Consider the following 144,179-nt stretch of genomic DNA (forward strand, 5'->3'; position numbering starts at 1 on the left):
CACTGCACAATTCCTAATAGTCAAAATGTGAAAACAACCCAGATACCCCTTTACAGATGAATGGATCCAAAAAATGTGGTATGTATATACAATGGAATACTTCATAGCAATTAGAAATGATGAAATATTGGTATTCTTGGGGAAATGGTCAGAACTTGAACAAATAATGTTGAGCAAGACAAGCCTAGAACTCAGAAAACAAAGGGGCATGATCTCCTTGATATATGACTGTTTAGGTAGGTGGAGGGGGAGACAGTAGAGACCAGGCCTGCGAAACAGAAAACTTCTTGTCAAATGGTATTTCCTACAGGTTTGGGTCAACGAACTCACATTATGTACTTAAAACCAATCAACTACTAAACATATAAAGGTCTAAAATAGACCTCTCAGTGGATCACAATAGCTCAAAAGCTATGTATGTATGATCATATAAGACAAGGAAAAGCAAACTCTATTGTTGATGTTATATTTAAAGTTCAAGGTGAATTTCCTTTGGCCTACTCCACATGGCTACTGTATATGTTTTTGGTACACTGGGTATGGTATATATGTCTACCTGATCTAGGGAAGGGAAAGAAAAACAAGGGTGTAAGATATCAGAATAAATGTACACACTGCCCTATTATGTAACTGTACCTCTTTTGTACAATACCTTGTCAACAAAATTTAAACAATAAATAAATTTTAAAAAACTCAGGGACCGTGCCCAAGCCCTCAATTCAAGCCCTAGACCAGTACAAAAATGTAAGTAAGTGAAACAAAATATAAAACCCATGTAAGATCTATCCTTAGTCCATGGAGCATACACCTACAAATATCTGTGCAGACTATCATGCTTTTCAAAATGAAAAGAAATGCTTCTTAAATTGTGGTCCAAGCTGTGAAGCCAAGGGCAGTAATAATTTTTCCATCACTCCTACCAATAGTGATTGTTAATCTCCCTCACTGAAGAGGGAATGATCATTTTGTGAAGCTGACAGGGGCTGCAATCTCATTCCAACTTGGAAGAAAGTTGGAAAAAAAAAGAGTGTTCATTAAAAAAAGCTAGGTGCAATGCCTATGCACATCTAATCATACAAAATAATAATTATCAAAATAACTTCTGAAAATAGAACAAAACCAGGAGCATACATGGCTCACACAAGTATACAAAGATTTCAAAAAAGTATACAAAGATATACTAAACATCACTGGCAGAAAGAAAATGCAAAGCCAAATGACACTGAATTTTATCTCACTTCAGTGACAGTATCTATCCTCAAGAAGACTAATAACAAACACTGCCAAGAATGAAGAAAAAGAGCACTTACCCAGAAATCACAGGAATTTAATTTCATGGACATATTAGGGAAATCTGTATGTCTGTTCCACAAGACACATATTTGTGATATTATTCACAACTATTACATTGTGAGGCTCAGGCTCATTGAATGAATACATGTTCAGATCTCAAAAGGTCCTCTCTAGATAGATAGATACATAGATACATATATACATAGACACATACATAGATAAATAGATAGATAGATATAGATATAGATATTTGATACCAATAATCTATTAATTCAGTGATAAAATGCTTTTAATGTAATGAATAGTCACTATCAACCTCATTAGAAAGGTGTTTTTTCTCTCCTTCATTTTTAAATTTCTTATACTGTCAAGTCCTTCCTGTATACTGTGATAAGGATTTTGTGATAGGCACTGCATGACAATAGACAAGTTTACCATAATACACACCTAACACTGCAGGCATGCAGACTGTGCTCACTGCCCTCAGGTAGCTGTCTTCTCCAGGGTCACTAAAGTATGCATGGAATTTGGGTCTCATATATTTTAACAAGCAGAAAACATAGTCTTGGTTTCAATATGGATTAAGCCTTATGATAAAGAGGAATTTCATCATTCACTACATGTTTTCAGAAAAGAATATCAGGGGAATAACTTGAGCTATGTTAGAAAGTTCATTACACATGACCTGTTCGAAGATAAAAGTGCAGAATGGAAATGTGCAACTCAATTTTGGCATGGACCTTGAATTTTTGAAGTGAAATTGCAGATTTTGACGGCTTTTTTGATTCCTTGGGCATTAGTAAATGGTTGCGTTGTGGTGGGCTGTGCACGTGGAATTCTTATTAAAACCTGCTTGAATCCACTAGTTATATCTGGTGGCTGTAATGGACATTGCATGTGTGAACTGACCCTGTGGATACAATGCAATAAGAATTTGTTTGATAGTTCACTGACATAGATTATTTGCTGGCCATTTCCATGCAGCCTCTGATGCAATCCACTTGCCTCACCCCAAATTGCTTTCATGCAAAAAGTTTCTGGACACAGATGTGAAACCACATATATCAAAAATAACTTCATCCCTGGGGCCTCACTATCTGTGATCTGAGAGAAATCACAGCACCTGCGATGAAGAAGGACAATGGCAAACACATTTTCCAAATAATATTTTTCTCCTGGATGCAAGGCCTCAGATGCAGAGACTCACAGAAGGGTTTTCCACATTGGCCCTGGGGATTCACAAGAGGCTACAAGGAAAGATGGACAAGAGTGTTACTCTCAATCAATAAAAAGACACATGTGCACCTGTACAAAGATATATGACTATACATACCGGACACTGTGGGTCTCGCTTCCAGCCAGAATTTCAGCTTGGCAGATGTTTGAGGGATGTGCCCTTTGATTTTCATACTCGTTTTTCTCCAGTTTCCCTTCCCTGTCAATTCCTTGGCCGGCACTAGCTGTTTTTCCACCATGAAACAGCGAGCACACAGGGATGGAGATGTCATCATTGTTGCGTTTTTCCCTCTCTACACCTTGGGATCAGATGTCAGTAACAGTGGTGCTCACAAGAATGAAGGCAAGCTGTAAGTAACACCTCATCTTATTTCCATGTACTGTTTTGATCTCAGGATTTTAAATAACAAAGGGAACTCTAGATGCACACTAGATTACTGCTCACTTTTTCCTCACCCCTGGCCTCCTATCCTTTTTATCAGCATCACTGAACCCCCCCAAATGGTGTTAATTGCTTTTTGTAATACTGTTGTCAACTTTTCACAAAACTTTATCAACATATCCTCCATATGAGTATGTTCAACTACTTTTCTTCAAGGTCACTATTTTCTCATCCTGAGAAGACATAACTAACATGATAGGCTTCCATTATGAAATTTCACATATACAAACACTTCTTTTTAATCACTTTATCCTATCATTTGGATTTCCATGCTTCCCCTATTGTTTCCTTCTGAAAACAACATGTTTTAATTTCATAAGAATGTATGTGCTTAGCCAACACACCTTTATACTCACAGACATGTCAGTTAGAAAGTTACTTTGGTCATTTTTACTCCCCTGTATGTTGCTTTCCAGTTTCTCAATCTCACTATATTACGAAGAGAGTAGTGATCATTGCATTTTACAATGGAGGACTTACAACTGGCATTTCAGTATAAAGCTTGCTTACAATTCTCTCCTCATCCCCATGTCGCAGGCTCCTGTCTCCAAGACTAGGTCCTCAGAGTTGGATGCGTCCCTTTTGCTTTGTTAGAAAAGAGAAAATAAAATTCCATGATATGATATTTGAGGCCTTTTGTCCTGGTTAATGTCACAGGAAGCTGTTCAATAATTTGGGTCTGTGAGCAGAGATTGCTATGGAATGTTAAATGCCACTTTGCTTCTGAAAAATGCTCTTCAACTCAGGATATGTTAGTTGGCCTGGCCCTGCCACAGGTGGAGGTGGTTACTACAAGAAAAACAAAACAGAATATTTGGTGACTGATAATTTTATAGGACTCTAGGCATTCACACACTAAGGCCAAAAGACTATAGGCATAGGAGTGGTTGACAAATCCTTACTAGCTATGTGCAGACGGTCATAGAAAATAATACTCTATGAAATGAACTTCAAGGAAAGGAGGCATTTTCAGGTGCCAGTTGCTGTTTGTGTTTTCTTTTCCATTTGTCCTGTTTGTATTTGCGTGGATAATGCAGTGTACATAAAAGGTTGAAGAAAGGTGAACAAGTACAATAGTGGTGCCCACTAGACAGTAGATGGAAAATGAAGTGTATATCTCGTGGGTAGGGACAGAAGGAAAATACAAGGAGAAAACAACAAAAGGGGAGACACGGTTCAAACAACAATGTACTCTTTATTCATTATGTGAACTATGTAACTGTAATCCCCCTTTATATGACCTCTACAGTAATAATGAAAAGTAAATCACTAAATTAATAAAAAATATATGGTTTGCTGAGCAAAAAATGAATATATGGTGTCTCACGATAGCCTATTCCATCTGTAGTGTGCAAGAGGTTTTCACTGTGATGCATGAAGTAGCAGAGAAAAAATAATCTCTTATTCTTGGCATAAGTAATTTTCTGAATCTCATTCATAACAAATTACCTGCATATTCTTATCTAATCTTATATATGCAAGCATTAGACACTATATACACATTCCATCTTAATTATATCTGATGTTTTAACATATTCTTTAGCAGAAAAGCAAGGATTCAATCCATCAAAATAATGTTTCAACTACTCTGAAATTTCTATGCTAATTACACAGGCTTACCTTCAAGAACTATCAGTTTGTTTTGGCCTTGACTTTTGCTATGGAAGAGATCAACAAAACTCCTGCTCTTTTACATAACTTGACTCTGGGATTTGATATCTGTAATGTTGAAGATGGATTGCCAACAGCATTTAAAAATCCCTTCATTTGCTTTTTTGGGAACTACACGGTTCCTAACTACTCGTGTATACGTGGCAACAAGTCTATAGGAGCACTTACAGGACCATCAGGAGTAACATCTGCCCAGATAGGCACATTGCTGGACCTCTACAGGTTACCACAGGTGAGATTGGGAGAAGTGTCTAAATTGATACCATTTCAGGTGGTTAGAAGAGAATGAGAATTAGTGACTGCATTCATGATTCTATCACATTTTGTGATATCAAAGAATAAGTATTCAGGAAAATGGGCTATCTATGCTCCCATGGTTTGGAAAAGGATTAAAAATTTAAAGCATAAAAAGGCACTATTTGGAGTTTTAAAAATTATCAAATTTTTTTTAATTCAGGAAATGGAAAAAGACTGTAAAGTGTACAGGTATGCTGAGCTGGGTGTTGGTGTCTCACACTTGTAAACCTAGCTACTTACGAAACATATATCTAATTACCTGAAAGAAAAAAACAAAAAAACAGAAAGTAACGTGTGGTAAAAGTCTTCAGGAAAAAATCCAAGAAAGTGCATGGGGCTCTGACAGTAAATAATCCTGTGCAATCACACACACACACACACACACACAAACACACACACACACACACACACACACACACACACACACACATTCCCACCAGAAAGTGAAAGACATTATGTTGAATCGAGTAAGGCAGGCTTTGGAAGACAAAAGAGGCAATTGTTTTCTCATATATAAATATTAAATGTAACAAAAGAATATAAAATATGATATAAGGATAGAACACATATCAGATATATATGTACATAAATATATATGATTAACCTATAAAGTAGGTTAAACATAAATGTGAAATTCCATGCTCCAATCTCTCTAATCAATTAACAAACAATATGCAAATGAACACCAGACAAATATAGTATATATTCCCTAAAGGGTACTGGTGTTAAGGAAATGTGCAAAAGAACAAAAAAATAGGAAATAAATGGGTGGGGAAATACAACGTAATATTCAAGATACATATGGGAAAATGGAGGTAGGAATATATGGCTGGGAGTGTAATATAAAGGAGGATTTATTGGAAGAAGTGACAAAGATAAAGAGAGAATTTAATAACACATTGGCATTTTGCACACATATTAAAATTCTTTAATGTTATTTGAATAAGTAAAAGATAATCCGGTCATGTAGTTCGACAGGTTATTTAATATACATCATGGCTGAGATTCTGATGGAAAGAAATCTTCTCATTCATGGAGCATCCAATTTTCATTCCCTTTAGCTCACCATTGGGCCTTATGATCAGGCCCTGAATGACCACAGGAAGTTCCCTGGTCTCTATCAGATGGCCTCCAAGGACACGTCGATAGCCACTGCCATGGTCTCCTTACTGGTTTACTTCAGATGGAACTGGGTGGGACTGTTAACCTTTCTAGATGAGAATGGCTTGTGGATTCTTCCTCTACTGAAAGAGGAGATGGACAAGAACAGAATTTGTGTAGCCTTCGAGCTAGCAATCTCAATTTATGGCCTATCATTTGAACGCATGGCAATGTATAACCATATTAACAAATCTTCAGCAAATGTCCTCATAATATACGGTGGTAAGGAAGAGGCACTAGATTTCATGGAAGTTACTGAGCAATATTTAATAAAAGGTAAAGTTTGTATCCTGAACTCACAGTGGGAGGCCCGCATGAGGAGATCTTTAACGCGAGGTTCATTCCATGTCCTTCTAACTTTTTCACACCATCACCCAGATGTTTCTGGATTCACAGATTTTGTCAAGGCAGTGAACCCTTGCAAATACCCAGAAGACTTTTTCCTTGCTCGGCTGTGGTTTCTCTCTTTCAATTGCTCAGATTCTGAGTCTGAGTGTGTCACATGGCAGAACTGTCCTCGTGATGCCTCCTTGGATTGGTTACCTGGGCACATTTTTGACATGACTATGTCTGGAGAAAGTTACAATATATACAACGCTGTGTATGCTGTGGCCCAGGCTCTCCATGAGATGCTGCTACATCAAACAGAAGTACAGACAATAGAAAACAGGAAAGAGACAGTGCCTTCCCTTGCACAGGTAAGGCCTTCGATTTCGAATGGCACGCACAATAAGCACAGCCAATTCCTAGAGGACATTCTTACCACATGAAATTAAATATTTTTGTTATGTTCCCCAAAGTAAAGAAATTAAATTTCTATCAATGTCTGTGAGGTTTTCTAGACATATGTTCCTGTGCTCTTATGGAGAACAGGCCAGTAGCAAGAAAGAAAGAAATTCCATGCTTCTATTCTTTCTTCTACTAACTAATAACTTCCACATACACATAGGTAATGTTGTGAAAAGAGTATAATCACCTTTTCCCTATGAGTATCTAAGGATGACCTGCTGAGCACAAGTATTTCTATTTTTCATGAGTAATCTAGATTCATTCTCCTTTAGGTATTAGAACTTGAACAAGCTCCAGTTATAACTATTGACACCCACAGAATTAGTTGTTGTGGAAAACTCTAGCCACCTGAGAATTGCTGCATTTATTCTTATTTAAATGAAATAGGTTTCTTTTGAAAAGAGGCCTTCTAGCACTTTGCTGTGTGACCAGCTTTCAGGGATATTGCTCTTATTTCTCCAAAGACTTTCTTCTGCAGTGCTTTGTCAGGTGTCTGTGCTTTTCTTGAATTCTGAATCAGAGATAAAAGACACTCAGGAGCTTTTCTATTTCTTTTCTTTTTTTGTAATCACATGAGAGTCTTTACTGCAAACTCAAGCCTGAGCTCAGGCTCATCACTGATGCAACAGGTCTGAATCTAGAGTCCCAACCCTCTCGGGAGCTTTTCTTAATTCATCATTTCTTTCTAACCCCTGGTATATACCTCAACATAAGATGATGTATCTCCTCCAGCTGCACACTTTTCTGAGGAACACCCAATTTCAGAATCCTGCTGGAGACCAGGTGGTTATAGATGATAAAAGAAAATTGGAGGCAGATTATGACATTGTGAACACTTGGAATATTCCACAAGGTCTTGATCTTAAGGTGAAAATAGGACAGTTTTCTCCATTTGCTCTACATGATCATCAACTATCTTTATGTGAAGATTTGGTAGACTGGCCCATAGAAACTACAGAGGTGAGTTGTTATTTAATTGTAATGATTTTAAGAGCATATAAGTAAGTCAAATATATACCTGATTGAATGCCAGTACTAACTCCTGTAATAGTAGCTGTTCAGTTCTGAATGTTATGGTTTGAATTCAGGCCCAGTAGGAATAAATGGGAGACTCTTATCTTCATTTAACCACCACAAAAGAGGTCCTGGGTGCTGGCTGATGCTTCTATTCCTATTTACTTGGAACGATCACATCCTAAAATCTCAGATTATAGCTCATTTTAGAACCCCACCATACAAAAAAATTTTGTGAGAATCTATGTCACTAAAACACCTCAAAACTAAGCTAGAGCTGTAGATCAAGCAATCGATCATTAATCTTGAAAATAAAAGAGCTCAAGGACATTTCTTGGACACTGAGTTCAAGGTCCAGGATCACCACTCTCCAAGAAAAATTCAGTGTGTTTCTAAATGTGAATTTTGAATATTCTCATAAAATAGAAATTGCATGTTTCTTAGCAGGGTTCTAACACCAGTGAAGTACCAAAGGAATTGCTTTATGTATCTGAAAAGTTAATTTCATTCCCTTTTCTGGTGATTTTATTTAATGATTAGTTGAGCTGCTACTTAGATCTCTTCCATGAGAGGAATCATTGAATGAGGTAGCACATAAAGCTTTTGTGGTGACAGGACGTGGAATCCATAGCTGGATTCAATTCACTGACTGGATTTATGTGTATTGATATGCTATTGTAAGTAATTTGAACGACTTTCACTCCTTAGAGTAGTATATCAATACACATAAATCCAGTCAGTGAATTATTCGTTCAAATAAGGAAACTTTGGGAATGTTAGGAAAAGCCTAAACAGATTCTGACACATATCTTATGTTCCTCAGCCTTTTCTCTCTGTCTGCAGTGAGAGTTGTGGTCCTGGATTCAGGAAATCGCTTCAGGAGGGAAAGGCTGCCTGTTGCTTTGATTGTACCCCTTGCACAGAGAATGAGATGGCGAATGGGACAGGCAAGTTCACAGCAGATGGAAAAATACAGGTTCTCTCCTAGTGCCCCAGAAACCATGAATAGGACTACGAATGTCATGTATTTAAATTGCAGTCAAAGTCTTCCTTCATTCACTTAGTAGTTGAATTACAACAATGGATGATACTGCTTCTTGAAAAGAAAAAAGACATCATGGGCTCTGAATTGAGTATAGGATTAACTTTTTCTAGTATAATGTATGTACGTTTATTTAAATACTGTGGAATGTTAGCATATTTTCTATCATATAGAATACAAAATCCTGTTAATAATAAGGTCTCCATGTTGTGCAATTTGTTTTTACATTATACAGAAAACACATATCTTTATTTCCTAGTTGTCCAGAACTGTTATTAAAGCAGAGAAAATTCTCTTGTTTGGTTCAACTCTTCTGCCTGGCCTGAGTGTAATGCTTCAAACAATAATTATGATCTCTGTACTATAGTTCTTTACAGGTGAGTAGGAAAAGCAAATATCACAATTACAAGGAAGGACCATAGTGCTGCTATCTATATGAAGCAGAGACAGAAAAAAATCAACATCTTTTAGTCTTCATTTTAAATAAGGATATTGAATTGTGTCCAAAATGGTTGAAAAATAGTATGGAGGAATGAAGAGATGTGTAAAATTATTGTTAGGACATTAGGAATGGCAGAGAGGAAGATGAATGATTTTCATATTAATAGTTCCAACTAGAATTTAGACCCAAGTGTAGGAACAAAATGAAACTATAAAAATCATACAAAATTAGCCTAGCAATACATGGTCATATGAAGTTGATTCTAGTAATTATCAATATGTCAGAATTTTTTCTAGATAGGTATCTCCTAATTTCATTTTAAGCACTGGAAAGGAACTAATGGATTTTGTCTTCCTCACCAGACATGGAGCAGTGTGTGAAGTGTCCAGATCACCAGTATGCCAACACACTGAGAAACCACTGCCTCCTAAGAGCTGCAAGCTTCCTGGCATATGGGGAGCCCTTAGGGATGGCTTTGGCCTGCATGGCTCTTGGATTATCGACACTCACAGCAGCTGTTCTTGGGGTCTTTGTGAAACATCACAACACCTCCATTGTCAAGGCAAATAACCAGGCTCTCAGCTACATCCTGCTCCTCTCCCTCATCTTCTGTTTCCTCTGTTCCTTGCTCTTTATTGGTCGTCCCAACACAGTCACCTGCATTCTACAGCAAACCACATTTGGAGTTGCATTCACTGTCACTGTTTCTGCTATTTTGGCCAAAACTGTAACTGTGGTTCTGGCCTTCAAGGTCACTTCTCCAGGGAGAAGGATGAGGAGGCTGCTGGTGTCAGGGGCTCCTAACTTCATCATTCCCATCTGCACCCTGATCCAGGTGACTCTCTGTGGGATCTGGCTGGGAACCTCTCCTCCTTTTATTGACACAGACACACACTCTGAACATGGCCACCTCATCATCCTGTGTAACAAGGGATCCTTCACTGCCTTCTACTGTGTCTTGGGATACCTGGGCTCCCTGGCCCTGGCCAGCTTCACTGTGGCTTTCCTGGCCAGGAACCTGCCTGACGCCTTCAATGAAGCCAAGTTCCTGACCTTCAGCATGCTAGTGTTCTGCAGTGTGTGGCTCACCTTCCTGCCTGTCTAACACAGTGCCAAGGGCAAGGTCATGGTGGCTGTGGAGGTCTTCTCCATCTTGGCCTCCAGTATAGGGCTCCTGGGCTGCATCTTTTTCCCCAAGTGCTACATCATTTTGATAAGGCCTGATAAAAATTGTGCACATGGCTTTAGGAACAGAAAAGTCCCTGTGCATATTAATCCCTCCTAAGAAGAAACTTACATATCTATTCAAGCGGGTTTCTTTTGCCATTAGATATTAATTTACATCATTGAAATCATTTCAATACATAAGCTGCTTTTACTCATTTTTCTAGTAATGGCACAGTCAGAAGTTGTAGCTAGCGACAGGTCAATTTGAATTTCATTTCATATATTTTTGTTCTTTCCTTTTGCTAAGCACGTTGTTCCAGTTTTCTGATATTTCAGAGATATTTGAAGAAAAACAAAGTATATCAGCCTTTGGCACACTTTCACTTGTCAAATCATTGATGATCGGGTGGCTGACTGAGAATCGAGGACCATGGTTCAAAGCCAGCCCCAACAGGAAAAGTCTCTAAGAATCCATTTCCAATAAAACCCAACCAAAAAGATTGGAAGTGGAGCTCTGTTTCAAGAGATAGAACACAAGCCTTAAGCATAATTGCTTAATGATAATGCACAGGCCTTGTGTTCCAGCCCCAGGAGAGGCACACACACACACACACACACACACACACACACACACAAACACACACACACACACACACACACAGAATACCAGGACTTGTGTTGTGGGGGAGAGGAAAGTGGTCAAGGGGAATCAGGGTAAATGAATGGACAGAGGGAAGGTGGACAAAAGAATTCCTAATATTTGATGCCTATATGTGAAAAGGAAACTAGCACACATGAGAGGGTAGGTTGGGAGAGATGGGGGAGAAAGATGGAAGTGGCAACATGGATCAAGACACCTTGCACTCACAAGGTGACATAGTGAATTGCAGCCTTTCTCTAGATGTGTGTGTGTGTGTGTGTGTGTGTGTGTGTGTGTGTGTGTGTGTGTGTGTTCCATTTCTGAGGCTGGCACTCTGGGCCTGAGTGATGTCCCTGAGCCTCTCTTGTTCAAGCCTAGGTCTCTACCACTTGAGCAATAGCACCACTTCCAGCTTTGTCTGAGTAGAACGTTTCTGCCTGGGCTGGCTTTGAACTTGATCTTCGATGTTAGTTTCCTGAGTAGCTAGGAAGACGACTGTGAGCTACTCATCCCCAACATTTTTTTAAATGTAGTATGGCAAGATCCCCCTCCCTCCCAGGACCACCACCCTTGCCTGTCTCTGGTCAGCTGGGTGGTTTGAGATTGCCTTCCTTATGATTCTGATTCATGAGGGCAAAGCCCTGAGCCAGAACTCCCTGTGCCGCCCCCCTCTGTACCTTATCCCTACTCAGCAACACAGATTTGAGGTACAGAAAAAGCCATATGTTAAGTCAACTGGACTACACTTGATACACAAAGAAAATTCAAGGAGCAGAGATTTCTTTCTGAGGTCAGTAGAACTCAACTGGGAAATTCTGGCATTTAGTGTTGTGTTGGGGACCTTCCTGAGATCATTTCATTTTCCTTTATCTCTGGTCCTGTGGACAAAAATGAAGCTGAAGGTAGTGTCGGGTCTTGTGAAATTTGTTCTGCAATCTGACAGGACCTGCTTGGTACCCATAATCTCTCTCTCAAATCTGCACCGAGAACCCCGGCATCTAGCTTGGTTTTATTTTCTAGATGCTTCACTTTAACAATTATTTTTCCTTTCTATAAGTCCTTTTCCCATCTTTTTCAACATGAATCAGGGTTTCATCATGATTTTCCTTTTTAGCATGATAGTCCAAAATTTGCTGCACCTTAAAATTTGGCCCAGCTTAATAAGGGTGAACCACCATGGTGTCAGGGTTTTATCAGAAAATCCAAAAGTGCCATGATGAACGGGAACAGATATTTATTGCAGAGATTTGCATAGTACGCAAGTAGGCTGGAGATGAGTGCACATCTCTATAGAAAGGCCGTAGAGCCAAAGTGAAGGACCAGAGTAACTACATATTGTACTAAGACCCCATTCTGTACCTGACTGACCTTACTATAAGCCCAACCCCCACCCCTCATTCCCCAGTAAAGACCATAAAATGCCCTGCACAGAGAGTTCACAGAGAAACCATAAACAACAATAGGATTGACCGCCAGAGAAGTAAAACAAGTTTTGGAGTTATTCCAGAACTTCCCCACCCAGGTGTGGTTTGCAGTATCTAAATAAAAGATGCTGTGATGTATGCTAATTCCCTGCCTTCCCCAAAGAATGTATAGAAAAGTTGGAAGCCCTAGGCTCAGGGCCTCTTAGCGTCATCAGTTTACTGAGTGTGTGGAGGACTGTGCTACCCAGAAATATAAGCCCTTTTTGCTGCTTGCATTGGTCTCTGGTGGTCTTTTGGGGGATCCACATCTGATCATTTTAGTGGGGGCTCGTACTGGATACCCCCTAATCCCACACAGACACCCTACCACGGGTTCATGACAATCCGGCCAGTAAATTGAGTGAGGCATTGCCGATGTGTATGTGTGCTGTGGCCCTGCAGGATGTGTGTGTGAAGTTAGCAAAAGAGCCATGGTGGACGTGCGATTGGACTGCCTACGGGATCTGTGGGAGTCAACCCCAGACCCCCATGTGGGTAAATTGTTCCTCGGTACAGACATTTTGGAGACAGACAATTTTTTGGATCCATGTGTAGTGTGTTCCTCCGTGCATAGTCTGTTAGCTCATTTTGAACAATTTGCCAAGCACTGCGACTTCATTAAATTGTTCCTCGGTACAGGCATTTTTGGAGACAGGCATTTTTTGGAGAAATCTGTGCGTAATCTATTCCGTGCATTGCCTGTTACCTGCACTTCGAACAATTTGCAACTGCACTGCGATTTGGGTTTTTGTCAAGTGCTTTGTATGTGGGTGTAAACATGTTAAAGAGTATGATATATATTTCAGTGATTTTAAGTTTAAATTCACATAGTCATCAAGTTTGGGCATTACCAAATGTTTTAAAGGATTATTGTAGTGTTTGAAAAAGGAACTACTGTTTGAAAAAAATGTTTGTTTAATTTAAAAAACATCAGGGGTACGGGTCAGAAATTTTTATGCAAAGGTTTATCACTGTAAAATAAATTTTTTGGGTTTCTTAATCAGAGACTAATAGGAAAGGACAGGAAAAACCTAGGATGGGCCTGTGTGCCTATCCACAGGAGTGAGGGGTGATCTGGCAAAAGTGCAGCTCAATCTTGAGCCGCAGACCTCCCTAACCCCATCTTTTGTCTTTTCTCTTTTTTCTCTTGTCTTGTATTTTTCTTTTTCTTTAATCCTTGCCCCCTGAAACAGGATTCTCTTTCGCTGCCAGCTGGCCCCGGGACTGAATAAAGAGTCCCACTAAAGGAAATAAGTATACTGTGTATTCAAAGTGACTAAACGAACATTGCCTATACACCAGAAAGTGAGATGTGAGGACTGGGATTCAAAGGCAGCCCAGGCAGGAAAGTCCATGAGACTCATGTCTCTAGTGGCAGATCAGAGCCTGCCTGACTTCCAGCAGCCTTTCTCCTGAGTTCAGTTCTGCAGGAAGTCCCTCCATCATCCTGGGCAGTATGGCGGATGAGCAGAAAGATTTCGGTTGCTCTCATGAGATGTCTCTGGCTCTTCATTTTGAAATTCTGACCCCCCCCCACCCCAGCTTTTTTTATTAGATTCCCTTTATAGATGAGAAAAATAAAGTTCAGAAAGCTTCATCATCCACAAAATGGGATGTGAGGCTTCATACCACTTTCTTATCCCTGTGTTCTGCCAACATAAGTTTAGCTCCTATACATCATGTTCACACAACACAATCCAGGAATTCATTCATTCAATTATATTATTCATTCAATAAAGGATTTCTATCTCCAAGAAGGCCAGATTGTTTATTCTATTTTTTTTATTGTTTGTTAATTTTTTACGTCACTCCTCCCCATTTCTCTCCCAGGCCCACAAATCGTACAGTTGGTTCTCACCATATAGTTTTGTACATATTGCTGTTTGTCTTTTTCTCCTTTGTCTCTCCATTTTGGTATTCCCATTCCCTTCCATAGTTCAGTTACATGAATACACAATATTCAGGGTACTAAAATCAGTTACCCAGATAATAGGGGTAAAACCAGGAAAAATAAAGACAAAACCAAAAAAGCGTGTAATTTCACATGTTATATAGAAAATAACAATGATAAGCCACATTCTTTCTGTTTTTCCTTTTTTGCTTCTTTGTGTGAGAGTACTTTGAAATGGAATCATGGCACAAGCACTGTTCCTCAGCTTTCTCAGTTCAAGGGTTTCCCTCTACCATGTGACTCAGAAACTCCACTTCCGGATTGTTTTCTGGTTAATTGGAGATCAAAATCTCAGATGTTTTCGCTGAGGCTGGCCTCGAACTGTGATCCTCAGATCTCAGCCTCCCGAGTACTAATTACAAGTGAGAAGAAGCAGCCTTGGTCTGAATGACAATTTTCTTTCTTTATTTATTTTTCTTGGTGGTTCCCAGATTGTATTCAGAGCTAGAGCACTGTCCCTAAGCTCTTTTGCTCAAGGCTAGTGCTCTATCATGTTGACCCACAGTTCCACTTCTAGTTTTGTGGTGGTTCAGTTCAGATGAGAATCTCATAGACTTTCAAAACTCGGCTGATTTTGAACCATGATCCACACATCTTTAACTTGTTGAGTAGCTAAGATTCCAGGCAGAAACATTCCTTATGTTGTACAGTTCTGAGAAAAGACATCTTTCTATTTATTGTTTTTGCTCTTTCTTTTTGAAATGAAAGGATGGATGGAAACAATGAACTGTAGGCCATCGGTGGGCTGCTGCTGGACATGGAGGTTTGATCACAAACATTTGAGAAAACAAGATTGTGTTTTAATTCTTTCAGAGAGGATACATTATAAACTTGTGATGCGGTTTGCATGAGATTCCTGGACCCGCAAAGGGCACAAAAGATCCTGGGGTTCCAGAGCTACAATTGAACTGGAAAGATAAGGCTCACAGGCCTTTCTTCTTACACACACGTACACACACACACACACACACACACACACAATTGCATTCTATTCCTGATTAAAAAGACACAGAGAGGGCCTATTACCCAGCCAGAGTCTCATGGTTGTGAAACTCCTCATCTCTGAGCACCCAGGAACCATCTGGCCCCAGGAAGTAGTATAGGAAACAGTTGCACAAATGGCAGAAACCTGGACAGATCTGGATCTTGTTAGGGATTGTCACCACATCTCCCAAATCCTGGGCCAACCCAGCCAGAACCTGAAAAAAACTGTCAGGGTCCAAGTCCCCTGTGGGTCCGTAGCTCTCCACAGAGGGAGAATAGATGCTTTCATTCAAGTGGCCCAATCTAGCCAGGAGGCCCAGGAGGCTCTGCAGGGTGTCCATGAAGATGTGGTTTCCAGATAACCTGAAGAAGCTGAGCTTGAAGCACTGGCTCAGAGCTGGTAAGAAGTCTGAGACCTGAGCATCTGTGATTTTACATATCTCCAGCACCAAGGTCTCCAGGGTGCTGGCCACTTGCTCCAACTGGGTTCTCAGGAGTTCAGGACTGAAGCTTTTCATGGACAAATTCCTCAGGCACAGGTGCTGGAGCCACCTGGTGCAGAGACACCGGGACATCTATCTCGTTGATTTTTTCAAAGAACCAACTCTTTGTTTTGTTGATTCTTTGGATGGTTATTTTTTTGTCCCTAATTAATTTAATTCTGATTTGATTTTAATTATTTGCTTCCATCTATTCACTTGGGGTTTGGCTTGTTGTTCTCCTTAAACGATATTAAGGTGCTTCCTTAAATTATTGAGTTGCTGTTTCTCCAGTTTGTTGGTGTAGGCACTCAGAGATATAAATTTTCCTCTGAGTACTGCCTTTGCTGTGTCCCAAAGGAGCTGGTACTTTGTGTCCTCATCTTGGTTGAATTCCGTAACCATTTGAATTTCCGTTTTAATTTCCTCAATGACCCACTGATGGTTCAGCAATGTGTTGTTTAGTCTCAATAAATTGTAGGATTTTGTGCGGTGGGTGTTTGATTTGAGTTCTAATTTTATTCCATTGTGGTCTGAGAGAATGCAGGGAATGGTTTTGATATTTCTGAATTTGTACATATTTTCTTTGTGCCCTAAGATGTGATCTATTTTGGAGAATTTTCCATGTACTGCTGTGAAGAATGTGAAGTCTCTTGTTTCCGGGTGGAATATTCTATAGAGGTCGGTTAAGTCTAGTTGGTCTAGGCAATTGTTTAATTCTGTGGAGATATATTGTTTCAGTTTTTCCTTACAATGGAAGACTTTTATTTGGCCATTGGCTATGAATGAGAGTTTAGCTGGGTTCACTATTCTTGGTTGGTATTTATTTTTTATTTAGGGCTTGGCATACCTCATTCCAGGCTCTCCTTGCTTTCATGGTCTCTACTGAGAAGTCTGGGGTAATTCCGATTGCTTTTCCTTTATATGTGATTGCTTTCTTCTCCCTAACAACTTTAAGGATTCTCTCCTTGGACTCTATTGATCCGGTTTTGGTCACAATGTATCTGTGGGATGTCCTATTCAGATCTGGTCGGTTTGGGGTTCTAAATGCTTCTTGTATCTGTACAGGCATATCCTTCTGGATATTAGGGAAGTTCTCCGCTAATATTCTTTTTTTTTTTTTTTTTTTTTTTTGGCCAGTCCTGGGCCTTGGACTCATGACCTGAGCACTGTCCCTGGCTTCCTTTTGCTCAAGGTTAGCACTCTGCCACTTGAGCCACAGCGCCACTTCTGGCCATCTTCTGTATATGTGTGCTGGTGAATTGAACCCAGGGCCTCATGTATACGAGGCAAGCTCTCTAGCCACTAGGCCATATCCCCGGCCCCTCCGCTAATATTCTGTTAAATAGGTTTCCTATTCCATTAACTTCTTTCTCGAGGTTTTCCTCAATACCTATTATCCTTAAATTGGGCTTCCTGATTGTGTCTTGTAGCTCCTGGAGTGATCTGTTTTGTCGATTGGATTGGTTTTGTATTGATTTTTGGCCTTTCCCATAGATTCTAGGGAATCTTCAGCTCCTGAGATTCAACCCTCTGCTTCATTTAGATGGGACTATAGGCTAGCTACTTGATTTCGAATCTCTTTTCCTTCTGACTGGTCTTTCCTAATGATTTCCATGTCATCTCTTAGGTCTTGTATGGACTTCTTTTCTTCATTAGCTTCATTAATTTGGTTTGGAGTGCTGTCTCTCTAATCTGTTAGCTGGGTAGCTATCTTTTCATTTGACTCCTAAATTTCATTTATTTTTCTATTTGTCGAGGCCATGAAGTCGTCTATTACTTTATGGAAGACTTGCTGTATTGATACAAGCTTTTCATTTATCATGTTTATCAGTAGACTTTGTAGAGCTTTTAGAGGGTTCTCTGCTATATCTTTGGTTGACTACCCTGCTTCCTGCTTGTTTTGAGTGGGAGATAAGACTCCATAGTTTGCCATCTGTCTTGTGTTTCTTCTGCCCATTTGGATTAGGAATGCCAATCTACAGGCACCTGTGAGCACCGTTTAAGACCCAAAGCAGCCCTTCCCAAGCACTGTTGTGTAAATCTTAGAAGTTCACAATTATATACAGATACCTTGTATACATGTCTATAAAATTAGATTTGGTGTTCCTGAAGAATACAATTTCAATATAACAACCAATCCTGAGCCCTGTATTCAGTAGTTACTTATTTACTGTTACAACCCTATGAGCAATTCTTGTTCTTATTTTAAGTTCTTTTAGGACTGGCTTTCTCTATGAACCCCTTTGATTCACTCAGATTAAGCAGGGATACCCTCTATCCAATAACCAGGAGTCAATAGAATCTGGAGGTCCTGGAAGTAAGTCAGGAGGGTCAGTTAGAGGTAGTAAAGAGAATAGAGTAAAATGTATGGGGGTTGATGGTTTTAGTTTAGTTTCTGTGGCGTGGAAATGTGGAGAAGAGTAGAATCAGTAGAAAGAACAAAGATGAAATGATAGACAATGGAGTTAGCAGAAAAGAGTGGAGGTGTTATTTATAGGAAAGTAATTTTTAAAGAAAGGGAATGCAGAGAGAAAAATAAAGAAAAAATACTGGAAACAGATGCACAAAACAGAGAAAAATTATTCAAAAAAGAAAACGAAAAAAAAACAGAAAAACAAACAATCACAAAATAAACTTGGTAAAACCAACAGGTGAAAATGGATAACAAAAAAAAAAAAAAAAAAACGAATTTCCCGAAGTGAAAAAAATATATATAAAATGTTTGAGAAGAAAAACAAATAATGGAGACTTCCTTGTTTGGGCTGTCTTTCTACAGTCTCTGGTTTCCTTGCGATGGCCTGTAGTCTATTTTGCTGCTTGGCTGGCTTGACTTGCTTTCAGTTTGCAGGGGGTGAAGCTGCCCTGACCCTCCTTCGCTGTTAGTGAAATGCAGAGTCTCTGTGGTTCACACAGCTTGCAGGTGGTCTTTGGGTGTCCTCTGTAGATGGGGACGTGAGCAGTCTCAGGAACAATGGCTCCTCCGTCTGCTGTGGTGCTGCTGCCTTTAACACCTGGCTTTGAATAGGCTGTGGACTCACCAGGGCGGGGAGCTTCTGGCCTTTTTTACCCTGCTCAGAGTTGCTTGCCTGGGGGAGGATCCTCACTCTGGGGCGGGGTGGCCTCCTTGGCGGAGGTGGCTATGGAATTCAGCTCTGTTTCGGGCTGGGAATTAGGCTTCTTCTGTGACGGGACCGTTTAAGTATCTCAGGAATTGTTTGTTTCCCTTTCTGGTGTTTCTGTACCGGTGGTATCTGCTCACCGCTTTTGCTTTAAATTTAGAAATTCCGGCAGGCAGGGCGGGGCACTTCTCACTAAGCCACAGCCCAGGACGAGCCTCCCGCCTGGGCAGTGGGCGTACTCTTGGACTAAGCTGGCTCTCACTGGTCGGTCCCTATTTCCCTTTTCAAAGATGGCTCCTTTGTCCTCGCTTTCCCCAGGCTGGCTTTAGTTCCAGTCTGTTCTGACCCTATGCCAGTGTCAAAGATGGCCCTTTGCTCTGGAAGTGAGGGAAGGGCTATTTCCCAGAAGCTGCTCTGTGGGCGTGAGTGAGAATGTCTTTCGTGGGGTACTCACACTTTCTCTGTGGTTTCGGCTCGTTCGTGCTCAGCCTGCCATCCGCGTGTGTCTGCCGCTTTCTGGAGGATTTCCCCCTGGTCTATGCTGTGTGCTTTAGCCGCATGGAGTCCAGATCACTGTGCTGGGCACTATGCCGGCACCAGCACTGACGTGTCGGTGGGATGCTGCCCAGAGCTCAAATCTGTGTTTTCAGACCAGCAAGGTCGATTTTTCCTTCCTAACCAGAATCCCTGTACTGTTATAACTTACTTTGGCTGTCTTTCTAGGAGTAAGAGTTTCTATGGGGTGGGAAAACTGCTATATCGGAGGGAGCTCAGCTAGGGCTCTGCTGCTCCTCCGCTGTCTTCCCGGAAGTCCAAGTCTAATGCTCTACCACTTGAGCCACACAACAAATGGGGAAATGGTATGAGGGGAAATTCAACATCAAATAACTAATGACCTCCCATGAAATCCAAAGGAAGCCTTTCTACTTCTGCAACAAGCTGCGGGATGAGAATTCTCAGTAGTTGAAGCTGTAGTAGTTGATTGTTGATCAAATGTGCCTTCAACATACAAACCATAGTCCATTTGCTCTTCCCTTATGTTTCTTCACTTTGTGCCCGCCTGGGAACAGCAAAAATAAAATGATAAATCCAAAATAAAAAGCAAGAAAGAAATATTCATACTGGATTCCAATATCCCATGCATGTAATTTGACTCAGGAGGCTGAGATCTGAGGATCCCATTTGGAAGCCCGGAGGTAGGAATGTGTGTCATAGTATTATCCCCAAGAATTTCCTCACAAAAAAAATTCTGGTAGTCTTGAATTCCTAGGTATTGAAGAAGTCCGAGAACCATGGGTCACAATTCAAACCCAAACTAGGCCAAAAGTCTGTGAGATATTCTTGGATTTGATCATTAGTGTAAGTGGTAATGCACTAGCTTTGAGAAAAAGTGGCTTATGTACAGCTCCCAGGCCCTGAGTTCAAGTCCCCGTTCAGCACAAAATTAAAAGAAAGGAAGGAAAGAAGGGAGGAAGCTAGTCAAAAATTTCTGGAGGGAGGCAGGGACCGAGAGATATAGAGAAAGAAGGTGACAGGAAGCAAGCAAGGAAGGAAAAACCAAAAAATGGGAGGAAAGAAGCTATGAAGGAAGGTAGGAACAAGGGAAGGAACCAAGGAAGGGAGAAAGGGAGGGGGGAAAGGAAGGCAGAGAATGCCCACATTTCTTGGTGGAAGGTATAAATTGGGCTGGCTGCTCTCCTTTGGGTCCTCTGCAGGCTCAGGGTACTGGACCATCTGTGGAAATGCCTTGAGGAATGAGGCTATAAGCTTGGGACATCTTCCATGTTCAGTATAATTTGTGTTTGAAGGACAAAACACGGCCAGGTAGTGTCCCTGAGCATTGCTAGCCCTCTATCAACTGAACAACAGCACCATTTCTGGCTATTTGCTGGGTCACTGGAGATGAGTCTCAGGGACATTCAGAGCCAGGCTGGCTTTGAACTGGGTTCCTCAGATTTTGCCTCCTGAGGGACTGGGTTTAATAGAGTGAGCCTTGAGGGCTGGCTCCCTGAGTTTTTGCTATTGCATTATTTTGATGATTGTTTTATGAGTATGAATCAGTTGTGCACAGTGGTGGGGTGCATTCTTTGTGATACAAACACTTAGTTTCCCGATTTGTAGTCATGTTTTCTTCAGTTCCCTATCAGGAGAAGCCATCGTTATCTAGAAAGATCTGAGATTCCACCCTGATTCAGGTTCTTATTTCCCAAGTACCTTGGATGAGCAACATCTTTGTTCTATGTTTAAGTGATCATCAAATATACTTTGTGAGCATTCACTAGTTTATTATCCTCTTGATTTTTTTTCATTTTGTACCAGTGTTTGAAGTCTCAAACACTTGCTTAGCCTATTCTCCTCAAGGAAAGTGCCCTAGCGCATGGGCCACACCACTAATTGTGGTGAGGTTGGGGTCTCCTTGGTCCTCTTGGTGGATGAGATGTGGGGCAGCTGTGCAGGGCTCTCTGAACCCCAGCAGGGCCAGGCATTGCCTTCAGACTCTATGACTCTGCGGTTGTTCACTAATTTCTGGGTATCTTTATACGCCCCCCCCCCGCCCTGCCCTCACTATCCCATCTCAACCAAAGAGCAGTTTATGATGGGATTTCTGAGCCACACACAGCACACGTTGGATGAGTGATGTATTTTCAGTTAATGCAAAAAGTGCTTGGAACTAAAATGTGATGGGATTAAAGGCATGACTCACACAGCCCTGCTTCTCAAGTGTTCTACCACTCGAGCCCAAACAGGAGTTCTGAGTTGTTCTTGACTTCATTAGATATGTGTCTGGATACTGGCAAAGAAATGGAGATTTCTGAGGGATCCAAATAAAGTTGAAAACAGAAACAAAAACAAAAATAAAAAAAGGACAGCCAGCGCGATGTAGAGCACCCACCAACTTATCTGTATTACTTTTACTCTGTCCCTGCCTTCTTCCTTCCCACCTTCTTTCTCTCCATCTCACCTCTCTCCCTCCCCCCTTCCTTCCCTCTCTTACTTTCTTCTTTACTTTGGGATAAAGAATAACTTGCACTCAGAACCTGGTTGTTCTGTCTTAGCTGTTTATGTCAAAGCTAGTGGTCTACCTATGACTTGAGCCATCTGTAATTACCCATTGCTCCTTCCTTACATCTTTCCTTCCTTCCTTCCTTTCTTTTTCCTTTCATCCTTCCTTCCCTCCCTCTCTCCCTCCCTCCTTGCTCCCTTCCTTTCTTACTTTCCGTCCTTGCTTCCTATCTTTCTACTTTTCTTTCTTTTGGTAGACTGGGGAAGACATGAAGTAAAGGTGTCTATATGATGAAAGATTAGTGCCTGAATTCTCATGCCATTTTCTTCAAATCTGGACGACAACTGCATTACCTCTGGAGGAGTCTCATCTCAAAATGGGTGGGAGATGAAGAAATAGTTCCCTTGTTGTCATGGGAGGTCCTTCCATATTTGATATTAATTCACATCCCCCTATATTTTCTTCAAAAAGTGGATCTGGGGGGCTGGGGATATAGCCTAGTGGCAAGAGTACCTGCGTCGGATACACGAGGCCCTAGGTTCAATTCCCCAGCACCACATATACAGAAAACGGCCAGAAGCGGTGCTGTGGCTTAAGTGGCACAGTGCTAGCCTTGAGCAAAAATAAGCCAGGGACAGTGCTCATGCCCTGAGTCCAAGGCCCAGGACTGGCCAAAAAAAAAAAGTGGATCTGGGAATTCTTGTCTTTCAAAATGCATCATTGATGGGTTTGTTTGTGTGTCTGTTTGTGTGGCAGTTCTGGGCTTGGAACTCAGGGCTTGGGTGCCACTCATGAGCTTTTGTGAGCAATGACAGCACCCTTGGTTGATAGGAATCTAGTTGAGCTCAATCTTCATTTCCACAGGGAAAAAGAAAAAGAAAGAAAGAAAGAAACAAAGAAACAAAGAAACAAAGAAAGAAAGAAAGAAAGAAAGAAAGAAAGAAAGAAAGAAAGAAAGAAAGAAAGAAAGAAAGGAAGGAAGGAAGGAAGGAAGGAAGGAAGAAGGAAAGAAAGGACAAAGAGAAAAGAAGGAGGGGAAGAGAAAAGGTGGGGGGAGGGGCAGATGGAGGGAGAAAGGAGGAAAGATGGAAGGAAGAAATTCAGGCAGGAAGAAAAGAAAGAAGAAAGGTATGAAAGAAGTGAAGAAAGGAAGGAAAATATGGAGGCTGCCAAGCAGGAAAGGAACTAAATAGGAAGGAAAAGAAAGGATAAAACTGTAGAAAAGAAGGAACGGAATGAATGGAGAGAAGAAAGGAAGGGAAGAGAAGAAAAAGGACAGAAAAGAAAAAGAGAAGAGACAGACAAAGAATGAAGGAAAAAGGAAAAGAAGAATGAAAAAGAAATGCATGTGGGGTATGGAAGGAATGAAGGAACAAAGAAATAAAGGAAAAGGATGCAGAGAAGAATGTCCAGTGGTCTCTGTGGATGCTATGGATCTGGGCTGGTGGCCCTCCTGGGATCCTTCCTGGCCTCAGGGCAGTGGAGCATCATGGGAATTCCTGGAGAGATTGAGGGATAGGAGTGGGAATTGTTTTTGCCCAGGTGTGGTTTACATTTCAAAGAATAGGAAACTCAGTTTGAATTAATCTGGAGAGTGACACCTGTCTGGGTTTGCTGGGTGTGCGTCAATGATCCCAACCAAAGCTGCTCTATGATTGGTTGACATGCACTTCTAAAGGCAGGGCTCAAGGGTACAAAGGGGGCCAGGGATCAGAGAACAGCAGCAGAGTCCCTCAGCCTGCAGTCAGTGCCTGGCCCTGCTGGGCTTCAGGAAGCCCTGCACAGCGGACCCACATCTCATCCAGCAAGATGATCAAGAGCACCACACCTTTGCTCCAGCGTCTCGCCATGTAGAGTCTGCTGTGTCACCTGACCCTGGCCAGCTCTGCCCTAGATGATCTACCGGTGTTGCTTTTCCCTTTGCTGTTTATGGAGGCCTATACTCGGGGCCACAGAGAGGTGCTGAAGGCAATGCTGCAGGCCTGGCCCTTCCCATCCCTTCCCCTTGGGTCCTGGAACAGTCAGTAGAAACAGAAACCTTCAAGGCTATCCTGGATGGGCTTGATTTGCTACTTAACACCAAAGAGTGGCCAAATCAGTGGAAATTACAACTGGTTGATCTGCAGGGTGAGCACCCAGGCATTTGGACGCTGGGGTACCCTGCCATGGCCCAAATCTCCTATCTAGGGTTCCCGCCTGGTGAGTTAAGAGCAAGTCCCTGGACAGGGATTGCTGAAGAGCAACCCTTGATGATCGCCATGGACCTGAGCATCCACTATAGCCCTAAGGACCATCTCCAAGCCTTCCTGCTCCAGTGGGCCTGGGAGAGGAGAGAACGAGTCCAGCTGTGCCCCAGGTTGGTGGAGATTCTGTAAGACTCCAGCTCTGAAACCCAGAAGGCTCTGCAAGTTGTGAATCTAGACTAGGTCGTGGAACTACTGGTGAGTAAATTCAGTCTCGAAGAAACCGTGCAAATCTTTGCTTCTTTTTGGAGCCAGATGAAGAACCTTCGCATCCTGAATTTCGACAGTACAAGTGACCACTTCGACACTTCCAGCTCCCCAAATTCCTCGTATTCATCCTCCCAGTTGGGTCATATCTGGGTCACCTGCAGCGTCTCCAAGGGCTGCATATGCAGGAAGTCCTATTCCTTGGTGGAAAGCTGCCCGCCATCTTCAGGAGACTGCCGCCATTGAAGACATGTCTTTGAGTTCGTGTAATCTGCAGGAAACTGACCTGAGGTTTCTGTCCTGGTGTCTCTGCACCAGGCAGCGCCAGCACCTGTGCCTGAGGAATTCGTCCATAAAAACCTTCAGTCCTGAACTCCTGAGAGCCCTGCTGGAGCAACTGGCCGGCACCATGGAGACCCTGGTGCTGGAGAAATGTGAAACCACAGATGCTCAGGTCTCAGCCTTCTTACCAGCCCTAAGCCAGTGCTCCAAGCTCAGCTTCTTCAGGTTCTCTGGAAACCACATCTTCATGGACACCCTGAAGAGCCTCCTGGGCCTCATGGCTAGGTTGGGCCACTTGAATGAAAGCATCTATTCTCCCTCTGTGGAGAGCTATGGACCCACAGGGAACTTGGACCCTGACAGTTTCTTTCAGGTTCTGGCTGGGTTGGCCCAGGATTTGGGAGATGTGGTGACAACCCCTAATAAGATCCAGATCTGCCCAGGTTTCTGTCATTTGTGCAACTGTTTACTATACTACTTCCGGGGGGCAGATGGCTCCTGGGTGCTCAGAGATGAGGAGTTCCACAACCACGGGGCTCTGGCTGGGTAATAGACCCTATCTCTGTGTCTTTTCTTCTCAGGTATAGAATGTAATTGTGTGTGTCTGTGTGTGTGTGTTTGTGTGTGTGTATGTGTGTGTAATAAGAAGGCCTGTGAGCCTCATCTTTCCAGTTCTATTGTAGCTCTGGAACCCCAGGATCTTTTGTGCCCTTTGCAGGTCCTGCATCCGGTGCAAACCGCATCACAAGTCTATAATGTATCCTCTCTGGGAAGAATTAGAACACAATCTTGTTTACTCAAATGTTTGTAGTCAATCCTCCACATCCAGCAACAGCCCACTGATGGCCTACAGTTCATTGTTTCCATTCATCATTTCATTTCAAAAAGAAAGAGCAAAAACAATAAATAGAAAGATGTCTTTTCTCACAACTGTACAATATAAGGAATGTTCCTGCCTGGAATCTTAGCTACTCAACAGATTAAAGATGTGAGGATCATGGTTCAAAATCAGCCGAGTTTTGAAAGTCTATGAGATTCTCATCTGAACTGAACCACCACAAAACTAGAAGTGGAACTGTGGGTCAACATGGTAGAGCACTAGCCTTGAGCAAAAGAGCTTAGGGACAGCGCTCTAGCTCTGAATACAATCTGGGAACCACCAAGAAAAATAAAGAAAGGAAATTGTCATTCAGACCAAGGCTGCTTCTTCACACTTGCAATTATAACTACTCTGGAGGCTGAGATCTGAGGATCACAGTTAGAGGCAAGCCTCAGTGAAAACATCTGAGATTTTGATCTCCAATTAACCAGAAAACAACCCGGAAGTGGAGTTTCTGAGTCACTTGGTAGAGGGCCACCCTTGAAATGAGAAAACTGAGTAACAGTGCTTGGGCCATGATTGCATTTCAAAGTACTCTCAAACAAAGAAGCAAAAAAAGAAAAACAGAAAGAATGTGGCTTATCATTGTTATTTTCTATATGCCATGTGAAATTACGCACTTTTTTGGTTTTGTCTTTATTTCCCCTGGTTTTACCCCTGTTATCTTGGTAACTGATTTTAGTACCCTGAATAATGTATATTCATGTAACTGACTATGGAAGGGAAAGGGAATACCAAAATGGAGAGACAAAGGAGAAAAAGACAAATCTATGCAACAGCAATATGTACAAAACTATATGGTGAAAACTAACTGTACACTTTGTGGGCTGCGGAGAGAAATGGGGAGGAGTGACGTAAAAATTAAAAAACAGTAAAGAAAGATAAGAATAAATAATCTGGCCTTCTTGGAGATGGAAATCCTTTATTTAATGAATAAAATAATTGAATTTACGAATTCCTGGATTGTGTTGTGTGAAGATGATTTATAGGAGCTAAACTTATGTCGCCAAAACACATGGATAAGAAAGTGGTATGAAGCCTTACATCCCATTTTGTGGATGATGAAGCTTTCTGAACTTTAGTTTTCTCATCTATAAAGGGATTCTAATAAGAAAAGCTGAGGCGGTTCAGGGGGGTCCAAATTTCAAAATCAAGAGCCAGAGACATCCCATGAGAGCAACCGAACTCTTTGTGCTCCTCAGCCATACTGCCCAGAATGATGGAGGGACTTCCTGTAGAACTGAACTCAGGAGAAAGGCTGCTGGAGGTCAGGAAGGCTCTGATCGCCCGCTAGAGACACGAGTCTCATGGACTTTCCTGCCTGGGCTTCCTTTGAATCCCGGTCCTCACATCTCACTTTCTGGCGTATAGGCAATGTTCGTTTAGTCACTTCGAATGCACAGTATACATTTTTCCTTTAGTGGGACTGTATGTTCAATGAAGGGGCCAGCTGGCAGCGAAAGGGAATCCTGATTGAGGGGGCAAGGATTAAAGAAAAAGAAAAATACAAGACAAAAAACAAAAGACAAAAGATGGGGTTAGAGAGGTCTGCAGCTCAAGATTGAGATGCACTTTTGCCAGATCACCCATCACTCCTGTGGATAGGCACACAGGCCCATCCTAGGTTTTTCCTGTCCTTTCCTATTGGTCTCTGATTAAGAAACCCAAGCAAATTTTTAACAGAGATAAACCTTTTCATTCAAATTTCTGACAATTAGTCCTGATTTTTTTTAATTAAAGAGACATTTTTAACTATAGTTCCTCTTTCAAACAATGCAATAATGCTTTAAAACATTTGGTAACATCCAAACTTATTGCCCATGTGAATTTAAACTTAAAATCACTGAATTTTATATCATACTCTTTTACATGTTTACACTCACACATGCACACACATACACATTCAAAAGATCTTAAAGCACACAAAATAAATATCGGCCATACATTTTCCAGTGGCAAGAGTTATTTTGGCCCATCTTACTCCTGCAACACCCAAATTTTAAGACAAAACTTTTAACAAATGATTTTACCATTCTCCAGCATCATTTTTCAGGGCTTGATAGTTTTAACAAAACATTTTATCACACCAAATAATTTTCTGCTGAAGAACACTGGGTGAGGGTCCCCCAGAGTTCTTTTTGCGGACACTCACACTCTGATTTTGAGCTGTCTCCTGTACATCTTTCCAATGAACTAAACATAAATCCAGGGAGCTAATGGAGTCTGTCCCATTTTGTCCCTCACAGTCAGGAGATACAGAAAACAGAGAAGAACAGTCCAGACCAGTCCTGTAACAATACAGGCAATTTTTCCTTTTCTGCAACACAATCTTTTCTAGTATCTAATTGCATTTACTTTTACTTTCCTAATTCACCCCCAGACCTAGGCTCCTCAGTACTCAATCGCATCCTAGGCCCTTTTGCGTTCAATTTCACTTTCTGTTTTACATCAAAGTCCAATTAACCACACCATTCAGATTACTCAGAGAATTTTACAAAAGTCAGACAAACATACAGAAATGACAAGAGTAAAAGCAGTTTGACAAATCTAGAGCAGCACTGCTAAGAAAAGGAAAGGAGGAGAATTCCGCTGGGGACCTAAAGCGAAAGAGAAGGAGTCACTCCTGGAAGTCTTCTGTTTGCCACGTTCTCAGTTCAGGCCTGATACCTAGGAGGAATTTGTCCTGCCAGTGTGGAGGAGGTTAGACAACACTCACACACACAAACCACATACAAAGCACTTGACATAAACCCAAATCGCAGTGCAGTAGCAAATTGTTCGAAGTGCAGGTAACAGGCTATGCACGGAACAGATTACGCACAGATTTCTCCAAAAAATGCCTGTCTCCAAAAATGCCTGTACCGAGGAACAATTTACTGAGGTCGCAGCGCGTGGCAAATTGTTCAAAACGAGCTAACAGACTATGCATGGAGGAACACACTACACATGGATCCAAAAAATTGTCTGTCTCCAAAATGTCTGTACCGAGGAGCAATTTACCTACATGGGGGTCTTGGGTCGACTCCCACAGATCCCGTAGGCAGCCCTACAGCGCGTCCACCAAGGCTCTTCTGCCACCCTCACACACACACACACACACACACACACACACACACACACACACACACATCCTGCAGGGCCACAGCACACATACACATCAGCAATGCCTCACTCATCTTACCGGCCAGATGGTCAAGAACCCGGGGTCGAGTGTCTGTGTTGGATTAGGGGGTATCCAGTAAGAGCCCCCACTGAACTGTTCAGATGTGGATCCCCCAAAAGACCACCAGAGACCAATGCAAGCAGCAAAAAGAGCTTTTATTTCTGGCTAGCTCCGTCCTCCATACACTCAGTAAACTGATGATGGTAAGAGGCCCTGAGCCTAGGGCTTCCAGCTGTTTTATACATTCTTTGGGGAAGGCAGGGAATTAACATACATCATAGCATCTTTTATTTACATACTGGAAACCACACCTGGGTGGGGGAGTTCTGGAATAACTCCAAAACTTGTTTTTCTTCTCTGGTTGTCAATCCTATTGCTGTTTATGTTTCTCTGTGAACTCTATGTCCCAGGGCATTTTATGGTCTTTACTGAGAAAGGAGGGGTGGGGGTTGGGTTTATAGTAAGGTCAGTCAGGTACAGAATGGGGTCTTAGTACAATATGGACTTACTCTGGTCCGTCTATACAGCCTTTCTATAGAGCTGTGCACTCATCTCCAGCCTACTTGTGTACTATGCAAATCTCTGCAATAAATATCTGTTCCCGGTTATCATGGCACTTTTGGATTTCCTGGTAAAACCCTGACTGGTGGTTCACCCTTATTAAGCTGGGCCAAATTTTAAGATGCAGCAAATTTTGGACTATCATGCTAAAAAGGAAAAATCATGATGAAACCCTGATTCGAGTTGAAAGAGATGGGAAAGGAGTTACAGAAAGGAAAAAAAATTGTCAAAGTGAAGCATCTAGAAAATAAAAACATGCCAGATGCAGGGGTTCTCAATGCAGATTTGAGAGAGAGATTATGGGTACCAAGCAGGTCCTATCAGATTGCAGAACAAATTTCCCACAACACCCAACACTACCTTCAGCTTCATTTTTGTCCCAAGTTCCAGAGATAAAGGAAAAGGAAATGATCTCAGGAAGGTCCCAACACAACACTAAATGCCAGAATTTCTCAGTTGAGTTCTACTGACCTGAGAAAGGATTCTCATCTCTTGTGCATTTTCTATGTGTATCAAGTGTAGTCCAGTCGACTTAACATATGGCTTTTTTGGTGCCGCAAATCTGTGTTGCTGAGGAGGGATAAGGTACAGAGGGATGTGGCACAGGAAGTTCTGGCTCAGGGCTTTACCCTCATGAATCAGGCTCATAAGGAAGGCAATCTCAAAAAACCTAGCTGACCAGACATAGGCAAAGGTGGTGGTCCTGGGAGGGAGGGGGATCTTGCCATACTACATTGAAAAAAAATGTTGGGCATGAGTAGCTCACAGTTGTCTTCCTAGCTACTCAGGAAGCTAACATCGAAGATCAAGTTCAAAGCCAGTCCAGGCAGAAACGTTCTACTCAGACAAAGCTGGAAGTGGTGCTATTGCTCAAGTCGTAGAGACATAGGCTTGAACAAGAGAAGCTCAGGGACATCACTCATGCCCAGAGTGCCAGCCTCAGAACTGGAACACACACACACACACACACAAACACACACACACATCTAGAGAAACCCTGCAATTCACTATGTCACCTTGTGAGTGCAAGGTGTCTTGATCCATGACACCACTTCCATCTTTCTCCAACCTCTCTCCCTCCTACCCTCTCTTGTGTGCTAGTTTCATTTCCACATTTAGGCATCAAATATTAGGAATTCATTTGTCCACCTTCCCTCTGTCCATTCATTTACCCTGATTCCCCTTGACCTCTTTCCTCTCCCCCACACCACAAGTCCTGGTATTCTGTGCGTGTGTCTGTGTGTGTGTGTGTGTGTGTGTGTGTGTGTGTGTGTGTGTGTGTGTGTGTGTGTGCCTGTCCTGGGGCTAGAACACAAGGCCTGTGCATTATGATTAAGCAATTATGATTCAGACTAGTGTTCTACCACTTGAGACACAGCTCCACTTCCAGCTTTTTGGTGGTGGTTTATTGGACATGGATTCTCAGAGTCTTTTCTTTCTGGGGCTGGCTTTGAACCAGGGTCCTCAATTCTCAGTCACTCACCCGATCATCAAGGATTTGATGAGTGACATTGTGCCAGAGGTTGATATACTTTGTTTTACTTCAAATATCTCTGAAACATAAGAAAACTGGAACAACGTGCTCAGTAAAAAGAAAGAACAAAAATATATGAAATGAAATTCAAATTGACGTGTCGCTAGCTACAACTTCTGACTGTGCCATTACTTCTTCTTAGGAGGGATTAATTTGTCCAGGGAATTTTCTGTCCCTAAAGCCATGCACACAATTTTTATCAGGCCTTATCAAGATGATGTAGCACTTGGGGAAAAAGATGCAGCCCAGGAGCCCTATACCGGAGGCCAAGATGGAGAAGACCTCCACAGCCACCATGACCTTGCCCTTGGCACTGTGGTAGACAGGCAGGAAGGTGAGCCACACACTGCAGAATACCAGCATGCTGAAGGTCAGGAGCTTGGCTTCATTGAAGGCGTCAGGCAGGTTCCTGGCCAGGAAAGCCACAGTGAAGCTGACCAGGGCCAGGGAGCCCAGGTAGCCCAAGACACAGTAGAAGGCAGTGTAGGACCCCTTGTTACACAGGATGATGAGGTGGCCATGTTCAGAGTGTGTGTCTGTGTCAATAAATGGAGGAGAGGTTCCCAGCCAGATCCCACAGAGAGTCACCTGGATCAGGGTGCAGATGGGAATGATGAAGTTAGGAGCCCCTGACACCAGCAGCCTCCTCATCTTTCTCCCTGGTGTAGTGACCTTGAAGGCCAGAACCACAGTTACAGTTTTGGCCAAAACAGCAGAAACAGCGACAGTGAATGCAACTCCAAATATGGTTTGCTGTAGAATGCAGGTGACTGTGTTGGGATGGCCAATAAAGAGCAAGGAACAGAGGAAACAGAAGATGAGGGAGAGGAGCAGGATGTAGCTGAGAGCCTGGTTATTCGCCTTGACAATGGGGGTGTTGTGATGTTTCACAAATACCCCAAGGACAGTTGCTGTGAGTGTCGATAAACCAAGAGCCACGCAAGCCAAGGCCATGCCCAATGGTTCCCCATAAGCCAGGAAGCTTGCAGCTCTTGGGAGGCACTGGTTTCTCTGGGTGTTGGCATACTGGTGATCTGGACACTTCACACACTGCTCCATGTCTGGTGAGGAAGACAAAACCCATTAGTTCCTTTCCAGTGCTAAAATGAAATTAGGAAATCCCTATCTAGAAAAAATTCTGACATATTGATAATTACTAGCATCAACTTCATATGACCAAGTATTACGAGGCTTGTTTAGTATGATTTTTATGATTTCATTATGTTCCTACACTTGGCTCTAAATTCTAGTTGGAAGTATTACTATGAAAATCATTTATTTTCTTCTCTGCCATTCCTAATGTCCTAACAATAATTTTAGACATCTCCTCATTCTTACATACTATTTTTCAGCCATTTTGGACACAACTCAATATCCTTATTAAAAATGAAGACTAAAAGATGTTGAATTTTTTCTGTCTCTGCTTCATATAGATAGGAGCACTGTGGTCCTTCCTTGTAATTGTGATATTTGGTTTTCCTACTCACCTGTAAAGAACTAGAGTACAGAGATTATAATTATTCTTTGAAGCTTTACAGTCAGGCCATGCAGAAGAGTTGAACCAAACAAGAGAATTTTCTCTGCTTTAAAAACAGTTCTGGACAACTAGGAGATAAAAATCTGTGTTTTCTGTATAATGTAAAAAAAAAAACTGCAAAACATGGAGACCTTATTATTAACAGGATTTTGTATTCTATATGATAGAAAATATGCTAACATTACTCAGTATTTAAATAAACATACATACATTATACTAGAAAAAGTTAATCCTATATTCAATCCAGAGCCCATGATGTCTTTTTTCTTTTCAAGAAGCAGTATCATCCATTGTTGTAATTCAACTACTTAGTTAATGATGGAAGACTTTGACTGCAATTTCAATATATGACATTCATAGTCCTTTTCATTGTTTCTGGGGCATTAGGAGAGAACCTGTATTTCTCCCTCTGCTGTGAACTTACCTGTCCCATTAGCCATCTCATTCTCTGAGCAAGGGGTACAATCAAAGCAACAGGCAGCCTTTCCCTCCTGAAGGGATTTCCTAAATCCAGGACCACAACTTTCACTGCAGACAGAAAGAACAGGCTGAGGAACATCAGATATGTGTCAGAAACTGTTTAGGCTTTTCCTAACATTCCCAAAGTTTCCTTATTTGAACGACTAATTCACTGACTGGATTTATGTGTATTGATATACTACTCTAAGGAGTGAAAGTCGTTCAAATTACTTACAATAGCATATCAATACACATAAATCCAGTCAGTGAATTGAATCCTGCTATGGATACCACGTCCTGTCACCACAAAAGCTTTATGTGCTACCTCATTCAATGATTCCTCTCATGGAAGAGATCTAAGTAGCAGCTCAACTAATCATTAAATGAAATCACCAGAAAAGGGAACAAAATAATCCATTCAGATACATAAAGCAATTCCATTGGTACTTCATTGGTGTTAGAACCCTGCTAAGAAACATGCAATTTGTATTTTATGACAATATTCAAAATTCACATTTAGAAAAACACTGAATTTTTCTTGGAGGGTGCTGATCCTGGACCTTGAACTCAGTGTCCAAGAAATGTCCTTGAGCTATTTTGTTTTCAAGATAAATGATCGGCTGCTTGATCTACAACTCTAGATTAGTTTTAAGGTGTTTTAGTGACATAGATTCTCACAGATTTTTTTATTGCCTGGTGGGGATCTAAAATGAGCTATAATCTGAGATCTGAGGATGTCAACCTCCCAAGTAGAGAGGATTAGAAGCATCAGCCAGCACCCAGGAGCTCTTTTGTGGTGGTTAAATGAAGATAAGAGTCTCACAGTTATTCCTGCTGGGCCTGAATTCAAACAATGACATTCAGAACTGAATAGCTATTTTTACAGCAGCCAGTGCTGGCATTCAATCACGTATATATTTGACTTACTTATATGCTCTTAAGATCATTACAATTAAATAACAACTCACCTCTGTAGTTTCTATGGCCCACTCTACCAAATCTTCAGATAAAGATAGTTGATGATCATGTAGAGCAAATGGAGAAAACTGTCCTATTTTCACCTTAAGATCAAGACCTTGTGGAAAATTCCAAGTGTTCACAATGTCATAATCTGCCTCCAATTTTCTCTGGTCATCTAAAATCACCTGGTCTCCAGCACGATTCTGTATTTGTGTGTTCTTCAGAAAAGTGTGCAGCTACAAGATATACATCATCTTATATTGAGTATATACCAGTGGTTAGAAAGAAAAGCTGAATTAAGAAAACGTCCCGAGTGGGTAGGGAGTCTACATTCAGACCTGCTGCATCAGTGATGAGCGTGAGCCCAGGCTTGAGCTTGCAGTAAAGACTCTCATGTGATTACAAAAAAAAAGAAAAGAAATAGAAAAGCTCCTGAATGTCTTTTATCTCTGATTCAGAATTCAAGAAAAGCACAGACACCTGACAAAGCACTGCAGAGGAAAGTCTTTGGAGAAATAAGAATAATTTTCCTGAAAGCTGGTCACACAGCCAAGTGCTAGAAGGCCTCATTTCAAGCAATACCTATTTCATTTAAATAAGCATAAATGTAGCAATTCTCAGGTGGCTAGAGTTTTCCAAAACAACTAATTCTGTGGGTGTCAATAGTTATAGCTTGAGCTTGTTCAAGTTTTAATACCTAAAGGAGAATGAATCTAGATTACTTATGAGAAATAGAAATACTTGTGCTCAGCAGGTCATCCTTAGAAACTCATAGGGAAAAGGTGATTATACTCTTTTCACACCATTACCTAAGTGTATGTGGAAGTTGTTAGTTACTAGAAGAAAGAATAGAAGCATGGAATTGATTTCTTTCTTGCTACTGGCCTGTTCTCCATAAGAGCACAGGAGCACATGTCTAGAAAACCTCACAGACATTTATAGAAATTTAATTTCGTTAGTGTGGGGAACATAACAAAAATATTGAATTTCATGTGGTAAGAAAGCCCTCAAGGAATTGAGTGTGCTTATTGTGCATGACATTTGAAATAGAAGGCCTTACCTGTGCAGGGGAAGGCACTGTCTCTTTCCTGTTTTCTATTGTCTGTACTTCTGTTTGATGTAGCAGCATCTCATGGAGAGCCTGGGCTACAGCATACACAGCATTGTATATATTGTAACTTTCTCCAGACATAGTCATGTCAAAAATGTGCCCAGGTAACCAATCCAAGGAGGCATCACGAGGACAGTTCTGCCATGTAACACAGTCAGACTCAGAATCTGAGCAATTGAAAGAGAGAAACCACAGCCGAGCAAGGAAAAAGTCTTCTGGGTATTTGGAAGGGTTCACTTCCTTGACAAAATCTGTGAATCCAGAAACATCTGGGTGACGGTGTGAAAAAGTGAGAAGGACATGGAATGAACCTCGCCTTAAAGATCTCCTCCTCATGGGGCACTCCCACTGTGAGTTCAGGATACAAACTTTACCTTTTATTAAATACTGCTCAGTAAGCTCCATGAAATCTAGTGCATATTCCTTACCACCGTATATGATGAGGACATTTGCTGAAGATTTGTTAATCTGGTTATACATTGCCATGCGTTCAAATGATAGGCCATAGTTTGGGAGTGCTAGCTCGAAGGCTACACAAACTCTGTTCTTGTCCATCTCTTCTTTCAGTAGAGGAAGAATCCACAAGCCATTCTCATCTAGAAAGGTTAACAGTCCCACCCAGTTCCATCTGAAGTAAACCAGTAAGGAGACCATGGCAGTGGCTATTGACGTGTCCTTGGAGGCCATCTGATAGAGACCAGGGAACTTCCTGTGGTCATTCAGAGCCTGATCAAAAGGCCCAATGGTGAGCTAAAGGGAATGAAAATTGGATGCTCCATGAATGAGAAGATTTCTATCCATCACAGTCTCAGCCATGATGTGTATTAAATAACCTGTCAACTACATGACAGGATTATCTTTTACTTATTGGAATAACATTAAAAATTTTAATATTTGGGGCTGGGAATATGGCCTAGTGGAAAGAGTGCTTGCCTCCTATACATGAGGCCCTTGGTTCGATTACTCAGCACCACATATACAGAAAATGGCCAGAAGTGGCGCTGCGGCTCAAGTAGCAGAGTGCTAGCCTTGAGCAAATAAGAAGCCAAGGCCAGTGCTCAGGCCCTGAGTTCATGATCTAGGACTGGCAAAAAAAAAAAAAAATTAATATTTGTGCAACATGCCCATTTGTTATTAAATTGTCTCTTTATCTTTCTCACTACTTCCAATAAATCCTTCTTTCTATTACACTCCCAGCCATACATTCCTAGCTCCATTTTCCCATATGTATCTTGAATCGTAGGTTGTATTTTCCCACCCATTTATTTCCTATTCATTTGTTCCTTCCACATTTCCTTACCACCCGCACCCTTCAGGGAATATATGCTATATTTGTCTGGTGTTCTTTGCATATTGTTTGTTATTTGATTAGAGAGATTGGAGCATGGAATTTCCTATGTTTGTTTAACCTACTTTATAAGTTAATCATATATATTTATATACATATATCTGATATCCTTATATCATTCTATCCTTATATCCTTATATCCTTATATCATATTTCATATTCGTATGTTAGATTTAATATTTATATATGAGAAAACAATTGCCTCTTTTGTCTTCCAGAGCCTGCCTTACTCATTTCAACATAATGTCTTTCACATTCTGGTGGGAAGGGGCGTGTGTCTGTGTGTGTCTGTGTGTGTGTGTGTGTGTGTGTATGTGTGATTGCACAGGATTATTTACTGTCAGAGCCCCATGCACTTTCTTGGAGTTTTCCTCAAGACTTTAACCACACGTTACTTTCTGGTTTTTGCAGGTAATTAGATATACGTTTTGTAAGTAGCTAGGTTTACAAGTGTGAGACACCAACACCCAGCTCAGCATACCTTTACGCTTTAAAGTCATTTTCCATTTCTTGAATTAAAAAAAAAACTGATAATTTTTTAAACTCGAAAGATTCCATTTATATGCTTTAAATTTTTAACCCTTTTCCAAAGTATGGGAGCATAGATAGCACATTTTCCTGAATACTTATTCTTTGATATCACAAAATGTGATAGAATCATGAATGCAGTCACTAATTCTCATTCTCTTCTAAACATCTGAAATGGAATCAATTTAGACACTCCTCCCAACCTCACCTGTGGAAACCTGTAGAGGTCCAGCAATGTGCCTATCTGGGCAGATGATGCTCCTGATGGTCCTGTAAGTGCTCCTATAGACTTGCTGCCATGTATACATGAGTAGTTAGGAACCGTGTAGTTCCCATAAAAGCAAATGAAGGGATTTTTAAATGCTGTTGTCAATCCATCTTGAACATTACAGATATCAAATCCCAGAGTCAAATTATGTAAAAGATCAGGAGTTTTGTTGATCTCTTCCATAGCAAAAGTCAAGGCCAAAACAAACTGATAGTTCTTGAAGATGAGCCTATATAATTAGCATAAAAATTTCAGAATAGTTGAAACATTATTTTGATGGACTGAATCCTTGCTTTTCTGCTAAAGAATATGTTAAAACATCACCCATAATGGAGATGGAATGTGTATATAGTGTCTAATGCTTGCATACAAGATTAGGTAAGAATATGCAGGTAAATTGTTATAAATGAGATTCAGAAAGTTACTTATGCCAAGAATAAGTGTTTATTTATTCTCTGCTACTTCATGCACTACAGTGAAAATCTCATGAACACTACAGATGGAATAGGCTATCGTGATACACCAAATATTCATTTTTACTCAGCAGACAATATATTTTTATTAATTTAGTGATTTATTTTTCATTATTACTGTAGAGGTGATATAAAGAGGGATTACAGTTACATAGTTCATGTAATGAATTAAGGTACATTCTTTTTTGAACCATGTATCCCCTTTTGTTGTTTTCTCCTTGTACTTTGCTTCTGTCCCTACCCACAAGATATACAATTCATTTTCCATCTACTCTCTAGTGGGCACCACTATTGTACTTGTTCACCTTTCTTCAACCTTTTATGCCCACTGCATTATCCACACAAATATGAACAGGAAAGAGGAAAAGAAAACAAAAACAGCAACAATGGCAAATGAAAATATCTCCTTTCCTTGGAGTTCATTTGATAGAGTATTAGTTTCTATGACCATCTGCAAATAGCTAGTAAGGATTTGTCAACCACTCCTATGCCTATACTCTTTTGGCCTCAGTGTGTGAATGCCTAGAGTCCTATAAAATTATCAGAGACACCAAATATTCTGTTGTGTTTTTCTTGGAGTAACCACCTCCATCTGTGGCAGGGCCAGGCCAACTAACAAATCCTAAGTTGAAGAGCATTTTTCAGAAGCAAAGTGGCATTTAAGATTCCATAGCAAGCTCTGCTCACAGACCCAAAGTATTGAACAGCCTCCTTGGACATTAACCAGGACAAAAGACCTCAAATATCAGATCAGGGAATTTTATTTACTCTTTTCTAACAAAACAAAAGGGATGAATCCAACTCTGAGGAACTAATCTTGGAGAGAAGAGCCTCCAACATGGGGGATGAAAGAATTGTAAGCAAGCTTTATATTGAAATGCCAGTTGCAAGGCCACCATTGAAAAATTCAATGATCACTACTCTCTTCCTAATATAGTTAGATTGAGAAACTGGAAAGCAAAAATACATGGGAGTAAAAGTGACCAAAGTTTAACGTGTGAAACTGTAACCTCTCTGTACATCAGTTTTATAATAAAAACTTAAAAAACAGTGACCAAAGCAACTTTCTATCTGACATGTCTGTGAGTATAAAGGTGTGTTGGCTAAGCACATACATTCTTATAAAATTAAAAACATGTTGTTTTCAGAAGGAAACAATAGAGGAAGGATGGAAATCCAAATGATAGGATAAAGTGATTAAAAAGAAGTGTTTGCATATGTGAAATTTCATAATGGAAGCCTATCATGGTAGTTGTGTCTTCTCAGGCTGAGAAAATAGTGACCTTGAAGAAAATCTAATTGAACGTACACATACGGAGGATATGTTGATAAAGCTTTGTGAAAAGTTGACAACAGTATTACAAAAAGCAATTAATATTATTTGGGGGTTCAGTTCTGCTGATAAAAAGGATAGGAGGCCAGGGGAGAGGAAAAAGAGAGCATTCATCTAGTGTGCATCTAAAGTTCCCTTAGTGATTTAAAATCCTGAGTACAAAACAGTGCATGGAAATAAGATGAGGTGTTACTTACGGCTTGTCTTCATACTTGTGAGCACCGCTGTTACTGAGATCTGATCCCAAAGTGTAGAGAGGGAAAAATGCAACAATCATCACATCTCCATCCATGTGTGCTCGCTGCTTCATGGTGGTAAAGCAGCTAGTGCCGGCCAAGGAATTGACAGGGAAGGGAAACTGGAGAAAAAAGAGTATGAAAGTCAAAGGGCACATCCCTGAAGCATCTGCCAAGCTGAAATTCTGGCTGGAAGTGAGACCCACAGTGTCTGGTATGTATAGTCATATATCTTTGTACAGGTGCACATGTGTCTTCTTATTGATTGAGAGTAACACTGTTGTCCATCTTTCCTTGTAGCCGCTTGTGAATCCCCAGGGACAATGTGGAAAACCCTTCTCTGAGGCTCTGCATCTGAGGCCTTGCATCCAGGAGAAAAATATTATTTGGAAAATGTGTTTGCCATTGTCCTTCTTCATCGCAGGTGCTGTGATTTCTCTGAGATCACAGATAGTGAGGCCCCAGGGATGAAGTTATTTTTGATATATATGGTTTCACATCTGTGTCCAGAAACTTTTTCCATGGAAGCCATTTGGGATGAAGCAACTGGGTTGCATCAGAGGCTGCATGGAAATGGCCAGAAAACAATCTATGTCAGTGAACTATCAAACAAATTCTTATTGCATTGTATCCACAGGGAAAGTTCACACACGCAATGTCCATTACACCCACCAGATATAACTAGTGGATTCAAGCAGGTTTCAATAAGAATTCCGCATGCACAGCCCGCCACAAACGCATCCATTTACTAATGCCCAAGGAAGCAGCAAAGCCGCCAAAAGCTGCAATTTCGCTTCAAAAATTCAAGGTCCATGCCAAAATTGAATTGCACATTTCCATTTGGCACTTTTATCTTCGAACAGATCATATGTAATGAACTTTCTAACATAGCTCAAGTTATTCCCCTGATAAACTTGTCTAAAACATGTAGTGAATGATGAAATTCCTCTTTATCATAAGGCTTAATCCATATTGAAACCAAATCTGAAAGCACCTGTGAGCACCGTTTAAGACCCAAAGCAGACCTTACCAAGCACTTTTATGTAAGTCTTAGAAGTTCACAATTATATACACATACATTGTATATCTGTGTATAAAATTAGATTTGGTGTTGCTAAAGAATACAATTTCAATATAACAACCAATCCTGAGTCCTCTATTCAGTAGTTACTTATTCACTGTTACAACCCCATGAGCAATTCATGTTCTTATAGTAAGTTCTTTTTGTACTGGCTTTGTCCACAAACCCCTTTGATTCACTCGGATTAAGCAGGGATACCCTCTATCCAATAACCAGGAGTCAATGGAATCTTGAGGTCCTAGAAGTAAATCAGGAGGGTAAGTTAGAAGTAGTAAAGGGAATAGAGTAAAATGTATGGGGGGTGGTGGTGATTTTGGTTTAGTTTCAGTGATGTGGAAGAGAGTAGAGTCAGAGGAAGAACAAGGTTAAAATGATAGACAATGGAGAGTTAGCAGTAAAGAATGGAGGTGTTATTCATAGGAACATAATTTTTAAAGAAAGAATTCAAAGAGAGAAATAAAGAAAAAATACTGGGAAACAGATACACAAAACAGAGTAAAATTATCATAAGAAATTTAAATAAAAAGGAAAAACGCAGAAAAACGAGAACCCCCCCACCACCAAAAAAAACTTGATAAAACAGACAGGTAAAAGTATAAAACAAAACAAAAACCAACGACATTCCAGAAATGAAGAAATAAAAAAAAGAAATCTTATAAAATGATTGAGGAAAAAATGGAGTCTTCCTCATTTGGGTGGACTTCTACAGTCTCTGGCTTCCTTGCGATGGTCTGCAGACTATTTTGTCGCTTGGCTGGTTTGACTTGCTTTTAGTTTGCAAGGGGTGGATCTATTCTGACCTCCTCCCCTGTTCGTGAAATCCAGGGGCTCTGTGGTTCTCACAGCTTGCAGGTAGGCCTTCGGTCTCCTCTGTAGATGGGAACATAAGCAGCCTCGGGAAGCATGGCTCCTCGCATCTGCTGTGGGGCCTCTACATTTAAAGCCTGGCTCTGAATAGACTGTGGACTCAGCAGGGCAGGGCACCTCTGGCCTGGTTTACCTTTCTGAGCGTCGCTTGCCTGGGGGAGGCTCCTCCCTCCTGGGCGGAGGGGCCCCTTGGGCACAGCTGGGTATGGAATTCAGCTCTGTTTCGGGCTGGGAATTGGGCTTCCACTGGTTTGGGACCTTTTATCTGTCTCGGGAACTGTTTGTTCTCCCTTCTGGCTGTTCCATGCCGCCGGTAGCTGCTCATCGCTTTTGGTTTCAATTTATTAATGCCGGAGGGCAGGGCACCTCCTGGGCAGGGGTCATTCTCATGGGCGGAGCTGGCTCTCACTGGTCAGTCCCTCTTGCCCTCTCAAAGATGGCTCCTTTGTCCTCGCTTTCCCCAGGCCCTCTTTAGTTCCAATCTGGTCTGACCCTATGCCAGTGTCAAAGATGGCACTTTGCTCTGGCAGTGGGGAAAGGGCTACCTCCCAGAAGCTGCTCTGTGGGCACGAGTGAAAATGTCTTTCGTGGAGGTACCACTGCTTTCTCTGCGATTTTGGCACATCCATGCTCAGCCTGCGATACGAGTCTGTACACCGCTATCTGGAGGATTTCTCCCTCGTCCCCGCTGTGTGCTTTAGCTGCACAGAGTGAGGGGCGCTGTTCTGGGCGCCAGCACAGGCTTGGCAGTGGGATGCAGTCTGGAGCTCAAATCTGTGTTTTCAGACCAGAAAAGTTGATTTTTCCTTCCTAGCCAGAATCCCTGTACTGTTACAACTTACTTTGGTTGTCTTTCTAGAAGTAAAAGTCTCTGGGGTGGGAAAACTGCAATGATGGAGGGAGCTCAGCTAGGGCTCTGCTGCTCCTCCGCTGTCTTCCCGGAATCATCTTTCGACACTACATTTTAATACAAGAAAAATCCAGAATCAAGACATCATGGTGATAAATTTATACTCACCGAACAAAAGAGGCCCTACATATGTCAAACCAATTATCATAGAACTACACAACAAGATAGACCCAAACACAATCTAGTGGGAGAATTTAAAACTCCACTCTCTCCAAGAGACAGATCCAACACCCAGAGGATTAGCAAGGGAACTGAAGACCTAAGTAACACCATATTCCAAATGGATGGATCATGTCATAGCCCGCACAAAGAACCTCAGCAAATACCACAGTATCGATGCCATCCCATGTATTACCTCTGAACACAGTGGAATAAAGGTAACCCTCAATAACAAAGGATACCACAGAGGCTATACAATTACTTTGAGACTAAACCCCTCACTGTTATCTAACGCTTGGGTCACAGACCAAATTAAGGATGAAATTAATGAATTCATAAGCCACAACGACACTGAAAATACAGCACAAGGAAACCTATGGGATACAGCTAAGGCGGTGCTGAGGGGCAAGACCATTGCCCTCAGTACTCACATTAAAAGAAAGGAAGCAGAGGAGGTGAATAACCTCACCATGAAAATAAAACACCTGGAGAAACAAGAAATAATCGAATCTAAAATGACTAGGAGGAGAGAGCTCACAAAGATTATAGAAGAGATAACTCTGATTGAAAATACAAAGACCATTCAACAAATAAATAATATTGAAAGCTGGTTCTTTGAGAAAATAAATAAAATTGACAGACCTCTTGCAAGACTTACAAAAAGAAAGAAGAGAAGAGACTCATATCTGTAAAATCAGGGACTTCACCGGAAAAATTACAACAAATACACACGATATTCTAACAATCGTAAAGAACTATTTCCAGAACATCTACTCACTAAAAAACAATAATTTTACAGAAATGGATCAATTCTTAGAGAAATATACTGCCCACACTGAATCAAGAAGAAATAAATCAACGAAATAAGCCAATAACTTACAGCGAGATCCCCGGGGTAATCAAGAGCCTCTCAACAAAGAAAAGCCCAGGCCCGGATGGATTCCCCAATAAATTCTATAAAACCTTTAGTGAGGAGCTAAGAGCAATATTCCTCAAACTCTTATGCGAAATAGAAACGGAAGGCAAAACCCCAAACTCATTCTGTGAAGCTAATATTACTCTCATCATCAAACCAGGCAGAGACCCAGACAAAATAAAAGGGAACTAGAGACCGATATCACTAATGAACAAAGACGCAAAGCTCGTCAATAAAATATTAGCTAACAGGATCCAGAAACTGACCAACAAAACTATACATCATGACCATGTAGGCTTCATCCCACAGACACAAGGATGGTTCAACATCTGTAAATCAATTAATGTAATTCACCACATAAACAGAGCTAAAACCAAGAATCACATTATTATTTCAATCAATGCCCAAAAATCCTATGACAAAATACAACATCCATACTTGATAAAAGCTCTGGAGAGAACAGGAATACATGGAACATTCCTTAAAACAATTAAAGCCATATACAACAGACCAACCTATAGTATCATACTAAATGGGGAAAAACCAAAACCATTCCCCCTAAACTCAGGAACAAGACAAGAATGCCCACTCTCCCCACTTCTTTTCAACATAGTGCTGGAATCCCTAGCCATAGCAATAAGGCAAGAGGTGGACATCAAAGGCATCCACACTGGCAAAAAAGAAATCAAACTATCCCTATTTTCAGATGCCATGATTGTATATCTGAAGGACCCAAAAAACTCAGTCCCCAAACTCCTACACCTAATAAACCATTTTGGCAAAGTAGAGGCATACAAAATCAATCCACATAAGTCAAAGCTTTTCTGTACACCAGCAATGTACAAGGGAAAAGGAAATTATGGAAATAATACCATTTACAAGAGCTAAAAAAAGAATAAATTACATAGGGATCAACCAAACTAAAGATATGAATGACCTATTTAATGAGAACTATAAAAATCTAAAAAGGGAAATCAAAGAGGACACAAGGAGATAGAAACACCTCCCATGCTCATGGGTAGGCAGAATCAATATTGTGAAAATGGCCATATTGCCCAAAATGTTATAAAAATTCAATGCATTCCCCATCAAGATCCCAACTACATTCGTCACTGAAATAAAGAAAGCAACACATAAATTCATATGGAACAGCAAAAGACATAAAATAGCCAAAACAATTCTAGGCAAAAAAAAAAAGCAGTGCAGGAGGTATCACAATACCAGATTTCAAGCTCTATTATAGAGCCATCAAAAGAAAACACCCTAGTATTGGTATAAAAACAGACCTGAAGACCAATGGAATAGGACAGAAGAACCAGAAATAAAACCGCACTCTTACAGTCAGCTGATATTCGACAAAGGAGCTAAGGACATACAATGGAATAAACATAGCCTCTTCAACTACTGGTGCTGGGAAAACTGGGCAGCCATATGCAGAAAACTCAAAGTAGACCCTAGCCTATTACCATGCACCAAGATCAACTCAACATGGATCAAGGACCTCAACATCAGACTGGAATCCTTGAACCTACTGAAGGACAGAGTAGGAAAAATGCAAGAACTTATACACACAGGAAGGAACTTCCTGAATAGAGTCCCAGGGGCACAACAGATAGGGGAGAGACACAACAAATGGGACTACTCCAAAATAAAAAGTTTCTGCACAGCTAAAGTTATAGCCACCAAACTAGAAAGACAGCCAACCACGTGGGAAAGGCTCTTTACCAGCACAGCAACAGACAAAGGCCTAATATCCATCATCTACAGAGAACTCAAAAAAAAAAAACTAACCCCCTAAAGCGCAGTAAACTAATTATGAAATGGGCAAAGGACCTAAAGAGAGACTTCACAAGAGAAGATATAAAAATGGCAAAGAAACATATGAGGAAATGTACAACATCCCTGGTAGTAAAGGAAATGCAAATATAAACAACCCTGAGATACCACCTCACTCCAGTTACAATGGCCTATACTCTGAACTCAGGCAACAACAAATGCTGGAGGGAATGTAGCGAAAGAGGACCCCTTCTCTATTGTTGGTGGGAGTGAAAATTAGTACAACCATTTTGGAGAACAGTATGGAGGTTCCTAAAAAGCTCAACATAGACCTACCCTATGACCCAGCCATAGCAATCCTAGGCATCTATCCTAAATAACATGTCTCAGGATATCAAAAAGACATTTGCACTTCCATGTTTAATCACTGAACAATGCACAATAGCCAAATTATGGAAAAAACCCAGATGACCCTCTAAGGAAACTGGATCCAAAAAATGTGGTACCTATACACAATGAAATACTACGTAGCGATTAGAAATAATGGAATATTGTTTTCGCAGCAAAATGGCCAGAACTTGAACAAATAATGTTGAGCGAGACAAGCCTAGAACACAGAAAACAAAGGGGCATGGTCTCCTTGATCTATGACTGTTAAGGTGGAGGGACGGGGGGGAAAGTAGAGACCAGGTCTGCGAAACAAAAAACTTCTTGTCAAAGGGTATTTCCCACAGGTTTGGGCCAGCGACCTTACCTTATGTAACTAAAACCAAACAGCTACTCAACATATAAAGGTCAAAAATAGACCTCTCAGTGGATCACAATAGCTCAACAGCTATGTATGTATGACCATATAAGACAAGGATAAGCAAACTCTATTGTTGACATTATATTTAAAGTTCTAGGTGAATGTCCTTTGTTGTATGCCACGTGGCTATGTATATGTTTTGGTACACTGTGTATTGTATATATGTCTACCTGGACTAGGGAAGGGAAAGAAAAACAAGGCTTTAAGATATCACAAGAAAGGGCTGGGGATATAGTCTAGTGGCAAGAGTGCCTGCCTCAGATACACGAGGCCCTAGGTTCGATTCCCCAGCACCACATATACAGAAAACGGCCAGAAGCAGCGCTGTGGCTCAAGTGGCAGAGTGCTAGCCTTGAGCGGGAAGAAGCCAGGGACAGTGCTCAGGCCCTGAGTCCAAGGCCCAGTACTGGCCAAAAAAAAGATATCACAAGAAATGTACACACTGCCCTATTATGTAATTGTACCCATTTTGCACAACCCCTTGTCAACAAATTTAATTCTTAAATAAATTTTTCAAAACAAAGGACCACCAATGAGTCTATACCGATGCAAACTCATGAGAGTCTTCATTGCAAGCTCAAGCCTGGACTCCCAACTGTCACCCACACAGCAGATCTGGATTGAGAGTCCTGACCCTCAGATAGGCAGAGTTTTTATTGTGATTACAACAGGGGCAGGATATTTTCAACTTCGCAGATACTTGATTGGATGGCATTTAGGAAGCAAGTCTTGTCCTATTTCTATTGGCTATCTACACTTTCAGTTATCTATTTTGGCTTTGATATCAGGAACTGGCCTCGATATCAGGAATTGACAACAGGTGGTCACGTAGCACTGATGCAGGGGGTTAGTGCAGGGGGTAGAGCAAGTCACTAATGGATTAAGCAAGCCATTTACAGAGGCAGAATATTGCCTTCGGGCTGACCTAGTACCAACTTTATTTTAACAATCGCTTCCATGTTTTCCTATTACCACTAAGCAAGCTTGAGCAGGCTAAAACAATCCAGTATTCAATCATAAGTAAACAAACCCAACAGTTACCATGGCGTTTCTATTACTATTATGATTATTTCTATAGTATATCACTATGATCACTTTTGCTGTCCATTTCCATGGTTGCTACCCAGGTATAGAAGTGAACAATTGCTCCCTACGTGTTTAAAAGTCAAACTATATGAAACTAGTCTCACGTGTGGGGGTGAAGCCCTCTATCATGGAGTCATCACCAGAGTTTATCAGCTGTTATAATTGTAACAGTAAAACTTATATTTAGTTACTCCAGTTTTCAGGTCAGCCCTAACCATACCAAAGAAAGGAATGAAAACAGGAGGCAAGGAAAGAAGGAAGGAAGGACAGAAGGAAGAACGGATGGAACACAGGAATAAAGTAATAGAGAAAAGAGAAAGAAAAAAATAGAGAAAGGTAGAGAGTGACAAAGGAGCATGGGAAGAGGCAGGGAGGGAGAGAGGAAGAAACCAAGTTGGGAACAGAGAAAGGAAGGAAGGCAGACAAGAAAGAAGGAAGAATGGGTGGAAATAAAGAAGCTGGGAAGGGAGTGAAGTAAGGAAGGAAAGAAGGCAAGCTTGAAGGATGGCAGACAGGTAGGGAAGAAAGGAAGGAAAACAAAGGAATAAGCACTAACGAAAGGAAGGAAGGAATAAAAGTCGGCATGAAGGAAGAAAGTTAAGGAAAGAAAAAGAAGGATGCAACGATGGAAGGAAGGAATGAAGAAGCAAACCGGGAGTGTATTCTTCAAGATATGCATACTGCAAATTCATCTATTGCATTCAGTTGTAGCTCTGAAACTCCAGGAGATCCAGAGCACTTTTGGGGGTACATGTGTCCTGTGCACACACCATCATGAATCTGGAGTGGGAGGAGAAAGATGGCGCCGAAACAGTAGGGAGGCACCCAGACTCGCTCCAACTGAATAGCAAGCTGGGAACTCCAACACCCAACACTTCATCAAGAACCCAGCACAACCAGCAGCCAGAAGCAGTGGAAATACGCAGGAAAACACAAAGGAGTAAAAAAGAAGAGCTGAAAACCTACACGGAGCCAGAGAATCTCCGGGGCACCCTCCCCCAGCCAGCCGACCCTGGCCCAAACAGGGCCAAGCTGGGAAAGGAGAACCCAACAATCGTCAGACAGGCTACAGGAAGCGCAGAATCCAGACAGAGGGAGACTCCATGGTTACTAGGGAGGGTGCGGACCAAGACAAACGACAGCGGTGACGAGAAGTTTGGGTCCACACCGGGTTCAGACGGAACGTGGCAGAAGGGGGGAACCGGGAACGCCACCACGACACTTCGCCACCCCCTGAAGGACCAACGGCTGGGCGGGACACACACACAATCCAGGATCGGTGAGTCCCCCATTACCTGGACGTCGCACACTCTTACAACTAAAATCACAGGCACTGGTGGGCAATACCAGCACAGCAGAGACACCTGGGCCTGATCACGCCCACTCCCCACCCCCCCGCAGAGGAGGCGAGGTCTGAGGGTGCTATCCCACACTCGGACAGTTGTCTCACTGGGCCCCACACATACAGACCGCCACAACGGACTAGCGGAAGGGCGCAAACACAACCCAACAACCCGGGCCTCGCTCTGTGAGGCGTACCCCGCTAAAGTGGATGGGGCCACAGCTCCAGCACCTGTTGTAGCAGGCGCACGGTGCACAAGTGGGCGGGGACCCCGGTGAGAGCGCCCTCTCTGGTAGGCGTACCCCGCACAGGAGTGTGGGGTCACAGCGGCGGCACCTGCTCTGGTAGACGCACCTACACAGGAGGGAAGGCAGAGCTATAAACCAAACATGAGAAGCCACCCACAGATCTCCAGATGAACAAATAACAAACATAACACAGTTCATCAAAGAGCAAGCCAACTTGCCAGCTCCAAAAAGCAGCACGACTGAAGAGGAGATGGAGAATAAAAAAGCAAACAAGGCCATGTTAACAGGTAATGATGGAAAGTGTCAGAAATGAAAATCAGAAAACAATTCCTGGACTTTAGAGCAGAAATCTTGAAGGACACGCAGGAAGCCAAGAAAGAAATGGTAGCAAAAATGGATACATTGCAAGCCTCCTTCAAAGAAAACCTTAACATCCTGAGAATTGAAATGCATGAAAAAAATAGATTTAAAATACAACTCTTTAAAGGAAGAAATTTCCACGATCAGACCTGATCTGACATCCATAAGCTCCACAATTGAAACGATAACACAAAGAGTTCACCATATGGAATCCAGAATCTCTCGCCTGGACGATGAAGCAGTCGGCAACAACCAGAAAATGACCACACTCCAAGAAACGGTGAAGCTTCAGGACAGACTAATCCAGGAACTAATGGACAAAGACAAGAGATATGATCTACGCATAATTGGAATAGAAGAAGGAGCTGAATTCCAGAGCAGAGGGCGTAAACATGTTCTCAATGAAGTTATTGCAGAAAACATCCCCAATCTCACAGGGGATCCCATCCAGGTAACCAAAGCCTATAGGACACCTGGCAGGCCAGACCCCAGAAAAGCCACCCCAAGGCACATAATATTCAAGACTTCAGACCTCAAGATTAAAGAGCAAATTCTGAATTAAGCCAAAGCGAAGAAAGAAATTTTCTAAAATGGGAAGAGGATTCAAATAACAGCTGACCTATCCACACAAACTTACCAAGGACGAAGTGAGTGGAAGAACACCATCCAAGTACTTCAGGCTAAAAATATGCAACCTTGGATCAAATATCCAGCGAAATTGGAGTTCACATTCGAAGGGAAAACCAGATCTTTACACACAAAAGAAGAGCTAAAGGAGTATGTGAATAAATAACCAGCCCTACAGCGAATTCTAAGAGGGGAGCCCCACCCAGCAGAGATCGTACAAGACACACAGTCAGAACCAGAAAGAAACTACAATAGACAAAGTCCAACAGAAAGAACAGCTCACTAAAGACAAGAAAAAAGAAGAAGAAAAAACAGCCCAACAAGAAAATGCAAGGAGAAAAAACACCCTTATCCTTGATCTCTTTAAATATACATGGTTTAAACTCTCCGATAAAGAGGAGCAGATAGGCAGGATGGATCCGCAAACAAAAAGTTGACATCTGCTGCCTACAAGACACCCACCTTACAGCAAGAGACAAAAACAGGCTCCGAATGAAAGGATGGAGCAAGATCTACCAAGCAAATGCACCTACCAAAATGGCAGGTGTAGCCATCCTGATCTCACAGAAGCTGGACTTTTCATTAAAGTCAACTCAAAAAGACAAAGAAGGACACTGCATATTAATACCAGGAAAAATCCAGAATCAAGACATCACGGTGATAAATGTATACTCACTGAACAAAAGAGGCCCTACATATGTCAAGCAAATTCTCACAGAATTACAGAACAAGATAGACGCAAACACAATCATAGTGGGTGACCTTAATACCCCACTCTCTCCAAGAGACAGATCCAACACCCAGAGGATTAGCAAGGGAGCTGAGGACCTAAGTAACACCATATCCCAAATGGATCTGACAGACCTATACAGAATCTTCCACCCTACAGAAACACAATATACCTTCTTCTCAGCAACTCATCGATCATATTCCAAAATAGACCACGTCATAGCCCACACAAAGAACCTCAGCAAAGTATTGACTTTTTCCCGTGTATTATATCTGATCACAGTGGATTAAAGGTAACACGCAACAACAAAGATACCACAGAGGCTATACACACTCTTGGAGGATAAACCCCACACGGCTATCCAACACTTGGGCCACAGACCAAATTAAAGATGAAATCAAGGAATTCATAAGCCACAATGACAATGAAAACACATCACAAAGAAACCTATGGGAAACAGCTAAGGCAGTACTGAGGGGCAAGATCATTGCACTCAGCACTGACATTAAAAGAATGGAAGCAGAGTAGGTGAATAACCTCACGTTGAAACTAAAACAACTGAAGAAACAAGAAATGACAGAATCTAAAACGACTATGGGGGGGGGAGATCACAAAGATTAAAGAAGAGATAAGTCTGATTGAAAATAGAAAGACTATTCAACAAATAAATAAGACTAAAAGCTGGTTCTTTGAGAAAATAAATAAAATTGACAGACCCCTCGCAAGATTTACAAAAAAAAAAAAAAAACAAAAACAAAAGAGAAGAGACTCATATATGTAAAATCAAAGACTCCACCGGAAAAATTACAACAAGTACACACGATATTCAAACAATCATAAGGAGCTATTTCCAAAACCTCTACTCAGAAAAAAACAATAATTTTACAGAAATGGATCAATTCTTAGAGAAGTACAAACTGCCCAAACTGAACCAAGAAGAAATAAATCAACTAAATAAACCAATAACTTACAGTGAGATACAGGAGGTAATCAAGAACCTCCCAACAAAGAAAAGCCCAGGCCTAGATGGATTCACCAACGAATTCTACAAAACCTTTAGTGATGAGCTAATACCAAAACTCCTCACACTCTTCCACGAAATTGAAACAGAGTGAGAAATCCCAAACTCATTCTACGAAGCGAATATCATACTCATTCCCAAACCAGGCAAAGACCCAACAAAAAAAGAGAATGAACACAGACACAAAGCTCCTCAATAAACATACATCATGACCAAGTAGGCTTCATCCCACAGTCACAAGGATGGTTCAACATCCATAAATCAATCTACGTAATTCACCACATAAACAGATCTAAAATTAAGAATTACATTGTTATCTCAGTCAATGCCCAAAAAGCCTTTGACAAAATACAACATCCATACCTATTAAAAGCTTTGGAGAGAACAGGAATAGGTGGAACATTCCTCAAAACAATAAAAGCCATATACAACAGAACAGCTGCTAATATTATATTAAATGGAGAGATACTTAAGTCATTCCCCCTAAACTCAGGAACAAGACAAGGATGCCCACTCTCCCCACTTCTGTTCAACATAGTGCTGGAATCCCTAGCCATAGCAATCAGGAAAGAGGAGGACATCAAAGGGATCCACATTGGCAAGGAAGAAATCAAGTTATCCCTATTCGCAGACAACATGATCTTATATGTGAAGGATCCAAAAAACTCAGTACCCAAACTCCTACACCTAATAAACCAATTTGGCAAAGTAGCAGGATACAAAATCAACCCACAAAAGTCAGCAGCTTTTCTGTACACCAGCAATAGACAAACAGAAAAGGAAATTATGGAAACAATTCCATTTACAGTAGCCAAAAAAAGAATAAAGTACCTAGGGATCAACTTAACCTAGGACGTGACAGACCTATTTAATGAAAACTATAAAAATCTAATTAGGGGGCTGGGGATATGGCCTAGTGGCAAGGGTGCCTGCCTCGGATATACGAGGCCCTAGGTTCGATTCCCCAGCACCACATATACAGAAAACGGCCAGAAGTGGCGCTGTGGCTCAAGTGGCAGAGTGGTAGCCTTGAGCGGGAAGAAGCCAGGGACAGTGCTCAGGCCCTGAGTCCAAGGCCCAGGACTGGCCAAAAAAAAAAAAAAAAAATCTAATTAGGGAAATCAAAGAAGACACAAGGAGATAGAAAGACCTCCCATGCTCATGGGTAGGCAGAATCAAGAAAGTGAAAATGTCCATATTGCCCAAATTGGTATACATATTCAATGCAAACCCCATCAAGATCCCAGCTACATTTTTCACTGAAATAGAGAAAGCAACCCATAAATTCATATGGAACAGCAAAAAAACTAAAATAGCCAAAGCAATTCTAGGAAAAAAAAAAAAAGCAGTGCAGGAGGTATCACAATACCAGACTTCAAGCTCTACTACAAGGCCATCATAACAAAAACAGCATGGTATTGGTATAAAAACAGATTGGAAGCCCAATGGATTAGAATTGAAGATCCAGAAATGAATCCGCAATCTTACAGCCAGCTGATATTCGACAAAGGAGCTAAAGACATACAATGGAATAAACAGAGCCTCTTCAACTGCTGCTGCTGGGAGAACTGAGCAGCCATATGCAGAAAACTCAAAGTAGACCCAAGCCTATCACCATGCACCAAGATCAACTCAAAATGGATCAAGGACCTCAATATCAGACCTGAATCCTTGAAACTACTGAAGGAAAGAGTAAGAAAGACGCTAGAACTTATAGGCACAGGAAGAAACTTCCTGAATATAGTCCCAGGGGCACAACAAATAAGGGAAAGACTTGACAAATGGGACTACTACAAATTAAAAAGTTTCTGCACACCTAAGGATATAGCCAACAAAATAGAAAGGCAGCCAACGAAATGGGAAAGGATATTTACCAGCACAGCAACAGACAAAGGCCTGATATCTGTCATCTACAGAGAACTCAAAATCTAAGCCCCTCCAAGCCCAATAAACGTATCAGGAAATGGGCAAACGACCTAAAGAGAGACTTCGGAAGAGAAAATATAAAAATGGCAAAGAAACACATGAGGAAATGTTCAACATCCCTGGCAGTAAAGGAAATGCAAATAAAAACAACCCTGAGATACCACCTCTCTCCAGTTAGAATGGCCTATACTCTGAACTCAAGCAACAACAAATGCTGGAGGAGATGAGGGGAAACAGGAACCCTTCTCCATTGTTGATGGGAGTGCAAATTAGTACAACCACTTTGGAGAACAGTATGGGGGCTCCTCAAATAGCTCAACATAGACCTACCTTATGACCCAGTCATACCATTCCTAGGCATCTATCTAGAACAACAGGTCTCAGGATATCAAAAAGACATCTGCACATCCATGTTTATCACTGCACAATTCCTAATAGTCAAAATGTGAAAACAACCCAGATACCCCTTTACAGATGAATGGATCCAAAAAATGTGGTATGTATATACAATGGAATACTTCATAGCAATTAGAAATGATGAAATATTGGTATTCTTGGGGAAATGGTCAGAACTTGAACAAATAATGTTGAGCAAGACAAGCCTAGAACTCAGAAAACAAAGGGGCATAATCTCCTTGATATACGACTGTTTAGGTAGGGGGAGGGGGAGACAGTAGAGACCAGGCCTGCGAAACAGAAAACTTCTTGTCAAATGGTATTTCCTACAGGTTTGGGTCAACGAACTCACATTATGTACTTAAAACCAATCAACTACTAAACATATAAAGGTCTAAAATAGACCTCTCAGTGGATCACAATAGCTCAAAAGCTATGTATGTATGATCATATAAGACAAGGAAAAGCAAACTCTATTGTTGATGTTATATTTAAAGTTCAAGGTGAATTTCCTTTGGCCTACTCCACATGGCTACTGTATATGTTTTTGGTACACTGGGTATGGTATATATGTCTACCTGATCTAGGGAAGGGAAAGAAAAACAAGGGTGTAAGATATCAGAATAAATGTACACACTGCCCTATTATGTAACTGTACCTCTTTTGTACAATACCTTGTCAACAAAATTTAAACAATAAATAAATTTTTAAAAACTCAGGGACCGTGCCCAAGCCCTCAATTCAAGCCCTAGACCAGTACAAAAATGTAAGTAAGTGAAACAAAAAATAAAACCCATGTAAGATCTATCTTTAGTCCATGGAGCATACACCTACAAATATCTTTGCAGACTATCATGCTTTTCAAAATGAAAAGAAATGCTTCTTACATTGTGGTCCAAGCTGTGAAGCCAAGGGCAGTAATAATTTTTTCCATCTCTTCTACCAATAGTGATTGTTAATCTCCCTCACTGAACAGGGAATGATCATTTTGTGAAGCTGACAGGGGCTGCAATCTCATTCCAACTTGGAAGAAAGTTGGAAAAAAAAGAGTGTTCGTTAAAAAAAGCTAGGTGCAATGCCTATGCATATCTAATCATACAAAATAATAATTATCAAAATAACTTCTGGAAATAGAACAAAACCAGAAGCATACATGGCTCACACAAGTATACAAAGATTTCAAAAAAGTATACAAAGATATACTAAACATCATTGGCAGAAAGAAAATGCAAAGCCAAATGACACTGAATTTTACCTCACTTCAGTGACAGTATCTATCCTCAAGAAGACTAATAACAAACACTACCAAGAATGAAGACAAAGAGCACTTACACAGAAATCACAGGAATTTAATTTCATGGACACATTAGGGAAATCTGTATGTCTGTTCCACAAGACATATATTTGTGATATTATTCACAACTATTACATTGTGAGGCTCAGGCTCATTGAATGAATACATGTTCAGATCTCAAAAGGTCCTCTCTAGATAGATAGATACATAGATACATAGATACATAGATCGATAGATAGATAGATAGATAGATAGATAGATAGATATGGATATTTGATACGAATAATCTATTAATTCAGTGATAAAATGCATTATAATGTAATGAATAGTCACTATCAACCTCATTAGAAAGGTGTTTTTTCTCTCCTTCATTTTTAAATTTCTTATACTATCAAGTCCTTCCTGTATACTGTGATAAGGATTTTGTGATAGGCACTGCATGACAATAGACAAGTGTACTATAATACACACCAAACACTGCAGGCCTGCAGAGTGTGTTCACTGCCCTCAGATAGCTGTCTTCTCCAGAGTCACTGAAGTATGCATGGAATTTGGGTCTCATATATTTTAACAAGCAGAAAACATAGACTTGGTATCAATATGGATTAAGCCTTATGATAAAGAGGAATTTCATCATTCACTACATGTTTTCAGAAAAGAATATCAGGGGAATAACTTGAGCTATGTTAGAAAGTTCATTACACATGACCTGTTCAAAGATAAAAGTGCAGAATGGAAATGTGCAATTCAATTTTGGCATGGACCTTGAATTTTTGAAGTGAAATTGCAGATTTTGACGGCTTTGCTGCTTCCTTGGGCATTAGTAAATGGTTGCTTGTGTGGTGGGCTGTGCACGTGGAATTCTTATTGAAACCTGCTTGAATCCACTAGTTATATCTGGTGGCTGTAATGGACATTGCATGTGTGAACTGACCCTGTGGATACAATGCAATAAGAATTTGTTTGATAGTTCACTGAAAATAGATTATTTGCTGGCCATTTCCATGCAGCCTCTGATGCAATCCAGTTGCTTCACCCCAAATTGCTTTCATGCAAAAAGTTTCTGGACACAGATGTGAAACCACATATATCAAAAATAACTTCATCCCTGGGGCCTCACTAGCTGTGATCTGAGAGAAATCACAGCACCTGCGATGAAGAAGGACAATGGCAAACACATTTTCCAAATAATATTTTTCTCCTGGATGCAAGGCCACAGATGCAGAGACTTACAGAAGGGTTTTCCACATTGGCCCTGGGGATTCACAAGAGGCTACAAGGAAAGATGGACGACAGTGTTACTCTCAATCAATAAAAAGACACGTGTGCACCTGTACAAAGATATATGACTATACATACCGGACACTGTGGGTCTCGCTTCCAGCCAGAATTTCAGGTTGGCAGATGTTTCAGGGATGTGCCCTTTGATTTTCATATTCGTTTTTCTCCAGATTCCCTTCCCTGTCAATTCCTTGGCCGGCACTACCTGTTTTTCCACCATGAAAGAGCGAGCACACAGGGATGGAGATGTCATCATTGTTGCGTTTTTCCCTCTCTACACCTTGGGATCAGATCTCAGTAACAGCGGTGCTCACAAGAATGAAGGCAGGCCGTAAGTAACACCTCATCTTATTTCCATGTCCTGTTTTGATCTCAGGATTTTAAATAACTAAGGGAACTCTAGATGCACACTAGATTACTGCTCACTTTTTCCTCTCCCCTGGCCTCCTATCCTTTTTATCAGCAGCAATGAACCACCCCCCAATGATGTTAATTGCTTTTTGTAATACTGTTGTCAACTTTTCACAAAACTTTATCAACATATCTTCCATATGAGTATGTTCAACTACTTTTCTTCAAGGTCACTATTTTCTCATCCTGAGAAGACATAACTAACATGATAGGCTTCCATTATGAAATTTCACATATACAAACACTTCTTTTTAATCACTTTATCCTATCATTTGGATTTCTATGCTTCCCCTATTGTTTCCTTCTGAAAACAACATGTTTTAATTTCATAAGAATGTATGTGCTTACCATCACACCTTTATACTCACAGACATGTCAGTTAGAAAGTTACTTTGGTCATTTTTACTCCCCTTTCCAGTTTCTTGCTTTCCAGTTTCTCAATCTCACTATATTATGAAGAGAGTAGTCATCATTGCATTTTACAGTGGTGGCCTTACAACTGGCATTTCAATATAAAGCTTGCTTACAATTCTCCTCATCCCCAAGTTGGAGGCTCCTCTCTCCAAGATTAGGCCCTAAGAGTTGGATGCATCCCTTTTGTTTTGTTAGAAAAGAGAAAATAAAATTCCATGATATGATATTTGAGGCCTTTTGCCCTGGTTAATGTCACAGGAAGCTGTTCAATAATTTGGGTCTGTGAGCAGAGATTGCTATGGAATGTTAAATGACACTTTGCATCTGGAAAATGCTCTTCAACTCAGGATATGTTAGTTGGCCTGGCCCTGCCACAGGTGAGGCTGCTTACTACAAGAAAAACACAACAGAATATTTGGTGACTCTGATAATTTTATAGGACTCTAGGCATTCACACACTAAGGCCAAAAGAGTATAGGCATAGGAGTGGTTGACAAATCCTTACTAGCTATGTGCAGATGGTCATAGAAAATAATACTCTATGAAATGAACTCCAAGGAAAGGAGGCATTTTCAGGTGCCAGTTGCTGTTTTTGTTTTCTTTTCCTTTTGTCCTGTTTGTATTTGAGTGGATAATGCAGTGTACATAAAAGGTTGAAGAAAGGTGAACGAGTACAATAGTGGTGCCCACTAGACAGTACATGGAAAATGAAGTGTATATCTCATGGGTAGGGACAGAAGGAAAATACAAGGAGAAAATCACAAAAGGGGAGACATGGTTCAAACAACAATGTACTCTTTATTCATTACGTGAACTATGTAACTGTAATCCCATTTTATATGACCTCTACAGTAATAATGAAAAGTAAATCACTAAATTAATTAAAAAATATATGGTTTGCTGAGCAAAAAATGAATATTTGGTGTCCCACGATAGCCTATTCCATCTGTAGTGTGCAAGAGGTTTTCACTGTGATGCATGAAGTAGCAGAGAAAAAATAATCTCTTATTCTTGGCATAAGTAATTTTCTGAATCTCATTCATAAAAAATTACCTGCATATTCTTATCTAATCTTATATATGCAAGCATTAGACACTATATACACATTCCATCTCCATTATGGCTAATGTTTTAACATATTCTTTAGCAGAAAAGCAAGGATTCAGTCCATCAAAATAATGTTTCAACTACTCTGAAATTTCTATGCTAATTACACAGGCTTACCTTCAAGAACTATCAGTTTGTTTTGGCCTTGACTTTTGCTATGGAAGAGATCAACAAAACTCCTGCTCTTTTACATAACTTGACTCTGGGATTTGATATCTGTAATGTTGAAGATGGATTGCCAACAGCATTTAAAAATCCCTTCATTTGCTTTTTTGGGAACTACACGGTTCCTAACTACTCGTGTATAAGTGGCAACAAGTCTATAGGAGCACTTACAGGACCATCAGGAGTAACATCTGCCCAGATAGGCACATTGCTGGACCTCTACAGGTTACCACAGGTGAGATTGGGAGAAGTGTCTAAATTGATACCATTTCAGGTGGTTAGAAGAGAATGAGAATTAGTGACTGCATTCATGATTCTATCACATTTTGTGATATCAAAGAATAAGTATTCAGGAAAATGGGCTATCTATGCTCCCATGGTTTGGAAAAGGATTAAAAATTGAAAGCATAAAAAGGCACTATTTGGAGTTTTAAAAATTATCAAATTTTTTTTTAATTCAGGAAATGGAAACTGACTGTAAAGTGTACAGGTATGCTGAGCTGGGTGTTGGTGTCTCACACTTGTAAACCTAGCTACTTTCGAAATATATATCTAATTACCAGAAAAAAAAAAAAAAACAGAAAGTAACGTGTGGTAAAAGTCTTCAGGAAAAAATCCAAGAAAGTGCATGGGGTTCTGACAGTAAATAATCCTGTGCAATCACACACACACACACACAAACACACACACACACACACACACACATTCCCACCAGAAAGTGAAAGACATTATGTTGAATCGAGTAAGGCAGGCTTTGGAAGACAAAAGAGGCAATTGTATTCTCATATATAAATATTAAATCTAACAAAAGAATATAAAATATGATATAAGGATAGAACACATATCAGATATATATGTATATAAATATATATGATTAACCTATAAAGTAGGTTAAACATAAATGTGAAATTCCATGCTCCAATCTCTCTAATCAATTAACAAACAATATGCAAATGAACACCAGACAAATATAGTATATATTCCCTAAAGGGTACTGGTGTTAAGGAAATGTGCAAAAGAACAAAAACATAGGAAATAAATGGGTGGGGAAATACAACGTAATATTCAAGATACATATGGGAAAATGGAGGTAGGAATATATGGCTGGGAGTGTAATAGAAAGGAGGATTTATTGGAAGAAGTGACAAAGATAAAGAGAGAATTTAATAACATATTGGCACGTTGCACACATATTAAAATTCTTTAATGTTATTTGAATAAGTAAAAGATAATCCGGTCATGTAGGTCGACAGGTTATTTAATATACATCATAGCTGAGATTCTGATGGAAAGAAATCTTCTCATTCATGGAGCATCCAATTTTCATTCCCTTTAGCTCACCATTGGGCCTTATGATCAGGCCCTGAATGACCACAGGAAGTTCCCTGGTCTCTATCAGATGGCCTCCAAGGACACGTCGATAGCCACTGCCATGGTCTCCTTACTGGTTTACTTCAGATGGAACTGGGTGGGACTGTTAACCTTTCTAGATGAGAATGGCTTGTGGATTCTTCCTCTACTGAAAGAGGAGATGGACAAGAACAGAATTTGTGTAGCCTTCGAGCTAGCAATCTCAATTTATGGCCTATCATTTGAACGCTTGGCAATGTATAACCATATTAACAAATCTTCAGCAAATGTCTTCATCATATACGGTGGTAAGGAATATGCACTAGATTTCATGGATGTTACTGAGCAGTATTTAATAAAAGGTAAAGTTTGTATCCTGAACTCACAGTGGGAGTCCCCCTTGAGGAGGAGATCTTTAACGCGAGGTTCATTCCATGTCCTTCTAACTTTTTCACACCATCACCCAGATGTTTCTAGATTCACAGATTTTGTCAAGGCAGTAAACCCTTGCAAATACCCAGAAGACTTTTTCCTTGCTCGGCTGTGGTTTCTCTCTTTCAATTGCTCAGATTCTGAGTCTGACTGTGTCACATGGCAGAACTGTCCTCGTGATGCCTCCTTGGATTGGTTACCTGGGCACATTTTTGGCTTGACTATGTCTGCAGAAAGTTACAATATATACAATGCTGTGTATGCTGTGGCCCAGGCTCTCCATGAGATGCTGCTACATCAAACAGAAGTACAGACAATAGAAAACAGGAAAGAGACAGTGCCTTCCCCTGCACAGGTAAGGCCTTCTATTTCGAATGGCACGCACAATAAGCACAGCCAATTCCTAGAGGACATTCTTAACACATGAAATTCAATATTTTTGTTATGTTCCCCAAAGTAAAGAAATTAAATTTCTATCAATGTCTGTGAGGTTTTCTAGACATATGCTCCTGTGCTCTTATGGAGAACAGGCCAGTAGCAAGAAAGAAAGAAATTCCATGCTTCTATTCTTTCTTCTAGTAACTAATAACTTCCACATACACATAGGTAATGTTGTGAAAAGTGTATAATCACCTTTTCCCTATGAGTTTCTAAGGATGACCTGCTGAGCACCAGTATTTCTATTTTTCATGAGTAATCTAGATTCATTCTCCTTTAGGTATTAGATCTTGAACAAGCTCCAGCTATAACTATTGACACCCACAGAATTAGTTGTTGTGGAAAACTCTAGCCACCTGAGAATTGCTGCATTTATGCTTATTTAAATGAAATAGGTTTCTCTTGAAAAGAGGCCTTCTACCACTTTGCTGTGTGACCAGCTTTCAGGGATATTGCTCTTATTTCTCCAAAGACTTTCTTCTGCAGTGCTTTGTCAGGTGTCTGTGCTTTTCTTGAATTCTGAATCAGAGATAAAAGACACTCAGGAGCTTTTCTGTTTTTTTCTTTTTTTGTAATCACATGAGAGTCTTTACTGCAAACTCAAGCCTGAGCTCAGGCTCATCACTGATGCAGGAGGTCTGAATCTAGAGTCCTAACCCTCTCGGGAGCTTTTCTTAATTCATCATTTCTTTCTAACCACTGGTGTATACCTCAACATAAGATGATGTATCTCCTCCAGCTGCACACTTTTCTGAGGAACACCCAATTTCAGAATCCTGCTGGAGACCAGGTGATTATAGATGATAAAAGAAAATTGGAGGCAGATTATGACATTGTGAACACTTGGAATATTCCACAAGGTCTTGATCTTAAGGTGAAAATAGGACAGTTTTCTCCATTTGCTCTACATGATCATCAACTATCTTTATCTGAAGATTTGGTAGAGTGGCCCATAGAAACTACAGAGGTGAGTTGTTATTTAATTGTAATGATTTTAAGAGCATATAAGTAAGTCAAATGTATACCTGATTGAATGCCAGCACTGACTCCTGTAATAGTACGTATTCAGTTCTGAATGTTATGGTTTGAATTCAGGCCCAGTAGGAATAAATGGGAGACTCTTATCTTCATTTAACCACCACAAAAGAGGTCCTGGGTGTTGGCTGATGCTTCTATTCCTATTTACTTGGAACGATCACATCCTAAAATCTCAGATTATAGCTCATTTTAGAACCCCACCAGACAAAAAAATTTTGTGAGAATCTATGTCACTAAAACACCTCAAAACTAAGCTAGAGCTGTAGATCAAGCAATCGATCATTAATCTTGAAAATAAAAGAGCTCAAGGACATTTCTTGGACACTGAGTTCAAGGTCCAGGATCACCACTCTCCAAGAAAAATTCAGTTTGTTTCTAAATGTGAATTTTGAATATTCTCATAAAATACAAATTGCATGTTTCTTAGCAGGGTTCTAACACCAGTGAAGTACCAAAGGAATTGCTTTATGTATCTGAAAAGTTAATTTCATTCCCTTTTCTGGTGATTTTATTTAATGATTAGTTGAGCTGCTACTTAGATCTCTTCCATGAGAGGAATCATTGAATGAGTTAGCACATACAGCTTTTGTGGTGACAGGATGTGGAATCCATAGCTGGATTCAATTCACTGACTGGATTTATGTGTATTGATATGCTATTGTAAGTAATTTGAACGACTTTCACTCCTTAGAGTAGTATATCAATACACATAAATCCAGTCAGTGAATTAGTCGTTCAAATAAGGAAACTTTGGGAATGTTAGGAAAAGCCTAACCAGATTCTGACACATATCTTATGTTCCTCAGCCTTTTCTCTCTGTCTGCAGTGAGAGTTGTGGTCCTGGATTCAGGAAATCGCTTCAGGAGGGAAAGGCTGCCTGTTGCTTTGATTGTACCCCTTGCACAGAGAATGAGATGGCGAATGGGACAGGCAAGTTCACAGCAGATGGAAAAATACAGGTTCTCTCCTAGTGCCACACAAACCATGAATAGGACTACGAATGTCATGTATTTAAATTGCAGTCAAAGTCTTCCTTCATTCACTTAGTAGTTGAATTACAACAATGGATGATACTGCTTCTTGAAAAGAAAAAAGACATCATGGGCTCTGAATTGAGTATAGGATTAACTTTTTCTAGTATAATGTATGTACGTTTATTTAAATACTGTGGAATGTTAGCATATCTTCTATCATATAGAATACAAAATCCTGTTAATAATAAGGTCTCCATGTTGTGCAATTTGTTCTTACATTATACAGAAAACACATATCTTTATTTCCTAGTTGTCCAGAACTGTTATTAAAGCAGAGAAAATTCTCTTGTTTGGTTCAACTCTTCTGCCTGGCCTGAGTGTAATGCTTCAAACAATAATTATGATCTCTGTACTATAGTTCTTTACAGGTGAGTAGGAAAAGCAAATATCACAATTACAAGGAAGGACCATAGTGCTGCTATGTATATGAAGCAGAGACAGAAAAAAATCAACATCTTTTAGTCTTCATTTTAAATAAGGATATTGAATTCTGTCCAAAATGGTTGAAAAATAGTATGAAGGAATGAAGAGATGTGTAAAATTATTGTTAGGACATTAGGAATGGCAGAGAAGAAGATGAATGATTTTCATAGTAATAGTTCCAACTAGAATTTAGAGCCAAGTGTATGAACAAAATGAAACTATAAAAATCATACAAAATTAGCCTAGCAATACATGGTCATTTGAAGTTGATTCTAGTAATTATCAATATGTCAGAATTTTCTCTAGATAGGTATCTCCTAATTTCATTTTAAGCACTGGAAAGGAACTAATGGATTTTGTCTTCCTCACCAGACATGGAGCAGTGTGTGAGGTGTCCAGATCACCAGTATGCCAACACACAGAGAAACCAGTGCCTCCTAAGAGCTGCAAGCTTCCTGGCATATGGGGAGCCCTTAGGGATGGCTTTGGCCTGCATGGCTCTTGGATTATCGACACTCACAGCAGCTGTTCTTGGGGTCTTTGTGAAACATCACAACACGTCCATTGTCAAGGCAAATAACCAGTCTCTCAGCTACATCCTGCTCCTCTCCCTCATCTTCTGTTTCCTCTGTTCCTTGCTATTTATTGGTCGTCCCAACACAGTCACCTGCATTCTACAGCAAACCACATTTGGAGTTGCATTCACTGTCACTGTTTCTGCTATTTTGGCCAAAACTGTAACTGTGGTTCTGGCCTTCAAGGTCACTTCTCCAGGGAGAAGGATGAGGAGGCTGCTGATGTCAGGGGCTCCTAACTTCATCATTCCCATCTGCACCCTGATCCAGGTGACTCTCTGTGGTATCTGGCTGGGAACCTCTCCTCCATTTATTGACACAGACACACACTCTGAACATGGCCACCTTATCATCCTGTGTAACAAGGGATCCTTCACTGCCTTCTACTGTGTCTTGGGATACCTGGGCTCCCTGGCCCTGGCCAGCTTCACTGTGGCTTTCCTGGCCAGGAACCTGCCTGACACCTTCAATGAAGCCAAGTTCCTGACCTTCAGCATGCTAGTGTTCTGCAGTGTGTGGCTCACCTTCCTGCCTGTCTACCACAGTGCCAAGGGCAAAGTCATGGTGGCTGTGGAGGTCTTCTCCATCTTGGCCTCCAGTATAGGGCTCCTGGGCTGCATCTTTTTCCCCAAGTGCTACATCATTTTGATAAGGCCTGATAAAAATTGTGCACATGGCTTTAGGAACAGAAAAGTACCTATGCATATTAAGCCCTCCTAATTATAAACTTACATATCTATTCAAGCGGGTTTCTTTTGCCATTAGATATTAATTTACATCATTGAAATCATTTCAATACATAAGCTGCTTTTACTCTTTTTTCTAGTAATGGCACAGTCAGAAGTTGTAGCTAGCGATAGGTCAATTTGAATTTCATTTCATATATTTTTGTTTTTTCCTTTTGCTAAGCACGTTGTTCCAGTTTTCTGATGTTTCAGAGATATTTGAAGAAAAACAAAGTATATCAGCCTTTGGCACACTTTCACTTGTCAAATCATTGATGATCGGGTGGCTGACTGAGAATCGAGGACCATGGTTCAAAGCCAGCCCCAACAGGAAAAGTCTCTAAGAATCCATTTCCAATAAAACCCAACCAAAAAGATTGGAAGTGGAGCTCCGTTTCAAGAGATAGAACACAAGCCTTAAGCATAATTGCTTAATGATAATGCACAGGCCTTGTGTTCCAGCCCCAGGAGAGGCACACACACACACACACACACACACACACACACACACAAACACACACACACACACACACAGAATACCAGGACTTGTGTTGTAGGGGAGAGGAAAGTGGTCAATGGGAATCAGGGTAAATGAATGGACAGAGGGAAGGTGGACAAAAGGATTCCTAATATTTGATGCCTATATGTGAAAAGGAAACTAGCACACATGAGAGGGTAGGTTGGAAGAGATGGGGGAGAAAGATGGAATTGGCAACATGGATCAAGACACCTTGCACTCACAAGGTGACATAGTGAATTGCAGCCTTTCTCTAGATATGTGTGTGTGTGTGTGTGTGTGTGTGTGTGTGTGTGTGTGTGTTCCAGTTCTGAGGCTGGCACTCTGGGCCTGAGTGATGTCCCCGAGCCTCTCTTGTTCAAGCCTAGGTCTCTACCACTTGAGCAATAGCACCACTTCCAGCTTTGTCTGAGTAGAACGTTTCTTCCTGGGCTGGCTTTGAACTTGATCTTCGATGTTAGTTTCCTGAGTAGCTAGGAAGACGACTGTGAGCTAATCATCCCCAACATTATTTTAAATGTAGTATGGCAAGATCCCCCTCCCTCCCAGGACCACCACCCTTGCCTTTCTCTGGTCAGCTGGGTGGTTTGAGATTGCCTTCCTTATGAGCCTGATTCATGAGGGCAAAGCCCTGAGCCAGAACTCCCTGTGCCGCCCCCCTCTGTACCTTATCCCTACTCAGCAACACAGATTTGGGGTACAGAAAAAGCCATATGTTAAGTCAACTGGACTACACTTGATACACAAAGAAAATTCAAGGAGCAGAGATTCCTTTCTCAGGTCAGTAGAACTCAACTGGGAAATTCTGGCATTGAGTGTTGTGTTGGGGACCTTCCTGAGATCATTTCATTTTCCTTTATCTCTGGTCCTGTGGACAAAAATGAAGCTGAAGGTAGTGTTGGGTGTTGTGGGGAAATTTGTTCTGCAATCTGACAGGACCTGCTTGGTACCCATAATCTCTCTCTCAAATCTGCACCGAGAACCCCGGCATCTAGCTTGGTTTTATTTTCTAGATGCTTCACTTTAACAATTATTTTTCCTTTCTATATGTCCTTTTCCCATCTTTTTCAACATGAATCAGGGTTTCATCATGATTTTCCTTTTTATCATGATAGTCCAAAATTTGCTGCACCTTAAAATTTGGCCCAGCTTAATAAGGGTAAACCACCATGGTGTCAGGGTTTTATCAGAAAATCCAAAAGTGCCATGATGAACGGGAACAGATATTTATTGCAGAGATTTGCATAGTACGCAAGTAGGCTGGAGATGAGTGCACATCTCTATAGAAAGGCCATAGAGCCAAAGTGAAGTACCAGAGTAACTACATATTGTACTAAGACCCCATTCTGTACCTGACTGACCTTACTATAAGCCCAACCCCCACCCCTCATTCCCCAGTAAAGACCATAAAATGCCCTGCACAGAGAGTTCACAGAGAAACCATAAACAACAATAGGATTGACCGCCAGAGAAGTAAAACAAGTTTTGGAGTTATTCCAGAACTTCCCCACCCAGGTGTGGTTTGCAGTATCTAAATAAAAGATGCTGTGATGTATGCTAATTCCCTGCCTTCCCCAAAGAATGTATAGAAAAGTTGGAAGCCCTAGGCTCAGGGCCTCTTAGCGTCATCAGTTTACTGAGTGTGTGGAGGACTGTGCTACCCAGAAATATAAGCCCTTTTTGCTGCTTGCATTGGTCTCTGGTGGTCTTTTGGGGGATCCACATCTGATCATTTTAGTGGGGGCTCGTACTGGATACCCCCTAATCCCACACAGACACCCTACCACGGGTTCATGACAATCCGGCCAGTAAATTGAGTGAGGCATTGCCGATGTGTATGTGTGCTGTGGCCCTGCAGGATGTGTGTGTGAAGTTAGCAAAAGAGCCATGGTGGAGGCGCTATAGGGCTGCCAACGGGATCTGTGGGAGTCGACCCCAGACCCCCATGTGGGTAAATTGTTCCTCGGTACAGACATTTTGGAGACAGACAATTTTGTGGATCCATGTGTAGTGTGTTCCTCCGTGCATAGTCTGTTAGCTCATTTTGAACAATTTGCCAAGCACTGCGACTTCAATAAATTGTTCCTCGGTACAGGCATTTTTGGAGACAGGCATTTTTTGGAGATATCTGTGCGTAATCTGTTCCGTGCATAGCCTGTTAGCTGCACTTCGAACAATTTGCTACTGCACTGCGATTTGGGTTTTTGTCAAGTGCTTTGTATGTGGGTGTAAACATGTTAAAGAGTATGATATATATTTCAGTGATTTTAAGTTTAAATTCACATAGTCATCAAGTTTGGGCATTACCAAATGTTTTAAAGGATTATTGTAGTGTTTGAAAAAGGAACTACTGTTTGAAAAAAATGGTTGTTTAATTTAAAAAACATCAAGGGTAAGGGTCAGAAATTTTTATGCAAAGGTTTATCACTGTAAAATAAGTTTTTTGGGTTTCTAAATCAGAGACCGATAGAACAAGGCAGGAAAAACCTAGGATGGGCCTGTGTGCCTATCCACAGGAGTGAGGGGTGATCTGGAAAAAGTGCAGCTCAATCTTGAGCCGCAGACCTCCCTAACCCCATCTTTTGTCTTTTCTCTTTTTTCTCTTGTCTTGTATTTTTCTTTTTCTTTTTCTTTTTCTTTAATCCTTGCCCCCTCAATCAGCATTCTCTTTCGCTGCCAGCTGGCCCCGGCACTGAATAAAGAGTCCCACTAAAGGAAATAAGTATACTGTGTATTCAAAGTGACTAAACGAACATTGCCTATACACCAGAAAGTGAGATGTGAGGACCGGGATTCAAAGGAAGCCCAGGCAAGAAAGTCCATGAGACTCGTGTCTCTGGTGGCAGATCAGAGCCTGCCTGACTTCCAGCAGCCTTTCTCCTGAGTTCAGTTCTGCAGGAAGTCCCTCCATCATCCTGGGCAGTATGGCGGATGAGCAGAAAGATTTCGGTTGCTCTCATGAGATGTCTCTGGCTCTTAATTTTGAAATTCTGACCCACCCCAGCTTTTCTTATTAGATTCCCTTTATAGATGAGAAAAATAAAGTTCAGAAAGCTTCATCATCCACAAAATGGGATGTGAGGCTTCATACCACTTTCTTATCCCTGTGTTCTGCCAACATAAGTTTAGCTCCTATACATCATGTTCACACAACACAACCCAGGAATTCATTCATTCAATTATATTATTCATTCAATAAAGGATTTCTATCTCCAAGAAGGCCAGATTGTTTATTCTATTTTTTTTATTGTTTGTTAATTTTTTACGTCACTCCTCCCCATTTCTCTCCCAGGCCCACAAATCGTACAGTTGGCTCTCACCATATAGTTTTGTACATATTGCTGTTTGTCTTTTTCTCCTTTGTCTCTCCATTTTGGTATTCCCTTTCCCTTCCATAGTTCAGTTACATGAATACACAATATTCAGGGTACTAAAATCAGTTACCCAGATAATAGGGATAAAACCAGGGAAAATAAAGACAAAACCAAGAAAGCGTGTAATTTCACATGTTATATAGAAAATAACAACAATGATAAGCCACATTCTTTCTGTTTTTCTTTCTTTGCTTCTTTGTGTGAGAGTACTTTGAAATGGAATCATGGCACAAGCACTGTTCCTCAGCTTTCTCAGTTCAAGGGTTTCCCTCTACCATGTGACTCAGAAACTCCACTTCCGGATTGTTTTCTGGTTAATTGGAGAATAGATGCTTTCATTCAAGTGGCCCAATCTAGCCAGGAGGCCCAGGAGGCTCTGCAGGCTGTCCATGAAGATGTGGTTTCCAGATAACCTGAAGAAGCTGAGCTTGAAGCACTGGCTCAGAGCTGGTAAGAAGTCTGAGACCTGAGCATCTGTGATTTTACATATCTCCAGCACCAAGGTCTCCAGGGTGCTGGCCACTTGCTCCAACTGGGTTCTCAGGAGTTCAGGACTGAAGCTTTTCATGGACAAATTCCTCAGGCACAGGTGCTGGAGCCACCTGGTGCAGAGACACCGGGACATCTATCTCGTTGATTTTTTCAAAGAACCAACTCTTTGTTTTGTTGATTCTTTGGATGGTTATTTTTTTGTCCCTAATTAATTTAATTCTGATTTGATTTTAATTATTTGCTTCCATCTATTCACTTGGGGTTTGGCTTGTTGTTGTCCTTAAACGATATTAAGGTGCTTCCTTAAATTATTGAGTTGCTGTTTCTCCAGTTTGTTGGTGTAGGCACTCAGAGATATAAATTTTCCTCTGAGTACTGCCTTTGCTGTGTCCCAAAGGAGCTGGTACTTTGTGTCCTCATCTTGGTTGAATTCCGTAACCATTTGAATTTCCGTTTTAATTTCCTCAATGACCCACTGATGGTTCAGCAATGTGTTGTTTAGTCTCAATAAATTGTAGGATTTTGTGCGGTGGGTGTTTGATTTGAGTTCTAATTTTATTCCATTGTGGTCTGAGAGAATGCAGGGAATGGTTTTGATATTTCTGAATTTGTACATATTTTCTTTGTGCCCTAAGATGTGATCTATTTTGGAGAATTTTCCATGTACTGCTGTGAAGAATGTGAAGTCTCTTGTTTCCGGGTGGAATATTCTATAGAGGTCGGTTAAGTCTAGTTGGTCTAGGCAATTGTTTAATTCTGTGGAGATATATTGTTTCAGTTTTTCCTTACAATGGAAGACTTTTATTTGGCCATTGGCTATGAATGAGAGTTTAGCTGGGTTCACTATTCTTGGTTGGTATTTATTTTTTATTTAGGGCTTGGCATACCTCATTCCAGGCTCTCCTTGCTTTCATGGTCTCTGCTGAGAAGTCTGGGGTAATTCTGATTGCTTTTCCTTTATATGTGATTGCTTTCTTCTCCCTAACAACTTTAAGGATTCTCTCCTTGGACTCTATTGATCCGGTTTTGGTCACAATGTATCTGTGGGATGTCCTATTCAGATCTGGTCTGTTTGGGGTTCTAAATGCTTCTTGTATCTGTATAGGCATATCCTTCTGGATATTAGGGAAGTTCTCCGCTAATATTCTTTTTTTTTTTTTTTTTTTGGCCAGTCCTGGGCCTTGGACTAATGACCTGAGCACTGTCCCTGGCTTCCTTTTGCTCAAGGTTAGCACTCTGCCACTTGAGCCACAGCGCCACTTCTGGCCATCTTCTGTATATGTGTGCTGGGGAATTGAACCCAGGGCCTCATGTATACGAGGCAAGCTCTCTAGCCACTAGGCCATATCCCCGGCCCCTCCACTAATATTCTGTTAAATAGGTTTCCTATTCCATTAACTTCTTTCTCGAGGTTTTCCTCAATACCTATTATCCTTAAATTGGGCTTCCTGATTGTGTCTTGTAGCTCCTGGAGTGATCTGTTTTGTCGATTGGATTGGTTTTGTATTGATTTTTGGCCTTTCCCATAGATTCTAGGGAATCTTCAGCTCCTGAGATTCAACCCTCTGCTGCATTTAGATGGGACTATAGGCTAGCTACTTGATTTCGAATCTCTTTTCCTTCTGACTGGTCTTTCCTGATGATATCCATGTCATCTCTTAGGTCTTGTATGGACTTCTTTTCTTCATTAGCTTCATTAATTTGGTTTGGAGTGCTGTCTCTCTAATCTGTTAGCTGGGTAGCTATCTTTTCATTTGACTCCTAAATTTCATTTATTTTTCTATTTGTCGAGGCCATGAAGTCGTCTATTACTTTATGGAAGACTTGCTGTATTGATTCAAGCTTTTCATTTATCATGTTTATCAGTAGACTTTGTAGAGCTTTTTGAGGGTTCTCTGCTATATCTTTGGTTGACTACCCTGCTTCCTGCTTGTTTTGAGTGGGAGATAAGACTCCATAGTTTGCCATCTGTCTTGTGTTTCTTCTGCCCATTAGGATTGGGAATGCCAATCTACAGGCACCTGTGAGCACCGTTTAAGACCCAAAGCAGCCCTTCCCAAGCACTGTTGTGTAAATCTTAGAAGTTCACAATTATATACAGATACCTTGTATACATGTCTATAAAATTAGATTTGGTGTTCCTGAAGAATACAATTTCAATATAACAACCAATCCTGAGCCCTGTATTCAGTAGTTACTTATTTACTGTTACAACCCTATGAGCAATTCTTGTTCTTATTTTAAGTTCTTTTAGGACTGGCTTTCTCTATGAACCCCTTTGATTCACTCAGATTAAGCAGGGATACCCTCTATCCAATAACCAGGAGTCAATAGAATCTGGAGGTCCTGGAAGTAAGTCAGGAGGGTCAGTTAGAGGTAGTAAAGAGAATAGAGTAAAATGTATGGGGGTTGATGGTTTTAGTTTAGTTTCTGTGGCGTGGAAATGTGGAGAAGAGTAGAATCAGTAGAAAGAACAAAGATGAAATGATAGACAATGGAGTTAGCAGAAAAGAGTGGAGGTGTTATTCATAGGAAAGTAATTTTTAAAGAAAGGGAATGCAGAGAGAAAAATAAAGAAAAAATACTGGAAACAGATGCACAAAACAGAGAAAAATTATTCAAAAAAGAAAACGAAAAAAAAAAACAGAAAAACGAACAATCACAAAATAAACTTGGTAAAACCAACAGGTGAAAATGGATAACAAAAAAAAAACAAACGAATTTCCCGAAGTGAAAAATATATATATAAAATGTTTGAGAAGAAAAACAAATAATGGAGACTTCCTTGTTTGGGCTGTCTTTCTACAGTCTCTGGTTTCCTTGCGATGGCCTGTAGTCTATTTTGCTGCTTGGCTGGCTTGACTTGCTTTCAGTTTGCAGGGGGTGAAGCTGCTCTGACCCTCCTTCCCTGTTAGTGAAATGCAGAGTCTCTGTGGTTCACACAGCTTGCAGTTGGTCTTTGGGTGTCCTCTGTAGATGGGGACGTGAGCAGTCTCAGGAACAATGGCTCCTCCGTCTGCTGTGGTGCTGCTGCCTTTAACACCTGGCTTTGAATAGGCTGTGGACTCAGCAGGGCGGGGCGCTTCTGGCCTTTTTTAACCTGCTCAGAGTTGCTTGCCTGGGGGAGGTTCCTCACTCTGGGGTGGGGTGGCCTCCTTGGCGGAGGTGGCTATGGAATTCAGCTCTGTTTCGGGCTGGGAATTAGGCTTCTTCTGTGACGGGACCGTTTAAGTGTCTCAGGAATTGTTTGTTTCCCTTTCTGGTGTTTCTGTACCGCTGGTATCTGCTCGCCACTTTTGCTTTAAATTTAGAAATTCTGGCAGGCAGGGTGGGGCACTTCTCACTAAGCCACAGCCCAGGACTAGCCTCCCGCCTGGGCAGTCGGCGTACTCTCGGACTAAGCTGTCTCTCACTGGTCGGTCCCTATTTCCCTTTTCAAAGATGGCTCCTTTGTCCTCGCTTTCCCCAGGCTGGCTTTAGTTCCAGTCTGTTTTGACCCTATGCCAGTGTCAAAGATGGCCCTTTGCTCTGGAAGTGAGGGAAGGGCTATTTCCCAGAAGCTGCTCTGTGGGCGTGAGTGAGAATGTCTTTCGTGGGGTACTCACACTTTCTCTGTGGTTTCGGCTCATTCATGCTCAGCCTGCCATCCGCGTGTGTCTGCCGCTTTCTGGAGGATTTCCCCCTGGTCTATGCTGTGTGCTTTAGCCGCATGGAGTCCAGATCACTGTGCTGGGCACTATGCCGGCACCAGCACTGACGTGTCGGTGGGATGCTGCCCAGAGCTCAAATCTGTGTTTTCAGACCAGCAAGGTCGATTTTTCCTTCCTAACCAGAATCCCTGTACTGTTATAACTTACTTTGGCTGTCTTTCTAGGAGGAAGAGTTTCTATGGGGTGGGAAAACTGCTATATCGGAGGGAGCTCAGCTAGGACTCTGCTGCTCCTCCGCTGTCTTCCCGGAAGTCCAAGTCTAATGCTCTACCACTTTAGCCACACAACAAATGGGGAAATGGTATGAGGGGAAATTCAACATCAAATAACTAATGACCTCCCATGAAATCCAAAGGAAGCCTTTCTACTTCTGCAACAAGCTGCGGGATGAGAATTCTCAGTAGTTGAAGCTGTAGTAGTTGATTATTGATCAAATGTGCCTTCAACATACAAACCACAGTCCATTTGCTCTTCCCTTATGTTTCTTCACTTTGTGCCCGCCTGGAACAGCAAAAATAAAATGATAAATCCAAAACAAAAAGCAAGAAAGAAATATTCATACTGGATTCCAATATCCCATGCATGTAATTCGACTCAGGAGGCTGAGATCTGAGGATCCCATTTGGAAGCCTGCCAGGTAGGAATGTGTGTCATAGTATTATCCCCAAGAATTTCCACACAAAAAAAATTCTAGTAGTCTTGAATTCCTAGGTACTGAAGAAGTCCGAGAACCATGGGTCACAATTCAAACCCAAACTAGGCCAAAAGTCTGTGAGATATTCTTGGATTTGATCATTAGTGTAAGTGGTAATGCACTAGCTTTGAGAAAAAGTGGCTTATGTACAGCTCCCAGGCCCTGAGTTCAAGTCCCCGTTCAGCACAAAATTAAAAGAAAGGAAGGAAAGAAGGGAGGAAGCTAGTCAAAAATTTCTGGAGGGAGGCAGGGACCGAGAGATATAGAGAAAGAAGGTGACAGAAAGCAAGCAAGGAAGGAAAGAACAAAAAATGGGAGGAAAGAAGCTATGAAGGAAGGTAGGAACAAGGGAAGGAACCAAGGAAGGGAGAAAGGGAGGGGGGAAAGGAAGGCAGAGAATGCCCACATTTCTTGGTGGAAGGTATAAATTGGGCTGGCTGCTCTCCTTTGGGTCCTCTGCAGGCTCAGGGTACTGGACCATCTGTGGAAATGCCTTGAGGAATGAGGCTATAAGCTTGGGACATCTTCCGTGTTCAGTATAATTTGTGTTTGAAGGACAAAACAAGGCCAGGTGGTGTCCCTGAGCATTGCTAGCCCTCTATCAACTGAACAACAGCACCATTTCTGGCTATTTGCTGGGTCACTGGAGATGAGTCTCAGGGACATTCAGAGCCAGGCTGGCTTTGAACTGGGTTCCTCAGATCTCGCCTCCTGAGGGGCTGGGTTTAATAGAGTGAGCCTTGAGGGCTGGCTCCCTGAGTTTTTGCTATTGCATTATTTTGATGATTGTTTTATGAGTATGAATCAGTTGTGCACAGTGGTGGGGTGCATTCTTTGTGATACAAACACTTAGTTTCCCGATTTGTAGTCATGTTTTCTTCAGTTCCCTATCAGGAGAAGCCATCGTTATCTAGAAAGATCTGAGATTCCACCCTGATTCAGGTTCTTATTTCCCAAGTACCTTGGATGAGCAACATCTTTGTTCTATGTTTGAGTGATCATCAAATATAATTTGTGAGGGCTGGGGATATAGCCTAGTGGCAAGAATGCCTGCCTCGGATACACAAGGCCCTAGGTTCGATTCCCCAGCACCACATATACAGAAAAACGGCCAGAAGCGGCGCTGTGGCTCAAGTGGCAGAGTGCTAGCCTTGAGCGGGAAGAAGCCAGGGACAGTGCTCAGGCCCTGAGTCCAAGGCCCAGGACGGGCCAAAAAAAATATATATATATATTATATATATATATATATATATATATATATATACTTTGTGAGCATTCATTAGTTTATTATCCTCTTAATTTTTTTTCATTTTGTACCAGTGTTTGAAGTCTCAAACACTTGCTTAGCCTATTCTCCTCAAGGAAAGTGCCCTACCGCATGGGCCACACCACTAATTGTGGTGAGGTTGGGGTCCCCTTGGTCCTTTTGGTGGATGAGATGTGGGGCAGCTGTGCAGGGCTCTCTGAACCCCAGCAGGGCCAGGCATTGCCTTCAGACTCTATGACTCTGCGGTTGTTCACTAATTTCTGGGTATATTAATCCCCCCCCCCGCCCTGCCCTCACTATGCCATCTCAACCAAAGAGCAGTTTATGATGGGATTTCTGAGCCACACACAGCACATGTTGGATGAGTGATGTATTTTCAGTTAATGCAAAAAGTGCTTGGAACTAAAATGTGATGGGATTAACGGCGTGACTCACACAGTCCTGCTTCTCAAGTGTTCTACCACTCGAGCCCAAACAGGAGTTCTGAGTTGTTCTTGACTTCATTAGATATGTGTCTGGATACTGGCAAAGAAATGGAGATTTCTGAGGGATCCAAATAAAGTTGAAAACAGAAACAAAAACAAAAATAAAAAGGACAGCCAGCCCGATGTAGAGCACCCACCAACTTATCTGTATTACTTTTACTCTGTCCCTACCTTCTTCCTTCCCACCTTCTTTCTCTCCCTCTCACCTCTCTCCCTCCCCCCTTCCTTCCCTCTCTTACTTTCTTCTTTACTTTGGGATAAAGAGTAACTTGCACTCAGAACCTGGTTGTTCTGTCTTAGTTGTTTATGTCAAAGCTAGTGGTCTACCTATGACTTTAGCCACCTGTAATTACCCATTGCTCCTTCCTTACATCTTTCCTTCCTTTTTTCCTTCCTTCCTTCCTTCCTTTTTCCTTTCATCCTTCCTTCCCTCCCTCTCTCCCTCCCTCCTTGCTCCCTTCCTTTCTTACTTTCCGTCCTTGCTTCCTATCTTTCTACTTTTCTTTCTTTTGGTAGACTGGGGAAGACATGAAGTAAAGGTGTCTATATGATGAAAGATTAGTGCCTGAATTCTCATGCCATTTTCTTCAAATCTGGACAACAACTGCATTACCTCTGGAGGAGTCTCATCTCAAAATGGGTGGGAGATGAAGAAATAGTTCCCTTGTTGTCATGGGAGGTCCATCCATATTTGATATTAATTCACATCCCCCTATATTTTCTTCAAAAAGTGGATCTGGGGGGCTGGGGATATAGCCTAGTGGCAAGAGTGCCTGCCTCGGATACACGAGGCCCTAGGTTCGATTCCCCAGCACCACATATACAGAAAACGGCCAGAAGCGGCGCTGTGGCTTAAGTGGCAGAGTGCTAGCCTTGAGCAAAAATAAGCCAGGGACAGTGCTCAGGACCTGAGTCCAAGGCCCAGGACTGGCCAAAAAAAAAAAAGTGAATCTGGGTATTCTTGTCTTTCAAAATGCATCATTGATGGGTTTGTTTGTTTGTCTGTTTGTGTGGCAGTTCTGGGCTTGGAACTCAGGGCTTGGGTGCCACGCATGAGCTTTTGTGAGCAATGACAGCACCCTTGGTTGATCGGAATCTAGTTGAGCTCAATCTTCATTTCAACAGGGAAAAAGAAAAAGAAAGAAAGAAAGAGAGAGGGAGAGAGAAAGAAAGAAAGAAAGAAAGAAATGAAGGAAGGAAGGAAGGAAGGAAGGAAGGAAGGAAGGAAGGAAGGAAGAAGGAAAGAAGAAGGAAAGAAAGAAAGGACAAAGAGAAAAGAAGGAGGGGAAGAGAAAAGGTGGGGGGGAGGGGCAGATGGAGGGAAAAAGGAGGAAAGATGGAAGGAAGAAATTCAGGCAGGAAGAAAAGAAAGAAGAAAGGTATGAAAGAAGTGAAGAAAGGAAGGAAAATATGGAGGCTGCCAAGCAGGAAAGGAACTAAATAGGAAGGAAAAGAAAGGATAAAACTGTAGAAAAGAAGGAACGGAATGAAAGGAGAGAAGAAAGGAAGGGAAGAGAAGAAAAAGGACAGAAAAGAAAAAGAGAAGAGACAGACAAAGAATGAAGGAAAAAGGAAAAGAAGAATGAAAAAGAAATGCATGTGGGGTATGGAAGGAATGAAGGAACAAAGAAATAAAGGAAAAGGATGCAGAGAAGAATGTCCAGTGGTCTCTGTGGATGCTGTGGAGCTGGGCTGGTGGCTCTCCTGGGATCCTTCCTGGCCTCAGGGCAGTGGAGCATCATGGGAATTCCTGGAGAGATTGAGGGATAGGAGTGGGAATTGTTTTTGCCCGGGTGTGGTTTACATTTCAAAGAATAGGAAACTCAGTTTGAATTAATCTGGAGAGTGACACCTGTCTGGGTTTGCTGGGTGTGCGTCAATGATCCCAACCAAAGCTGCTCTATGATTGGTTGACATGCACTTCTAAAGGCAGGGCTCAAGGGTACAAAGGGGGCCAGGGATCAGAGAACAGCAGCAGAGTCCCTCAGCCTGCAGTCAGTGCCTGGCCCTGCTGGGCTTCAGGGAACCCTGCACAGCGGACCCACATCTCATCCAGCAAGATGATCAAGAGCACCACACCTTTGCTCCAGCGTCTCGGCATGTAGAGTCTGCTGTGTCACCTGACCCTGGCCAGCTCTGCCCTAGATGATCTACCGGTGTTGCTTTTCCCTTCGCTGTTTATGGAGGCCTATACTCGGGGCCACAGAGAGGTGCTGAATGCCATGCTGCAGGCCTGGCCCTTCCCATCCCTTCCCCTTGGGTCCTGGAACAGTCAGTAGAAACAGAAACCTTCAAGGCTATCCTGGATGGGCTTGATTTGCTACTTAACACCAAAGAGCGGCCAAATCAGTGGAAATTACAACTGGTTGATCTGCAGGGTGAGCACCCAGGCATTTGGACGCTGGGGTACCCTGCCATGGCCCAAATCTCCTATCTAGGGTTCCCGCCTGGTGAGTTAAGAGCAAGTCCCTGGACAGGGATTGCTGAAGAGCAACCCTTGATGATCGCCATGGACCTGAGCATCCACTATAGCCCTAAGGACCATCTCCAAGCCTTCCTGCTCCAGTGGGCCTGGGAGAGGAGAGAACGAGTCCAGCTGTGCCCCAGGTTGGTGGAGATTCTGTAAGACTCCAGCTCTGAAACCCAGAAGGCTCTGCAAGTTGTGAATCTAGACTAGGTCGTGGAACTACTGGTGAGTAAATTCAGTCTCGAAGAAACCGTGCAAATCTTTGCTTCTTTTTGGAGCCAGATGAAGAACCTTCGCATCCTGAATTTCGACAGTACAAGTGACCACTTCGACACTTCCAGCTCCCCAAATTCCTCGTATTCATCCTCCCAGTTGGGTCATATCTGGGTCACCTGCAGCGTCTCCAAGGGCTGCATATGCAGGAAGTCCTATTCCTTGGTGGAAAGCTGCCCGCCATCTTCAGGAGACTGCCGCCATTGAAGACATGTCTTTGAGTTCGTGTAATCTGCAGGAAACTGACCTGAGGTTTCTGTCCTGGTGTCTCTGCACCAGGCAGCGCCAGCACCTGTGCCTGAGGAATTCGTCCATAAAAACCTTCAGTCCTGAACTCCTGAGAGCCCTGCTGGAGCAACTGGCCGGCACCATGGAGACCCTGGTGCTGGAGAAATGTGAAACCACAGATGCTCAGGTCTCAGCCTTCTTACCAGCCCTAAGCCAGTGCTCCAAGCTCAGCTTCTTCAGGTTCTGTGGAAACCACGTCTTCATGGACACCCTGCAGAGCCTCCTGGGCCTCATGGCTAGGTTGGGCCACTTGAATGAAAGCATCTATTCTCCCTCTGTGGAGAGCTATGGACCCACAGGGAACTTGGACCCTGACAGTTTCTTTCAGGTTCTGGCTGGGTTGGCCCAGGATTTGGGAGATGTGGTGACAACCCCTAATAAGATCCAGATCTGCCCAGGTTTCTGTCATTTGTGCAACTGTTTACTATACTACTTCCGGGGGGCAGATGGCTCCTGGGTGCTCAGAGATGAGGAGTTCCACAACCACGGGGCTCTGGCTGGGTAATAGACCCTATCTCTGTGTCTTTTCTTCTCAGGTATAGAATGTAATTGTGTGTGTCTGTGTGTGTGTGTTTGTGTGTGTGTATGTGTGTGTAATAAGAAGGCCTGTGAGCCTCATCTTTCCAGTTCTATTGTAGCTCTGGAACCCCAGGATCTTTTGTGCCCTTTGCAGGTCCTGCATCCGGTGCAAACCGCATCACAAGTCTATAATGTATCCTCTCTGGGAAGAATTAGAACACAATCTTGTTTACTCAAATGTTTGTAGTCAAACCTCCAAATCCAGCAACAGCCCACTGATGGCCTACAGTTCATTGTTTCCATTCATCATTTCATTTCAAAAAGAAAGAGCAAAAACAATAAATAGAAAGATGTCTTTTCTCACAACTGTACAATATAAGGAATGTTCCTGCCTGGAATCTTAGCTACTCAACAGATTAAAGATGTGAGGATCATGGTTCAAAATCAGCCGAGTTTTGAAAGTCTATGAGATTCTCATCTGAACTGAACCACCACAAAACTAGAAGTGGAACTGTGGGTCAACATGGTAGAGCACTAGCCTTGAGCAAAAGAGCTTAGGGACAGCGCTCTAGCTCTGAATACAATCTGGGAACCACCAAGAAAAATAAAGAAAGGAAATTGTCATTCAGACCAAGGCTGCTTCTTCACACTTGTAATTATAACTACTCTGGAGGCTGAGATCTGAGGATCACAGTTAGAGGCAAGCCTCAGTGAAAACATCTGAGATTTTGATCTCCAATTAACCAGAAAACAACCCGGAAGTGGAGTTTCTGAGTCACTTGGTAGAGGGCCACCCTTGAAATGAGAAAACTGAGTAACAGTGCTTGGGCCATGATTGCATTTCAAAGTACTCTCAAACAAAGAAGCAAAAAAAGAAAAACAGAAAGAATGTGGCTTATCATTGTTATTTTCTATATGCCATGTGAAATTACGCACTTTTTTGGTTTTGTCTTTATTTCCCCTGGTTTTACCCCTGTTATCTTGGTAACTGATTTTAGTACCCTGAATAATGTATATTCATGTAACTGACTATGGAAGGGAAAGGGAATACCAAAATGGAGAGACAAAGGAGAAAAAGACAAATCTATGCAACAGCAATATGTACAAAACTATATGGTGAAAACTAACTGTACACTTTGTGGGCTGCGGAGAGAAATGGGGAGGAGTGACGTAAAAATTAAAAAACAGTAAAGAAAGATAAGAATAAATAATCTGGCCTTCTTGGAGATGGAAATCCTTTATTTAATGAATAAAATAATTGAATTTACGAATTCCTGGATTGTGTTGTGTGAAGATGATTTATAGGAGCTAAACTTATGTCGCCAAAACACATGGATAAGAAAGTGGTATGAAGCCTTACATCCCATTTTGTGGATGATGAAGCTTTCTGAACTTTAGTTTTCTCATCTATAAAGGGATTCTAATAAGAAAAGCTGAGGCGGTTCAGGGGGGTCCAAATTTCAAAATCAAGAGCCAGAGACATCCCATGAGAGCAACCGAACTCTTTGTGCTCCTCAGCCATACTGCCCAGAATGATGGAAGGACTTCCTGTAGAACTGAACTCAGGAGAAAGGCTGCTGGAGGTCAGGAAGGCTCTGATCGCCCGCTAGAGACACGAGTCTCATGGACTTTCCTGCCTGGGCTTCCTTTGAATCCCGGTCCTCACATCTCACTTTCTGGCGTATAGGCAATGTTCGTTTAGTCACTTCGAATGCACAGTATACATTTTTCCTTTAGTGGGACTGTATGTTCAATGAAGGGGCCAGCTGGCAGCGAAAGGGAATCCTGATTGAGGGGGCAAGGATTAAAGAAAAAGAAAAATACAAGACAAAAGACAAAAGACAAAAGATGGGGTTAGAGAGGTCTGCAGCTCAAGATTGAGATGCACTTTTGCCAGATCACCCATCACTCCTGTGGATAGGCACACAGGCCCATCCTAGGTTTTTCCTGTCCTTTCCTATTGGTCTCTGATTAAGAAACCCAAGCAAATTTTTAACAGAGATAAACCTTTTCATTCAAATTTCTGACAATTAGTCCTGATTTTTTTTAATTAAAGAAACATTTTTAACTATAGTTCCTCTTTCAAACAATGCAATAATGCTTTAAAACATTTGGTAACATCCAAACTTATTGCCCATGTGAATTTAAACTTAAAATCACTGAATTTTATATCATACTCTTTTACATGTTTACACTCACACATGCACACACATACACATTCAAAAGATCTTAAAGCACACAAAATAAATATTGGCCATACATTTTCCAGTGGCAAGAGTTATTTTGGCCCATCTTACTCCTGCAACACCCAAATTTTAAGACAAATCTTTTAACAAATGATTTTAGCATTCTCCAGCCTCATTTTTCAGGGCTTGATAGTTTTAACAAAACATTTTATCACACCAAATAATTTTCTGCTGAAGAACACTGGGTGAGGGTCCCCCAGAGTTCTTTTTGCGGACACTCACACTCTGATTTTGAGCTGTCTCCTGTACATCTTTCCAATGAACTAAACATAAATCCAGGGAGCTAAGGGAGTCTGTCCCATTTTGTCCCTCACAGTCAGGAGATACAGAAAACAGAGAAGAACAGTCCAGACCAGTCCTGTAACAATACAGGCAATTTTTCCTTTTCTGCAACACAATCTTTTCTAGTATCTAATTGCATTTACTTTTACTTTCCTAATTCACCCCCAGACCTAGGCTCCTCAGTACTCAATCGCATCCTAGGCCCTTTTGCTTTCAATTTCACTTTCTGTTTTACATCAAAGTCCAATTAACCACACCATTCAGATTACTCAGAGAATTTTACAAAAGTCAGACAAACATACAGAAATGACAAGAGTAAAAGCAGTTTGACAAATCTAGAGAAGCAGCACGGCTAAGAAAAGGAAAGGAGGAGAATTCCGCTGGGGATCTACAGAGAAAGAGAAGGAGTCACTCCTGGAAGTCTTCTGTTTGCCGTGTTCTCAGTTCAGGTTGATACCTAGGAGGAATTTGTCCTGCCAGTGTGGAGGAGGTTAGACAACACTCACACACACACACCACATACAAAGCACTTGACATAAACCCAAATCGCAATGCAGTAGCAAATTGTTCGACGTGCAGGTAACAGGCTATGCACGGAACAGATTATGCACAGATTTCTCCAAAAAATGCCTGTCTCCAAAAATGCCTGTACCGAGGAACAATTTATTGAAGTCGCAGCGCGTGGCAAATTGTTCAAAACGAGCTAACAGACTATGCATGGAGGAACACACTACACATGGATCCACAAAATTGTCTGTCTCCAAAATGTCTGTACCGAGGAGCAATTTACCTACATGGGGGTCTGGGGTTGACTCCCACAGATCCCGTAGGCAGCCCTATAGCGCGTAAACCAAGGCTCTTTTGCCAACCTCACACACACACACACACACACACACACACACACACACACACACACACACACATCCTGCAGGGCCACAGCACACATACACATCGGCAATGCCTCACTCATCTTACCAGCCAGATGGTCAAGAACCCAGGGTCGAGTGTCTGTGTTGGATTAGGGGGTATCCAGTACGAGCCCCCACTGAAATGATCAGATGTGGATCCCCCAAAAGACCACCAGAGACCAATGCAAGCAGCAAAAAGGGCTTTTATTTCTGGCTAGCTCCGTCTTCCATACACTCAGTAAACTGATGATGGTAAGAGGCCCTGAGCCTAGGGCTTCCAGCTGTTTTATACATTCTTTGGGGAAGGCAGGGAATTAACATACATCATAGCATCTTTTATTTACATACTGGAAACCACACCTGGGTGGGGGAGTTCTGGAATAACTCCAAAACTTGTTTTTCTTCTCTGGTTGTCAATCCTATTGCTGTTTATGTTTCTCTGTGAACTCTCTGTCCCAGGGCATTTTATGGTCTTTACTGAGAAAGGAGGGGTGGGGGTTGGGTTTATAGTAAGGTCAATCAGGTACAGAATGGGGACTTAGCACAATACGGAGTTACTCTGGTCCGGCTATACAGCCTTTCTATCGACCTGTGCACTGATCTCCAGCCTACTTGTGTACTATGCAAATCTCTGCAATAAATATCTGTTCCCGGTTATCATGGCACTTTTGGATTTCCTGATAAAACCCTGACTGGTGGTTCACCCTTATTAAGCTGGGCCAAATTTTAAGGTGCAACAAATTTTGGACTATCATGCTAAAAAGGAAAAATCATGATGAAACCCTCATTCGAGTTGAAAGAGATGGGAAAGGAGTTACAGAAAGCAAAAAAAATTGTGAAAGTGAAGCATCTAGAAAATAAAAACATGCCAGATGCAGGGGTTCTCAATGCAGATTTGAGAGAGAGATTATGGGTACCAAGCAGGTCCTATCAGATTGCAGAACAAATTTCCCCACAACACCCAACACTACCTTCAGCTTCATTTTTGTCCCAAGTTCCATAGATAAAGGAAAATGAAATGATCTCAGGAAGGTCCCAACACAACACTAAATGCCAGAATTTCCCAGTTGAGTTCTACTGACTTGAGAAAGGAATCTCAACTCCTGTACATTTTCTATATGTATCAAGTGTAGTCCAGTCAACTTAACATATGGCTTTTTTGGTGCCCCAAATCTGTGTTGCTGAGGAGGGATAGGGTACAGAGGGATGCGGCACAGGGAGTTCTGGCTCAGGGCTTTACCCTCATGAATCAGGCTCATAAGGAAGGCAATCTCAAAAAACCCAGCTGACCAGACATAGGCAAAGGTGGTGGTCCTGGTAGGGAGGGGGATCTTGCCATACTACATTGAAAAAAAAATGTTGAGCACGAGTAGTTCACAGTTGTCTTCCTAGCTACTCAGGAAGCTAACATCGAAGATCAAGTTCAAAACCAGTCCAGGCAGAAACGTTCTACTCAGACAAAGCTGGAAGTGGTGCTATTGTTCAAGTCGTAGAGACATAGGCTTGAACAAGAGAAGCGCAGGGACATCACTCAGGTCCAGAGTGCCAGCCTCAGAACTGGAACACACACACACACACACACACACACACACACACACACACACACACACATCTAGAGAAATCCTGCAATTCACTATGTCACCTTGTGAGTGCAAGGTGTCTTGATCCATGACACCACTTCCATCTTTCTCCAACCTCTCTCCCTCCAACCCTCTCATGTGTGCTAGTTTCATTTCCACATTTAGGCATCGAATATTAGGAATTCATTTCTCCACCTTCCCTCTGTCCATTCATTTACCCTGTTTCCCCTTGACCTCTTTCCTCTCCCCCACACCACAAGTCCTGGTATTCTGTGCGTGTGTGTGTGTGTGTGTGTGTGTGTGTGTGTGTGTGTGTGTGTGTGTGCCTGTCCTGGGGCTAGAACACAAGGCCTGTGCATTATGATTAAGCAATTATGATTAAGACTAGTGGTCTACCACTTGAGACACAGCTCCACTTCCAGATTTTTGGTGGGGGTTTATTGGACATGGATTCTCAGAGTCTTTTCTTTCTGGGACTGGCTTTGAACCAGGGTCCTCAATTCTCATTCACCCACCCGATCATCAAGGACTTGATGAGTGACATTGTGCCAGAGGCTGATATACTTTTTTTTTCTTCAAATATCTCTGAAACATCAGAAAACTGGAACAACGTGCTTAGTAAAAAGAAAGAACAAAAATATATGAAATGAAATTCAAATTGACCTGTCGGTAGCTACAACTTCTGACTGTGCCATTACTTCTTCTTAGGAGGGATTAATTTGTCCAGGGAATTTTCTTTCCCTAAAGCCATGCACACAATTTTTATCAGGCCTTATCAAGATGATGTAGCACTTAGGGACAAAGATGCAACCCAGGAGCCCTGTACCGGAGGCCAAGATGGAGAAGACCTCCACAGCCACCATGACCTTGCCCTTGGCACTGTGGTAGACAGGCAGGAAGGTGAGCCACACACTGCAGAACACCAGCATGCTGAAGGTCAGGAACTTGGCTTCATTGAAGGTGTCAGGCAGGTTCCTGGCCAGGAAAGCCACAGTGAAGCTGGCCAGGGCCAGGGAGCCCAGGTATCCCAAGACACAGTAAAAGGCAATGAAGGACCCCTTGTTACACAAGAGGATGAGGTGGCCATGTTCAGAGTGTGTGTCTGTGTCAATAAAAGGAGGAGAGGTTCCCAGCCAGATCCCACAGAGAGTCACCTGGATCACGGTGCAGATGGGAATGATGAAGTTAGGAGCCCCTGACACCAGCAGCCACCTCATCCTTCTCCCTGGAGTAGTGACCTTGAAGGCCAGAACCACAGTTACAGTTTTGGCCAAAACAGCAGAAACAGCGACAGTGAATGCAACTCCAAATGTCGTTTGCTGTAGAATGCAGGTGACTGTGTTGGGATGGCCAATAAAGAGCAAGGAACAGAGGAAACAGAAGATGAGGGAGAGGAGCAGGATGTAGCTGAGAGCCTGGTTATTCGCCTTGACAATGGGGGTGTTGTGATGTTTCACAAAGACCCCAAGGACAGTTGCTGTGAGTGTCGATAAACCAAGAGCCACGCAGGCCAAGGCCATGCCCAAGGGCTCCCCATAAGCCAGGAAGCTTGCAGCTCTTGGGAGGCACTGGTTTCTCTGTGTGTTGGCATACTGGTGATCCAGACACTTCACACACTGCTCCATGTCTGGTGAGGAAGACAAAAACCCATTAGTTCCTTTCCAGGGCTTAAAATGAAATTAGGAAATCCCTATCTAGAAAATAATTCTGACATATTGATAATTACTAGCATCAACTTCATATGACCAAGTATTACTAGGCTTGTTTAGTATGATTTTTATAATTTCATTATGTTCCTACACTTGGCTCTCAATTCTAGTTGGAAGTATTCCTATGAAAATCATTTATTTTCTTCTCTGCCATTCCTAATATCCTAACAATAATTTTAGACATCTCCTCTTTCTTACATACTATTTTTCAGCCATTTTGGACACAACTCAATATCCTTATTTAAAATGAAGACTAAAAGATGTTGAATTTTTTCTGTCTCTGCTTCATATAGATAGGAGCACTGTGGTCCTTCCTTTTAATTGTGATATTTGGTTTTCCTACTCACCTGTAAAGAACTAGAGTACAGAGATTATAATTATTCTTTGAAGCTTTACAGTCAGGCCATGCAGAAGAGTTGAACCAAACAAGAGAATTTTCTCTGCTTTAATAACAGTTCTGGACAACTAGGAAATAAATATCTGTGTTTTCTGTATAATTTAAAAAAACTGCAAAACATGGAAACCTTATTATTAACAGGATTTTGTATTCTATATGATAGAAAATATGCTAACATTACTCAGTATTTAAATAAACATACATACATTATACTAGAAAAAGTTAATCCTATATTCAATCCAGAGCCCATGATGTCTTTTTTCTTTTCAAGAAGCAGTATCATCCATTGTTGTAATTCAACTACTTAGTTAATGATGGAAGACTTTGACTGCAATTCCAATACATGACATTCATAGTCCTTTTCATGGATTCTGGGGCACTAGGAGAGAACCTATATTTCTCCCTCTGTTGTGAACTTACCTGTCCCATTAGCCATCTCATTCTCTGAGCAAGGGGTACAATCAAAGCAACAGGCAGCCTTTCCCTCCTGAAGCGATTTCCTGAATCCAGGACCACAACTTTCACTGCAGACAGAAAGAACAGGCTGAGGAACATCAGATATGTGTCAGAATCTGTTTAGGCTTTTCCTAACATTCCCAAAGTTTCTTATTTGAACGACTAATTCACTGACTGGATTTATGTGTATTGATATACTACTCTAAGGAGTGAATAGTATATCAATACACATAAATCCAGTCAGTGAATTGAATCCTGCTATGGATTCCACGTCCTGTCACCACAAAAGCTTTATGTGCTACCTCATTCAATGATTCCTCTCATGGAAGAGATCTAAATAGCAGCTCAACTAATCATTAAATAAAATCACCAGAAAAGGGAACGAAATAAACCTTTCAAATACATAAAGCAATTCCTTTGGTACTTCATTGGTGTTAGAACCCTGCTAAGAAATATGCAATTTGTATTTTATGACAATATTCAAAATTCACATTTAGAAACACACTGAATTTTTCTTGGAGGGTGCTGATCCTGGACCTTGAACTCAGTGTCCAAGAAATGTCCTTGAGCTATTTTGTTTTCAAGATAAATGATCCGCTGCTTGATCTACAGCTCTAGCTTAGTTTTGAGGTGTTTTAGTGACATAGATTCTCACAGATTTTTTTTGCCTGCTGGGGCTCTAAAATGAACTATAATCTGAGATCTGAGGATGTCCACCTCCCAATTAGAGAGGATTAGAAGCATCAGCCAGCACCCAGGAGCTCTTTTGTGGTGGTTAAATGAAGATAAGAGTCTCACAGGTATTCCTGCTGGGCCTGAATTCAAACAATGACATTCAGAACTGAATAGCTATTTTTACAGGAGCCAGTGCTGGCATTCAATCACGTATACATTTGACTTACTTATATGCTCTTAAAATCATTACAATTAAATAACAACTCACCTCTGTAGTTTCTATGGCCCACTCTACCAAATCTTCAGATAAAGATAGTTGATGATCATGTAGAGCAAATGGAGAAAACTGTCCTATTTTCACCTTAAGATCAAGACCTTGTGGAAAATTCCAAGTGTTCACAATGTCATAATCTGCCTCCAATTTTCTCTGGTCATCTAAAATCACCTGGTCTCCAGCACGATTCTGTAATTGTGTGTTCTTCAGAAAAGTGTGCAGCTACAAGATATACATCATCTTATATTGAGTATATACCGGTGGTTAGAAAGAAAAGCTGAATTAAGAAAACGTCCCTAGTGGGTTGGGAGTCTACATTCAGACCTGCTGCATCAGTGATGAGCATGAGCCCAGGCTTGAGCTTGCAGTAAAGACTCTCATGTGATTACAAAAAAAAAAAAAGGAAAGAAATAGAAAAGCTCCTGAGTGTCTTTTATCTCTGATTCAGAAGTCAAGAAAAGCACAGACACCTGACAAAGCACTGCAGAAGAAAGTCTTTGGAGAAATAAGAATAATTTTTCTGAAAGCTGGTCACACAGCAAAGTGCTAGAAGGCCTCTTTTCAAGAGAAACCTATTTCATTTAAATAAGCATAAATGTAGCAATTCTCAGGTGGCTTGACTTTTCCACAACAACTAATTCTGTGGGTGTCAATAGTTATAGCTGGAGCTTGTTCAAGTTTTAATACCTAAAGGAGAAAGAATCTAGATTACTTATGAGAAATAGAAATACTTGTGCTCAGCAGGTCATCCTTAGAAACTCATAGGGAAAAGGTGATTATACTCTTTTCACACAATTACCTATGTGTATGTGGAAGTTCTTAGTTACTAGAAGAAAGAATAGAAGCATGGAATTGATTTCTTTCTTGCTACTGGCCTGTTCTCCATAAGAGCACAGGAGCATATGTCTAGAAAACCTCACAGACATTTACAGAAATTTAATTTCTTTAGTGTGGGGAACATAACAAAAATATTGAATTTCATGTGGTAAGAAAGCCCTCTAGGAATTGAGTGTGCTTATTGTGCGTGCCATTCGAAATAGAAGGCCTTACCTGTGCAGGGGAAGGCACTGTCTCTATCCTGTTTTCTATTGTCTGTACTTCTGTTTGATGTAGCAGCATCTCATGGAGAGCCTGGGCCACAGCATAAACAGCATTGTATATATTGTAACTTTCTCCAGACATAGTCATGTCAAAAATGTGCCCAGGTAACCAATCCAAGGAGGCATCACGAGGACAGTTCTGCCATGTAACACAGTCAGACTCAGAATCTGAGCAATTGAAAGAGAGAAACCACAGCCGAGCAAGGAAAAAGTCTTCTGGGTATTTGGAAGGGTTCACTTCCTTGACAAAATCTGTGAATCCAGAAACATCTGGGTGATGGTGTGAAAAAGTTAGAAGGACATGGAATGAACCTCGCCTTAAAGATCTCCTCCTCATGGGGGACTCCCACTGTGAGTTCAGGATACAAACTTTACCTTTTATTAAATACTGCTCAATAACATCCATGAAATCTATTGCCTCGTCCTTACCAGCGTAAAAGATGAGGACATTTGCTGAAGATTTGTTAATCTGGTTATACAGTGCCATGCTTACAAATGTTAGGCCATAGTTTGGGAGTGCTAGCTCGAAGGCTACACAAACTCTGTTCTTGTCCATCTCTTCTTTCAGTAGAGGAAGAATCCACAAGCCATTCTCATCTAGAAAGGTTAACAGTCCCACCCAGTTCCATCTGAAGTAAACCAGTAAGGAGACCATGGCAGTGGCTATTGACGTGTCCTTTGAGGCCATCTGATAGAGACCAGGGAACTTCCTGTGGTCATTCAGGGCCTGATCAAAAGGCCCAATGGTGAGCTAAATGGAATGAAAATTGGATGCTCCATGAATGAGAAGATTTCTATCCATCACAATCTCAGCTTGATATATAATAAATAACCTGTCGAACTACATGACAGGATTATCTTTTACTTATTGAAATAACATTAAAAATTTTAATATTTGGGGCTGGGAATATGGCCTAGTGGCAAGAGTGCTCGCCTCCTATACATGAGGCCCTGAGTTTGATTACTCAGCACCACATATACAGAAAATGGCCAGAAGTGGCACTGTGGCTCAAGTAGCAGAGTGCTAGCCTTGAGCAAAAAAAGAGCCAAGGACAGTGCTCAGGCCCTGAGTTCAGAGCCTAGGACTGGCCAAAAAAAAAAAATTTAATATTTGGGCAACATGCCAATTTGTTATTAAATTGTCTCTTTATCTTTCTCACTACTTCCAATAAATGCTCCTTTCTATTACACTCCCAGCCATACATTCCTAGCTCCATTTTCCCATATGTATCTTGAATAGTATGTTGTATTTTCCTATTTCCTATTTCCTATTATTATTTCCTATTCATTTGTTCCTTTCCACATTTCCTTAACACCCGCACTCTTCAGGGAACATATGCTATATTTGTCTGGTGTTCTTTGCATATTGTTTGTTATTTGATTAGAGAGATTGGAGCATGGAATTTCGTATGTTTGTTTAACCTACTTTATAAGTTAATCATATATATTTATATACATATATCTGATATGTGTTCTATCCTTATATCATATTTCATATTCGTATGTTAGATTTAATATTTATATATGAGAAAACAATTACCTCTTTTGTCTTCCAGAGTCTGCCTTACTCATTTCAGCATAATGTCTTTCACATTCTGGTGGGAAGGGGTGTGTGTGTGTGTGTGTGTGTGTGTGTGTGTGTGTCTGTGTGCGTGAGTGTGTGTGTGTCTGTGTGTGTGTGTGTGTGTGTGTGATTGCACAGGATTATTTACTGTCAGAGCCCCACGCACATTCTTGGATTTTTCCTCAAGACCTGAACCACACGTTACTTTCTGGTTTTTGCAGGAAATTAGATACATGTTTTGTAAGTAGCTAGGTTTACAAGTATGAGACACCAACACCCAGCTCAGCATACCTTTACACTTTAAAGTCATTTTCCATTTCCTGAATTTAAAAAAAAATTATTGATAATTCTTAAAACTCCAAATAGTCCCTATTCATGCTTTAAATTTTTAATCCTTTTCCAAACTATGGGAGCATAGATAGCCCATTTTCCTGAATACTTATTCTTTGATATCACAAAATGTGATAGAATCATGAATGCAGTCACTAATTCTCATTCTCTCCTAAACATTTGAAATGGCATGAATTTAGCCATTCCTCCCAACCTCACCTGTGGAAACCTGTAGAGGTCCAGCAATGTGCCTATCTGGGCAGATGATACTCCTGATGGTCCTGTAAGTGCTCCTATAGACTTGCTGCCATGTATACACGAGTAGTTAGGAACCGTGTAGTTCCCAAAAAAGCAAATGAAGGGATTTTTAAATGCTGTTGGCAATCCATCTTGAACATTACAAATATCAAATCCCAGATTCAAGTTATGTAAAAGAGCAGGAGTTTTGTTGATCTCTTCCATAGCAAAAGTCAAGGCCAAAACAAACTGATAGTTCTTGAAGATGAGCCTGTGTAATTAGCATAAAATTTTCAGAGTAGTTGAAACATTATTTTGATGGACTGAATCCTTGCTTTTCTGCTAAAGAATATATTAAAACATCAGCGATAAGGGAGATGGAATGTGTATATAGTGCCTAATGCTTGCATATAAGATTAGGTAAGAATATGCAGGTAAATTGTTATAAATGAGATTCAGAAAGTTACTTATGCCAAGAATAAGAGTTTATTTGTTCTCTGCTACTTCATGCACCACAGTGAAAATCTCAGGCACACTACAGATGGAATAGGCTATCGTGATACACCAAATATTCATTTTTACTCAGCAGACCATATATTTTTATTAATTTAGGGATTTATTTTTCATTATTACTGTAGAGGTGATATAAAGAGGGATTACAGTTACATAGTTCATGTAATGGATTAAGGTACATTCTTTTTTGAACCATGTGTCCCCTTTTGTTGTTTTCTCCTGGTACTTTGATTCTGCCCCTACCCACAAGATATACAATTCATTTTCCGTCTACTCTCTAGTGGGCACCACTATTATACTTGTTCACCTTTCTTCAACCTTTTATGCACACTGCATTATCCACTCAAATACGAACAGGAAAAGAGGAAAAGAAAACAAAAACAGCAACAATGGCAACTGAAAATGTCTCCCTTCCTTGGAGTTCATTTGATAGAGTATTATTTTCTATGACCACCTGCACATAGTTAGTAATGATTTCTCAACCACTCCTATGCCTATACCCTTTTGGCCTCAGTGTGTGAATGCCTAGAGTCCTATAAAATTATCAGAGACACCAAATATTCTGTTGTGTTTTTCTTGGAGTAACCACCTCCACCTTTGGCAGGGCCAGGCCAACTAACAAATCCTAACTTGAAGAGCATTTTTCAGAAGCAAAGTGGCATTTAACATTCCATAGCATTCTCTGCTCACAGACCCAAAGTATTGAATAGCTTCCTTTGACATTAACCAGGACAAAAGACCTCAAATATCATATCAGGGAATTTTATTTACTCTTTTCTAACAAAACAAAAGGGATGCATCCAACTCTGAGGACCTAATCTTGGAGAGAAAAGCCTCCAACATGGGGGATAAAAGAATTGTAAGCAAGCTTCATATTGAAATGTCAGTTTTAAGGCCACCATTGTAAAATTCAATGATCACTACTCTCTTCCTAATATAGTTAGATTGAGAAACTGGAAAGCAAAAATGCATGGCAGTAAAAGTGACCAAAGTAACTTTCTATCTGACATGTCTGTGAGTACAAAGGTGTGTTGGCTAAGCACATACATTCTTATGAAATTAAAAACATGTTGTTTTCAGAAGGAAACAATAGAGGAAGGATGGAAATCCAAATGATAGGATAAAGTGATTAAAAAGAAGTGTTTGCATATGTGAAATTTCATAATGGAAGCCTATCATGTTAGTTGTGTCTTCTCAGGCTGAGAAAATAGTGACCTTGAAGAAAATCTAATTGAACGTACACATACGGAGGATATGTTGAGAAAGCTTTGTGAAAAGTTGACAACAGTATTACAAAAAGCAATTCATATTATTTGGGGGTTCAGTTCTGCTGATAAAAAGGATAGGAGGCCAGGGGAGAGGAAAAAGAGAGCATTCATCTAGTGTGCATCTAGAGTTCCCTTAGTGATTTAAAATCCTGAAAACAAAACAGTCCATGGAAATAAGATGAGGTGTTACTTACGGCTTGTCTTCATACTTGTGAGCACCACTGTTACTGAGATCTGATCCCAAAGTGTAGAGAGGAAAAAATGCAACAATCATCACATCTCCATCCATGTGTGCTCGTTGCTTCATGGTGGTAAAGCAGCTAGTGCCGGTCAAGGAATTCACAGGAAAGGGAAACTGGAGAAAAAAGAGTATGAAAATCAAAGGGCACATCCCTGAAGCATCTGCCAAGCTGAAATTCTGGCTGGAAGCGAGACCCACAGTGTCTGGTATGTATAGTCATATATCTTTGAACAGGTGCACATGTGCCTTGTTATTGATTGAGAGATACACTGTTGTCCATCTTTCCTTGTAGCCACTTGTGAATCCCCAGGGACAATGTGGAAAACCCTTCTGTGAGGCTGTGCATCTGAGGCCTTGCATCCAGGAGAAAAATATTATTTGGAAAATGTGTTTGCCATTGTCCTTCTTCATCGCAGGTGCTGTGATTTCTCTCAGATCACAGATAGTGAGACCCCAGGGATGAAGTTATTTTTGATATATATGGTTTCACATCTGTGTCCAGAAACTTTTTGCATGAAAGCCATTTGGGATGAAGCAACTGGATTACATCAGAGGCTGCATAGAAATGGCCAGAAAACAATCTATGTCAGTGAACTATCAAACAAATTCTTATTGCATTGTATCCACAGGGTCAGTTCACACACGCAATGTCCATTACAGCCACCAGATATAACTAGTGGATTCAAGCAGGTTTCAATAAGAATTCCACGTGCACAGCTCGCCACACACCCATCCATTTACTAATGCCCAAGGAAGCAGCAAAGCCGCCAAAAGCTGCAATTTCCCTTCAAAAATTTAAGGTCCATGCCGAAATTGAGTTGCACATTTCCATTCTGCACTTTTATCTTCGAACAGATCATGTGTAATTAACTTCCTAACGTAGATCAAGTTATTCCCCTGATATACTTGTCTAAAACATGTAGTGAATGATGAAATTCCTCTTTATCATAAGGCTTAATCCATATTGAAACCAAATCTGCAAGCACCTGTGAGCACCGTTTAAGACCCAAAGCAGACCTTACCAAGCACTTTTGTGTACGTCTTAGAAGTTCACAATTATATACAGATACACTGTATATCTGTGTACAAAATTAGATTTGGTGTTGCTAAAGAATACAATTTCAATATAACAACCAATCCTGAGTCCTCTATTCAGTAGTTACTTATTCACTGTTACAACCCCATGAGCAATTCATGTTCTTATATTAAGTTCTTTTTGTACTGGCTTTCTCTACAAACCCCTTAGATTCACTCGGATTAAGCAGGGATACCCTCTATCCAATAACCAGAAGTCAATGGAATCTTGAGGTCCTAGAAGTAAATCAGGAGGGTAAGTTAGAAGTAGTAAAGGGAATAGAGTAAAATGTATGGGGGTGGTGTTGATTTTGGTTTAGTTTCAGTGATGTGGAAGGGAGTAGAGTCAGAGGAAGAACAAGGTTAAAATGAGAGACAATGGAGAGTTAGCAGTAAAGAATGGAGGTGTTATTCATAGAAACATAATTTTTAAAGAAAGAGAATGCAAAGAGAGAAATAAAGAAAATATACCGGGAAACAGATACACAAAACAGTGTAAAATTATCATTAAAAAATAAAATAAAAAGGTAAAACAAAGAAAAACGAGTAACCCCCCCCCCACCAAAAAAAACTTGATAAAACAGACAGGTAAAAGTATAAAACAAAACAAAAACCAACGACATTGCAGAAATGAAGAAATTTTAAAAAAGAAAGCTTATAAAATGTTTGAGGGAAAAAATGCATTCTTCCTTGTTTGGGTGGACTTCTACAGTCTCTGGTTTCCTTGCGATGGTCTGCAGACTATTTTGTCACTTGGCTGGTTTGACTTGCTTTCAGTTTGCAGGGGGTGGATCTGTTCTGAACCTCCTCCCCTGTTAGTGAAATCCTGGGGCTCTGTGGTTCTCACAGCTTGCAGGTAGGCCTTGGGTGTCCTCTGTAGATGGGAACGTGAGCAGTCTCGGGAACCGTGGCTCCTCCCATCTGCTCTTGGGCCCCTACATTTAAAGCCTAGCTCTGAATACGCTGTGGATTCAGCAAGGCAGGGCACCTCTGGCCTGGTTTACCTTTCTGAGAGTCGCTTGCCTGGGGTAGCTTCCTCCCTCCTGGGCGGGGCGGCCCCTTGGGCAGAGCTGGGTATGGAATTCAGCTCTGTTTTGGGCTGGGAATTGGGCTTCCACTGGTTTGGGACCTTATATCTGTCTCGGAAACCGTTTGTTCTCCCTTCTGGCTGTTCCATGCTTCCGGTAGCTGCTCACCGCTTTTGGTTTCAATTTATTAATTCCGGCGGGCAGGGCACCTCCTGGGCAGGGGTCATTCTCATGGGCATAGCTGACTCTCACTGGTCCATCCCTCTTGCCCTTTTCAAAGATGGCTACTTTGTCCTCGCTTTCCCCAGGCGCTCTTTAGTTCCAATCTGGTCTGACCCTATGCCAGTGTCAAAGGTGGAACTTTGCTCTGGAAGTGGGGAAAGGGCTACCTCCCAGAAGCTGCTCTGTGGGCACGAGTGAAAACGTCTTTCGTGGAGGTACTCACTCTTTCTCTGTGATTTTGGCACATCCATGCTCAGCCTGCTATACGAGTCTGTACACCGCCATCTGGAGGATTTCTCCCTTGTCCCCGCAGTGTGCTTTAGCTGCACAGAGTGAGGGGCGGTGTTCTGGGCGCCAACACAGGCTTGGCAGTGGGATGCAGTCTGGAGCTCAAATCTGTGTTTTCAGACCAGAAAAGTTGATTTTTCCTTCCTAGCCAGAATCCCTGTACTGTTACAACTTACTTTGGCTGTCTTTCTAGGAGTAAAAGTCTCTGTGGTGGGAAAACTGCAATGATGGAGGGAGCTCAGCTAGGGCTCTGCTGCTCCTCCGCTGTCTTCCCGGAATCATCTTTCCACACTGCATTTTAATACAAGGAAAAATCCAGAATCAAGACATCACGGTGATAAATTTATAATCACCCAACAAAAGAGACCCTACATATTTCAAACCAATTATCATAGAACTACACAACAAGATAGACCCAAACACAATCTAGTGGGAGAATTTAAAACTCCACTCTCTCCAAGAGACAGATCCAACACCCAGAGGATTAGCAAGGGAACTGAAGACCTAAGTAACACCACATTCCAAATGGATGGATCATGTCATAGCCCGCACAAAGAACCTCAGCAAATACAACAGTATCGATGTCATCCCGTGTATTACCTCTGAACACAGTGGAATAAAGGTAACCCTCAATAACAAAGGATACCACAGAGGCTATACAATTACTTCGAGACTAAACCCCTCACTGTTATCTAACTCTTGGGTCACAGACCAAATTAAGGATGAAATTAATGAATTCATAAGCCACAACGACACTGAAAATACAGCACAAGGAAACCTATGGGATACAGCTAAGGCAGTGCTGAGGGGCAAGACCATTGCCCTCAGTACTCACATTAAAAGAAAGGAAGCAGAGGAGGTGAATAACCTCACCATGAAACTAAAACGCCTGGAGAAACAAGAAATAATCAAATCTAAAATGACTAGGAGGAGAGCTCAAAAAGATTTTAGAAGAGATAACTCTGATTGAAAATAGAAAGACCATTCAACAAATAAATAAAATTGAAAGCTGGTTCTTTGAGAAAATAAATAAAATTGACAGACCTCTTGCAAGACTTACAAAAAAAAAAAAGAAGAAGAGAAGAGACTCATATCTGTAAAATCAGGGACTTCACCGGAAAAATTACAACAAATACACACGATATTCTAACAATCGTAAAGAACTATTTCCAGAACATCTACTCACTAAAAAACAATAATTTTACAGAAATGTATCAATTCTTAGAGAAATATACTGCCCACATTGAATCAAGAAGAAATAAATCAAGGAAATAAGCCAATAACTTACAGCGAGATCCCGGGCGTAATCAAGAGCCTCTCAACAAAGAAAAGCCCAGGCCCGGATGGATTCCCCAATAAATTCTATAAAACCTTTAGTGAGGAGCTAAGAGCAATATTCCTCAAACTCTTATGCGAAATAGAAACGGAAGGCAAAACCCCAAACTCATTCTGTGAAGCTAATATTACTCTCATCATCAAACCAGGCAGAGACCCAGACAAAATAACAGGGAACTAGAGACCGATATCACTAATGAACAAAGACGCAAAGCTCCTCAATAAAATATTAGCTAACAGGATCCAGAAACTGACCAAGAAAATTATACATCATGACCATGTAGGCTTCATCCCACAGACACAAGGATGGTTCAACATCTGTAAATCAATTAATGTAATTCACCACATAAACAGAGCTAAAACCAAGAATCACATTATTATTTCAATCAATGCCCAAAAAGCCTATGACAAAATACAACATCCATACTTGATAAAAGCTCTGGAGAGAACAGGAATACATGGAACATTCCTTAAAACAATTAAACCCATATACAACAGACCAACCAATAGTATCATACTAAATGGGGAGAAACTAAAATACCATTCCCCCTAAACTCAGGAACAAGACAAGGATACCCACTCTCCCCACTTCTTTTCAACATAGTGCTGGAATCCCTAGCCATAGCAATAAGGCAAGAGGTGGACATCAAAGGGATCCACACTGGCAAAAAAGAAATCAAACTATCCCTATTTTCAGATGCCATGATTGTATATCTGAAGGACCCAAAAAACTCAGTCCCCAAACTCCTACACCTAATAAACCATTTTGGCAAAGTAGAGGCATACAAAATCAATCCACATAAGTCAAAGCTTTTCTGTACACCAGCAATGTACAAGCAGAAAAGGAAATTATGGAATTAATACCATTTACAAGAGCTAAAAAAAAAGAATAAATTACATAGGGATCAACCAAACTAAAGATATGAATGACCTATTTAATGAGAACTATAAAAATCTAAAAAGGGAAATCAAAGAGGACACAAGGAGATAGAAACACCTCCCATGCTCATGGGTAGGCAGAATCAATATTGTGAAAATGGCCATATTGCCCAAATTGTTATAAAAAGTCAATGCATTCCCCATCAAGATCCCAACTACATTCATCACTGAAATAAAGAAAGCAACACATAAATTCATATGGAACAGCAAAAGACATAAAGTAGCCAAAACAATTCTAGGCAAAAAAAAAAAAAGCAGTGCAGGAGGTATCACAAGAAAACACCCTACTATTGGTATAAAAACAGACCTGAAGACCAATGGAATAGGACAGAAGAACCAGAAATAAAACTGCACTCTTACAGTCAGCTGATATTCGACAAAGGAGCTAAGGACATAAAATGGAATAAACATAGCCTCTTCAACTACTGGTGCTGGGAAAACTGGGCAGCCATATATAGAAAACTCAAAGTAGACCCTAGCCTATTACCATGCACCAAGATCAACTCAACATGGATCAAGGACCTCAACATCAGACTGGAATCCATGAACCTACTGAAGGACAGAGTAGGAAAGACGCAAGAACTTATAGGCACAGGAAGGAACTTCCTGAATAGAGTCCCAGAGGCACAACAGATAGGGGAGAGACACAACAAATGGGACTACTCCAAAATAAAAAGTTTCTGCACAGCTAAAGATATAGCCACCAAACTAGAAAGACAGCCAACCATATGGGAAAGGCTCTTTACCAGCACAGCAACAGACAAAGGCCTAATATCCATCATCTACAGAGAACTCAAAAAAAAAAAAACTAACCCCCTAAAGCGCAGTAAACCAATTATGAAATGGGCAAAGGACCTAAAGAGAGACTTCACAAGAGAAGAGATAAAAATGGCAAAGAAACATATGAGGAAATGTACAACATCCCTGGAAGTAAAGGAAATGCAAATAAAAACAACCCTGAGATACCACCTCACTCCGGTTATAATGGCCTATACTCTGAACTCAGGCAACAACAAATGCTGGAGGGAATGTGAGGAAAGAGGACCCCTTCTCCATTGTTGGTGGGAGTGAAAATTAGTACAACCATTTTGGAGAAAAGTATGGAGGTTCCTAAAAAGCTCAACATAGACCTACCCTATGACCCAGCCATAGCAATCCTAGGCATCTATCCTAAATAACATGTCTCAGGATATCAAAAAGACATTTTCACTTCCATGTTTAATCACTGAACAATGCACAATAGCCAAATTATGGAAAAAACCCAGATGACCCTCTAAGGAAACTGGATCCAAAAAATGTGGTACCTATACACAATGAAATACTACGTAGCGATTAGAAATGATGGAATATTGTTTTCGCAGCAAAATGGCCAGAACTTGAACAAATAATGTTGAGCGAGACAAGCCTAGAACACAGAAAACAAAGGGGCATGGTCTCCTTGATCTATGACTGTTAAGGTGGAGGGAGGGGGGGGACAGTAGACACCAGGTCTGCGAAACAAAAAACTTCTTGTCAAAGGGTATTTCCCACAGGTTTGGGCCAGCGACCTTACCTTATGTAACAAAAACCAAACAGCTACTCAACATATAAAGGTCAAAAATAGACCTCTCAGTGGATCACAATAGCTCAACAGCTATGTATGTATGACCATATAAGACAAGGATAAGCAAACTCTATTGTTGACATTATATTTAAAGTTCTAGGTGAATTTCCTTTGGTGTATGCCACGTGGCTACGTATATGTTTTGGTACACTCTGTATTGTATATATGTCTACCTGAACTAGGGAAGGTAAAGAAAAACAAGGCTTTAAGATATCACAAGAAAGGGGCTGGGGATATAGCCTAGTGGCAAGAGTGCCTGCCTCGGATACACGAGGCCCTAGGTTCGATTCCCCAGCACCACATATACAGAAAACGGCCAGAAGCGGCGCTGTGGCTCAAGTGGCAGTGTGCTAGCCTTGAGCGGGAAGAAGCCAGGGACAGTGCTCAGGCCCAGAGTCCAAGGCCCAGGACTGGCCAAAAAAAAAAAAAAAAAAAAAAAAAGATATCACAAGAAATGTACACACTGTTCTATTATGTAAATGTACCCATTTTGCACAACCCCTTGTCAACAAAATTTAATTCTTAAATAAATTTTTCAAAATAAAGACCACCAATGAGTCTATACCGATGCATACTCATGAGACTCTTCATTGCAAGCTCAGGCCTGGACTCCCAACTGTCACCCACACAGCAGATCTGGATTGAGAGTCCTGACCCTCAGATAGGCAGGGTTTTTATTGTGATTACAACAGGGGCAGGATATTTCCAACTTCGCAGATACTTGATTGGATGGCGTTTAGGAAGCAAGTCTTGTCCTATTTCTATTGGCTATCTACCCTTTCAGTTATCTATTTGGGCTTTGATATCAGGAACTGGCCTCGATATCAGGAACTGACAACAGGTGGTCACCTAGCACTGATGCAGGGGGTTAGTGCAGGGGGTAGAGCAAGTCACTAATGGGTTAAGCAAGCCATTTACAGAGGCAGAATATTGCCTTCGGGCTGACCTAGTACCAACTTTATTTTAACAATTGCGTCCATGTTTTCCTATTACCACTAAGCAAGCTTGAGCAGCCTAAAACAATCCAGTATTCAATCATAAGTAAACAAACCCAACAGTTACCATGGCGTTTCTATTACTATTATGATTATTTCTATAGTCTATCACTATGATCACTTTTGCTGTCCATTTCCATGGTTGCTACCCAGGTATAGAAGTGAACAATTGCTCCCTACGTGTTTAAAAGTCAAACTATAAGAAACTAGTCTCACGTGTTGGGATGAAGCCCTCTATCATGGAGTCATCACCAGAGTTTATCAGCTGTTATAATTTTAACACTAAAACTTATATTTAGTTACTCCAGTTTTCAGGTCAGCCCTAACCATACCAAAGAAAGGAATGAAAACAGGAGGCAAAGAAAGAAGGAAGGACAGAAAGAAGAACGGATGGAACAAAGGATTAAAGTAATAGAGAAAAGAGAAAGAAAAAAATAGAGAAAGGTAGAGAGTGACAAAGGAGCATGAGAAGAGGCAGGGAGGGAGAGAGGAAGAAACCAAGGTGGGAACAGAGAAAGGAAGGAAGGCAGACTAGAAAGAAGGAAGAATGGGTGGAAATAAAGAAGCTGGGAAGGGAGTGAAGTAAGGAAGGAAAGAAGGCAAGCTTGAAGGATGGCAGACAGGTAGGGAAGAAAGGAAGGAAATCAAAGGAATAAGCACTAACGAAAGGAGGGAAGGAATAAAAGTCGGCATGAAGGAAGAAAGTTAAGGAAAGAAAAAGAAGGATGCAACGATGGAAGGAAGGAATGAAGAAGCAAACCGGCAGTGTATTCTTCAAGATATGCATACTGCAAATTCATCTATTTCATTCAGTTGTAGCTCTGAAACTCCAGGAGATCCAGAGCACTTTTGGGGGTACATGTGTCCTGTGCACACACCATCATGAATCGGGAGTGGGAGGAGAAAGATGGCGCCAACACAATAGGGAGGCACCCAGACTCGCTCCAACTGAATAGCGAGCTGGGAACTCCAACACCCAACACCCCATCAAAAACCCAGCACAACCAGCAGCCAGAAGCAGTGGAAATATGCAGGAAAACATAAAGGAGTAAAAAAGAAGAGCCGAAAACCTACACGGAGCCAGAGAATCTCCGGGGCACCCTCCCCCAGCCAGCCGACCCTGGCCCAAACAGGGCCAAGCTGGGAAAGGAGAACCCAGCAATCGTCAGACAGGCTACAGGAAGCGCAGAATCCAGACAGAGGGAGACTCCATGGTTACTAGGGAGGGTGCGGACCAAGACAAACAACAGCGGTGACGAGAAGTTCGGGTCCACACCGGGTTCAGAAAGAACGCGGCAGAAGGGGGGAACTGGGAACGCCACCACGACACTTCTCCACCCCCTGAAGGACCAACGGCTGGGCGGGACACACACACAATCCAGGATCGGTGAGTCCCCCATTACCTGGACGTCGCACACTCTTACAACTAAAATCACAGGCACTGGTGGGCAATACCAGCACAGCAGAGACACCTGGGCCTGATCACGCCCACCCCCCGCCCCCCCGCAGAGGAGGCCAGGTCTGAGGGTGCTAACCCACACCCGGACAGTTGATCTCACTGGGCCCCACACATACAGACCCCCACAACGGACTCGCGGGAGGGCGCAAACACAACCCAACAACCCGGGGCTCTCTCTGTGAGGCGTACCCCGCTAAAGTGGATGGGGCCACAGTCCCAGCACCTGTTGTAGCAGGCGCACAGAGCACACTTGGGCGGAGCCCCCAGTGAGAGTGCCCTCTCTGGTAGGCGTACCCCGTACAGGAGTGTGGGGTCACAGCGGCAGCACCTGCTCTGGTAGACGCACCTACACAGGAGGGAGGGCAGAGCTATAAACCAAACCTGAGAAGCCACCCACAGATCTCCAGATGCACAAATCACAAACATAACACAGTTCATCAAAGAGCAAGCCAACTCGCCAGCTCCAAAAAGCAGCACGGCTGAAGAGGAGATGGAGAATAAAAAAGCAAACACGGCCATGATAACAGGTAATGATGGAAAGTGTCATAAATGAAAATCAGAAAACAATTCCTGGACTTTAGAGCAGAAATCTTGAAGGACACCCAGGAAGCCAAGAAAGAAATGGTAGCAAAAATGGATACATTGCAAGCCTCCTTTAAAGAAATGGAAGCAAAAATGAATACAATTCAAGCCTCCTTTAAAGAAAACCTTCACATCCTGAGAATTGAAATGCATGAAAAAAATAGATTTAAAATACAACTCTTTAAAGGAAGAAATTTCCACGATCAGAGCTGATCTGACATCCATAAACTCCGCAATTGAAACCATAACACAAAGAATTGACCATATGGAATCCAGAATCTCTCGCCTGTACCATGAAGCAGCCGACAACAACCAGAAAATGACCACACTCTAAGAAACGGTGAAGCTTCAGGGCAGACTAATCCAGGAACTAATGGACAAAGACAAAAGATATGATCTACGCATAATTGGAATAGAAGAAGGAGCCGAACACCAGAGCAGAGGGCTTAAACATGTTCTCAATAAAGTTATTGCAGAAAACATCCCCAATCTCACAGGGGACCCCATCCAGGTAACCAAAGCCTATAGGACACCTGGCAGGCCAGACCCCAGAAAAGCCATCCCAAGGCACAAAATATTCAAGACTTCAGACCTCAAGATTAAAGAGCAAATTCTGAATTAAGCCAAAGCGAAGAAAGAAATTTTCTAAAATGGGAAGAGGATTCAAACAACAGCTGACCTATCCACACAAACTTACCAAGGACGAAGTGAGTGGAAGAACACCATCCAAGTACTTCAGGCTAAAAATATGCAACCTCGGATCAAATATCCAGCGAAATTGGACTTCACATTCGAAGGGAAAACCAGATCTTTAAACACAAAAGAAGAGCTAAAGGAGTATGTGAGTAAATAACCAGCCCTACAGCGAATTCTAAGAGGGGAGCCCCACCCAACAGAGATCGTACAAGACACACAGTCAGAACCAGAAAGAAACTACAATAGACAAAGTCCAACAGAAAGTACAGCTCACTAAAGACAAGAAAAAAGAAGAAGAAACAGCCCAACAAGAAAATGCAAGGAGAAAACACCCTTATCCTTGATCTCTTCAAATATACATGGTTTAAACTCTCCGATAAAGAGAAGCAGACAGGCAGGATGGATCCGCAAACAAAAAGTTGATATCTGCTGCCTACAAGACACCCACCTTACAGCAAGAGACAAAAACAGGCTCCGAATGAAAGGATGGAGCAAGACCTACCAAGCAAATGCACCTACCAAAATGGCAGGTGTAGCCATCCTGATCTCACAGAAGCTGGACTTTTCATTAAAGTCAACTCAAAAAGACAAAGAAGGACACTACATATTAATACCAGGAAAAATCCAGAATCAAGACATCACGGTGATGAATGTATACTCACCAAACAAAAGAAGCCCTACATATGTCAAGCAAATTCTCACTGAATTACAAAACAAGATAGACGCAAACACAATCATAGTGGGTGACCTTAATACCCCACTCTCTCCAAGAGACACATCCAACGCCCAGAGGATTAGCAAGGGAGCTGAGGACCTAAGTATCCCAAATGGATCTGACAGACCTATACAGAATCTTCCACCCTACAGAAACACAATATACCTTCTTCTCAGCAACTCATCGATCATATTCCAAAATAGACCACGTCATAGCCCACACAAAGAACCTCAGAAAATACAAAAGTATTGACGTTTTCCCGTGTATTATATATGATCACAGTGGATTAAAGGTAACACTCAACAACAAAGATACCACAGAGGCTATACACACTCTTGGAGGATAAACCCCACACTGCTATCCAACACTTGGACCACAGACAATATTAAAGATGAAATCAATGAATTCATAAGCCACAATGACAATGAAAACACATCACAAAGAAACCTATGGGAAACAGCTAAGGCAGTACTGAGGGGCAAGATCATTGCACTCAGCACTCACATTAAAAGAATGGAAGCAGAGCAGGTGAATAACCTCACGTTGAAACTAAAACACCTGAAGAAGCAAGAAATGACAGAATCTGGGGCTGGGGATATAGCCTAGTGGCAAGAGTGCCTGCCTCGGATACATGAGGCCCTAGGTTCGATTCCCCAGCACCACATATACAGAAAATGGCCAGAAGCGGCGCTGTGGCTCAAGTGGCAGAGTGCGAGCCTTGAGCGGGAAGAAGCCAGGGACAGTGCTCAGGCCCTGTGTCCAAGGCCCAGGACTGGCAAAAAAAAAAAAAAAGAAGAAATGACAGAATCTAAAATGACTAGGGTGGGGGGGGGGAGATCACAAAGATTAAAGAAGAGATAAATATGATTGAAAATAGAAAGACTATTCAACAAATAAATAAGACTAAAAGCTGGTTCTTTGAGAAAATAAATAAAATTGACAGACCCCTCGCAAGATTTACAAAAAAAAATAAAATAAAAGAAGATAAGAGACTCATATATGTAAAATCAAAGACTCCACCGGAAAAATTACAACAAGTACACACGATATTCAAACAATCATAAGGAGCTATTTCCAAAACCTCTACTCAGCAAAAAACAATAATTTTCCAGAAATGGATCAATTCTTAGAGAAGTACAAACTGCCCAAACTGAACCAAGAAGAAATAAATCAACTAAATAAACAGTGAGATATAGGAGGTAATCAAGAACCTCCCAACAAAGAAAAGCCCAGGCCTAGATGGATTCACCAATGAATTCTACAAAACCTTTAGTGATGAGCTAATAACAAAACTCCTCACACTCTTCCACGAAATTGAAACAGAGTGAGAAATCCCAAACTCATTCTATGAAGCTAATATCATACTCATTCCCAAACCAGGCAAAGACCCAACAAAAAAAGAGAATGAACACAGACACAAAGCTCCTCAATAAACATACATCATGACCAAGTAGGCTTCATCCCACAGTCACAAGGATGGTTCAACATCCGTAAATCAATCAACGTAATTCACCACATAAACAGATCTAAAATTAAGAATTACATTGTTATCTCAGTTGATGCCCAAAAAGCCTTTAACAAAATACAACATCCATACCTATTAAAAGCTTTGGAGGGAACAGGAATAGGTGGAACATTCCTCAAAACAATAAAAGCCATATACAACAGACCAACTGCTAATATCATATTAAATGGAGAGAAACTTAAATCATTCCCCCTAAACTCAGGAACAAGACAAGGATGCCCACTCTCCCCACTTCTGTTCAACTTAGTGCTGGAATCCCTAGCCATAGCAATAAGGCAAGAGGAGGACATCAAAGGGATGCACATTGGCAAGGAAGAAATCAAGTTATCCCTATTCGCAGACAACATGATCTTATATGTGAAGGATCCAAAAAACTCAGTACCCAAACACCTACACATAGTAAACCAATTTGGCAAAGTAGCAGGATAGAAAATCAACCCACAAAAGTCAGCAGCTTTTCTGTACACCAGCAATAGACAAACAGAAAAGGAAATTATGGAAACAATTCCATTTACAGTAGCCAAAAAAAGAATATAGTACCTAGGGATCAACTTAACCTAGGACGTGACAGACCTATTTAATGAAAACTATAAAAATCTAATTAGGGAAATCAAAGAAGACACAAGGAGATGGAAAGACCTCCCATGCTCATGGGTAGTCAGACTCAAGAAAGTGAAAATGTCCATATTGCCCAAATTGTTATACAAATTCAATGCAAACCCCATCAAGATCCCAGCTACATTTTTCACTGAAATAGAGAAAGCAACCCATAAATTCATATGGAACAGCAAAATACTAAAATAGCCAAAGCAATTCTAGGAAAAAAAAAAAACAGTGCAGGAGGTATCACAATACCAGACTTCAAGCTCTACTACAAGGCCATCATAACAAAAACAGCATGGTATTGGTATAAAAACAGATTGGAAGACCAATGGATTAGAATTGAAGATCCAGAAATAAATCCGCAATCGTACAGCCAGCTGATATTCGACAAAGGAGCTAAAGACATACAATGGAATAAACATAGCCTCTTCAACTATTGGTGCTGGGAGAACTGGGCAGCCATATGCAGAAAACTCAAAGTAGACACAAGCCTATCACCATGCACCAAGATCAACTCAAAATGGATCAAGGACCTCAATATCAGACCTGAATCCTTGAAACTACTGAAGGACAGAGTAGGAAAGACGCTAGAACTTATAGGCACAGGAAGAAACTTCCTGAATAGAGTCCCAGGGGCACAACAAATAAGGGAAAGACTTGACAAATGGGACTACTACAAATTAAAAAGTTTCTGCACAGCTAAGGACATAGCCAACAAAATAGAAAGACAGCCAACGAAATGGGAAAGGATATTTACCAGCACAGCAACAGATAAAGGCCTAATATATGTCATCTACAGAGAACTCAAAAAACTAAGCCCCTCCAAGCCCAATAAACCTATTAGGAAATGGGCAAACGACCTAAAGAGAGACTTCAGAAGAGAAAATATAAAAATGGCAAAGAAACACATGAGGAAATGTTCAACATCCCTGGCAGTAAAGGAAATGCAAATAAAAACAACCCTGAGATACCACCTCACTCCAGTTAGAGTGGCCTATACTCTGAATTCAAGCAACAACAAATGCTGGAGGAGATGAGGGGAAAGAGGAACCCTTCTCCATTGTTGATGGGAGTGCTAATTAGTACAACCACTTAGGAGAACAGTATGGGGGCTCCTCAAAAAGCTCAACATAGACCTACCTTATGACCCAGTCATACCATTCCTAGGCATCTATCTTGAACAACAGGTCTCAGGATATCAAAAAGACATCTGCACATCCATGTTTATCACTGCACAATTCCTAATAGTCAAAATATGGAAACAACCCAGATACCCCTTTACAGATGAATGGATCCAAAAAAGTTGGTATGTATATACAATGGAATACTTCATAGCAATTAGAAATGATGAAATATTGGTATTCTTGGGGAAATGGTCAGAACTTGAACAAATAATGTTGAGCAAGACAAGCCTAGAATTCAGAAAACAAAGGGGCATGATCTCCTTGATATATGACTGTTTAGGTAGGGGGACGGGGAGACAGTAGAGACCAGGCCTGCGAAACAGAAAACTTCTTGTCAAATGGTATTTCCTACAGGTTTGGGTCAACGAACTCACATTATGTACTTAAAACCAATCAACTACTAAACATATAAAGGTCTAAAATAGACCTCTCAGTGGATCACAATAGCTCAAAAGCTATGTATGTATGATCATATAAGACAAGGAAAAGCAAACACTATTGTTGACGTTATATTTAAAGTTCTAGGTGAATTTCCTTTGGCCTACTCCACATGGCTACTGTATATGTTTTTGGTACACTGGGTATTGTATATATGTCTACCTGATCTAGGGAAGGGAAAGAAAACAAGGGTGTAAGATATCAGAATAAATGTACACAGTGCCCTATTTTGTACACTGCCCTTCTGTACAATACCTTGTCAACAAAATTTAAACAATAAATAAATTTTTAAAAACTCAGGGACCGTGCCCAAGCCCTCAATTCAAGCCCTAGACCAGTACAAAAATATAAGTAAGTGAAACAAAAAATAAAACCCATGTAAGATCTATCCTTAGTCCATGGAGCATACATCTACAAATATCTTTGCAGACTATCATGCTTTTCAAAATGAAAAGAAATGCTTCTTAAATTGTGGTCCAAGCTGTGAAGCCAAGGGCAGTAATAATTTTTTCCATCATTTCTACCAATAGTGATCGTTAATCTCCCTCAATGAACAGGGAATGATCATTTTGTGAAGCTGACAGGGGCTGCAACCTCATTCCAACTTGGAAGAAAGTTGGAAAAAAAAGAGTGTTCGTTAAAAAAAAAGCTAGGTGCAATGCCTATGCACATCTAATCATACAAAATAATAATTATCAAAATAACTTCTGGAAATAGAACAAAACCAGAAGCATACATGGCTCACAAAAGTATACAAAGATTTCAAAAAAGTATACAAAGATATACTAAACATCATTGGCAGAGAGAAAATGCAAAGCCAAATGACACTGAATTTTATCTCACTTCAGTGACAGTATCTATCCTCAAGAAGACTAATAACAAACATTGCCAAGAATGAAGACAAAGAGCACTTACACAGAAATCACATGAATTTAATTTCATGGAAACATTAGGGAAATCTGTATGTCTGTTCCACAAGACATATGTTTGTGATATTATTCCAACTATTACATTGTGAGGCTCAGGCTCATTGAATGAATACATGATCAGATCTCAAAAGGTCCGATCTAGATAGGTAGATACATAGATACGTAGATACATAGATACATAGATGCATAGATAGATAGATACATAGATAGATAGATAGATAGATAGATAGATAGATAGATAGATAGATATAGATATAGATATTTGATACCAGTAATCTATTAATTCAGTGATAAAATGCTTTATAATGTAATGAATAGTCACTATCAAACTCATTAGAAAGGTGTTTTTTTTCTCCTTCATTTTTAAATTTCTTATACTGTCAAGTCCTTCCTGTATACTGTCATAAGGATTTTGTGATAGGCACTGCATGACAATAGACAAGTTTACCATAAAACACACCTAACACTGCAGGCATGCAGAGTGTGTTCACTGCCCTCAGGTAGCTGTCTTCTCCAGGGTCACTAAAGTCAGCATGGAATTTGGGTCTCATATATATTAACAAGCAGAAAACATAGAATTGGTTTCAATATGGATTAAGCCTTATGATAAAGAGGAATTTCATCATTCACTACATGTTTTCAGAAAAGAATATCAGGGGAATAACTTGAGCTATGTTAGAAAGTTCATTATACATGACCTGTTCGAAGATAAAAGTGCAGAATGGAAATGTGCAACTCAATTTTGGCATGGACCTTGAATTTTTGAAGTGAAATTTCAGATTTTGACGGCTTTTTTGATTCCTTGGGCATTAGTAAATGGTTGCGTTTGTGGTGGGCTGTGCACGTGGAATTCTTATTGAAACCTGCTTGAATCCACTAGTTATATCTGGTGGCTGTAATGGACATTGCGTGTGTGAACAGACCCTGTGGATACAATGCAATAAGAATTTGTTTGATAGTTCACTGAAAATAGATTATTTGCTGGCCATTTCCATGCAGCCTCTGATGCAATCCAGTTGCTTCACCACAAATTGCTTTCATGCAAAAAGTTTCTGGACACAGATGTGAAACCACATATATCAAAAATAACTTCATCCCTGGGGCCTCACTATCTGTGATCTGAGAGAAATCACAGCACCTGCGATGAAGAAGGACAATGGCAAACACATTTTCCAAATAATATTTTTCTCCTGGATGCAAGGCCACAGATGCAGAGACTCACAGAAGGGTTTTCCACATTGGCCCTGGGGATTCACAAGAGGCTACAAGGAAAGATGGACAACAGTGTTACTCTCAATCAATAAAAAGACACGTGTGCACCTGTACAAAGATATATGACTATACATACCGGACACTGTGGGTCTCGCTTCCAGCCAGAATTTCAGGTTGGCAGATGTTTCAGGAATGTGCCCTTTGATTTTCATATTCGTTTTTCTCCAGTTTCCCTTCCCTGTCAATTCCTTGGCCGGCACTAGCTGTTTTTCCACCATGAAAGAGCGAGCACACAGGGATGGAGATGTCATCATTGTTGCGTTTTTCCCTCTCTACACCTTGGCATCAGATCTCAGCAACAGCGGTGCTCACAAGAATGAAGGCAAGCCGTAAGTAACACCTCATCTTATTTCCATGTCCTGTTTTGATCTCAGGATTTTAAATAACTAAGGGAACTCCAGATGCACACTAGATTACTGCTCACTTTTTCCTCTCCCCTGGCCTCCTATCCTTTTTATCAGCAGCAATGAACCACCCCCCCAATGGTGTTAATTGCTTTTTGTAATACTGTTGTCAACTTTTCACAAAACTTTATCAACATATCTTCCATATGAGTATGTTCAACTACTTTTCTTCAAGGTCACTATTTTCTCATCCTGAGAAGACATAACTAACATGATAGGCTTCCATTATGAAATTTCACATATACAAACACTTCTTTTTAATCACTTTATCCTATCATTTGGATTTCCATGCTTCCCCTATTGTTTCCTGCTGAAAACAACATGTTTTAATTTCATAAGAATGTATGTGCTTACCAACACACCTTTATACTCACAGACATGTCAGTTAGAAATTTACTTTGGTCATTTTTACTCCCCTGTATCTTGCTTTCCAGTTTCTCAATCTCACTATATTATGAAGAGAGTAGTCATCATTGCATTTTACAGTGGTGGCCTTACAACTGGCATTTCAATATAAAGCTTGCTTACAATTCTCCTCATCCCCATGTTGCAGGCTCCTCTCTCCAAGATTAGGCCCTCAGAGTTGGATGCATCCCTTTTGTTTTGTTAGAAAAGAGAAAACAAAATTCCATGATATGATATTTGAGGCCTTTTGTCCTGGTTAATGTCACAGGAAGCTGTTCAATAATTTGGGTCTGTGAGCAGAGATTGCTATGGAATGTTAAATGACACTTTGCATCTGGAAAATGCGCTTCAACTCAGGATATGTTAGTTGGCCTGGCCCTGCCACAGGTGAGGCTGCTTACTACAAGAAAAACACAACAGAATATTTGGTGACTCTGATAATTTTATAGGACTCTAGGCATTCACACACTAAGGCCAAAAGTGTATAGGCATAGGAATGGTTGACAAATCCTTACTAGCTATGTGGAGATGGTCATAGAAAATAATACTCTATGAAATGAACTCCAAGGAAAGGAGGCATTTTCAGGTGCCAGTTGCTGTTTTTGTTTTCTTTTCCTTTTGTCCTGTTTGTATTTGAGTGGATAATGCAGTGTACATAAAAGGTTGAAGAAAGGTGAACGAGTACAATAGTGGTGCCCACTAGAGAGTACATGGAAAATGAAGTGTATATCTCGTGGGTAGGGACAGAAGGAAAATACAAGGAGAAAATCACAAAAGGGGGACATGGTTCAAACAACAATGTACTCTTTATTCATTACGTGAACTATGTAACTGTAATCCCATTTTATATGACCTCTACAGTAATAATGAAAAGTAAATCACTAAATTAATAAAAAAAAAATATATGGTTTGCTGAGCAAAAAATGAATATTTGGTGTCCCACGATAGCCTATTCCATCTATAGTGTGCAAGAGGTTTTCACTGTGATGCATGAAGTAGCAGAGAAAAAATAATCTCTTATTCTGGGCATAAGTAATTTTCTGAATCTCATTCATAAAAAATTACCTGCATATTCTTATCTAATCTTATATATGCAAGCATTAGACACTATATACACATTCCATCTCCATTATGGGTGATGTTTTAACATATTCTTTAGCAGAAAAGCAAGGATTCAGTCCATCAAAATAATGTTTCAACTACTCTGAAATTTCTATGCTAATTACACAGGCTCATCTTCAAGAACTATCAGTTTGTTTTGGCCTTGACTTTTGCTATGGAAGAGATCAACAAAACTCCTGCTCTTTTACATAACTTGACTCTGGGATTTGATATCTGTAATGTTGAAGATGGATTGCCAACAGCATTTAAAAATCCCTTCATTTGCTTTTTTGGGAACTACACGGTTCCTAACTACACGTGTATACGTGGCAACAAGTCTATAGGAGCACTTACAGGACCATCAGGAGTAACATCTGCCCAGATAGGCACATTGCTGGACCTCTACAGGTTACCACAGGTGAGATTGGGAGAAGTGTCTAAATTGATACCATTTCAGGTGGTTAGAAGAGAATGAGAATTAGTGACTGCATTCAAAATTCTATCACATTTTGTGATATCAAAGAATAAGTATTCAGGAAAATGGGCTATCTATGCTCCCATAGTTTGGAAAAGGATTAAAAATTTAAAGCATAAAAAGGCAATATTTGGAGTTTTAAAAATTAGCAAATTTTTTTTTAATTCAGGAAATGGAAAATGACTGTAAAGTGTACAGTTATGCTGAGCTGGGTGTTGGTGTCTCACACTTGTAAACCTAGCTACTTACGAAACATATATCTAATTACCTGAAAGAAAAAAAAACAGGAAGTACCGTGTGGTAACAGTTTTCAGGAAAAAATCCAAGAAAGTGCATGGGGCTCTGACAGTAAATAATCCTGTGCAATCACACACACACACAAACACACACACACACACACACACACACACACACACACATTCCCACCAGAAAGTGAAAGACATGTTGAATCGAGTAAGGCATGCTTTGGAAGACAAAAGAGGCAATTGTTTTCTCATATATAAATATTAAATCTAACATATGAATATAAAATATGATATAAGGATAGAACACATATCAGTTATATATGTATATAAATATAAATGATTCACTTATAAAGTAGGTTAAACATAAATGTGAAATTCCATGCTCCAATCTCTCTGATCAAACAACAAACAATATGCAAATGAACACCAGACAAATATAGTGTATATTCCCTGAAGGGTGCTGGTGTTAAGGAAATGTGCAAAAAACAAAAAAATAGGAAATAAATGGGTGGGAAAATACAATGTAATATTCAAGATACATATGGGAAAATGGAGCTAGGAATATATGGCTGGGAGTTTAATAGAAAGGAGGATTTATTGGAAATAGTGACAAAGATAAAGAGACAATTTAATAACAAATTGCCATGTTGCACACATATTAAAATTTTTAATGTTATTTCAATAAGTAAAAGATAATCCTGTCATGTAGTTCGACAGGTTATTTAATACACATCATGGCTGAGATTGTGATGGATAGAAATCTTCTCATTCATGGAGCATCCAATTTTCATTCCATTTAGCTCACCATTGGGCCTTTTGATCAGGCCCTGAATGACCACAGGAAGTTCCCTGGTCTCTATCAGATGGCCTCAAAGGACACGTCAATAGCCACTGCCATGGTCTCCTTGCTGGTTTACTTCAGATGGAACTGGGTGGGACTGTTAACCTTTCTAGATGAGAATGGCTTGTGGATTCTTCCTCTACTGAAAGAAGAGATGGACAAGAACAGAGTTTGTGTAGCCTTCGAGCTAGCACTCCCAAAGTATGGCCTAGCATTTGAAAGCATGGCACTGTCTAACCAGATTAACAAATCTTCAGCAAATGTCCTCATAATATACGGTGGTAAGGAATATGCACTAGATTTCATGGATGTTACTGAGCAGTATTTAATAAAAGGTAAAGTTTGTATCCTGAACTCACAGTGGGAGTCCCCCTTGAGGCGGAGATCTTTAACGCGAGGTTCATTCTATGTCCTTCTTACTTTTTCACACCGTCACCCAGATGTTTCTGGATTCACAGATTTTGTCAAGGCAGTAAACCCTTGCAAATACCCAGAAGACTTTTTCCTTGCTCGGCTGTGGTTTCTCTCTTTCAATTGCTCAGATTCTGAGTCTGACTGTGTCACATGGCAGAACTGTCCTCGTGATGCCTCCTTGGATTGGTTACCTGGGCACATTTTTGACATGACTATGTCTGGAGAAAGTTACAATATATACAACGCTGTGTATGCTGTGGCCCAGGCTCTCCATGAGATGCTGCTACATCAAACAGAAGTACAGACAATAGAAAACAGGAAAGAGACAGTGCCTTCCCCTGCACAGGTAAGGCCTTCTATTTCAAATGGCACGCACAATAAGCACACTCAATTCCTAGAGGACATTCTTACCACATGTAATTAAATATTTTTGTTATGTTCCTCAAACTAAAGAAATTAAATTTCTATATATGTCTGTGAGGTTTCTAGACATGTGCTCCTGTGCTCTTATGGAGAACAGGCCAATAGCAAGAAAGAAATCAATTCCATGCTTCTATTCTTTCTTCTAATAACTAATAACTTCCACATACACATAGGTAATGGTGTGAAAAGAGTATAATCACCTTTTCCCTATGAGTTTCTAAGGATGACCTGCTGAGCACAAGTATTTCTGTTTCTCATAAGTAATCTAGATTCTTTCTCCTTTAGGTATTAAAACTTGAACAAGCTCAAGCTATAACTATTGACACCCACAGAATTAGTTGTTGTGGAAAACTCTAGCCACCTGAGAATTGCTGCATTTATGCTTATTTAAATGAAATCGGTTTCTCTTGAAAAGAGGCCTTCTAGCACTTTGCTGTGTGACCAGCTTTCAGGGAAATTGTTCTTATTTCTCCAAAGACTTTCTTCTGCAGTGCTTTGTCAGGTGTCTGTGCTTTTCTTGAATTCTGAATCAGAGATGAAAGACACACAGGAGCTTTTCTATTTCTTTTCTTTTTTTTTGTAATCACATGAGAGTCTTTACTGCAAGCTCAAGCCTGGGTCAGGCTCATCACTGATGCAGCAGGTCTGAATGTAGACTCCCAACCCACTAGGGACGTTTTCTTAATTCAGCTTTTCTTTCTAACCACTGGTATATACCTCAACATAAGATGATGTATCTCTTCCAGCTGCACACTTTTCTGAAGAACACCCAATTTCAGAATCCTGCTGGAGACCAGCTGATTTTAGATGATAAAAGAAAATTGGAGGCAGATTATGACATTGTGAACACTTGGAATATTCCACAAGGTCTTGATCTTAAGGTGAAAATAGGACAGTTTTCTCCATTTGCTCTACATGATCATCAACTATCTTTATCTGAAGATTTGGTAGAGTGGGCCATAGAAACTACAGAGGTGAGTTGTTATTTAATTGTAATGATTTTAAGAGCATATAAGTAGGTCAAATATATACCTGATTTAATGCCAGCACTAACTCCTGTAATAGTAGCTGTTCAGTTCTGAATGTTATGGTTTGAATTCAGGCCCAGTAGGAATAAATGGGAGACTCTTATCTTCATTTAACCACCACTAAAGAGGTCCTGGCTGCTGGCTGATGCTTCTATTTCTCTTTACTTGGAAAGATCACATCCTAAAATCTCAGATTATAGCTCATTTTAGAGCCCCACCAGACAAAAAAATTTTGTGAGAATCTATGTCACTAAAACACCTCAAAACTAAGCTAGAGCTGTAGATCAAGCAATCGATCATTAATTTTAAAATAAAAGAGCTCAAGGACATTTCTTGGACACTGAGTTAAAGGTCCAGGATCACCACTCTCCAAGAAAAATTCAGGTTGTTTCTAAATTTGAATTTTGAATATTGTCATAAAATACAAATTGCATGTTTCTTAGCAGGGCTCTAACACCAATGAAGTACCAAAGGAATTGCTTTATGTATCTGAAAGACTTATTTCGTTCCCTATTCTGGTGATTTTATTTAATGATTAGTTGAGCGGCTACTTAGATCTCTTCCATGAGAGGAATCATTGAATGAGGTAGCACATACAGCTTTTGTGGTGACAGGACGTGGAATCCATAGCTGGATTCAATTCACTGACTGGATTTATGTGTATTGATATGCTATTGTAAGTAATTTGAACGACTTTTACTCCTTAGAGTAGTATATCAATACACATAAATCCAGTCAGTGAATTAGTCGTTCAAATAAGGAAACTTGGGAATGTTAGGGAAAGCCTAAACAGTTTCTGACACATATTTGATGTTCCTCAGGCTGTTCTTTCTGTCTGCAGTGAAAGTTGTAGTCCTGGATTCAGGAAATCGCTTCAGGAGGGAAAGGCTGCCTGTTGCTTTGATTGTACCCCTTGCACAGAGAATGAGATGGCGAATGGGACAGGTAAGTTCACAGCAGAGGGAGAAATACAGGTTCTCTCCTAGTGTCACACATACCATGAAAAGGACTACGAATGTCATGGATTTAAATTGCAGTCAAAGTCTTCCCTCATTCAATTAGTAGTTGAATTACAACAATAGATGATACTGCTTCTTGAAAAGAAAAAGACATCATGGGCTCTGGATTGAATATAGGATTAACTTTTTCTAGTATAATGTATGTATGTTTATTTAAATACTGAGGAATGTTATCATATTTTCTATCATATAGAATACAAAATCCTGTTAATAATAAGGTCTCCATGTTGTGCAATTTCTTTTTACATTATACAGAAAACACAGATCTTTATTTCCTAGTTGTCCAGAACTGTTATTAAAGCAGAGAAAATTCTCTTGTTTGGTTCAACACTTCTGCCTGGCCTGAGTGTAATGCTTCAAACAATAATTATAATCTCTGTACTCTAGTTCTTTACAGGTGAGTAGGAAAACCAAATATCACAATTACAAGGAAGGACCACAGTGCTGCTATCTATATGAAGCAGAGACAGAAAAAAATCAACATCTTTTAGTCTTCATTTTAAATAAGGATATTGAGTGTGTACAAAATGGTGAAAAATAGTATGTAAGAATGAGGAGATGTCTAAAATTATGGTTAGGACATTAGGAATGGCAGAGAAGAAAATAAATGATTTTCATAGTAATAGCTCCAACTAAAATTTAGAGCCAAGTGTAGGAACAAAATGAAAATATAAAAACCATACAAAATAAGCCTAGTAATACATGGTCATATGAAGTTGATGCTAGTAATTATCAATATGTCAGAATTTTTCTAGATAGGTATTTCCTAATTTCATTTTAAGCACTGGAAAGGAACTAATGGGTTTCTGTCTTCCTCACCAGACATGGAGCAGTGTGTGAAGTGTCCAGATCACCAGTATGCCAACACACAGAGAAACCAGTGCCTCCTAAGAGCTGCAAGCTTCCTGGCATATGGGGAAACCTTAGGGATGGCTTTGGCCTGCATGGCTCTTGGTTTATCGACACTCACAGCAGCTGTCCTTGGGGTATTTGTGAAACATCACAACACCTCCATTGTCAAGGCGAATAACCAGGCTCTCAGCTACATCCTGCTCCTCTCCCTCATCTTCTGTTTCCTCTGTTCCTTGCTCTTTATTGGTCGTCCCAACACAGTCACCTGCATTCTACAGCAAACCACATTTGGAGTTGCATTCACTGTCGCTGTTTCTGCTATTTTGGCCAAAACTGTAACTGTGGTTCTGGCCTTCAAGGTCACTACTCCAGGGAGAAAGATGAGGAGGCTTCTGATGTCAGGGGCTCCTAACTTCATCATTCCCATCTGCACCCTGATCCAGGTGACTCTCTGTGGTATCTGGCTGGGAACCTCTCCTCCATTTATTGACACAGACACACACTCTGAACATGGCCACCTCATCATCCTGTGTAACAAGGGGTCCTACACTGCCTTCTACTGTGTCTTGGGCTACCTGGGCTCCCTGGCCCTGGCCAGCTTCACTGTGGCTTTCCTGGCCAGGAACCTGCCTGACACCTTCAATGAAGCCAAGTTCCTGACCTACAGCATGCTAGTGTTCTGCAGTGTGTGGCTCACCTTCCTGCCTGTCTACCACAGTGCCAAGGGCAAGGTCATGGTGGCTGTGGAGGTCTTCTCCATCTTGGCCTCCAGTATAGGGCTCCTGGGCTGCATCTTTTTCCCCAAGTGCTACATCATTCTGATAAGGCCTGATATAAATTGTGCGCATGGCTTTAGGAACAGAAAAGGCCCTGTGCAAATTAAGCCCTCCTAAGAAGAAACTTACATATCTTTTCAAGCGGGTTTCTTTTGCCATTAGATATTAATTTACATCGTTGGAATCATTTCAATAAATAAGCTGCTTTTACTCATTTTTCTAGTAATGGCACAGTCAGAAGTTGTAGCTAGCGACAGGTCAATTTGAATTTCATTTCATATAATTTTGTTCTTTCCTTTTGCTAAGCACGTTGTTCCAGTTTTCTGATGTTTCAGAGATATTTGAAGAAAAACAAAGTATATCAGCCTTTGGCACACTTTCACTTGTCAAATCATTGATGACCGGGTGGCTGACTGAGAATCGAGGACCATGGTTCAAAGCCAGCCCCAACAGGAAAAGTCTCTAAGAATCCATTTCCAATAAACCCCCACCACAAAGATGGAAATGGAGCTCTGTTTCAAGTGGTAGAACACTAGCCTTAAGCATAATTGCTTAATGATAATGCACAGGCCTTGTGTTCCAGCCTCAGGAGAGGCACACACACACACACACACACACACACACACACACAAACACACACACACACACAGAATACCAGGACTTGTGTTGTGGGGGAGAGGAAAGAGGTCAAGGGGAATCAGGGTAAATGAATGGACAGAGGGAAGGTGGACAAAAGAATTCTTAATATTTAATGCCTATATGTGGAAAGGAAACTAGCACACATGAGAGGGTAGGTTGGGAGAGATGGGGGAGAAAGATGGAAGTGGTATCATGGATCAAGACACCTTGCACTCACAAGGTAACATAGTGAATTGCAGCCTTTCTCTAGGTGTGTGTGTGTGTGTGTGTGTGTGTGTGTGTGTGTGTGTGTGTGTGTTCCAGTTCTGACCCTGGCACTCTGGGCCTGAGTGATGTCCCTGAGCCTCTCTTGTTCAAGCCTAGGTCTCTACCACTTGAGCAATAGCACCCTGCCTTCCCCAAAGAATGTATAGAGCCCCGAGCCCTAGGCTCGGGGCCTCTTAGCGTCATCAGTTTACTGAGTGTGTGGAGGACTGAGCTAGCCAGAAATAAAAGCCCTTTTTGCTGCTTGCATTGGTCTTCGGGGGATCCACATCTGATCATTTCAGTGGGGGCTCGTAATGGATACCCCATAATCCCACACAGACACCCGACCACGGGTTCATGACAATCCGGCCAGTAAGTTGAGTGAGGCATTGACGATGTGTATGTGTGCTGTGGCCCTGCAGGATGTGTGTGTGTGAAGCTGGCAAAAGAGCCATGGTGGAGGCGCTATAGGGCTGCCAACGGGATCTGTGGGAGTCGACCCCAGACCCCCATGTGGGTAACTTGTTCCTCGTTACAGACATTTTGGAGACAGACAATTTTTTGGATCCATGCGTAGTGTGTTCCTCCGTGCGTAGTCTCTTAGCTCGTTTTGAACAATTTGCCACGCGCTGCCACATCAATAAATTGTTCCTCGGTACAGGCATTTTTGGAGACAGGCATTTTTTGGAGAAATCTGTGCGTAATCTATTCCGTGCATTGCCTGTTACCTGCACTTCGAACAATTTGCAACTGCACTCCGATTTGGGTTTTTGTCAAGTGCTTTGTATGTGGGTGTAAACATGTTAAAGAGTATGATATATAATTCAGTAAGTTTAAGTTTAAACTCACATGGTCATCAAGTTTGGGCATTACCAAATGCTTTAAAGCATTATTGTAGTGTTTGAAAAAGGAACTACTGTTTTTAAAAAAAGTTTGTTTAATTTAAAAAAATCAGGGCTAAGGGTCAGAAATTTTTATGCAAAGGTTTATCACTGTAAAATAAATTTCTTGGGTTTCTAAATCAGAGACCAATAGAACAAGACAGGAAAAACCTAGGATGGGCCTGTGTGCCTATCCATAGGAGTGAGGGGTGATCTGGCAAAAGTGCAGCTCAATCTTGAGCCGCAGACCTCCATAACCCCATGTTTTGTCTTTTGTCATTTTTCTCTTGTCTTGTATTTTTCTTTTTCATTAATCCTTCCCCCTCAATCAGGATTCCCTTTCGCTGCCAGCTGGCCCCTGCACTGAATAAAGAGTCCCATTAAAGAAATAAGTATACTGTGAATTCAAAGTGACTAAACGAACATTGCCTATATGCCAGAAAGTGAGAAATGAGGACCAGGTTTCAAAGGCAGCCCAAGCAGGAAAGTCCATGAGACTCGTGTCTCTAGTGGCAGATCAGAGCCTGCCTGACCTCCAGCAGCCTTTCTTCTGAGTTCAGTTCTGCAGGTGTCGCGTCCACCTCGGCCAGCAAGGAAGACACAACACCGGATTTTTTTTTCAGCAGTTTATTTAGGACCTTGTAAAATCTTTTTTTTTCCTCTGGGAGCTTTCTGTTTTGCCCTATATACCCTCTGGTTAGCCAACCCCAGTGTGTCACGGAGCGATCACCGATAGGTCCAGGTACGAGGAAGAGAGCCAGACAGCAAGCTATGCCCATTTAAGGAGTTGTTTACAACAGAGAGCACTCGCTGGCGGGAGGGCGGAAGGCGAAGGCCAGCGCCATTTTAGGGCGTAGCCGTTCGCAGCTCTCTACAGTTCCCCCTTTTTGTTTTATTAGCCGCAGGCAAGAGTAGAGGTCAGATCTCTGTGAAAAATTATCTTGAGGACATAATACTGGTCTTTACTTAGGAGGCGCCTTCCTAAGGACTACCAGATCCGTCCGATGTCTTTTTTACAGAGGTGGGGCCCAGGGCATCAACCCACATGCAATCTGACATGTTCTCCTTGGGGCAAGCGCCGGGATGCGTCTCCCAAGTGTAGTGCGCTAGCCTTGCATCCTGCGCTATTTCTTGAGTGTGGCAAGCCACGCATGGGGGGACTGTCCGGCCTCAATGGCAGTGAAAGCTTGAACTATCATGGCTGTATTGCGACGCTGGAAACCTCTAATACGACAAATACACCACAGGCACACCAGGATGACCATAGCCAGAAGGCCGATCAGGGCCCCCAACTCTGCCCACTCCTTCAGGTGGTTCATGGCGTTTGAGATCCAGGAGGACAACCCGTTTGCCAATCCGGCATCCACACGGGTTGAGTTCATGGTGGTAATGGCAATCCTCAACTGCTCCATCAGCACATCAAATCCTCCTGTCCAATTTCCTAAAAGATAACTAGACAATTGTTTAGATAAATTTGCCACACAGGTATAATTTTTATACTGTATACTTGTTACACAGAGTCCAGCATACTTTCACTGGCAGCCAAGCTGAGCAAGCTGCCAAAGCGTATCAAGCTGTTCCTGTACAAGGTCCACCCGTTGGTTGAGGACCATAAAGTCTCCTTTTAACTGGGCACTTATCCCCTTTTGCACATGCAAGGCTTGTGCTACATTGGCAGAAAGAGTATTTAAAGTTTGGGCCATCTGCACTGTATGGCTCATGGCAACATCCGCGGTGGTGGCTCCGACCGCAGCCAAGGATATGGCGGTGACGACAGCGGCCGTAATGCCAAAATTTCGCTTTTGTCTAAACTGCACCATGACATTGGGTGCGTCCACGGGCACTGGCACCCATCGGGGCATGCGAGCAATCAAAGCAAAATCATACTTAGAAGCATTTCAGCACTGCGCATAAAAGCAAGTCTCATTATGGCAAAAGGAAAGGTCTTTCTCACTAACAATAAACACAAAAGGAGGATATACACACACTGGGGTAGGTTTATATACAACAAAATCCTTAAATGTAATGCCCTTTTCTACACATCCTGTATTAGTTACCCCCAAAAACCCCGGCCGTATAATAGGCTCTTTCATACCCCAAGTTCCCCAACTCTGAGAGGTGCTCCATGAGGCGCTCCCATGTCCATGTTCCCCCCCAGCTATCATGGCCATAGGTTTTATATTCATACAGCTTCCATTTATTCCACATAAGAGCCAATTATCAAAAGGATTAGAAACATAAGTTTGATAGGGATTTTGATCACTATAATTGTGGCCTGTATAGGTAGCATTAAATACTGTGCCTATCCCAGGGGAAAAGGTAAAGCTCTTGTCTGAGTTAGCCCAAATCACCGTATGGGACTGGCATCCAGTCCAAGACCAAAAGTCTCCCCAATTAGTTCCCCAACAATAAGGAGCCCACTTAGGCTGAGCAGGTGGAAGCTCACCACCCCACTTTCCTGGCCACCGTCCGTTAAGCAACATTGTCCTAGCAGAAATAGAGGGACCCGAAGCGGTCGGGGATAAATCAAACCATCCTGCTGATTGGTTATACAGGCTAATACAAGGGCTTACCTCAGACTGATTACGAATGATTTGAAAGCAAAGAGTCCCTTGTAGGGAAAAAGTTCTATTCTCCCCAAGTGAGGCCTCTACTGAATCCATGGGTAAATAAGGAACATCCAGCGTCTTATTACTACTAAATAAGCGAGGAAACATTTGGGCATCATGCCGAACCGGCATGGGCATGGGAAATACCGACAGAATCCCCCATCTCAGTACTGCCGCTCCCTGTTGTTCCAAGGCAAGCACCATCAGGAGGATCATCGTCAACCGTATCCTGGGTTTCTTCATGTTGCACTCTTCTCACCAGACGTTTAGGCACCCACACCGGGTCTTGTTGATCCTGCGGAAAAACACAAACCAAACCTCGCGCCCATGACAGCACGGGATCAGGGCCTCTCCAGGTCCCTGTTAACACATCTTTCCATTTTACTAGTCCTTTCATTGGACTATGAGGCTCATTATGCCTATCTGCTGCAGACTGACCATTAACATCCAGATTTAAAAAATTGATGGTAAAAAGAGCAAGGGAAAGTCTCTCTTTCGGGGTGCGGCCATAGCCGATTCCCCCTTTTTGTTTTTGTAAACATTTTTTAAGCGTGCGGTGTGCACGCTCCACAATGCCCTGGCCCTGGGGGTTGTAGGGCAGGCCATGTACAAGTTGTACCTCCATGGAATTGCAAAAGGAGGGAAATTGGCGTCCCGTATAAGCAGGTCCATTATCAGTCTTGAGCTGTTGAGGTTTTCCCCAAGCTGCCCACGCCTCCAGGCAATGGGTAACAACATTATGAGCCTTTTCTCCTGCCAGGGGTGTGGCGTGTATGATGCCTGAACAGGTGTCCACGGACACATGCATATATTTTTGATGTCCGAATTTAGGAACATGAGTCACATCCATTTGCCAGATCTTAAGTGGCGACAAACCACGGGGATTAACCCCAACGCTGGGCGGATGTTGATAAACGATGCACTGAGGGCAGTCTAGGACCACCTGTTGTGCAGCCGCTCGAGAAAGCCGAAACTTCTGTTGAAGCGCTCTTGTATTAACATGGAAATTTTTATGGAAGGCTTTAGCTCTGTCCACAGTGGAAGCCAAAAAGGCCCACTCTTGTCTGGTCCATCGGTCAACTACATCATTTTCCGCACTTAAGGGTCCTGGCAGGCCTGTATGGGCACGAATGTGCACAGGATGAAAGCCTGCTCTTTTTTGTCATATTAATCGTTGTAACTGTTGGAAAAATAGACCCACTGGGCTGGAGGACTTAATGGGTCCAGAGACCTCCAACCCTTTAAGGGCATTAACAACGTAGGCCGAATCAGAAAGTAAATTAAATGGGAATGGACAAGCCTCAAAAACCTTTATAACAATCTGTAGTTCCACCATTTGAGGCGTGCCCGGGCAAAACTGATGCTGTACAGGTTGCTGGGTCTCAACCATATAGACCCCCACTCCCGTCTTGGATCCATCTGTAAATATATTGGGGGCTCCCTGTAATGGCTGGGAGGAGGTCACTCTTGGAAATACAACGGGGTGTTCCCTAAAGAACCATAACAATGGATGTTTCGGAAAGTGATTATCTATATTCCCAGGAAAACTACATAAAAAAATGGCCCATTTATCAATAGTGGCACATAATGTCTTAACCTGATGACTAGTATAGGGGATTATAATGGTAGTTGGAACATTGCCAAAAAACTGTACACATTGTTGAATTCCAGACAAAGCAATGGAAGCCACTGAAGGTGGGTAGTGTTTTATGGATTTTTCTAGAGATATTTGTGGGTGAATCCACAACAGTGGGCCTTCTTGCCACAGCAAGCCAGTAGGCTGTGACACGGTTGGAAGGACACACAAAAAAAAATCCATGCCTTTTTGAACTCGTTTTAAGCAAGTTTGTTGGAGTCTCTTTTTAACCTTTTCTAAGGCTATTCTAGCTCCCTTAGTTAATTGTCTAGGAGAGTCTAAAGCTGTATCCCCTTGTAAAACAGCATAATGGGGCTTCAATTCAGAATTAGGCAACTGTAAGTAGGAACGTATCCAGTTAATATCACCCAGCAACTTTTGAAAATCATTTAATGTTTTTAAACCATCTTTGCGTATCTCCAATTTTTGTGGCAAAACACTTAAAGGGGTTACTTTTGCACCCAAGTAGCTAATTATTTGGTCCTGCTGTACCTTTTCAGGGGCAATATAAAGACCTTTCTGTTGTAATAATTTAACCAAGTCCCCATATGCCGAATGCAATAGTTGTCCACTCTTTGCTGTAAGCAAGATGTCATCCATATAATGTACACACCTCAACTGAGGGTATTTGTCTCTCAAAGGGCGAATAGCCATGTCAACATACAGTTGACACATGGTAGGGCTGTTAGCCATGCCTTGAGGCAAAACTACCCATTTATATCTCTTATCGGGTTCCTCATGATTACATGAGGGAACAGTAAATGCAAACCTAACACTATCCTGAGGATACAAAGGGATGGAAAAAAAGCAATCCTTAATGTCAATAGCAATAATTGGCCAAGAAGAAGGCAAAGACGACAGCAAAGGCAGGCCCCTTTGTACTGGACCCATAATTTGCATCTGATTATTAATGGCGCGTAGGTCATGTAATAGCCGCCATTTCCCTGACTTCTTTTTTATTGTTCATTTGCAAACTCAAGCAAAAAGGCCCTCCAGTCTAAATACTGTCCAGGGCTAAGGCAAGCGCGCACAAGTCCACTCCAATCACTGGGAGTCATGCAGTGTCTGCGCAACGCCTCCACTTGGGTTACAGTAAAGGCTGCATTTATCCCATAAGCACGCACAGACTCAGCCAGGGATTTAATAACTTTAAAATCCAAGGGCTCATGGTATCTCTGTCCTTGTGGGTCTTGAAATATTGGGCAAGCTAAGTCCAGTTCCGTTTTAACTGTCCTCCACATTTCTGGATTAAAAGTGTTGCCAGAGCTTCTACTTCCGGATCCTCCCAAATATGGCGGAGGAGCGGAAAGAGTGGGAGCACCGTCATAGGGCGGACCTTTGTCTCGTTCCCGCTTCTTCTTTTCTTTCCGGGCCTTTCTTCCTCTTACTCTCATCTCCTCCAGTTGTTCTAAAATGGATTCCACTTCCTCCGAATCTGTAGACTCAGGGGAATCCAACTCCGCCAGATCAGGATATAGCCCCTCTTAGTGCCCTGGCCTTCACTTGCGGCCTTCTCTTATCTTTCTTCCTGCAACTTCTCCAAAGCTGCCTGCCCATTTTCTACCGCTTTACCGCAGCGTTGATCATTAAGGCAGCTTCTTACTAATTTCCATATGGGTCTAACCCCACCTTTTAAGGTTCCATGCTCATAGGCAAAATCCAGGTCCCTCCCTAGTTTCTCCCAGGAAGCCACAGTAAGGCTCCCGGAAACTGCGAACCAGGGGGCGGCCGTGTCGCATTTAGCTAAAAATTTCTCTAAAATACTTTTGTTGATTTTCAGCTTCTTTGAACGCAAGAGCTCATTGAGAGCCAAAAAAATTGGGTGCGAAGAGGAAGCGCCCATAACTACACACTTTTACTTTCACTTCAGTTTATTTCTTTTAATACCTCTGTCCCTCCACCCGAGGGTTCCTGCTCCTCCTTTATCTACAGTGAGGAGCCTATTTTCTTTTCCCGCTCTTATCGCGGATCCCCCACCCTTGTCCTTGGGGGACTTACCGGTGCACCACCCTGACTGCGGAGAGTTCTGAATCGTTGTGGGGGAGGTTGATAAGGGTCCCCGTACGGGCCACCACTTGTCGCGTCCACCTCGGCCAGCAAGGAAGACACAACACCGGATTCTTCTCTCAGCAGTTTATTCAGGACCTTATAAAATCTTCTTCTTCTCCCTGGGAGCTTTCTGTTTTGCCCTATATACCCTCTGGTTAGCGAACCCCAGTGTGTCACGGGGCGATCACCGATAGGTCCAGGTACGAAGAAGAGAGCCAGACAGCAAGCTATGCCCATTTAAGGAGTTGTTTACAACAGAGAGCACTCGCTGGCGGGAGGGCGGAAGGCGAAGGCCAGCACCATTTTAGGGCGTAGCCTTTCGAAGCTCTCTACATGCAGGAAGTCCCTCCATCATCCTGGGCAGTAAGCCTGAGGAGCAGAAAGAGTTCAGTTGCTCTCATGGGATGTCTCTGGCTCTTGATTTTGAAATTCTGACACCTCCCCCCACCGCTCCAGATTTTCTTATTAGAATCCATTTATAGATGAGGAAACGAAAGTGCAGAAAGATTCATCATCCACAAAATGGGATGTGAGGCTTCATACCACTTTGTTATTCCTGTGTTCTGCTGACATAAGTTCAGCTCCTGTACATTATGTTCACACAACACAATCCAGGAGTTCGTTAATTCAATAATTTTATTCATCCAATAAGGGATTTCCATCTCCAAGAAGGACAGATAATTTATTCTTTTTTTCTTAATTGATTTTGAATTTTTTACCTCACTCCTCCCCATTTCTCTCCCCAGCCCACAAATTGTACAGTTGGTTTTCACCATATATTTTTGTATGTATTGCTGTTGCATTGGTTTGTCTTTTTCTCCTTTGTCTCTCCATGTTGATATTCCCTTTCCCTTCCATAGTTCAGTTACATGAATACAGAATATTCATGGTACTAAAATCAGTTACCCAGATAACAGGGGTAAAACCAGGGGAAATAAAGAAAAAAAGCGCGTAATTTCACATGGTATATATAAAATAACAATGATAAGGCACATTCTTTCTGTTTTTCTTTTTTTGCTTCTTTGTGTGAGAGTACTTTGAAATGGAATCATGGCCCAAACACTGCTACTCAGCTTTCTCAGTTCGAGGGTGGCCTTCTACCATGTGACTCAGAAACTCCATTCCCGGGTTGTTCTCTGGTTAATTGGAGATCAAAATTTCAGATGTTATCGCTGAGGCTGGCCTCGAACTGTGATCCTCAGATCTCAGCCTCCAGAGTAGTTATAATTACAAGTGAGAGGAAGCAGCCTTGGTCTGAATGACAATTTCTTTCTTTCTTTTTTTTGTTGGTGGTTTCCAGATTGTATTCATAGCTAGAGCGCTGTCCCTAAGCTCTTTGCTCAAGGCTAGTGCTCTACCATGTTGACACACAGTTCCACTTCTAGTTTTGTGGTGGTTCAGTTCAGATGAGAATCTCATAGACTTTCAAAACTCGGCTGATTTCAACCATGATCCTCACATCTATTATATGTTGTGTAGCTAAGATTCAAGGCCGGAACATTCCTTATGGTGTACAGTTCTGAGAAAAGACATCTTTCTATTTATTATTTTTGCTCTTTCTTTTTGAAATGAAGTGGTGGATGGAAACAATGAACTGTAGGCCATCAGTGGGCTGCTGCTGGACGTGGAGGTTTGATCACAAACATTTGAAAAAACAAGATTGTGTTCTAATTCTTCCCAGAGAGGATACATTATAGACTTCTGATGTGGTTTGCATGGGATGCCTGGACCGGAAAAGGGCACAAAAGATCCTGGGGTTCCAGAGCTACAATTGAACTGGAAAGATGAGGCTCACAGGACTTGATTCTTACACACACACACACACACACACACACACACACACACACGATTACATTCTATTCCTGAGAAGAAAAGACACAGAGAGATGGCCTATTACCCAGCCAGAGCCTCATGGTTTTGAAACCCCTCATCTCTGAGCACCCAGGACCCATCTGGCCCTAGGAAGTAGTATAGTAAACAGTTGCATAAATGACAGAAACCTGGGCAGGTCTGGATCTTATTTGGGGTTGTCACCACATCTCCCAAATCCTGGGCCAACCCAGCCAGAACCTAAAAATAACTGTCAGGGTCCAAGTTCCCTGTGGGTCCATAGCTCTCCACAGGGGGAGAATAGATGCTTTCACTCAAGTGGCCCAATATAGCCATGAGGCCCAGGAGGCTCTGCAGGGTGTCCATGAAGACATGGTTTCCACAGAACCTGAAGAAGTTGAGCTTGGAGCACTGTCTCAGGGCTGGTAGGAAAGCTGAGACCTGAGCATCTGTGATTTCACATTTCTCCAGCACCAGGGTCTCCAGGGTGCCGGCCACTTGCTCCAACTGGGCTCTCAGGAGTTCAGGACTGAAGCTTTTCATGGACAAATTCCTCAAGCACAGGTGCTGGAGCTGCCTGGTGCAGAGACACCGGGACAAAAACCTCAAGTCAGTTTCCTGCAGATTACACAAGCTCAAAGACAACTTCTTCAAAGGTGGCACTCTCCTGAAGGTGGCGGGCAGCTTTCCACCAAGGAATAGGACTTCCTGCATTTGCAGCCCCTGGAGACGCTGCAGCTGCCCCAGATATGCCCCCAATTAGGAAGATGAATACGAGGAATTTGGGGAGCTGGAAGTGTCAAAGTGGCCACTTGTATTGTAGAAAGTCAGGAAGTGAAGTTACTTGTATTGTAGAAAGTCAGGAAGTGAAGGCTCTTCATCTGGCTCCAAAATGAAGCAAAGATTTGCACGGTTTCTTCGAGACTGAATTTACTCACCAGTAGTTCCACGACCTAGTCTAGATTCACAACTTGCAGAGCCTTCTGGGTTTCAGAGCTGGAGTCTTACAGAATCTCCACCAACCTGGGGCACAGCCGGACTCGTTCTCTCCTCTCCCAGGCCCACTGAAGCAGGAAGGCTTGGAGATGGTCCTTAGGGCTATAGTGGATGCTCAGGTCCATGGCGATCATCAAGGGTTGCTCTTCAGCAATCCCTGTCCAGGGACTTGCTCTTAACTCGCCAGGCGGGAACCCTAGATAGGAGATTTGGGCCATGGCAGGGTACCCCAGCGTCCAAATGCCTGGGTGCTCACCCTGCAGATCAACCAGTTGTAATTTCCACCTATTTGGCCGCTCTTTGGTGTTAAGTCGCAAATTGAGCCCATCCAGGACAGCCTTGAAGCTTTCTGGTCCTACTGACTCTTCCAGGTCCCCCAGGGGAAGGGAAGGGAAAGGCCCGGCCTGCACCATTGCCTTTAGCACTTCTCTGCGGCCCCCAGTTTAGGCCTGCATAAACAGCGAAGGGAAAAGCAGCACTGGCAGATCATCTAGGGCAGAGCTGGCCAGGGTCAGGTGGCTCAGCAGACTCTGCATGACGAGACGCTGGAGCAAGGGTGGGGTGCTCTTGCTAATCTTCCTAGATGAGATATGGGTCCGCTGTGCAGGGCTACCTGAAGCCCAGCAGGGCCAGGTACTGACTGCAGGATCAGGGCCTCTGTTCTCTGATCCCTGGCCTCCTTTTTTCCCTTGAGCCCTGCCTTTAGAAGTGCATGTCAACCAATCACAGAGCAGATTTGGTTAGGATTATTGAGCCACACCCAGCAAACCTAGACAGGTATCACTCTCCAGATTAATTCAAACTGAGGTTCCTATTCTTTGAAATGTAAACCACACCCGGGCAAAAACAATTCCCACCCCTATCCCTCAATCTCTCCAGGAATTCCCATGATGCTCCACTGCCCTGGGTCCACGCAGGTCCCCAGGAGAGCCAACAGCCCAGCTCTATAGCATCCACAGAGACCACTGGACATTCTTCTCTGCGTCCTTTTCCTTTATTTCTTTGTTCCTTCATTCCTTCCATACCCCACTTGCATTTATTTTTCATTCTTCCTTTCCTTCTTCCTTCATTCTTTGTCTGTCTCTTCTCATTTTCTTTTCTGTCCTTTTCTTCTCTTCACTTTTTTTCTTCTCTCCTTCTTTCAATCCTTTCCTTCTTTTCTACAGTTTTATCCTTTCTTTTCCATTCTATTTAGTTCGCTTGCCAGCCTTCATATTTTCCTTCCATTCTTCACTTCTTTCATGCCTTTCTTCTTTCTTTTCTTCCTGCCTGCATTTCTTCCTTCCATCTTTCCTCCTTTCTCCCTCCATCTGCCCCTCCCTCCCTGCTTTTCTCTTCCCCTCTTTCTTTTCTCTTTGTCCTTTCTTTCTTTGTTTGTTTTTCCTTTTCCCTCTGGAAGTGAAGATTGGGCTCAACTAGAATCCTATCAACAACGGGTGCTGTCATTTCTCACAAAAGCTCATGCATACCACCCAAGTCCTGAGTTCCAAGCCCAGAACTGCCACACAAACAGACACACAAACAAACCCATCAATGATGCATTTTGTAAGACAAGAATACCCAGATCCAATTTTGAAGAAAATATAGGGGGATGTGAATTAATATCAAATATGGAAGGACCTCCCATGACAACAAGGGAACTATTTTTTCATCTCCCACCCATTTCGGGATGAGACTCCTCCAGATGTAATGCAGTTGTTGTCGAGATTTGAAGAAAATGGCATGAGAATTCAGGCACTAATCTTTCATTATATAGATATCTTTACTTCATGTCTTCCCAGGTCCACCAAAGAAAGAAAAGTAGAAAGATAAGAAGCAAGGAAGGAAGGAAGCAAAGAGGGAGGGAGAGAGTGAGGGAAGGATGGAAGTAAAGAAGAAAGGAAGGAAGGAAGGAAGGAAGGAAGGAAGGAAGGAAGGAAGGAAGGAAGGATGGAAGGAAGGAGCAATGGGTAATTACTTTTGGGGCTCAAGCCATAGGTAGACCACTAGCTGTGACATAAATAGCTATGACAGAAAAATCAGGATCTGAGTGCAAGTTACTCTATCCCAAAGTAAAGAAGAAAGGGAGAGAGGGAAGGAGGGAGGGAGGGAGAGAGGTGAGAGAGAGAGAGAAGGTGGGAAGGAAGAAGGCAGGGACAGGGAAAAAGGAATACAGATAACTTGGTGGGTGCCCTACATTGGGCTGGCTGTCCTTGTTTTTTGTTTTTTGTTTTTTTTGTTTCTGTTTTTAACTTTATTTGGATCTATCAGAAACCTCCATTTCTCGGTCAGTATCCAGACCCTTATATCTAATAAAGTCAAGAACAACTCAGAAATCCAGTTTGGTCTAGAGAAGTAGAACACTTGAGAAGCTGGGTTGTGTGAGTCACGCCATTAATCCCATCGCATTTTAGTTCCAACCACTGTTTTCATTAACCAAAAATACATCAGCCTGCCGGGCCAGCCGGCAGGGGAGCAGGAATCCTGACTGAGGGGCGGCGGGGATAAGGAAAAGGAAAAATAAGGCAAGAGAAAAAAGACAAGAGACAAAGATGGGGTACGGGAGGTCTGCATCTCGAGATTGAGACTCAAGACTGCAGCAACAGTTTATTCTCAACTCCCAGCTTATATGCAGTTTTGGAACCAAGGAATAGCATAGGGTTGTTAAAATTCCAGAACACAAAGAGGCTTTGAAGTTTACAACATTTGATTACAGTAAACACAAGGTAACAAAGCAATTCCGGACAGTGGCTGTGGACTTTGCCTTTAGCATATCCTGGCGGTAACAGCACAGCCAGAGGTGATAATGAACCTAGGTGCAGGTTTGGCTCCCGACATCTTGGCGACATCGGCACAGCCAGAGGTCAGGATGAGCTTAGCTGCTAGCTCGGCTCCCGACACATCAGTCATCCAACGTGTGCTGTGTTAGGCTCAGAAATCCCATCATAAACTGCACTTTGGTTGAGATGGGATAGTGAGGGCAGGGCTGGGGGTATAAAGATACCCAGGAATCAGAGAACAGCCGCAGAGTTGTAGAGTCTGAAGGCAGTGCCTGGCCCTGCTGGGGTTCAGAGAGCCCTGCACACCTGACCCACATCTCATCCACCAAGAGGACCAAGGGGACCCCAACCTCACCACAATTAGTGGTGTGGCCCATGCGGTAGGGCACTTTCCTTGAGCAGAATAGGCTAAGCAAGTGTTTGAGACTTCAAAAACTGGTACAAAATGAAAACAATTTAAGAGGAAAATAAACTAGTGAGTGCTCATAAACGATATTTGATGATCACTGAAACATATAACAAAGATGTTGCTCATCCAAGGTACTTCGGTATTAAGAACCTGAATCAGGGTGGAATCTCAGATCTTTCTAGATGGGGTGTGTAGGATTGATAGCAATAACGATGGCTTCTCCTGATAGGGAACTGCAGAAAACATGAGTACAAATCGGGAAACTAAGTGTTTGTATCACAAAGAATGCACCCCACCACTGTGCACAACTGATTCATACTCATAAAACAATCATCAAAATAATGCAATAGCAAAAACTCAATGAGCCAGCCCTCAAGGCTCACACTATTATACCCAGCCCCTCAGGAGGCGAGATCTGAGGAACCCAGTTCAAAGCCAGCCTGGCCCTGAATGTCCCTGAGACTCATCTCCAATGACCCAGCAATTAGCCAGAAAAGGTGCTGTTGTTCAGTAGATAGAGGGCTAGCACGGAGTATCAAAGCTCAGGGACACCACCCGGCCCTGTTTTGTCCTTCAAATGCATAATATACTGAACACGGAAGATGTCCCAAGCTTATAGCCTCATTCCTCAAGGCATTTCCACAGATGATCCAGTACCCTGAGCCTGCAGAGGACCCAAAGGAGAGCAGCCAGCCCAATTTATACCTTCCGCCAAGAAATGTGGACTTTGTGTCTTCCTTTCCCTCCCTCCCTCTCCCTTCCTTGGTTCCTTCCCTTGTTCCTACCTAACTTCATGGCTTCTTTCCTTTCATTTTTTGTCCTTTCCTTCCTTGCTTGCTTCCTGTCACCTTCTTTCTCTATATCTCTCAGTCCCTGCCTCCCTCCAGAAATCCCTGATTAGCGTCCTCCCTTCTTTCCTTTCTTCCTTTCTTTTAATTTTGTGCTGAACGGGGTCTTGAACTCAGGGCCTGGGAGCTGTACATAAGCCACTTTTTCTCAAAGCTAGTGCATTACCACTTACACTAATGATCAAATCCAAGAATATCTCACAGACTTTTGGCCCAGTTTGGGTTTGAATTGTGACCAACGGTTCTCAGACTTCTTCAGTACCTACGAATTCAAGACTACTAGAATTTTTTGTGAGGCTATTCTTGGGGATAATACTGTGACACACATTCCTAGCCTGCAGGCTTCTAAATGGGGTCCTCAGATCTCAGCCTCCTGAGTCAAATTACATGCATGAGATATTGGAATCCAGTATGAATATTTCTTTCTTGCTTTTTGTTTTGGATTTATCACTTTATTTTTGCTGTTCCAGGTGGGCACAAGTGAAGACCCATAAGGGAAGAACAAATGGACTGTGGTTTGTATGTTGAAGGCACATTTGATCAAAACTCAACCACTACAGCTTCAACTACTCAGAAAAACTGCATTGTGCAGTTCGTTGCAGAAATAGAAAGGCTTCCTTTGGATTTCATGGGAGGTCATTAGTTATTTGATGTTGAATTTCCCCTCATACCATTTCCCCTTTTGTTTTGTGGCTCAAGTGGAAGAGCATTAGACGTGGATTCTGAGAAGACGACGGAGGAGCAGCAGAGCACTAGCTGAGCTCCATCTGACATCGCAGTTTTCCCACACCATAGAAACTCTTATTCCTAGACAGACAGCCAAAGTAAGTTATAACAGTACAGGGATTCTGGCCAGGAAGAAAAAATCGACTTTGCTGGTCTGAAAACACAGATTAGAGCTCCGGGCAGTGTCCACCTGCCACGCCAGTGCTGGGGCCGGCACAGTGCCCGGCACAGCGACCAACACTCTACACGGCTAAAGCACACAGCGTAGAACAGGGAGAAATCCTCCAGATGGTGGCAGACACATGTGGATCCCAAGCTGAGCACGGACATGAGTAAACCACAGAGAAAGCGGGAGTACCCCACAAAAGACATTCTCACTCACGCCCACAGAGCAGCTTCTGGGAGGTAGCCCTTCCCCCACTGCTATCCCCCACTGCCCTTCCCTCACTGCCAGAGCAAAGCGCCATCTTTGACACTGGCATAGAGTCAGACCAGACTGGAACTAAAGCCGGCCTGGGGATAGTGAGGACAAAGGAGCCATCTTTGAAAAGGGAAAGAGGGACCGACCCGTGAGAGCCAGCTCAGTCCAAGAGAGCTCCCACTGCCCAGGCGGGAGGCTTGTCCTGGGCGGAGGCTTAGCCAGAGGTGCCCCACCCTGCCCGCCGGAATTTATAAATTTAAAGCAAAAGCGGCGAGCAGCTACCAGCGGCATGGAAATGCCAGATGGGGAAACAAACAATTCATGAGATATTTAAATGGACCCGTCACAGAGGAAGCCCAATTCCCAGCCTGAAACAGAGCTGAATTCCATAGCCACCTCCACCAAGGAGGCCACCCCGCTCAGGAGTGAGGAACCTCCTCCAGGCAAGCAACTCTCAGCCGAGTAAACCAGGCCAGAGGCGCCCCGCCCTGCTGAGTCCACAGCCTACTCAAAGCCAGGCGTCAATGTCAGCGGCCCCACAGCAGACGGAGGAGCCACGGTTCCTCAGAATGCTCACGTCCCCATCTACAGAGGACACCCAAAGACCACCTGCAAGCTGTGTGACCCACAGAGAATCTGAATTTCACTAACAGGGGAGGAGGGTCAGAGCAGATTCCCCCCTGCAAACTGAAAGCAAGTCAAACCAGCAAAGCAGCAAAATAGACTGCAGGCCATTGCAAGGATAACAGAGACTGTAGAAAGACCACCCAAACATGAAGTTACCATTATGATTTTTCTTCTCAAACATTTTATATTTTTCTTTTAACTTTGGAAAATTTGTTGGGTTTTTTGATGTCCATTTTTACCTGTTTGTTTTATCAAGTTTGTTGTTGTTGTGGTTGTTGGTTTGGTTGTTCGTTTGTCTGGGTTTTTTTCCTTTTTATTTTTTAAATTTTTTTTCTGTTTTGTGCACAGTTTCTAGTACTTTTTTCTTTATTTTTCTCTTTGCATTCCCTTCCTATAAAAAGTACTTTCCTTTGAAGAGCACCTCCACTCTTTTCTGCTAACTTCATTGTCTATCATTTCAACCTTGTACTTGCTACTGATTCTACTCTTCTCCACATTTCCACGTCACTGAAACTAAACTAAAACCATCAACCCCCATACATTTTACTCTATTCACTTTACTACCTCTAACTGACCCTCCTGACTTACTTCCAGGACTTCCAGATTCTATTGACTACTGGTTATTACATAGAGGGTATCCCTGCTAAATCTGAGTGAATAAAAGGGGTTCATAGCGAAAGCCAGTCCTAAGAGAATTTAAGATAAGAACAAGAATTGCTCATAGGGTTGTAACAGTAAATATGTAACTACGGAATTCAGGGCTCAGGATCGGTTGTTATATTGAAATTGTATTCTTCAGGAACACCAAATCTAATTTTATAGACAGGTATACAAGGTATCTGATATAATTGTGAACTTCTAAGATTTACACAACAGTGCTTGGGAAGGGCTGATTTGGGTCTTAAACGGCGCTCACAGGTGCCTGTAGATTGGCATTCCCACTCCAAATGGGCAGAAGAAACACAAGACAGATGGCAAACAATGGAATCTTATCTCCCACTCAAAACAAGCAGGAAGCAGGGCACTCAACCAAAGATATAGAAGAGAACCCTCAAAATGCTCTACAAAGTCTACTGATAAACATGATAAATGAAAAGTTTGAATCAATACAGCAATCCTTCCATAAAGTCATAGACGACTTCATGGCCTTGACAAATAGAAAGATAAATGAAATTCAGTAGTCAAATGAAAAGATACCTACCCAGCTAAAAGATTTGAGAGACAGCACTCCAAATCAAATTAATGAAGATAATGAAGAAAAGAAGTCCGTACAGGACCTAAGAGATGACATGGAAATCATCAGGAAAGACCAGTCACAAGGAAAAGAGAATCAAAATCAAGTAGCTATCCTACGGTCCCATCTAACTGCAGCAGATGATTGAATCTCAGGAGCTGAAGATTCCCTAGAATCTATGGAGGAAGGCCAAAAATCAATACAAAACCAATCCAATCAACGAAACAGATCATTCCAGGAGCTTCAAGACACAATCAGGAAGCCCAATTTAAGGATATTAGGTATTGAGGAAAACCTGGAGGAAGAAGTTAATGGAATTGGAAACCTATTTAACAGAATATTAGCCGAGAACGTCCCAAATATCCAGAAGGATATGCCTATACAGATACAAGAAGCATTTAGAACCCCAAACCGACCAGAACAGAATAGGAGTGACACATTGTGATCAAAACAGGATCAATAGAGTCCAAGGAAAGAATCCTTAAACTGTTAGGGAGAAGAAAACAATCACATATAAAGGAAAAGCAATCAGAATTACCCCAGACTTCTCAGCAGAGACCAAGTAAGCAAGGAGAGCCTGGAATGAGGTATGACAAGCCCTAAATAAAAAATAACTACCAACCAAGAATAGTGTACCCAGCTAAACTCTCATTCATAGCCAAAGGTCTAACAAAAGTCTTCCACAGTAAGGAAAAACTGAAGCAATATATCTCCACCAACCAGCTTTACAGAAAATCCTCAAAGATGTACTATACAAGGAAAAAAATCAAGATCCCAATACAGACAGAGAAATGAACCCTAAATAGTAAACCAGAATATCAGATCAAAAAATGGGAGGACACAGCTTTTATCAAGATAGTGAAATGAAAGGAACAAACGATCATCTCTCAATCCTAACTCAAACATTAATGGTGTTAATTCTCCAATCAAACAACATAGGCTGATAAGTTGGATCAAAAATCAAGATCCATCTTTCTGCTGCCTCCAACAGACACATCTATCCAGCAAAGGTAAATATCTTCTAAAAGTGAAAAGCTGGAATCAAATCTACCAAGCAAATGGCCCCCATAAGCAGACCAGAGTTGCAATCCTAGTATCAGACAAAATTGACTTCAAATTAACAAAAGTAAGAAGAGACAAAGAAGGTTACTACATACTAATAAAGGGATCACTCCTACAGGAAGATATAACCATCCTAAATATCCACACACCAAATAGAGGAGCACCCAACTTCATCAAACAAACACTACTGACTCTAAAAACACTCATAGACCCAAACACATTGATACTTGGGGACTTTAACACTCCACTGTCCCCTATGGACAGATCAACACGCCCAAAACTGAACAAAGAAACCACAGAACTAAACAATTGCATAGACCAACTAGACTTAACCAACATCTACAGAATATTCCACCCGGAAACAAGAGACTACACATTCCTCTCAGCAGCACATGAAAAATTCTCCAAAATAGATCACGTCTTAGGGCACAAAGAAAATATGTACAAATTCAGAAGTATCAAAACCATTCCCTGAATTCTCTCATACCACAATGGAATAAAATTAGAACTCAACTCAAACACCCACCGCACAAAATCCTACAATTTATTGAGACTAAACAACACATTGCTGAACCATCAGTGGGTCATTGAGGAAATTCGAATGGAAATTCAAATGGTTACGGAATTCAACCAAGATGAGGACACAAAGTACCAGCTCCTTTGGGACACAGCAAAGGCAGTACTCAGAGGAAAATTTATATCTCTGAGTGCATACACCAACAAACTGGATTTTGGGGTTGTTAAATTTGCCAGGCTTAGCTCTATCCCTCCCCATCACGTGGGGAAGGGTCCTGGGCTTACCTATCTATTCGGCGGGGGATCCATTCCAACTCTCTCACGCCCCCTCCTGCCAGTAGGATAACGGACGCGGGAGTCGGGTCCCGGGATTAGCCTTGGGGCAAGTGTGGGTGCAAAACCGCGATGCCCACAAAACCAATGAAGACGCAGGCGTGTGGAGTTTCAGAGACGACCCTGGGACGTTCTACTTCATTCAAATGAGGAGCCCCCCAGTTATATCCCTGATGGCGGGCACAAGAAAGGGATTGCAGATTGGTTACAGAGGGCTGCCCATCAAATGATGTCAGGGGACCAGCCTCAGGGGCAGAGGCCCAGCCCCTTAAGGATGGGTTTCTGAGGTGTCCTCCATTACACAAGTGCTGCCTCAGGAGCAGAGCCTTCTCTTCCTGACAAGGGCAGGAAGGGGAAGGGCAGGCCAAGGTCAGCTGTGGCCCCTTAAAGGCACAGCTGACCCCAACATGAAACAGCAACAAAGTAATTTAAGGAAGCACCTTAATATCCTTGAAGGAGAACAACAAGCCAAACCCCAAGTCAATAGATGGAAGCAAATAATTAAAATGCTCAAGGTTGGGATATCAGTTTTTTCTAGGAAATAATCCATCTCTCCCAAGTTCTCGAATTTGTTGGCATAAAGGTTTGCAAAACCGTCCCTTACTGTGTTTTGAATTTTGGTTGTTTCGTGGTGATGTTATCTTTTTCATCTCTTTTCTTGTTTATTTGAGAGTGCTGCATTCGTTTTTGGTCAGGTTTGCTAGGGGTCTGTCTATCTTGTTGATTTTTTCAAAGAACCGACTCTATGTTTTGTTTATTCTTTCATTTTTTTTCGTCTCTAATTGATTTAATTCTGATTTGATTTTAATTATTTGCTTCCGTCTATTGACTTGGGGTTTGGCTTGTTGTTCTCCTTCAAGGATATTAAGGTACTTCCTTAAATTATTGAGTTGCTGTTTCTCCAGTTTGTTGATGTATGCACTCAGAGATATAAATTTTCCTCATCTTTGTTGAATTCCATAAACACTTGAATTTCTGTTCTAATTTCTTCAATGACCCACTGATGGTTAAGTAGTGTGTTGTTTAGTCTCCATGAATTGTAGGATTTTTCTCTGGTGGCTGTTTCAGTTGAGCTCTAAATTTGTTCCATTGTAGTCTGAGAGAATGCAAGGAAGGTCTTTGATTGACTGCTCTGCTTCCTGCTTGTTTTGAGTGGGAGATAAGACTCCATGGTTTGCCATCTTTCTTGTGTTTCTTCTGCCCATTTGAATTGGGAATGCCAATCTACAAGCACCTGTGAGCACCGTTTAAGACCCAAAGCAGACCTTACCAAGCCGTTTTGTGCAAGTCTTAGAAGGTCACAGTTATATAGAGATACCTTGTATATCTGTGTATAAAATTAGATTTGGTGTTCCTAAAGAATACAAGTTCAATATAACAACCAACCTGAGTCCTCTATTCAGTAGTTAATTATTTACTGTTACAAACTTATGAGCAATTCATGTTCTTATATTAAGTTCGTTTTGGACTGGCTTTCTCTACAAACCCTTTGATTCACTCGGATTAAGCAGGGATACCCTGTAGCCAATAACCAGAATTCAATGGAATATTGAGGTCCGGGAAGTAAATCAGGAGGGTAAGTTAGAGGTAATAAAGGAAATAGAGTAAAATGTATGGGGGTGGTGATGATTTTGGTTTAGTTTCAGTGACGTGGAAATGTGGAAGACAGTAGAGTCAGTAGAAAGAACAAGGTTAAAATGATAGACAATGGAGAGAACAGGAATAGATGGGACATTCCTTAAAACAATAAAAGCCATATACAACAGACCAACCGCTAGTATCATACTAAGTGGGGAGATACTAAAACCATTGCCCCTAAACTCAGGAACAAGACAAGGATGCCCACTCTCCCCACTTCTTTTCAACATAGTGCTGGAATCCCTAGCCATAGCAATAAGGCAAGAGGTGGACATCAAAGGGATCCACACTGGAGGTTCCTCAAAAAGCTCAACATAGACCTACCCTATGATCCAGACATAGCAATCCTAGGCATCTATCCTGAATAACATGTCTCAGGATATCAAAAAGACATTTTCACTTCCATGGATATCACTGAACAATGCACAATAGCCAAATTATGGACAAAACCCAGCTGACCCTCCATAGAGGAAAATGGATCCAAAAAATGTGGTACCTATACACAATGGAATACTACATAGCGATTAGAAACAATGAAATATTGGTTTTCGCAGTAAAATGGTCAGAACTTGAACAAGTAATGTTGAGTGAGACAAGCCTAGAACACAAAAAACAAAGGGGCATGATCTCCTTGATCTATGACTGTTAAGGCGGAGGGAGGTGGGGTCAATAGGGACCAGGTCTGTGAAACAAAAAAACTTCTAGTCAAAGGGTATTTCCCACAGGTTTGGGTCAGCGACCTTACCATATGTAACTAAAACTAAACAACTACTCAACATATAAAGGTCAACAATAGACCTCTCAGTGGATCACAATAGCTCAAAAGCTATGCATGTATGACCGTATAAGATATGGATAAGCAAACTCTATTGTTGACGTTATATTTAAAGTTTTAGGTAAATTTCCTTTGGCATATGCCAGGTGGCTACGTATGTTTTTGGTACACTGTTTATTGTATACATGTCTACCTGAACTAGCGAAGGGAAAGAAAAACAAGGGTTTAAGATATCACAAGAAATGTACACACTGCCCTATTATGTAAAAGTACCCATTATGCACAACCCTGTGTCAACAAAATTTAATTCTTAAATAAATATTTCAAAAAAAAGGACCACCAACAGGCCATATACCGGTGCAAACGCATGAGAGACTTTATTGCAAGCTCAAGCCTGCACTCCCAACTGTCACCCACACAGCAGATCTGGATTGAGAGTCCTGACCCTCAGATAGGCATGGTTTTTATTGTGATTACAACAAGGGAAGGGTATTTCCAACTTGGCAGATACTTGATTGGATGGCATTTAGCAAGTAAGTCTTGTCCTATTTCTTTTGGCTATCTACCCTTTCAGTTATCTATTTGGGCTTTGATATCGGAACTGGCGCACATATCAGGAATTGACAACAGGTGGTCACGTAGCACTGATGCATAGGGTTAGTGCAGGGGGTAGAGCAAGTCACAAATGGGTTAAGCAAGCTGTTTACAGAAGCAGAATATTGCCTTCGGGCTGACCTAGTACCAACTTTATTTTAACAATTGTGTCCATGTTTTCCTATTGCCACTAAGCAAGCTTGAGCAGCCTAAAACAATCCAGTACTCAATCATAAGTAAACAACCCCAACAGTTACCATGGCGTTTCTATTACTATTATGATTATTTCTATAGTCTATCACTATGATCACTTTTGCTGTCCATTTCCATGGTTGCAACCCAGGCATAGAAATGAAAAATTGTTCCCTAAATGTTTAAAAGTCAAACTATAAGAAACTAGTCTCATGTGTGGGGGTGAAGCCCTCTATCATGGAGTCATCACCAGAGTTTAGAAGCTGTTATAATTTTAACACTAAAACTTATACTTAGTTACTCCAGTTTTCAGGTCAGCCCTAACCATACCAAAGAAAGGAATGAAAACAGGAGGCAAGGAAAGAAGGAAGGAAGGACAGAAGGAAGAACGGATTGAACACAGGAATAAAGTAATAAAGAAAAGAGAAAGAAAAAATAGAGATGGGGGGGAGGGAAAGTGGGGGAGGGAGGGGGGCATGAGGGACAAGGCAACAAACAGTACAAGAATTGTATCCAATGCCCAACGTATGATACTGTAACCTCTCTGTAAGTCAGTTTGATAATAAAAATTTGAGAAAAAAAAAAAAAGAAAAAATAGAGAAAGGTAGAGTGTGACAAAGGAGCATGGGAAGAGGCAGGGAGAGAGAGGAAGAAACCAAGGTGGGAACAGAGAAAGGAAGGAAGGCAGACAAGAAAGAAGGAAGAATGGGAGGAAATAAAGAAGCTGGGAAGGGAGTGAAGTAAGGATGGAAAGAAGGCAAGCTTGAAGGATGTCAGACAGATAGGGAAGAAAGGAAGGAAAACAAAGGAATAAGCACTAACGAAAGGAAGGAAGGAATAAAAGTCGGCATGAAGTAAGAAAGTTAAGGAAAGAAAAAGAAGGATGCAACGATGGAAGGAAGGTATGAAGAAGCAAACCCGGACAGAAGTGTATTCTTCAAGATATGCATACAGCAAATTTATCTATTGCATTCAGTTGTAGCTCTGAAACTCCAGGAGATCCAGAGCACTTTTTGGGGTACATGTGCCCTGTGCACACACCATCACGAATCTGGAGTGGGAGGAGAAAGATGGCGCCGACACAGTAGGGAGGCACCCCAACTCGCTCCAATTGAATAGAGAGCTGGGAACTCCAACACCCAATACCCCTTCAAGAACCCAGCACAACCAGCAGCCAGAAGCAGTGGAAATACGCAGGAAAACACAAAGGAGTAAAAGAGAAGAGCCAAAACCCTACACGGAGTCGGAGAATCTCCGGGGCACCCTCCCCCCACCAGCCGACCCTGGCCCAAACAGGGCCAAGCTGGGAAAGGAGAACCCAGCAATCGTCAGACAGGCTACAGGAAGTGCAGAATCCAGACAGCGGGAGACTCCACGGTTACTAGGGAGGATGCGGACCAAGACTTACGATGGCGGTGATGAGAAGTTCAGGTCCACACCGGGTTCAGATGGAACGCGGCAGAAGGGGGGAACCGGGAACGCCACCACGACACTTCGCGACCCCCTGAAGGACCAACGGCTGGGCAGGACACACACACAATCCAGGATCAGTGAGTCCCCCATTACCTGGACGTCGCGGACTCTTACAACTAAAATCACAGGCACTGGTGGGCAATACCAGCACAGCAGAGACACCTGGGCCTGATCACGCCCACTCCCCACCCCCCCGCAGAGGAGGCGAGGTCTGAGGGTGCTATCCCACACCCGGACAGTTGATCTCACTGGGCCCCACACATACAGACCCCCACAACGGACTCGCGGGAGGGCGCAAACACAACCCAACAACCCAGGGCTCGCTCTGTGAGGCGTACCCCGCTAAAGTGGACGGGGCCACAGCTCCAGCACCTGTTGTAGCAGGCGCACAGCGCACAAGTGGGCAGGGCCCCCGGTGAGACCGCCCTCTCTGGTAGGCGTACCCCGTACAGGAGTGTGGGGTCACAGCGGCAACACCTGCTCTGGTAGACGCACCTACACAGGTGGGTGGGCAGAGCTATAAACCAAACCTGAGAAGCCACTCACAGATCTCCAGATGCACAAATCACAAACGTAACACAGTTCATCAAAGAGCAAGCCAACTCGCCAGCTCCAAAAAGAAGCACGACTGAAGAGGAGATGGAGAATAAAAAAGCAAACAAGTCCATGTTAACTGGAATGATGGATAGCATCAGAAATGAAATCAGAAAACAATTCCAGGAGTTTAGAGCGGAAATCTTGAAGGACACTCAGGAAGCCAAGAAAGAAATGGAAGCAAAAATGGATACATTGCAAGCCTCCTTTAAAGAAAACCTTAACATCCTGAGAATTGAAATGCATGAAAAAGTACATTTAAAATACAACTCTTTAAAGGAAGAAATTTCCATGATCAGAGCTGATCCGACATCCATAAACTCCGCAATTGAAACCATAACACAAAGAGTTGACCATATGGAATCCAGAATCTCTCGCCCGGATGATGAAGCAGCCGACAACAACCTGAAAATGACCACACTCCAAGAAACGGTGAAGCTTCAGGGCAGACTAATCCAGGAACTAATGGACAAAGACAAGAGATATGATCTGCGCATAATTGGAATTGAAGAAGGAGCCGAATACCAGAGCAGAGGGCTTAAACATGTTCTCAATAAAGTTATTGCAGAAAACATCCCAATCTCACTGGGGACCCAATCCAGGTAACTGAAGCCTATAGGACACCTGGCAGGCCAGACCCCAGAAAAGCCACCCCAAGGCACATAATATTCAAGACTTCAGACCTCAAGATTAAAGAGCAAATTCTGAATTCAGCCAAAGCAAAGAAAGAAATTTCCTAAAATGGGAAGAGGATTCATATAACAGCTGACCTATTCACACAAACTTACCAAGCACGAAGTGAGTGGAAGAACACTATCCAAGTACTTCAGGCTAAAAATATGCAACCTCGGATCAAATATCCAGTGAAACTGGAGTTCACATTCGAAGGGAAAACCAGATATTTCCACACCAAAGAGGTGCTAAAGGAGTATGTGAATAAATAACCAGCCCTACAGCGAATTCTAAGAGGGGAGCCCCACCCAACAGAGATAGTACAAGACACACAGTCAGAAACAGAAAGTAACTACAATAGACAAAGTCCAACAGAAAGAACAGATCACTGAACACAAGAAAAAAAAAACAGGATCAAACAGCCCAACAAGAAAATGCAAGGAGAAAAAACACCCTTATCCTTGATCTCTTTAAATATACATATTTTAAACTCTCCAATAAAGAGGAGCAGACTGGCAGGATGGATTGGCAAACAAAAAGTTGACATCTGCTGCCTACAAGAGACCCACCTTACAGCAAAAAATAAAAACAGGCTCCGAATGAAAGGATGGAGCAAGAACTACCAAGCAAATGCACCTACCAAAACAGCAGGTGTAGCCATCCTGATCTCAGAGAAGCTGGACTTTTCATTAAAGCCAACTCAAAAAGACAAAGAAGGACACTACATATTAATACCAGAAAAAATCCAGAATCAAGACATCACGGTGATAAATGTATACTCACCGAACAAAAGAGGCCCTACATATGTCAAGAAATCTCACAGAAAAGTTCTTGTCAAATGGTATTTCCTACAGGTTTGGGTCAGGGAACTCACATTATGTAACTAAAACCAATCAACTACTTAACATAAAAGGACTAAAATAGACCTCTAAGTGGATCACAATAGCTCAAAAGCTATGTATGTATGATCATATAAGACAAGGATAAGCAAACTCTATTGTTGACGTTATATTTAAAGTTCTAGGTGAATTTCCTTTGCTGTATTCCACATGACTACTGTATATGTTTTTGGTACACTGGGTATGGAATATATGTCTACCTGAACTAGGGAAGGGAAAGAAAAAAGGGTGTAAGATATCACAAGAAATGTACACACTGCCCCATTATGTAACTGTACCCTTTTTGTACAACACCTTGTCAACAAAATTTAATCAATAAATTTTTTTTTGAAATCTCAGGGACCGTGCCCAAGCCTTGAATTCAAGCCCTAGACCAGTACAAAAATATAAGTAAATAAAACAAAAAATAAAACCAATGTAAGATCTATCCTTAGTCCATGGAGCATACAACTACAAATATCTGTGCAGACTACCATGATTTCCCAAATGAAAAGAAGTGCTTCTTAAATTGTGGTCCAAGCTGTG

At 41.7% G+C, this 144,179-nt stretch overlaps 3 protein-coding genes across 3 annotated transcripts; 2 read left to right on the top strand and 1 right to left on the bottom strand.

Annotated features, from left to right (window-relative positions):
* Positions 1-24,455: 24,455 nt before the first annotated feature.
* On the top strand, positions 24,456-64,255 carry LOC125342816 (vomeronasal type-2 receptor 116-like). The gene is made up of 9 exons (XM_048335122.1): positions 24,456-24,553; positions 24,786-25,475; positions 25,648-25,732; positions 58,205-58,480; positions 59,582-59,848; positions 59,984-60,382; positions 61,205-61,432; positions 62,310-62,433; positions 63,333-64,255. Exons 1-9 carry the CDS (start codon positions 24,456-24,458, stop codon positions 64,253-64,255), a joined length of 3,090 nt encoding a protein of 1,029 aa, XP_048191079.1.
* A 16,954-nt stretch (positions 64,256-81,209) lies between these two features.
* On the bottom strand, positions 81,210-88,628 carry LOC125342817 (vomeronasal type-2 receptor 116-like). Its single transcript, XM_048335123.1, has 5 exons — positions 87,924-88,628; positions 86,868-87,062; positions 85,889-86,012; positions 84,120-84,989; positions 81,210-81,262 (listed from the first exon to the last, which is right to left on the bottom strand). Exons 1-5 carry the CDS (start codon positions 88,626-88,628, stop codon positions 81,210-81,212), a joined length of 1,947 nt encoding a protein of 648 aa, XP_048191080.1.
* Positions 88,629-114,157: 25,529 nt separating this feature from the next.
* On the top strand, positions 114,158-117,113 carry LOC125342818 (vomeronasal type-2 receptor 116-like; the record flags this gene model as incomplete). The annotated part of the gene is made up of 3 exons (XM_048335124.1): positions 114,158-114,295; positions 115,171-115,294; positions 116,191-117,113. Coding segments are annotated over 3 exons (1,185 nt in total), but the record flags the coding sequence as incomplete, so codon positions are not given.
* Between the last annotated feature and the right edge of the window lie 27,066 nt (positions 117,114-144,179).

The sequence above is a fragment of the Perognathus longimembris genome, chromosome 27 (assembly GCF_023159225.1).
Source record: "Perognathus longimembris pacificus isolate PPM17 chromosome 27, ASM2315922v1, whole genome shotgun sequence".
NCBI classification, from domain to species: Eukaryota; Metazoa; Chordata; class Mammalia; order Rodentia; family Heteromyidae; genus Perognathus; species Perognathus longimembris.

What these genes read in the sequence shown, in the direction of transcription:
- LOC125342816 (XM_048335122.1), top strand. Translation starts at nt 24,456, where the DNA reads ATGGACCTGAGCATCCACTATAGCCCTAAGGACCATCTCCAAGCCTTC. An exon ending in ACCTCTACAGGTTACCACAG is followed by an intron (nt 58,481 to 59,581) that starts GTGAGATTGGGA and finishes CATTCCCTTTAG; the next exon opens with CTCACCATTGGGCCTTATGA. An exon ending in GCCTATCATTTGAACGCTTG is followed by an intron (nt 59,849 to 59,983) that starts GCAATGTATAAC and finishes CTGAACTCACAG; the next exon opens with TGGGAGTCCCCCTTGAGGAG.
- LOC125342817 (XM_048335123.1), bottom strand. Translation starts at nt 88,628, where the DNA reads ATGGTCTCCTTACTGGTTTACTTCAGATGGAACTGGGTGGGACTGTTA. An exon ending in GGGCCATAGAAACTACAGAG is followed by an intron (nt 86,013 to 86,867) that starts GTGAGTTGTTAT and finishes GATGTTCCTCAG; the next exon opens with CCTGTTCTTTCTGTCTGCAG. An exon ending in GATAAGGCCTGATAAAAATT is followed by an intron (nt 81,263 to 84,119) that starts GTGTGCATGGCT and finishes CTTTCTCTGTAG; the next exon opens with ATCCCCAGCGGAATTCTCCT.